This window comes from Cyrtonyx montezumae, unplaced genomic scaffold (genome assembly GCF_038088225.1).
Source record: "Cyrtonyx montezumae isolate F1298 unplaced genomic scaffold, pur_monq_1.0 scaffold_12, whole genome shotgun sequence".
Lineage (NCBI taxonomy): Eukaryota > Metazoa > Chordata > Aves > Galliformes > Odontophoridae > Cyrtonyx > Cyrtonyx montezumae.
In genome coordinates this window covers 17,172,534-17,316,712 of record NW_027071848.1, presented here as the reverse complement: position 1 = coordinate 17,316,712, position 144,179 = coordinate 17,172,534, and the positions used below count along the sequence as shown (strand labels likewise).

Sequence of the window (144,179 nt, the reverse complement as noted above, 5' to 3'; positions counted from 1 at the left end):
ACCCTATTGTTCCAAACCCAGTTTGTAACATGATAATTTTATCAGATAAACTGAACAAGCAGAAACCAAGGGTGAACTCCAAGGCTGAGATACCTAACCAGGCAAAAACCTGACTCTTCTGATGCAGCCTGTGGTTATTTATGAGGCTGTTAAAGCTCTTCAGTGAGAACTCAAATCCTCCCTGGGGTATGTAGCACTCACCATCAGCCTTTGGAGCTTTGGGAAGACAATAGACACATGTCTAAGCTAGGGACAGGCTCCAGGGCACATTTTGTGTCCATCCTGATGTCTTTCCAGTGTGGTCTATGAAGACTAGGTAATAACTGTAAGATGAAAGTCTGCTTGCTCCTTTCTGTATGTGCCTAGTTGGGAACAAGCCCAATGGAAAATGTCAACAGAGAAAACGGGAATTGAAGCAGAATGGGGAAGAGTCTAAATGAAAGCATTTTTCCTTTTCATGATCATTGCTGCTGCTTCTTTTAGTTTCGTTCTTGTTCTTGTTCGCTTCAGGGCCTCCTGGAGTATGTATGTATGATACAGTGTATATAGAGCACATAGTGCATGCATAGAGCAGCCAGCAGACCAGCATGTCACTCCCAGTCTAGCTTCCGCTGCATTAAGCAACAGGCACAGCCATTTGCTGTCATCATCAGTGTCAGTATCCTAGGAGATCAGGCCCTGCATAATTACATCCTGATAAATGAGTACTTTCGTGTTCATAGCAAAAGCACTTTCAAAATTAATATAACTGAGAGATAGTTCGTGTTGATGTATGTGTTTCAAACCATTAGGAATGTCATAGAAAAACATTTTATTTCAGGTCTTTAGTTAACACCCATCTACATTTTCAAGTAATAACATTCATAGACATAATAATGCTGTCATTACAGAACCAAATTTCACAGCTTGTGTCAAGGCTTAAGGGTGAAAAGTGGAGCCTGGCTTTCTAGGTTGGTCCTTTGGTGAGAATGATTCCAGGTAAACACAAGTAGAAGAAGCACCCAGCTGTACCCGATGGAATGCTGTTTCAGAGCAGAATCAATCCATTTACAGTAAATGCTATTCCTGGACCATGGGGTCAGCTCTAACACTGTGTAAATACTTTTACTGCCAAGAAACCAAATTGTGAACGTCCAATCCTCCTTCCCTTGTCAGCATAATCCACTTTTGCTGCAGTGCCCAATCCTCAAAGCCTCAGTAGCATCCAAAGAGTTTCCTTTCTGCTTGATAGGGATATTAGGGTATTAGGAAAAAATGCTTCTCAGAAGGAGTGGCAATCCTTTGGCTACCCATGGAGGTGGTGTAGTCACTGTCCCTGGAGGTGCTCAAGAGCCATGGAGATGTGGCACTGAGGGACGTGGTTAGTGGGCATGGTAATGATGGGTTGGGGTTGGACTAGGTGGCCTTAGAGGTCTTTTCCAACCATGAATGGTTCTGTGATTCTATGAAATAATTCAACTTTGAGATAAAAACGTGGTGGAAAACTGTATGCTGGAAGATGGTCAGACTCTTTTTGTGGATTTGCAAATGCTGTTCCTGTTGCAGTCACAAAGGACCAGGCATTTCAGATGCTAAAATGCTTAAGTAACTTTCAAAAACATCGCATCAAAATGGCTGGAGATAGAAAGTTGAAAATTGGTGTGTTCTGACATTTGCTCTAACAGAGGTGCCCACGCTCTTCCCACAGCAAAATGACTTTAATTTGCCCAACACCAGGGTCCTTGAAAATGACACTCCGAGCATTTGCTGTAATGATTTCTCACTAAATTAGAAAAATGCCCAACTAAGGAGGGATTATCTCTGCATGTGGATGTGGCATAATGACTGTCAAGTGCACTGAGAGCCCCCGTGGGCTTTGCAGGGGACATGGGGTCTGCAGCAGAGGCCGGCTTGTATCAGAGAATATTAATATTGCCTTGTTGAGGACATCCATCACGACCCTCCACTGCTGTTCAGACAAAATTACACTGTTTGGGGGAATTCTTGTTGCTGCTTTACATATACAAGGTGTCTTTTAGGCTGTGAAAGATACAGACACGTGTTTGCACACTCCCCATGCTGTGTGTGCCCACGGAGACAGTGCTGCATCCTGTACCCACCGTGCCTGCAGTGCTTGGGGAGAAGCAAAGAGCTGGTGGGGGATGTGCTGCCAGATAGGGATGCTGAGTTTCCACACCACAGCCACAATAGCAGTTTAATAGCAGCACTGAATGCCCAGTGCTGGTGTTCCTCCCATTCCCCTGGCAGCCAGCTGGCTACAAACCATGCCAGGGGGGCACAAGGAGCATGCACAAGCCTCCATGCATGGATGTTTGTTGACTTCAATGCCAGTCCTCTGGTAAGTTTGCATTGGGCTGCTTCTGTCTTATTTTGCAATGACTCTTCCAAACAAGGCTGGTTAATGTGGGCAGGGAGTAGGGTGAGAGCTGGAAAGGCTTCAGGGCTCTGCTGAGCCAATTGGCTGGGGGAGTTTCACAGGCTGGAGCTGGGCCATTGTGGAGGGCAAACAAGGGACACCATGGGGCCAGGACAGCACGAGGCTGACTGCCTCTTCCAGTGAGGTCAGGTCCTCACCCCATGGGGATTTTTCATCCCTCGCCCACCAAGGGATCTACCAGCAGCCACGGGGAAAGGAGCCAGAGTGATGCTATGTATTCTCAGCACAGCAGCAAGCAAGCACTGCCCAGGAAGGCTCCCACATTGCCCCACGTCCATGGTGACTGCAGTGGGACATGGGGTGAAGTACCCCTTTTATGACTGGGATGTGAGGCTCTCTTGGCAGCAGCACTGCACTCAGCTCGTGTGTGGGGCTTGTGGGCTATTTCTGCGTGGATTTTTAGGGATCTCCAAACAGGGATGACACCGGGCCTGGTTGAGAGCAGAGGTACCCAGACACCGGAGCCGCTTCCAGGCGGCCCCGGGCTGCGGGACACGGAGCCGGCGGTCTGAGAGTGCGTCCCCATGAGCCCAAGTGGAGCGCAGTCCCGCACGCAGCGGAATGGAGCTGCTCCCGGCAAGGAAAACGGACGGCACCGAGCCCCGGAGATGCGCCCGGTCCCCCGTCACGTCCAGGGGCGGGGGAGCATCGCCACCACCGTCCTGCCGTCGTCACTCGTTTGTCACCGGGCACTTCCCAGCTGCTTTTTTTTTACGACGGTCCTCTCCTCCGGGCTGAGGCTTTGCGAGGAGACTCCCAGGTTTCCTCTAAACCCACGCAGGGTCGGGCAAGGAGATCCCCGCACCCTGTACCTTCGGCTCCCGGAGAGCAATCCCCGTGGACGGTGGAGGGTGGCACTAAGGTGCCCGTCCCGGTACCGGGCTCTATCCGTCGGAGACAGGGAGAGACGGTGACCCGGGGGTACCCGAACACGAAGCGAGGCAAAGGACATCTCTGCGTGAGGAAATAAACCACCGGCGGAGCCTTTATTGCCACCATCGTCATTATCATCATCATCGCCATCATCATTTCTCAGCACATAAATAAATAAATAAATATCTCCCGGGGAGGGGATGGTGATGGGGATAGGGACGGGGCGGTACAGCCACAGCAGCGCGCCCGCCAGCGAGTGTCAAACCAAACCAAATAAACAAACAAACAAAAAAGAGAACAGTCTGATAGGAAAAAAAAAAAAAAGCCAGTATTATGACAATAACCCAAACAGCCCCGATCCTCCCCGGCCACCCTCTCTCGCCCCGCTCTGGGCTCCCTGCCCTCGGGCCCGGCTCTGTCCGCGGGGGATGCAGGGACCCCCAGCCACGGGTGGGACAGCGCGACGTGGGACGTCGGGGGTCCCGGGGAGTGCCTTCTCGACAGCAGGGCTCCCGCACGGCTGCCGCTATGGGCCGGGGTCTGGATAGGCGAGAAAGTCTTTCGTAAATGACACGGATTATACAAAACGGTACAAAATCATCCGGCTGCACGGACCCCCCTCTGCTCCCGGCACAGTTCCTGCGGAGCCCGGGGTCAGGGGGTGGCGGCGAGGCCTCTGTCGTCCTTCCCGGAGGAGGACGGAGACATGCGCAAGTCCTCGTCGTCCTCTGAGCACTTGGTGGTGGAAAGGGCCGAACATTTGCAGCTGTGCCCGGGGCCTCCTCCCCGGTGGGAGCCGCTTTTGCCTTCTTTCTTGTGCTTGACCCGGCGGTTCTGGAACCATATCTTCACCTGCTTCTCGGAGAGGTTCAGGTAGGTGGCGATCTCGATTCGCCGCAGCCGGGAGAGGTACATGTTGGAGGCGAACTCCCTCTCCAGCTCCAGGAGCTGCGTGCTGGTGAAGGCGGTGCGCATCCTCTTGCTGCTCGGCAGCTGGCTCGACGTGCTGTCTGCGGAGCGGAGCGGAGCTCAGCACCCACCTCACCCTCCGCACCCTCCTCACTCCCCGGGGACGTCCACGGGGGATGCCCCCCACCCGCATCCCCCCGCCCGCATCCCCACGCAGCCGGCGGGACGCGGCGCCCGTCCGCCCCGTCGAACCTCCATCCTCCCGCCTCCCCCCCGCCTCCTGCAGCGTGCGGTGCCCACGCGTGCCCCTTACCCACGGAGATGCAGTGGAACTGCCGGGGGTCGGGCAGCGGGTAGGCGCCTTGGTAGAGCGCCGGGCCGTGCCCCACGCCGACGGCGGACACGGAGTGCTGCTGGCGGCCGAGGGGCGGGTGGCAGTACTGAGAGCCGAACGGGGGGAAGGATGCCTTGAGCAGAGGGATGGCGGGCGGCGGCGGGTGCAGCTGCGAGGCGGTGACGCACAGCGGGCACACGCACAGCAGCCCGGCTTTGCGCGCGTGGCAGGCGCCGGCCGGCAGCCCGGGCAGCGGGTGCGAGGGGTGCACGGCGTAGGGGAAGAGCGGCGGCGGGGGGCTGCCCTCGCCCTTCTTCTCGCCCGCTTCCCGCAGCACCAGCGAGTCCACCAGGAAGGAGCGCGGCATGGCCCCGCGCAGCGCCCGCGCAGCCCCCGCGCAGCGCCGCTGGCCAGCACGAGTGGTGCTGAACGGAGCCCGCCCGCCTTAAATAGCGGCCGCGCCATGTGATGGCGGCGCCGGGCGCTCAATGGGCTTTCTGTGCCGCTTCTCTTGGCATTCACGCCGCACGCTCCCTCATTATTTCCCTTGTTAACTAAATGAACTGCATAATGTACTCTATTCTTGTCGACCCCACCCACGCCGTAGCAGGCGGCCTCTCCCCTCCTCTCCCTTTGGCGGGGTTATTTTCTCATTCTCTCGCGATTTAATATTCTTTTCTTTCTCTTTATCGCTCTTCTTCTCTTTCAGCCCGGCTCTCAGCCCGCTCCCCCTCGGTTATTTGCCGGCCGAGCCGCTCCCCCGCCGCTCCCCGGCTCCTCTCCCACCTGTGGCACCGCCGTGCGCCCGCACGGCCCCGCACTGCCCCTGCCCTCTCCCGGAGGCAGCACCGTGCGCCGAGCTCCGGGCACCGCCGGTGAGACGGCTTTTTGCTGCCGACGGCTTAGGGGATGAAGGAGCGTCACTAAACAAGATAAAAGGACCCATCGGGGTGTGTTTTGCACCCCATCTTCCTGTTTAATGTCGTGGGGAAAACAAAACAAAACAAAACCAACAGAAGAAAGAAAGAAAAAGAAAGAGACGGAGCGCTGAGCGTGGGGGATTTGCGGAGCACGGGAGCAGCAGCTCCTTCGGACCGAGGGAGGGACCGCCCGGGATGCTCCCGCTGCCGGGCTCGCTGCTCTGACATCCGCGCGGTTCTGCCGAGGTGCGATCGGTGCTCGAGCCTGGAAATGCGGGGAAGGGCACAAATCGGTGCCGGAAAAGGATTGAACGAAACCAAAACGAATGCGTGTGAAAACTCGGTTTTAATTCAGATTAAGAAAGAATTTCCAAGCGCCCTTCCCTTCAAAACGTTAACGGGGTTGGTGAATTCTGTTTTCGTCGGTAAAGAACTCGGAATGTAAAGGCTTTCCCCGGGCCGGGGTGCATCGCCCCGCTGAGCCGCGGCCCCGGGGGGGTGGGGGGGGCAGGAGCTCCGCTGCCCCGGGCGGACCGCAGCGCTCGGAGTCGCGGGGAGGCAAAGGGTTAACGGCCCCTGAATGCACACCGAGCCCAAAGCCACTGGGAAAGAATATCCCAAAAAATAACCAGTTTTTTTTTTCCAGCCGCTGGACCTTATTGAATGTCATTGAAGAAAGTTTTGAATGCCAGATAAAGAGAGGCGAATTAAAGTGTGTGACAGCAGAGGATAAGCAAACACAAAGAGAACTCTGTCACACTTTGGGCAAAATCCGTGGGCTTTTTACCAAGCCTCTTCGCTATGATTGAATTAAGTAATAGGAAAACATTTTCTTTCAGTTTAGAGCCATTAGACAAAAACTTCAAAGCGAATAACACTTTTTAATGTGCAGCCCGACAATGGAATCTGTTTTGTGCTGAAATGTTTAAACGGTTTGTTGTGCAACTGGGGGCTGAAACAACCCAGACTGCGGCAAAATAGCATCCTTCGGGCCGCTTTCTGAGCGCCTGAAACGAGCTCAGACCTTTAATCCCGGCGCTTCAAACCGCCTTCCCCTGTTTTCGCTGCCCCGCTTCGGGTTGGTTTTATTATTTATCGATTGATTGATTGATTATCAATTTTTTTCTTTTTAGGGGCGATCCACCTCCCACGTTTACCAACTCGGAGCGAACTCCGCTCAACGAAACCGGATCCGGGAGAGGGGAAAGGCGGAAAGGATCCGGTGGAGCGGTGCGGGAGGCGGCTCCGGGATGCGGGGTGCGGACAGAGCCCAGCCCCCCATACCCCCCCCCCCCACACACACCCTCCGGGCTGCGGAGGGAGAGGGGTCCGCTGGGAGGTGGGGCTCATCCCCGGCCCTCCGTCGCCCCGACATGGAGGTGGGGAGGCGTTGGGTGGGCATTATCGGAAAAGAGGGATGCCGAAATGATGTGAGGGCTGGGTAACATCGCGGGAAGCGAAGTGGAGAGAGGGGAACTGCCTTACTTTGGCCGGAGTCAATCCTGCCCAGGGATGCTCTCCCTGCAGGGAGCGTTATTTCCAAGGAGACCGCAGCCTCGACAGCTGAGGATTCGCGATCTGTGGGCGACTGCAGCCCTCCCTAGCCTGGTACAGAACTAGTTTTAACGGCAAATACCTAAAGGTAAAGGACGTAAAATCCTACACAGCTGATGGACCACCGGGACAGAGTGATGAGGGCTGGCACCAGCAAGAGGTGTTCCTGTGGACTGTTTGTGTCATTATGTAAATCTTACTGTCTGAAAACTGCAGCGTTTATTTTGTGCATTGGCTTCGGTCAAAGCTGGAAGTGTACGGCAACCCCAGAGTCAGAGCCCATGGGAGGGAACCATTCAGAAACCACTCAGACAGCAAGGACAACTCATCTACAGCATGATGGGCATGGAGTGATCCTTTCCTGGCTTACTCCTGGCCTCCAGTGATCTCTAGTGCATGGGCTTCCAGAAACAGGAGCAGTTTCTTTGTGTTTATTTCCATTTCCTCCATACTAAAGACAATGCAGCTGTTTGCATCATGAAGTTGTCTTGTCTTCCGGCAGTTCTTGTCTCACCTTTCAAAATCTTCATTTTATAAACGTGGTAACCTAACAACAACAGCCCAGGCAGCTCTTCTTCATTTCCATTATAGCTTCTCTAGTTTCATCTAGCTTTCATTGCAACCTATCAGGGCAATAATTAACTTGTGCCAGTAAAACCTGTGCCACAGGAGGATCAAATCAAAGCTGCTTGTTTCCAGGACCTGCTTCTTTTTCTCTTGTTCACTTTCAACAAGCAGATACCTAGAGTAGAGGTTTGCCATTCAGCTTTTCACCAGGCCTAGTGCTTCCTGACAACGGGGGTCCATAAAAAAACCCTGCAACCATCTTCCAGTTTGCAGTGCTACTTCCTCTCTTTGATTTGGCCTTTCATGTAGGAGGAGACATCAAGGAAGCAGTTGAACAAAAAGGGTGAAAACAAGGAAAAGTGGGGACATGTAAACTACTTACACTACTTAAAGTAACCCTATTTCAAATCAGTGTTGTCCTTGGAATAGAGAAGGATTGAAAGGATGGAGAAGTCTGTGAGAGGACTGCAGACAAAGAACTCCAAAAAAGCTCAATGTGAAATGCGCCTAAATTACTGAATTATTTGAGATACGGCTCTTCCAACTGAGAATCCATCCTGTGTCCTGCCACATTTCTCACCTTTGACTGTGCCAAGTACTTTACAGATTGAAAGTTCTTGTGTTTCTCAGACTGCTCTTGATGAATATCTAAGGGAAAAAACTATTTCCCCACCCTTTGCCTTTTCATTTGGGTTTTGCGTCAGCAATTATGAAATCTCATATGCAAGTGAATGTATACAGTGGTATACTTTTATTTTTACAGAGTGCTGAGGCACTGGCACAGGTTGCCCAGAGAAGTGATGGACGCTCTGTCCCTGGAGACTTTCAAGGTCAGGATGGATGGGGCTCTGAGCAACCTGAGCTAGCTGTAGGTGTCCCTGCTCACTGCAGGGAGTTGGACTAGATGACCTTCAAGGGGCCCTTCCAACTCCTTCCGTCTACAACCTCCTGGGCAATTGTGCCAGTGCAGTGCTGCTGTATAACCACCTGCAAAACTGGTGCAGCACTGGCAGAGGAGGAATGCAGCAAACAGAGCGGGGTGTTTGGGTTTGCTCAATAGTTGCTATATATAATCTCTACATACGGAAAGTAGAGATTGTGAGAAAAGAGAGGCACACTGCTCAGTGGCAGGGTTGCTAGTAAGACAGAGCCTGGATGTTGTAGAATATGTCTGTGCAGCTTATTCCTCTCTTTAATGTTAGCAGAAACACATTACTGAAGTGATTATTGCACATGAATGTGAAGTGACTATCTTCATTTAGCTCATGTAAGGCAGACCTCGCCAAGATGTGTACTTTATAACACAGTGTTGTGATGGAAATTACTCTAGTTTTTCATCGTTCAACAGATTCTTATCCCTGTACAAGATGTATGTGCACCAGAGGGCAGTGCACAAACTTAGCCTTGGTCTGCTTGAAGTTATCATTCTGCTGATGTGAGGTTCATGTTGTCTTCTCTGATTCTACCGGGGAAATCAGTAGGCAGAGAAAAACCTGTTAGTTAAGGCTGGGATTTTGCCACGGCAAGAGGTCCCAGTGCTGCAGCTCAGGAGCTGTAACAACACCCCACAAACCTGGCATCTCTATTTCACCATTGCAACAATGTACAGTCTGGATTCCTAGTTGATACGGTCTGTCCTGGGCCAGCAGCAGATCTCTGAGTTCTCCTATTCAAAGTGTGAATCTCACAATTATGACTTGTGCCTCTCTTTTGCTGTTAGATCTTTGACTTCCACATTTGGAGAATGGTGTGAAGGAATCTCCCATAATGTGGAAGCAGGCACCTCGTGTAATACAGCTGGGATGGAAAGAGGTTGTGCTGAGTTCCTATTGGAGATGTACACAAACAAGGAGACTTGAAGTTTCTCTTGAAGGACCTCACTTGAACAGGAATTTAGACTGATTATTAGGAAAAAATTCTTCTCAGAAAGAGTGTTGTCACAGTGGCACAGGCTGCCCAGGGAGGTGGTGGAGTTACTGTCCCTGGAGGTGTTTAGGAAACATGGAGATGTGACACTGAGGGTCTTGGTTAGGGGCCTGGTGGAGATGGGCTGATGGTTGGACTTGGTGATTTTAGAGGTCTTCTCCAATCTTAATGATTCTGTGATTTTATGATTCTGGCTTTGGTTTGATGCTCTTGTCTCTGACATTACAGGCTACACGTGGCATGCTCCACCGTGCTTCAGAGATGCCATCCATCACATGATCCCAAGCCTTATAATTTGGGAAGCAGTCCCAAAACCATGTATTCTGGTAGCCCCTTCAAGGACATTATCCCAGGTTACAGACTATACCCTACAGCCAGTAAAGTTAAATGAGAAGAGTTCATATCCCAAAACATGAGTTAGGTAGCAGAGATTTTTTGTAATTTCACAGATCTTGCCAAAGCCTTGGACTTGCAGTTGTGTGAAATACCTTCTTATCAGATGAAAGACCTGAAATGTGAATTCCTTGACAGTCTTTTTAACATCTGAGTTACACAGTAAACACTCTGACATTGTACAGAGTGAGATACTCTAAGCTCCTTTTTAATGATCACCTTCACATGCTATCTTTGCCTCCTGGGGGAGGCAGAGCCCAGCTCTGCCTGCTTCCAGGCTTCTCTCCAATACAGTGCTCATTTTGGGGGATGTAGCCTGCAAGTCTTGGCCTTACCACCATCCCCCTCATGAGGATACAGCTGTTTTCCATGTGATTGTCTCCCACTCTTCCATCTGCCAAGGTCTTTTCCTGGCACCTGAAACCTGACTTTCTTCAGGGCACCATATTTTCCATAGGATGCTCCATCCATGCCTTGCCCTACATGCTACTTTTGGCCTGGGGAAACTCAGCTTCTCTCAGAAGGGATCATTGCTGAATCATTCACAATATTGAGTGCTTCCACAGGGGTGAAACAATCCTACCTGAATTTAGACTGTTTGGGTCAGGATCTTTACAGAGTTTGATTTCGCTTGTGTGTACCTTTTGGCTTTTCTATGGTACTTCAAAGGAAAAGTTACCTTAATACACAGAATGAGCAGTACTTCCATGAGAAAGTTCAGCATCCCTGTATGTGTAGTTCACCAGAGTTATCATTTTATATAAAAGCACATATACATAGAGACCAGGAGCACAAATGTCTCTCTTCCAGGGCCCATATCTCCCAGCCCTTGTGTGTCAGAGAACAAAAATAAATAGATATATAAATAAATGAGTCAGGAAGAACCTTCTTCTATCTGTGTATTTTGGAAGGGCTCCTTTGTGTCCTTAGGTAGTAACATGATCTAAATCAACAAGAAAATCTTGCTCTGAAGGGAGGAATGCTCAGCAGCTAATTACTTTACTAATTGCACAGGACAGGGAAAAGCATGTGAGACTACCTGTGTGTTTGTGTACCTGTGTGTTCCGGACTGCCTCACAATGACCTTTAAATGAGATCCCCCCATGAAGGAGATGTTTGCCATCTCAATCAGATGCTAGAAATGCTTTATCAAAGAAATTACTTCTGCCAGTTAAATGCTTTTGAAAATTGCAAAATAAAACAAAAGTCATAGGAAGCAATGTACCACTTGAGGCTCCAAATCACAGCTTGTACATAGAGAAACATAAAAAATACAAACAAAGGAAATGGGTGTCCATGGGAAGGGCTCAGGACCGCTGAATGTGCGAGCACATCGTGTGCGTGCGTGTGTGTGTGTGTGTGTGTGTGTGTGTGTGTGTGTATGCAGGTCTTTTGTGCTGGGACAGAGTCAATTTCTACCTTGCCTGGAGGTCAAGAGTTACAAGAAGCTGGTGACAGGCCCAAGAAAGAGAAGCATGTCTTGTGCTAGAATTAAAAACTGATAAAGGACACAAAACTCCAGCATAAGTCACATAAGAAATGTAGCTCACTTCATCGATATTCTTTAAAAATGGAGAATCTTCAAAAATAAAAATGTTCATAAAATGTTTCTGTTCACAATGCATGTCCTATATTTTTCCTTTTATTTTCTCAGACAAATGTATTATACCCACTTTGTTGTTGCTCCACTCTGTTGCTCACCCCCTGGCAGAAAGATATGGTGGAAGACTCCTGGCATTAGTCAACCTCTCAGCCTCCAACCAGCTCCAGAACTCACGGACTGTGGTCCTTGCAAGGGGAAAAAAGCACCACATCTATGCTTCCTTCAGGTTCCTGATCAAATGGGCTTTCAGGTCAGAGGAATAACAGCCTTTGTTTCCTATGGGCTTTCAAGTAACTATCACCTTGCAAAGCTTTTCAGTGTCCTGCCTTTGTTCACCCTTCATCAAATTTGGTTTGTGCTATTCTCCATGCCAACATGAAGAACAAAGGTCAGAAACCTCGGAACCTCTTTTTCCTTCATTGTTTAACTTCACAAAGTTGTATTTCCCATTCTGAACTTCCTGGGAATCCCTGGAATACAGTCCAGTCATTCTCCCCCATCCCCAGCATCCTCCTGGACAGGCTGTCCAGCTGCGAGATAAACAGGTTTGTGTTATGCTGAGAGATGAACTGGCTGCAAAGGGTTGCATTGAATGGGGCTGTATCTGCCTGGAAGCTGTCACTGGTGATATTCCCCAGGCTCAGTTCTAGGGCCAGTTCTGCTCAACATCTTCATCAGTGATCTGTAGTAAAGCATAATGGGAAGATCTTCACAAGAAGCACATCAAGAGGTCTCCAAACTATTTGACTCACTGATGATTTCACTTTTCTCCAAAAGGATTCCTCCAGCCATTTGGGATGGACAAAGGGGCCTGATCCAATTACTATCCCCTTCAGCATCATCAAACCACACACACACTGAGAATGTTTCACCCAGAGGAGAACCTCAAAGCTCATTCGAAAATAAGCTCATCTGAAAATAAAATAGAAGGATCTGCAATACTGGCTGCTTCAGGCTACACACCTGCCCCTACTGCACTGATTTAATGCTGGTGTAGGCACAGCCCTGGAAGGTGAAGAGCACTTTTCTGTACAGTCAAACATGTCTTATCCAGGCTATTCAAGGTCCCCATGCTGAGACTCTGCCATCATTTCCAAGTTATCAAGCAGATGAAAACCTGCGCTACAATGGGAAAATAGTCCATCTAAAACCTAAATGCTGTTTATTCTACTCCCGTCGGTGTGAATTCGTTGCACATCACTCAGCATTTCCTCAGCTATGGGAAGCTAAATCCCAGAGAGAGAATGATAAGGTGCATGAGTCCCATCCACTGATGGAATCTTCCTTTCTGATGACACTAGGAGTAGGGGAAAGCTCTAGACTTACAGCTTTTATATTGGCTAACATTTTCAATCATTGTATTGGTTTTGTTTAATAGTTGAATCACTTGGGTAGAATGGACAGGTCTGTGAGAGACAAAGACGTAAGTGCAGTACAATTAATTAATGCAATTAATAAAAAGGACACTTGTCTTTCTGTAGTACAAGACGAGAACCAGACACAAATGTATTCCTGAACTTCTTTTTGTCCTGCATATGAAATAGTTTCAATGGTTTCTTTGTCCATTTTCTAGATTGCTCATAGAAATGCTTTTCTCAAACACTGATTATTCATAGTTTCTTAGTGGACATGGAGGTCACTATTAGAATAAAAAAATTAAAACCTTTAAATTTTTCTTTTGCCATTAGCTGCAAATATGAAACAAAAAAGGTCTTTATTTAAATCAATAATAGAAAAGGGTCAAGGGCTACAAACTAAAATCCCCTCCATTAGGCACAGTCAATTGAATTTTGAAGTTTGGTTTTCTACTCCAGACTCTTGGTTGGGAACTAAATAGAAGAAGTCACATTTCCCGGGAAAAAAAATAGCAGCCTGAGGACAAAGGGACATGCTGAGGAGTGTTCACATGGCTCTGGGTTAGGGCAGCAGCATGGACCACGTTCTGGCTGTGCTCTGAGGAGGCAGTGATGGATGATGTCCCAGTGTGAAGGCTGAGCAGTGATAAATGAGGCAGCCATGCTGAGCACACGCATGGTAGTTTTACAGCACATCATAAAACACCACTGGCTGCTGCTTTGATGGACAAAACTCTTGGAGACAGGAGGGGAAATAGACAGGCTGTCTGCGATAAGGCACTGGGAATTGAACGCAAACCAGCACCTTTTCAGGGGCTCTGTCAGGAGTGTGAGCACAGCCATTTGGTAAGCAATCACTGCTTGTGCCTCTGCTCTGTGGTCATGGAGAGGCTGAGGGTGAAGAACAATGAGCCACAGCAGAGTGAAGGCCTCTGAGATGGTTTGGACTTTGGTTTCAGGCACATAGGAATTGTGGAGCGCTTGGAATGCTTTTGGACTTTGGAAAGACATAGATGCCAAAGCTGGAGATGCAAAAGTTAGAGAGCCCAGGTCCATGTTTTCTTCAGTGTTTTGAGTAGGCATTTCATGTTGAATATGTGGGCCCTCATGCCACAAATACTGTCATAGTTACTCCCAAGGCTCCAAACTCTCCTGCACGTGCCTGTCTTTCCAGAATGTGAGCGATCCTTTTGAAACAAATGAATATAGGAATATGCATCACAGGTGTTGCATTATCAGTGACTTACAATATGGTTCATAAATCATCAATATAGGGTCTATATAAAAACTGTGCAAATTCATGCAATAATGAGGTCATTTGCTGAGCACTTAGAAAATCTTGAACTGGTTCATTCTCATGCTGACATCGTTTCTTTTGTTATTGTTGATACTTGCAACAATTCACATACCTTGCAGAGTCCAACAGAGACATCATATTCAATCTTTAGATTTTATTATGTGTGTGGATCAGTGAAAGCAACAAAATGAGCCAATTTTAGACAAGGAGAGAAACATGCTTACTTTTTTTTAACAATTCTTGGTTTGTTCTTGCTGATCTTGAATTCAGTGCCAGACTTAGAATATCTTTAAAAATGATTCAAACTTTATTCAGTTGAATGGTTCAATATTTATTATTTGATTAAATTCATTCTGTGTAGTGGACTACAAAGATGACCTAGAGTATCCCTAGATACTGGCTTCTGTATTAATTGTTAGCTTTATAGATTCTTTAATTGTATGTATCACTGAAGTTCAGGTCCAGCCCCAAAACAGTCAGATTTTCACCAGAAGGAACAATAAACTGATGAAGAGCATACCAGAAAGGGAGCAATAGAGATGTATTTCAAAGTATAATGTTTCTGTTTTGTGATTTAGGCTGAAGTTAAATTGTGATTGATCCCATTGTATTAAATGTGAGTGTAGAATTTAGGAAGGAGAAGAATTGCCCTCTAGGCTTCATGAACTGTACTGAAGCATAGAACTATAGAATCGTAGAACAGTTTTGGTTGCAAGTGATACCAAAGGCCGTCCAGTTCCAGCACCCCTGCCATGGGCTGGCTGCTCCCCACGAGATCAGGCCATCCAGGGCTCCATCCAACCTGGCACTGAATGCCTCCAGGGATGGGGCATCCACAGCTTTTCTGAAGCCTTAGCCAGTACCTCACTGCCCTCTGAGTGAAGAGTTTCCTCCTAATAATTAATCTAAATCTCCTGTCTTTTAATTTAAAACCATTCCCCCTTGTCCTGTCATGTAAAAATCTACTTCCCTCCTGCTTGTGAGCTCCCTTCTTCACAGGGAGAGGTGCTCCAGCTCTCTGAGCATCTTTGTGGCCTCCTCTGGTCCCACTCCAACAGCTTTGCATCCTTGCGCTTGGCACTCCCGGCCTGGACACAATACTCCAGATGGAGCCACATGAGGGCAGAGTAGAGAGGGACAATCAGCTCCCTCTCCTTGCCAGCCACCCCACTTTTAACACCACCCAATCCACTGTTGGCCTACTGAAGTGGCAAGCACACACTGCTGGCTCGTGTCTAGCTTTTTGTCCAGCACCTAATCCCACTGTCTATCTCATTTATCAAGCATGATCAGCCCTTGGTGAAGCCTTGCTGGTTGTCTCAGGTCTCCTGCTCATCCTTCATGTACCATAGCGTAGCTTCCAGGAGAATCTATTCCAAGATCTTCCCACACACGGCCGTGAGACTCAGTGGCCTGTAGTTTCCCAGATCTTCTTTTCTCCCTTGCTTAGAAATTGGAGAGATGTTTTCCTTTTTTCAGACACTGGGATTTCACCAGATAGCCACAACTTCAAATACAATGTAGAGTTGCTCAGCAACCACATCAGCCAGTTCAAGACTCTAGCATGTATGTCATTGAGACACATAGTCTTGTATGCATACAGCCTCATCAGGTGGTCTTGAACATGCTCTTTGCTTACACTAGGAGGGATTTTGTTACCTCTGGTCCCACCTAGAGGTTCAGGGACAGGTGAAACATGAGCAGTCTGACTGCCAGCAGTGTGCGTTGGTGGCCAAGAAGGCCAATGGGATCCTGGGGTGCATTTAAAAGAGCATGGCCAGCAGGTCAAGGGAGGTGATCCTCACCCTCTACTCTGCCTTGGAGAGGCCTCACCTGGAGTACTGTGTCCAGTTCTGGGGTCCCTGGTACAAAAAAGACAAGGATCTCCTGGAAAGAGTTCAGTGGAGGGCCACGGAGATGATTAAGGTCCTGGAGCGCCTCACTCATGAGGAAAGGCTGAGAGACCTGTGTCTGTTCAGCTTTGAAAAAAGAGGACTCAGGGGATCTGATCCATGTTCATAAATGCCTGAGGAGCAGGAGGAAAATGGATGAGGCCAGACTCTTCTCAATGGTGTGTGGTGATAGAATAAGGAGAAATGGCCACAAACTGAAGCATAGGAAGTTCCACACAAATGTGCATGTGAATTCTTCCCAGTGCAGTGATGGAGCAGTGGCACAGCTGCACAGAGAGGTGGTGGAGTCTCCTTCTCTGGAGACGTTCCAGACCCGCCTGGACGCCTACCTGTGCAACCTGGGCTAGGGAGCTGCTTTGGCAGAGGGTTGGACTCCATGATCTCTAGAGGTCCTTTCCAGCCCCTACAATTTTGTGATTCTGTGCCTCAGCTTTCTCTGTGTCTGTTGTCTCTTTGTTATTGACTATACGGAGGACAACTGCACTCACAAGAGCTGGGGGACATGGAGCTCAGGAGTAATGCCTGCCCTGAAGAACCTGACCTTCGTACTCTGTCCCTCCACTGTCCCCAGCAGCAGAATGGTTCTATTAAATGTTTGGAAAGATTTAAAGGTCTTATCTCAAATGTGAAATATCACATCAATGATATGGTAAAACTAACATATTAAGAGATATGTGCTGCCCTGTTATTGATGGCTAGATCCCTATAGCTTAGCACTTCTCTTTTGAAGAACCCATCTTCCCACTCCTGGTCAGGAGTGACTCTGTAGCACTGAGGTTTGGACTAAGTGTACAAGGTGTTCATTCCAAAACACATGATCAGAAAATAGCAAGGTAGACATTCCTGAGAAAAAAAAACCTTTTTCCGACCATGTCTTTTCTACTCATTGTAAAGATCTGACATGTAATTTGGAGTAAGGACTGGGAATTTGCCCCAGATGAAGAAAAGGGTGTTATTTTGCTCTTTTATTAGTTGTCATCTTCTTCTGCCCAATAATCATAAGGAACATATTTTAGATACACTCAATAGAATTTGCAGGCTTGAACAATTCACTTGCCTGAGGATCTTACTCATTAAACTTGGTTAATTTCAGGGACAGACAGGCCCAATATTAGGCGTGAGTTCAGTTGTTCAGTATGGGGGCTCTATGACTTCCAAGGAGGCCCCATGGAGACCAGAAGTGGTGAGGGCTGGGTAGGTGGGGAGGCTGGGAGGGGAGCTCAGAGATAGGGGTGCTGCTTGGACACCATGTGTGGTGGAGAAGTGAGGAGCTCAAAGAATATTTGGGCAATGCTCTCTGATATAGGCTTTGGATTTTGAGTGGTGCTATGTGAAACCAGGAGTTGGATTCAATGATCCTTGTAGGTCCCTTCCAATTGGGTGTTTTCTGTGATTCTGTAACTGTGAGCTGGTACGTGGTGTAACCTGAGCAGTTACAGAGCCTGGATCAGAGAGTTCAGAACTGAGACAGCAAGGCTGCAGAGAAGCTTGTGTTAGAAACATTGCCATCAAACTGTGGGTAGAGGATTGGAAAGAGACAAACTGGGGAAAAATGGCAGAAATACAAATCAGGGTGGTAAGGTAAAATGGGGAGAGGATCTGTGTAGTTTTCTTCTATTTTTCCTTTGCATTTTGAGAAGCACAAGGGTCATCTGTTGCATGCTTCCTTTTGATCAGTGCACAGAAGTGCACACCTGCAGGCTCCCTGTTTTGTGTTCTGGGGAGTTACCTCAGTTTTCTTGATAAGAAGCTGTCTTTTCTGGTGCTGGATGCAATTCAGGTTCAGCACAAGTCCAGGCAGCACTGCCACCTCTCATCTCCAGGATAAGTAACACAGACAGCTCCAGACACTAGTGGATAATAAGCTCAGCTTTCAGAAGTGACGTCTGTAATAACAAAAGTGAAGATTTTTTTTTCTTTCTGATGTATTTTAGCTGATAGTGTCCATCAACTCACTGTCATAAAGACAACTTAATCAAAATCAAAATTTGCCAAGGACGATACCAAGTCTTCTGTTACAAGTTGCAGGGATTTTCCGAAGTTTATTATTCCATACTACTAATGCTGTAAAACACACGCCTCTGATAAATTCCAGAGATTTTTATTTGATATTTATATTCCAATAGTGTCATCACTGTGGCACATATCATGGAATCATAGAATCATTAAGGATGGAAAAGACCTCTAAGACCATTCAGTCCAATTCCAACCCATCCCCACCATGCCCACTAATGACATCCCTCAGTGCCATATCTCCATGGTTCTTGAACATCTCCAGGGACAGTGACTGTACAGCCTCTCTGGGCAGCCTGTGCCACTGTCTCACTGCTCTTCCTGAGTAGAAGTTTTTTCTCATATCCAAGCTGAATATGTATTTTATCATTACCTAGTTATTTATTGTAATGCTTTCACTTTATTAAATTTAAATCAATTTTGAAATGAAAACATTCTGAATTATTAAAGCAAAATCTTTCAAGGATTCTAAATAGTTTTTTCATCCCAAATCTGTATTTGGCAGAACAACATAAAGTTTAAAAAAACAAAACAAAATGCCATTGAGTGTTGTGTTTCTGCTTTACCCTGGAGTGCAGCAGTCATCTCTGTCATGACTCCTCACACCATTAGCAGTTATCGTGGATGATAATTTAAAATCACACTTTGTAACATGATAGACAGGCTTTAAAGTTGTCATGACGGATAATAAAACACATCAAGCACAAACTGTATTATAGCTACTGATAAGAAAGGCACCAGTTTGTTTCTTCAGGTGATCATAACTACTAAAAATGTTATCAGTTCAAATGAAAATCCAGTAAGTACATATCAGTGCAGATAGACAGGAAGGTAGTTCTCTGCCTCTTATTTGACTGGATTTTTTTTTACCTCTGAGAAGAAGCATTTCATGAAACTTGCTCAATAAAACACCAAAACCAGGGTGCACCCAGAAGGCAGTGTACTGAAGACATTTGGACTATAGCTTGAGCTTTTGCAAGGACAAAACTTCAGAGCAGTTTTCATCTGCCCTGCTAACACCAACCCGAAATGATGGCTGCCCAGGAACCCATCAATCTGGCCTTGAATGACCCCAGGGATGGGGCATCCACAGCTTCTCTGGGCAGACTGTTCCAGTATCTTTATGTCCTCTGAGTGAATAATTTCTTACTAACATTTATTACATGACATCAGCTGCCCTTCTTTGGTCCATCAATGCTATCACTCAATCACAGAAGGTCACTAGATTGGTGAAACAAAATCTGCCCTTAGTACATGAAGGGGGGCTCCAGGAAAGCCTTCTTTATCAGGGCAGGTAGTTATAGGATGAGGAGAAAAGGTTTTAAATTGGAAGATTCAGAGTAGATATTAGGAAGAAATTCTTTACTCTTAGAGTGGTGAGACACCAGAACAGGTTGCCCAGTGCAGCTGTGAATGCTCCCACCCTGGAGACATTCAGGGCCAGGCTGGATGGGGCTTTAAGCAACTTGATCTAGAGAGAGGTGTCCCTGCCTGTGGCAGGGGGTTGGAACTGGACAAAGTTAAAGGTTTCTTCCAACCCAAACCATTCTATGATTCTGTGATTATGTGCTGGCTTTACTTTTAAGACCACACAGATGTAAATAAAGTTGATTAGACACTCACAGTCCTGTAACTTCTTGTGACCTTGAACACTGAGTCAATCTCTTCCTAACTTCCCTACATTTGTTTATCTATATCTGCCTTTGAGCAGCAGAAATGAAGAGATGTTTACCATCAGAAATGTACATCTCCTTCCCAATGGAATTTTAAAATATGTTGTGAGACAATTGGCAGTGGTCCAGTGAACCTCTCCTTACCCCAGATGCCATGAGCAGAAGTTACCGAAAAAGAGGCTTTAACTTTGCAGATGCTTCACTGTGGGGGTTGGACCTTGTGAGACTCTTGGTGCTGTCCAGGAGACCCGTAAGAGAGAAGTTAGTCTTTACTATGGACAACTGCAGATCCAAGTGGTAGAGAAAGCACGAGCACTTGTATTTTCCTTTTCAAAAACTGTAGCAACTGCTATTCTTTTCTATACATCCTGGAAGGAGTTTGCCTATCCTAGTTCTCACCAGGCCCTCAAACTTGATGACAGAGAAAATATACCAGTCATGTCCACCTCAGAACTCTAGCACTGGTGTCTTCACTATGCCACCACTGTCATCTGCCAAGAAGGATTACAGCACTCAAGATAAAGGCAAAAGGACCACAATTATTATTTAGCTCATATTCACTGGGCTTCTTTCTCCACAGTATTTCCCTTGCCTTGAAGTCGAGTTGTGACAAGATGTTAGTGGGCAGTTGTAAGGTTTATTTCTCTCCATTGCCCAACTGTGACTCTCAAAGTGCTATAAACTGTGGAAGATGTTGCCATCTTGAATACTATCTCACTCTCCCTGCTGTTGGATGTGAGGATAAGCATAATACCCTGTTGTCTGTGGTCCTACGTGATACAGACACTCTCTTACTACTGTACTTTGGCTGAATTGTCTCCTGCCATGTGTGAGTTTAATATTCACACTATCATCGTCAGAATGAAGCATATTTATACTCTTAGCGTTTTAAACCTCTGAGTTATTAAAATCTTTGGGTCTTATGGTGTTTGTTTTTTTTTTTTCTTTTTGGAACTTAAACTTGTGAATTTTTGGAGAAAGCTCAGATTGTTAAGGAATCAGCAGGACACATCACCAAGCTACAATAGGTTCACTTTCATGTGGATGCTGTAGCAGGCAAGCCTTCATGGAAAAACTCTGAATGTGAATTTAGCTAGTTTTGGATAAAGACGCCTTTCAGCGTCAATAAACACCATGAATGCAGCCACGGTAGAGTTACAACTTAATGAGATGAGGGGAAGTGCACAGGGTCAGGCCTCATCTCCCGGCCTCTGTCATGCTAATCAGCTGGGCAGCCTGCAGCTGAAAAACTGCTGGAATTTTTATTTGCATTTCATTTAGTTGGAAGGAAATTGACCCAGATGGTCCACAAAGGCAATAGAAGGCTGGCAAGCAGTCTAGTGCTGCACACTTTTCGGAGGGGCTGCACTTGTCCGCCCGTCCCTCTCAGAGCCCAAAACATAAAAGATTAAAACAGCGTAAGGGAATTGATTTCATGATTTTTAGATAATTTCCCTAAGATTTCAGAAAAGGCCTAAAAAAACTAATTTAATCAGCCAGGAGCTCAATAGTAATTAAAGGGAAGAAAGGCTGAGATAATGAAAGAGGTGGTAGAGATTTTTGCTGTTGCTGGTGGGAACCTTTCTTAATTAGAAAAAGTCTAAAATCTAAATGATGTTAATGACGACAAGCATGAACATTTATTGCAAAGTCGCTCCATCCTTGGTCAACATGGATGATTGATAGTCAAATCTGATAAACCTCCTTAGAAAAAGCTAAAATGATTTGCTATGCATTTGTCCAAGCCAAATATTTCGGTGCATTTTCTCAAATGAACAATATTGGTGTCACTATTATTCAGTTGGCCAAAGCTCAGATATTTGTGCAAGTGATGTGCTGTTGCACACCATCTGCTCATGGCTCCATCTAGTTTGCTTGGAAAGCCTAGTTAAGGCTCTAATATAGATTAGAGCACTTTGGATTATACCTACTATCACACTGTAATCTTAGAACTGATACTGTTTGAGGACCACTGCAGCAATCTCATAGACAAGCAGCTGATGGCATGTCTACTTATTAGGAAGAGATAAAACCTAACAAAAGACAAAATGTTATTTCAGCAAGAACACACTTTTCATGCTGTCTTTCTAGATGGTTATGTTGCCTCAAGCAGCAGTGTGTGAATGCTTTGGGTCGGGTCTGTTGCTGAGCTTGTCTGAACTAGTATTTCAGGAGCAAGTCCTGGGAATCAAATGCTGCAATATCAGTAGACTCGATTCTGATTTATGCTCATACAGCAGTGTACATAAATCTGTATTAGCCCCCTGGATTACTGAGCACAGTAGTCCATATTAGAGCACCATACATGGCTTTAGTTTTCATGATAAGAATTCTGTCTCTGAGGAGATGTGATAAAAAGAGCCTGAGATAGCAAAAAAAAAAAAAAAAAGGTCATGCAGGAACTGAACAGTCTGGAATATTTCCCCTCTTGGTTCTTTGAGGATTTCTGTTGGCCCAGCTTGTCTCAGTTCAACTGCCAAGCAGTATGGGCTGCATGAGCACACCACTGAGGTGGCCCAAACACTTCACCTGCTGCCTGTTGCAAAGTCTTGATCTTTGTCCAAGGCTTCTGTGACTCAGCCACAAGTTATCACAAGGATTAGTTGCTCTCATGGTTATGACAGTCACACTTGAGCTTCGCTTTTATAAAGTTTACACAAAGCACTCATCCACGGTCCTCCATGCAAAGCAGCTTAAAATAATTTATATTTTCAGCACAATCAGAAGTCTCACACTGCTCCTAATGTTCCTGTTGGCAGTTCAGTAGCTAAGAAAGAATGGAAGAATGAATGAAGGTAATTAGCTCTATTTCCTGATTTGGCACTTTAATAACCTAGGGCAATTTATAGGACAAATATTTATAAGCTATTCAAGACCTATGCCATTCTGAATTCCAATGCTTGAGATTCCATTCCAATGCTTGAGATGTAACACCATAAAATCATACCTAAGAACTACAAAACAGCATAAGTAGCCACTATCCTTTCCTGAGGTAGCTGAAAGAGGTCATTTCATGGCACTGCAAGTCCTTGAGTTATCTTTTCTGGAAGATGGGAAGAGTTCGGAACTTTCTATGTTCCTTCCACTACCCCACGAGGTACGAGGGAAGGATGCTTATTATGGGCAATGCTTGTCTCTTTTAGATTGAATACACCATGTAGAAATGCTTCTTTCAAATGAACAAGTAGAATGAGTAAGAAACATTTTCATTTATTTCCAGCCTCTTTAACACTTGAAAGATTGGAAGCAAAAGGAGGTGAGAGAACAAGACAAGAAAAACTCTGGAGATGAACTTGCAGTTATTAAGTGTTACCTGTACTGCACTGAACCAGTGCTGTCCCACTCACAGTATGGATGAGATGCTCCTCACCAAGCTGCCTGTTTCATATTTCAACGTTGCATGAAATTGTCTTGTTGTTGCCACTCTCTGGGGGTAGCTGTGGTCTGTAGAAGGACTGAATTAAGCTTGTAAGTCCTGCAAGATGCCCACAGCTCGGTCAGGACAGAAGGTGGACTGAACTTATTCTTAGACTCACCACAGTCATGAAGGTCATGCTGGGAGTTTGATAGAAAGGAGCAGACAATGAAGATAAAATAATAATAAAAAACTAAGATACTCATGAAAATCAACAATTTCTTTAGAAATTATTTGATACAATTATAAGATATGTTATCTTCTTAGCACACTTTTCAGCAGCTATTACTAACGGGGGTTACCAGAGCACGGGCAGTATCTGCTGATGGAGGCAAATGGAAGATCTGGGTCAAAGTGCAGTCTGTAGCCCTCAGAAGAATGGTTAGGATTAAAACAAAATGTTGTCATATGAACTAAGTACGATTTTGGGACTGGTGAGTCAAGCTGACTGTCACTGCAGGACTTATAACTAGGCTGTTTTTCCACTAGCTTATTTCAAAGCATTTACCACATTTTCCTTGAAGACTGCAAAAGACAAAATGTGCTGTCTGTGCTGAAACCCTGAGAAGGTCTCAAGCAAAACAGGAAATGTTTATCCAAACATCTGGTGAGGAGTGCTAAAGGCTGTGCTGGGCTCCAGCTGACTCTACACTGGTGGGTGCTCCACAGTGTTCAGTGCCCAGCCTGGGTCCCACATGGCCAGGACAGAGGGGGGCAAGGAGTGTGAGAGCACATCCAGAAAACATGCTGCACGATGCAGAAATCAGGGCTGCTCTATTGTGTGCTGGAGATTTCCTGATCACATTTTTCAAATATGTCAAGAACTGCTGCAAAGATGGGAAAAAAATACTTTTCATGACCATATATAACAAGAAATAATACACCAGCAGTGAGAAGGCTCCAGTGAGAGACCAGAAACATTTCCTAATGATATAGACAGTGAGGCAGTGGATTTGTGCTAGAAACGTGTGCACTCTCCGTCAAGGGAAATACTCAAGGACAGCATGGAGAAGACTCCATTCAAAAGGTGAGAGAGGTCATGCCTTGTGGTGGTGGTCTGGACCAAAAGACAGCCTCAAACCCTTTCAGTCTTATTCTTGTGCTTTGCTTTTTTGCCATCTTTCACAGCAAGTTTACTTTGATGACTTCAACTCCCCAGAAACTTTTGTCTTAGCTGAGTAATCACTTTACACCATGCATAAGGATGTCTGCCCTGGTTCATCTCCAAGTGAAAAAAAAGAATGAAATAACCCAACAACAAAATACAGTCAAATATTGAATACATGGATGCGACTCAGTTGGGTATAATAATTCTGCAAAGTCTTGCAAAGTATTTGATCTCTGTGAACACTGTAGAAAAAGGTGTCATTGAGCTGGTAGACTAAAGGCAAATTATTCCAAAAAAACCCCTGAAGTATTTTAACAGAAGAAAAATCACTCTGCACATTAGTTTAAAATTCGACAGAAAGTGAATTCATTAGCAAAGTCACTCAAGCTTGACTAATGAGAGTTTGAGCCAGAAAATCTAGCAATTTAAAGTAAACCTTTAGCTGTGAGCATAACTCGATACTTATGATGCCAGCTGCAGAAATTGCCATTTCAAACCTCACTCCGGTTGTTGGCACAAAGGGAACAAATAGCTCTCAGCTGCAGGTGAAGCCTACCAGACCTTTCTCCTCAATCTTTGTATAGTGTCAGTTCTTCTTAAAAAACAGCCATTAAATTATCGCCATTGTCTTGGGGGAATGGTGATTGATGCCTCTTCTTTTATGCTAACTCAGCTTGTCTCTCTGCTCTAAATGGCCTTGTCTTTGGCGTGGATGTTGGTAGTACATCATTAGGTTGTGGTTGCAGCTTGGCAAACACGGCTGTTGGGCAACGTGGCCATTAAGTGGATTAATGCAACTCTCCTGAACTCCCTAACAATAAGCCATGGGCTCCCACCTGTTGGGACCCTAACAGGGTGCTTTGTACAGGGTGTGAATGAGAAGGTGACAAGGTAAAACAACCCTCTTGGCATTGCTGCACCATCCTTGGGGCTCCATCCCAGCTGCCATGGGCGGATGGGAGCAGCGCTATGGGAGATCCCAAGAATGGCAGCAGAGCCCAATGAGCCATTTCAGGTTCTTATGTTCAGAACAGGCACTACTGCTTTGTTGTCCCAATGCAAATGTACCTCTCTTATGTTTCTGCACACCACCACGGATGGCCTTTTGCAATCACAGCTGGTTACAATCATGTATAACTATATACATAACACTCCTCTGGATCTGCTCCAACAGCTCCACATCCTTCTTCTACTGTGTCTAGACCTGGGCCCCCCAACACAAGAAGGATGCAGAGCTGTTGGACTGGGACCAGAGGAGGGCCATGAAGATGCTCAGAAAACTGGAGCACCTCTCCTGATGAAGAAGGGTTGAGAGAGCAGAGCTTGTTTAGCTTGGAGAAGAGAAGGCTCTGGGGAGACCTCATTGCAGCCTTTCAGTACTAGAAGGGAGTTCACAATCAGGAGGGGGACTGACTATTTACATGATCTGATAGTGATAGGACAAAGGGGAATGGATTTAAACTTAAAGAGGAAAATTTAGGTTAATGATAGAAAAAAATTTTACATGAGCTGTGAGGCACTGGCACAGGCTGCCCAGAGAAGCTGTGGATGCTTCATCCCTGGAGGTGTTCAAGGTCAGGTTGGATGGGACCCTGCCTGAGCTGGTGAATGGCAACCAGCCCACGGCACTGGAGTTGGAACTGGATGGTCTTTAAGGTCCTCTCCAACCTGAGCCATTCAGTGAGTCTATGATTCTATGACTTTGTGGTGCAGCTTGTGACCACGATTGGGTGTTCACCACATGACTTCTGAGAGCAAAGGAACATTCCTAAAAACTGCTTGACACTTGACAAAAAGACTGGGATGGGGCTTAGAGGGAAAAGGTAGGAGTTTTTGCAGATGTTTCTCTTGTGTGAAAAATCTTCTCCGATCTATGAACTTCAAATCAAAAAGACACATTTTACATCACCCTGGTCCCTTTTATAGCATCACCCTTCACTCTGCTCCTTTTTCCCTTTTCTATTATGGTTGCAGGCTTCCTGACATGTTTGAGCTGGTGTAATATATCTCTAATGCTGACTGTAGTTTGTTAATGTAAAATGAGTCTTAAACTGCTTTATCTTTTCCTTTCTTCTCCTTAAACACAGAATTAGATGTGGCACTGAGAAACATAGTTATTGGGCAATATTGGTGCTTGGACTTAATCTCAGAGATCTTTTCCAATCTTAATGATCCCATGATTCTAATTGGCTACAATCTTCACAGCTGATAGACTTCAGACTTAAAAGAGCAGAGACTAAATTGTGAAATAAATACACATTAATACTTCAGGCTTTTAAAGAGTGAAGAGAAACCTAAAGCCTTATTTCTCCCTTACACTGAGTACCGGGAGCAGATGGAGTCTATGCATCTCAAGAAGGATTAGCTAAGTCAGAGGACACAGAAAAAGACAATTAAAATAACTGTGAGGAACTGAAGTGTCCATCTTGAACAGAGACTAAACAGTCTCTTCCATTTAGAGGAGGATATGCACAAATCTCAAAAAACATGGGGGTGATGGGTAAGGCACAGTGGAACAGCTATTTGCAGATCCCTCATTGCAAGCACCAGAGAACACATGGGGAATCAGATTAAACATGGTTGGATAGTACACGGCCGATGGTGAATGTTTGAAAATGCCATCCTTGGGAAGCCACAAAGGCATATAGTATCAGCAGCTTCATAAGGGATAAGACACATTTGAGGAGAGCAGGTCCACGGAATGGCACTCAGAAACCCCTACAGGTACCTAATGTTGAACATCTCACCAGCTGTGGGGCTGGGAAATCCCAGCAATGCAAAGAAAGAGGTGAAAAACCTGTGCTCTACATTACAGCAGCTCCTACTGCCACTGATAGAGACAGAGTAGAGGGGTAGGATATCACTGTTCTGACCTTGTAGGGTGTTCCTCAATCTCATTTTCTGTGATGCCTCCCCAGTGCCCCAGAAAAAGCTCTCACTGTAAGGAGACCACCATGGGCTGGCAGGAAGGGGGAGCATGCCATGGACTCGATGGTTCCCACACCACTGGTTGTGATCCTGGAGTTACTTCTATTCTGCTTTGGTGGCCGGGAACAATACCCCTTTATTGGAGACACTCTGTTTTAGAGCAACTCTGTTTACAGACAACTCCAAACAGATTTTTGCAAATGTTTTTCCAAATACAAAATAATCACTCTGCTTTGGTGGCATTCAACTCCTTCATCTCATTCCTTTCCAGAGATGTGAGAGAACATGGTTTACAGTAATGCCCATAGACACAGAGCCCCTGGCAAACACGATCCTCCATGAAGAGTCACAGTAGGAAGGGATCATCTGCTAAATCTTCAAAGCTCCAGGAATTGTCCAATGTGACTTCAAAAAAAAAAAAAAAAAAAGTCTCTAAGTTACCAATTATGGCCCAGTCACAAAACAAAAAAAAAAAGAATCTAAGGAATGCACAAAACAGTAGACAAGGAGACTGCAGACAATCCAAAGACTGTCTAACTGCTGTGCAAATAACTACAGGTGAATAAGAAATAAGACAAATAAGATCATTTTACAGATAGTTTTGCAAATAAGAAAATGTCACATAAGTTATCCTTGGCCAATAGTACTGTTTTACCTTTTAGAATCTAGATTTTTGTCCATGGAATAATAGGTCTGGTTTAGACCTTGGTAGTTTTCTCTGGTTTAAGTTTTCTTCTGAATAAACACTACGACCTCAGAAGACGTCAGACTGAACTTCCTCTTGTTTTAAGGACATTTCTTCCAAAGGCTAAAGAAGCCTTTATACCTACATTTTTCTGGTCAGACTTTCTACAAGATGACAATCTGTCAATACTCAACATTGCAGGCTTGCCCTGTGTTGCTTCTGCTGCTTCCTCTCCTCTTCATCTTTTAGGTGGTGATGTTCAAAAAAATCATATTTATATTAAACTAGAAATTATTTAATACTCTTATAGGCCTATTGCTAGACGACAATGACTTCATCTGTTTCTGGACTTTCTTTTGAACTTTAATCTTTTTGGAAATTATGTTTATTGAGTTAATTTGTCTTGTGAACTAAAGAACTTGTTTTGCCCTGGTTCTGCATCAGTTTGGAGCTGTATATGGTAAGCCAAAAGCACCTGAGAAAATGTTTTGCCCATTTCAGAACTCCTGAAAACATTGATTCTCCAATGGGAGCTCCAGAAGCAGATAGCTGTGTTCCAGGAGAAAGAGGAGATAGCATGGGATGGCCAAACTCATTGAGCAGGAGTCAAGATAGCATTCACTCCCATCTTGCTCCTCTGTCAGCTTTTAAAATCATGGAATCATAGAATTATTACGATTGGAAAAGATTTCCAAGATCATCTAGTCCGACTGTCTAGCTACCACCAATGTGGACCACTAAATCATGTTCCTTTGTACCACATCTACACATTTCTTTGAATACCTCCAGAGACAGTGACATCATTACCTCCCTGGGCAGCCCATTCCAGGGCTTGACCACTGTTTCGAAGAAATTTTTCCTAATATCTAACCTGAACCACTCTTGGCACAAGTCAAGGCCATTCTCTGTCATCCTATCGCTGCTACATGGAAGTAAGGGCTGACCCCCTACCTCATCACAATGTAGAGAGCATTGTAGAGAGCAATAAAGTTTCCTCTGAGCCTCCTCTTCTCCATACTGAACAATCCCAGTTCTCTCAGCCACTCCCCAAAAGACTTGTACTCCAAAAGCCTCATAGTTTTGTTGCCCTTCTCTGGACATGTTTCAGGGTCTTGATGTCTTGCAGTGATGAGTCCAAAACTGAACAAAGTAATTATGGTGCAGCCTCACCAGTGCTGAGTACATTGTCACAATTACTTCCTTGCTTCTGTTGGCAACTCTGTTTCTGTTACAAGCCAGGATGCCATTGGCCTTCTTGGCCACCTGGGAACATTGCTGTTTGTCTGAGCATTAACCAACACACTCAGGTCCGTTTTTCCACACAATCTTCCAGCCACTCTGCCCCAAGCCTGTCGTGTTGCCTGGGGTCAGAGTGGCCCTGGGGAACACCTCTCGTGTCTGGTAGCCAGCTGGATTTAACTCCATTCACCACCACTCTCTGGGCCCAGCCCTCCAGACAGCTCCTTACCCAGCAAAGAGTGTACCTGTTCTAGCTGCAGGCTGCCAGCTTCTGTAGGAGAATACCATGTGAAAGAATTTGCTGAAGTCCAGGTGGACTACATCAACAGCCTTTCCTTCATCCACCAAGTGGTAACTCGATCATAGAAGGAGATTAGGTTGGTCAAACAGGACCTGCCTTTCATGATTCCATGCTGGTTAGGCCTGATTGACAGTTATCCCTCACATGCCATGTGATGTCATTAAAGATGATTCTGCCTCTGATCTATTTCTGCTACTTCCCTGCCACCACATCTCTAAACAGCATACCTCAGCTTCTTCTAGCTTCACAGCTGCTCACTCCCACAGAGAGATCTCAAGATTGAAGTGAGTGAGATGTGATAAACGAAGGGTCATGTTAAAATATAAAAGTCCTGCTGATCCAGCAGAGGTACACTCTGAGAGCTATTCTTTCTGAGCACAAGTTGAGAATGGAGACCCTGCTTGGAGCTGGTAAGTGCAAAGAGAAACAGTAGGAAGGGAGGAGTAGGACAGATCTCATGAGGAATATATCATGATGGCATTCTTGCTCTTCAGTATGAAAAATGAGAAAGGGAAGGACATTGAAGTCACATAGTAAACTTTTTCTGTGTATCCTTCCTTGGAATTATTTCCTATTGGCATTCCCTTCTTCTCTATTTCTCCCATTGATTACAAGAGTGTATATTACCTGAATAAAAAATAAAAATATAAATAATAATCTGTCTCAAAAAATATAATCAGATTTTCTTCAACTGTTTGCAGAACAACCTTTAATTTGTTTCTGTGCCCAAGAAACAAATCTGTGTTTTGTTTCTCAGCAGCTACTGTGCAACTTTCTGAAATGCTCCACAAAGGATTTATTCAGCAGAAAGGATCCCCCACATTTCTTAAATGCACTCATCCCTTGTCGTTTCAGAGCCTGTGTGCAGGCTGATGTGTGTGCTGGTGAGACCCCAAGGATGACTTATCCACAGGTCACTTGAAAGGGGAAGTGCAAATTTTGCACTTTTTTTTTTGCTGGAGCTGAGCCTTGCACCTCTAGGCAGCTGAATCCCATTCCTTATGTTAGTCATGAAAATAACAGCTTCTAAAAAGCTGTATCAGGTATCTCAATCCTTCTTATTTAAATTATAAGCTTGTAGACCATCTCAAAGGAAGTTTGTCTTTGAAGATCTACGCAACCTGATATATGGCTGATGTTTACTTTGATATTTATAATTTATTTTCCTTTCATCCCAATGTTCCTGAGTGCTGAACCTCAGCCGTATGTGAGGCAGGATAAGGTCACCAGTATGCCCCAGCTTTGGGCCCTTGGTGCCCCCACTTTTCCACATCCCTGCAAGACAGACCTCTCTGGTCAGCCTGGTCTGTCCCTGTTATCTGATCACCAGTCCTTCTTAGGAGAAAAGCTTTACTTCGTGTGAAGTGCATCCTTACCTTTAGGAAGGCTTATTCTTATTCTTATTCTTCTCATACTTACAACTTGGGATGAGTCAGCCATGTTCCAAAACACATTTTGCACCAAGCGATGAACCCCGTAGTGACAAATGAAACCCCCAGGTTTTGAGCTTTTTGATGTTAAGTCCTGGTTTATTATATAAGGCATAAACCTCTGTTTCGCAGCTAAGGGCCTTGGGTTTTACTTGTACTCCCAAACACTAGTTCTGAAACTTGGTCTCCATATTCAGAAGAGGGCTTCTTTCTTCACACAGAAAACTCTTTTCCCCCAGTAATCAGCTGACCATGAGCACATCAAGAGTCTGATGTAAAGTGAGAACTGTCCTCTCTGCCTCTCCATATGCTGGAGATATAAACGTGCGATGTCCTGTTAAAAAGATGCCTTTGAGCAAGAAAAAATGGTAAGTGGAACCATCTGCAAACCTCAACTTTTTGTCCTTAATTTAAGAGAGAGAAAGCTCTGATGAATCTCTTTAATGGTCTTGAAAAAAACTGGACAAAACTGCCACTCCAGCTATAGCCCACACTTCAAATGGCCGTGAGATGGCCTTTTCTGAATGTTACATAGTTCAAGGAGGCAGTGAAGTGCTCAGTGGAAGATTTTGTATGGGAACTTTAACTTCCCATTCCATTTGACTTTTGGTCTTTAAAATACAGGTCAAATCAATGAATTTAATGAAGGCCGTGGAACACAAAGGCTTTGCCTTGCATTTTGACCTAGATAAAGGAGAGTCAGTCCAGGTCAAAAGGCTTTAGCAGCACTTTAAGTGGTTAGTACACAAATGTGACAGAATGTTTAGACGCTGGGAGACTTGCAAGACCCAGTGACAAGCCGTTAAAAGTATTTGAAATGGCTGCTTGAATGAACTTCGATAAGGTATCGCTATTGTCTTCTATTGTTTCTTTCTTTTCATACCAAAACACCCCCAAAAGAACAAGAGTCAATGAATGTATAATGCAGACCAACTTTTACTGGATTTGAGGCTTCTTTCGGTCCTTTGGACTTTTTTTGTGAACTTTTTATGCCATTTTCATTCATTTTCCCACATTAAACCTTTCTCAGACACTGGTGATTAATGTGACTTGTCAGTGAGAGCTTTTAAAGTGCAATGATACTTACAGAAGCTATAATGTGTCAGTCGAACCCAAGATTAAGATCAAATTAAGATTAAATTTTCTCTTTCTTGCAAGTTAGAGCTAGCGTTCATGAAGGTGGTGGTGGCGCCTCCAAACTTCCATGCCCTACATCAGGCATGAAGCAGAACCAGCACTGAACAGCAGATCTATATGTTAAATTCTGGATTCACACCTTTCCCCTCCATGGGATAGAACAGCCTTCTGAGTCTGTCAGACATTTAGCACACACCCATGTACTTTGCACGGGCATCTAAATCAGATGGTGGAAATCAGCTGGCTGGTAAATGTAACTTTCTATTATCAACAATAATCATACTTCAACAGTGGAAAGCATAAAGTCAGAAAACCCACGATTGTAACATCTGCCAGAAAACAAATCTCCATTAAAATACATAATTATTCTCCATTACTGAAAAGCATTTATCTAAGGAAAACTGGTAAAACGTGTAGCAGTGCATAATGCGGGGCTAAATTTTTGTGGAAAGACCCAATTTGTGCAGGGAAGAAAGGTTTAGTTTTGTTTTGCTTTTCAATTTTGCTGTAAAAAGTCTGCTTCTTGAAAGCTTTCCAGGCCAGAGATCAGGTTCCCCCTTTATAATGGGAGCTATTAATGCCTGAAATGGGCCGCTCTAAAGAACCACATGGCAGTTTCACATGGTTTGATAGTTCCAAGATTTTGCTCACTGTGCTTTTGGAACTTTTCTCAGTATTCTCTATAGCGAGATTTTTATTGTATTTTACTCTTTTGTCTGGTTTTTGTGTTTGAAAATTTTCCCTTATTCATTGACTACTAACTTTCTGTCACCCATCTTTGACTTTTCTTCTTACATCTGCATTAAAGCTGTCATTTACTTCTGCTTTTTCCCCTCTCTCCATATTTGACAGCAAAAGCCTTCATCAGCTTTTATCCCTTTTTGTTCACATTATGACATAACCTGCGCAAAGTGGCACAGCTCCCCAATTCTTGTATATAAAATTTGCAACATTTTTTGAGACGGGTCAATGCCCATTTTTGGGATCCTTTTCTTTATCTGAGTACCGTGTTAAAACTTTTTGCAGATGTGAGCTATTCAGGAGCAGCCTGCGGCTGCATGCAGAGATGGGGAAAAGAAGAAAAGGCCTTCCTATTTTGTGATTGCCATAGTAACTCAAACATTGCCAGTGTGTTTGTCGGTTTGGTAGGGCACAGCCAGTGAATTTTATTTCCTGTGCAATCAAGCCCTCTACTGGAGATCATGGCTTGTATGACACAGGGTTACAGAGAGGACAGTGTGCTTGTTAGGCCTGGTATTAAGCATTTCACTTTAAAATAATACCCATTTGTATCCATTTTGTTCAACATAACAACAGCTGCTGTCCTGGGGATGACAGGCTTGCCTTTTTAGCCAAAGCCTCATATGACACTTATGAATGAGGCAGGCTCCATTCATTTCCACTCTGAATTCTCAGTGGTTATTTTGGGTTGTTTGAGTCCTTTTTTTTTGCCTCCTAGGCGTGTGGAGATATTCAGCATTGTCTCGAGTAATTACATTCACAGTTTATGACAAGGGAAAATTCACCTTTTTTCAATGTCAAGTTATCATTTCCACTAGCTTTCATGCTAAAAAAGAAAGAAGGAAGAAGCAAAAAAGCACCCTAGGTCAGTGGAATGGAAGCTTTTCATTTGGTCAAGAAATAGGGATGAAGAACCCATACAAACCTCCAGGCCTGTCACAGGAGCTGTGGCTTCAAGTTCAGCAGTTTCCTGCTTCCTTTTGGGGTTGGAAGGAGGACTTGTTGCTCCAAGCACCTGCACGTTTTTCCCTGGTTGGCACCTCTGCTTCCAGTTCTTTGCTTGCAGCCCCAACCACCGCATGTATGGCTGCTGCCACTCCAAAGCAGCGCAGCTGTCATCTGGCTTAAGGGAGTGGCAAAATCTCTACAGACCTCAATGCCCAGCCACCTTCTGCAGTGAGTCCTATCAGAGGACTGGAGATGGATGCACTGGTGAAGAATCATAGAATCACTAAGGTTGGAAAAGGCCTGGAAGATCATCCGGTCCAACCATCAACCACCAACAATTGTCACTGAACCACTAAAGAATCATAGAGTTGTTTGAGTTGAAAGGGACCCTTCAAGGTCATCTGGTCCAATTCCCTGCAATGTACAGGGACATCTACAGCTAGATTTTGAGAGTAGCTGAAAAAAAACAGGGAGGGAAGTAACAGCTTAAGGGGAAGCTCCATCAATCTTGGTTACAAATGGAGTTAAGTTTTCTGCTGCTTGTTGGCCATGCTAAGCAACTCTATTAGTTACACACCCATCACAGCAATAGGGATAAGGTTGAGAGAGATCTTGCCTTTTTTCTTCCATCATTCAAAGAATGACTTGTTGTATCACTTTGAATCTTGTCTTGAAGCAAGTAAAAAAGTGAGAACCACACTGATCCTGGAAATGAGTTATCTACCCAGAGGAAGCAGGAGAGCTCTGCAGCTGTATCTCTTGTGGCCTTCAGACATGCTGAGCATTCACACAGCTGTTGGGTAAGTGCAGTACACAACTGTTTCATTTAAACAGCAACTGCAGTCTTACCTCATCCAGTGCACAGAATCAAGGACAGAGTGAATCATGTTGGTGGTTGCACTTTCCAGCCAGGTCTCCTCACTCCCACTCTCAATGCAGTAAGTCCTGAAGCTGAGGCTGCCCTGAAATCCAGAGGAACTCAGTCCCACGTGTCCCACCAGCTCCCCTCTCAGCCTGCGTCCTGCAGCAGGGCTGCCGGACTCTCCTAGACCCTTTTTGTTGCATCATTCCAACTTCAGACTCTGCATTCCCTGAAGACTTCTAGCTCCATTTAAATGCAAGAAAGTAGTTGAAATTATTGAAATCTGGCATACTGTGAAGGTGTAAGAGAAGGCTCCCTTCTATAAATCCTGAGGTGAAGCTTGGTTTTGCCATTCTCTGAGATATTTCCTAGGGAAGACAGTTGCTCTGATACTTCACTTGTCACTGAAGTTCTAATTTACAGGCTTTCCTGAGCTGGAACAGAGGAATGGAGCAGAACCTCCTTGATGACCCAAGTGATTTTCTGCAGCTGCCTAGATAAGAAGCAAAGAGGGGTGAGGGGAAGGAAAATGCTCTGTCAGGTAATTGGAAACCTACCCCTCTGCCTGTGCTATCTGAGCTTTTAATTCCTACACCGTAAAAGGCTTTGTACAGAGATCTTGACAAATTGGAGGGCTGAGCAATCAGCAACTGCATGAACAAGAGCAGTGCCAGATTCTGCACCTGGAGGGGCAGCCCTGGATACATACACAAACTGGGAGATGAGAGGCTGAAGAGCATCCCCACAGAAAAGGTTCTGGGGGTTCTGGATGATGGCAAGTGGAACATGAGCCAGCAGTGTGCCCTGAGGCCCAAAGGGCCAACCGTGTCCTGGGGTGTCCCAGACACATCACTGCCACTGGGAGAGGAGATGGGATGCCCCCTCTGCCCCGCACTGTGCAGCCTCACCTCCAGCACTGGGTGCAGTTTGGGTGCTGCGATGTAAAAGGGGCATAAAGCTATTGGAGTGCATCCAAAGGAGGGCTACAAAGATGGGGAAGGGTCTGAGGGATGGGGGAATGGGCTGAGGCCCCCAGTTTGCTCAGCCTAGAGTGAAGGAGGCTGAGAGGAGGTCTCATGGTGGCCTACAGCTCCTCATTTTTGGTCCAAAGAGGGATTTTCTCCAGTACTGTACATGTTATAAAGAGATGTGAAACCTGATTAGTTTTATTTTGTTGTTCCAGAGTGGATTTACAGCTGTGAGATTTGTAGGAATGTCCCACACTGTCATGTAACTGGGCAGGAGTGCAACCACATCCACTATCTAGATGAGCTTTTGGAAATATCTGGACTGAGCAGAAGTTATACAATAGCTGACAGTCTCTATGGTTATTTGCCCAAATAAGCCCCAGAAAATACAGCACCATGTGTCACAGGATGCTCTGCAGCTTACCCTGCAGGCCTGAGAAAAGCTAATGTAGGATGAAGAGGAAAAAAAGTACATTAGGACAATGGAGTGGATGATATTCTTAAGTCTTTCTTTCCATGAAGCTTCTGCTTTTGGATTGAAAAGATTAGGATTAATACTCATAGATACCACAGAGGGCAGCTTTGAAATGATGCCTCCTATTTTATGATGTTGGCCCACAATATCAGAGGTGGCTGTTGGTGGTACAATAGAGGCTGAACCTTCCCACCAATATTCCATCACATGTTGTTGCTGTGTGACAAATGGCAGCAAAGGGTCAGTCTGACAGAAAAGTGTGACATGGAAGTGCATATGGAGCAAAGGTGTGTCACTGAATTCCACCATGCAGAAAAGATGGCACTCTTTCACATTCATTAATGCTTGTTGAATGCTTATGGAGACCAAACAGTGGAGTGAGCACAGTGAGGTGATGGATGATGCATTTCAGCAGTGGTGACAGCAACATGAAGAACAAACTATGTTCCTGATGGGCATGCATAGCTGTCACGCTACAAAATGAAATGTCTCGATCAGCTCATCCATGTGAAACAGAAGATTATGATCAGGGAGCTGTGTAAAGAGCTGAACATTGGGTTCAGTTTGGAAATGGTGGTGGCAACGTTGGAATATTGCCAAGTTTGCACCAGATAGGTCCCACAAATGCTTACTTAGGAACAGGAAGGACACAGTATGCAAGTTTTTCAGCACCTATTGAACCAATAGGAGACTGAAGGTGACAGTTTTCTGGACTGCACCATGATTGGTGACCAGAAGTGATGTCACCACTACTAGCTAGAGTCAAAATGCCAGTCCATGGAGAGGTGATACGTGAATTCCTCATCAAAGAAAAAGTTCAAGGTGCAGCTCTCAGCAAGTGAAGTGATGCCCTCTCTTTTGGGATAGGAAAGGGCCAATCCTTCTGGATTTCCTGGAACCCAGACTAACTATCAACTCTGAGTGCCACGTTGCAATGCTAACTAAACTGGAGGCTCGCACTTCCAGAGTCAGGCCAGAGAAGTCAGACTTTATCTTGCAACATGATAACGCCAGGCCCCATACTAGTTTGGAGACCATGGAGCTCATTGCCAGTCTTGGCTGAAATGTCCTACCACACACACTGCACAGTCCAAATTTGGTGCCTTCTGATTTCCATTTGTTTGGGCCAATGAAAGATAGACTGCATGGATAATAGTTTCCTAGCAGCTATACTCTCATAGCAGCTGTGAAACAGTGCATCATCTTTGCTAGTGAAGATTTCTATGACTGCACCATGCAGGCGCTTGTTCATCACTGGCAAAAATGCATTGCTAATGGTGGTGATTTTGAAAAATAGAGTTTGCACAATCACATATTGTAGTTGTGCTCTTTGTATCTGTTGTAGTTTCCATGGAAATAAGTAGGAGGCATTACTTTCAGAGCAACCTACATATCTCCACACAGTGAAATCAGACCCATTGCTATCAGTACAGGTTTTACCAATAAGAAATCATCACAATATAATAATGTAGCACTAGGATGCTTAGAGGCATTCATATCTCCTGGGACATCCTTGAAAGCTTTAACTCCATTCTAAAGTCTGTGGGTTTGCACAGGTGTAGGATGGGAACCCCGATCCAGTCACATGGTTCTGAAATAAGGATGTTTTTTAAAGGTCAGTCGGATACAGCAGTGCATGAAAAAATCCTCTTGTAGAAAGTTTCACTTGCATCTCATGTCATGCCAGAAATAACTTGTTATTTACAAAAGAACTCCGTTTTCTTTTTTTCATGTGCAACTTAATTTTTAAGTTTTACTGGCCCATGGAAATCCAGAACATTTTGTCAGCATAGCTGCTTTCCCCCCAGCCAGACCTACAAGCATTGCTCAGGTTTGTTGGGACCCTCCTCCCTGCTATGAGTCACAGCTCTGGGCAGCAGTGGGTGCGGGGTCTGTGCCTTGCCCTTCTTCCAGCACACGGACTGGGATGGCGTGCATTTGTCCCCGCAAATAGCTTAGAAACAACATCTAGAGGGTGAGGATCGTTGACAGAGTGATGTAATATGTCTTGTGCACGAATTCCCAGATCTGCTCTGGAGGAACAGCTCTGTGCAGCTTCATTGCCCCTGCTTGGAAAGGGTGCTCAGGAGCACAGGAAAGAGGAGGAAGCAGCCTGTGCACTACCCATGGCATTTCTGCAGCCGGATCCAGGCCGGGAAGGGTTAAGGGCTTTGTGGTGAGGTGGGACAAACTTCACTTTCCCTCAATTCTGTGGTGAGCAGTGATTGTTTTGACACCTGCACGATTTGAGGGATGGCATGGGCTCCTTTGTGGCACATAATGGCACATCTTCATTATTGTTCTAATACTCTTAAGAAAGATCCCTAATCTTTCTGTGGTGCCAATGACTGTAACAATGCTGGGACGTTTTATTTTCTGCTTGCTCTCTCTTTCCCTTAACCCTCTATTGTTGCCATAGCCACGATGGTGCAGTACTGCTGGTTTGGGGAAGTTTCTGTACTGTACCGCTCTGAGCTTATTGTTTAAATCTTTATTATTCAACTGTTCTGAAGATTTACATTTTTAATGGCTCATTTATGTAATCCCATAAATAAAGTAGCAGAAAAGCATCCCACACAAATGAGTGAATTGGAGTTTGAAAAAAGCTGCTGAAACAGGTCACCCAGGGTCTCAGCTGCGGGGCCTTGATTGGTATCAGCGATATAGCCACTGTGGCAATGGACTTAAGACCACCCAGTCAGCTCCAAAATGGTGCATTACCAAGGAATAGTGGAATGGTGCTATAGTTCAATCTCCCCTATTTATCAGGGAGCAGAGTTCTGCTGCAAAAACCATTTCAGCCCCAGACTCATTTACCTTATTGCTTTGACAGCTGCACCTCTCCCGCAGCAAAGTTTGGATGATTAGCTTTGCCCTGCTAGCAGCTGATGTAGATAGTTTTGTTTTGTTTTTTTTTTAACTTAACCAGTATATTCCTGGGGCTGATAAATTCCCTCTAAAGAGGCTGTGAATTCAAGCACCTGCCTGAAGAATTTGTTTTATAAACCGAGCACCAGGATGGAGATATGTCCATACAATTTGCTTCTGCATCTCCCTCCCTGTGCACAAATCCTTCTCAAACTGTGAATCCTCCAAAAGGGCCAATACAGTTCTAGCCGGAACTGTGCTGATGGAACACAGGGAGAAAACATTGCTTGCATCAGTTCTCAACCAAAAATTAGGTTTCTAGTTGCTAACTCATAGAGTGGCCTCATAGCCCCTGCGCACCTTTGCCATAGGGCACTGCTTCCTCTTCCTTGGGAGGACAGGGAGGAGCACGGGGCTGATGCCCCACATCCTGCACCCTGATATGGGGTCGTCAAGGCCTCCAGCAGCAGAGACCCACCTGGTTGATGCCAGCACTAATGAGATCAGAATAACTATAATGAAGTACAAGAGGTGTGCTTTTATTTATGTTTTCGGGTAGAATTTAGGGCAAACTGGATGACACCATCTTGGGTGAAGAAGTGAGGAGACGCTTCCAGACTTGAACCCACTCTGCACCGCATCCACACTAAGCAGACAGATAGACAGACAGACAGACCGGCTGCTTCCTACCAGTCCCCGTGTCACTCATCTTAAGCAGGGACACAACCCGGCTGCCCCACCTCGGGGCCATGTCACCACCACCATGCCCACACGCAAGGAAGGAACATTTTTAGTGCACAGACCCCGTTCTGCCCGGCTGCGTGGCGCGGAGTCAAAGGAAGCTGCTCAGAGCAGGAGAGGGAGAGGAGACAAAGGCGGGAAGCAGCAGCCGGCCCCGAGGAACAGTGGGGATGCCAGTAATTGGGCTGCCTGCGCTCGGCTTTCGCCAGGCCCGCAGGTTTGTTGTTCCCAGGCTGCAGCTCGGGCTGAAAGAGAGGTGAAATTGTTAAAGATCTCAACCTAGAGGAGTGTAAAAAGGGAGGGGGAAGAAAAAGGAGTTGGTGGCGGCTGGAGGTGAGGGAGTCGTGGGGGATGTGTGCTCTGTCCCGAGGACAGGGCTGGGAAATGATTTTCATCAGGCAAAGACAAATGGAGTTTGGGTAAAATTCATCCCTGTGGATTTTCATTGTTGGTTTAACTTGTGTAAAAGCTAGAGGGGATCCTACCAGGCAGAAAACACTATGTCCTGCTATGGAAAGGTGGAGCTGTGCTTCTCCAGCCCCCTTCTTGTTGCACAACACTGGATGCAGTGATCGCAGTCCAACAGAGTGGCTGAGGAGGCAGAGCTGGGTGCCTTTGGGCACAGGGCTACGTGTCAGGCCTTGCCCCAGGTGGACACAGGCAGAAGCCTCACATCCCAGCAGCTACAACACAGGGCTACAGGGATGCATCACCCTGCATCAGCTTAACATTGTGCTGCTGCTATTACACAGCTTCTGGGAAGGCCAGCAGAGACTGATAGTGCCAACCACTTTGCTTGCCTTCCTTTTGGCTTTTGCTATGTAAACCAGTGTCTGTTAACATGGTAGGAAGAGAACATTAAATACAAATATAATATGCCGTATTAAGATGAAGCAATAGCATACACAGAGCTTTGTTTTTCTTCATACACTGTGCTCCTTCCCTATATTCCTCCTACTGTGAGCTGTGTGTTGCTGCTTTGCCTTATGAATCAGCTGCTCACTGGCATTTTCTCTCTCTGAGACATTTTAACATCTCATGCCTTGTGGGATGTTATGGAAGACACAGGCAGCTCCCCTCCAGAAGAAGCTGGAGAATCCAGATGACATAGGGTATCAAGCAGAACGCCAATTCACATTTCCCAAAAGCAGACTTCCCTTGTTTTTACCCAATTAATTTTAAGCACTTCCTGCAGCGTTCCCTATTTCTGTCCATGAGGACAGGAAAGCACAGGAAGCCAGACGCACCAAGGACACATATGGCAGGAGGTGAATGTCAGAGTTAGCTACTGAGTGCCCATGTTTCTGCTCTTGCCTTAAAGCTGAGAAATGTGAAGGATCACCTTTGTGTGGATCTGCTGCACAGGAGAACATGAACCAGGTGGGATGTGGCACCCGGGGTTCTTCCCACCCGAAGCAGAATGAGCAGGTGGATGTGTGAGAGCAGCAGCAGCAGCGTTACCTTTCTGCTCACTGGGAGTCCCTGGGGACTCTCTTGTACTATCAGTGTCAAGTCCAATTACACCCTGTTACATTGGTTTTCTGTCATGGACCAGAAGCCTTTTCTCATTCAGACCATTAAAGGTGGCATTGCCGTCACTTTCTGGCAAAGTTTTGACTGGGATTTTTGCCTTTTATGCTGTAGTGTCATATCTTTGCATCACTATTCTTGTGACCATGTCCCACCCACAGTGACACTGAAACAGCAAGAGCAGGAGTCTGTCCTGTCATACTCCAGGCTACAGTAGTGTTCCACAAGAGATACAGAACACCTGAGATTACCAACATGGTCATACCATTTTCTCATAGCATTCCTCAGTATCTACGCCTGTGCGTTCTTACACTCCAAATCCCCATTTACAGCAAAGAAAGTCAGCCCAGGATCCATCCTGATCACTGCCTTAGCTGTGGTGGCCCTGGTTTACCCACATCCACAATCAACTCATGGGTCTGGAGGATTCCAGATGTGGGGCCCTATTGCATACCAACATGAGAACATCAGCAAGTAGACTGCCACCTGCAGAGCAGCTGAGAGGACCAAAGATGGGTGGGAAATGCAGTGTAGAGTGTTTGCGACCCTGCAAAATCTTTTATGTAAGTTACAGATCTATCCAGACACAAGAAATCTGCAGACTAGAGACTCTACAAGGGACTGAACCCCTCTCCATGGCTGCCCACACTTTCATCTGTCACTGGCCCGGTGCACTGCTGCCAGAGCTACCTCAGTGTACAACAAATTCCTTAATTTCCTTATGAAAGTCTATTTTTATTGCACCTAGGTGGAAGTTCAATGCTTTCTGCTTGGATACAGACACAGTGTTCCAGAAGCATGAAGTACAGGGTAAGGGCCAGACAGTTACTAAAACTGTATTTGATAGATATGTAGACTAAGCAATACAAAATGATCTATACATTAAAAAGATGACATATCTACAGTGTTGATATGAGACATTGAGAGGCTGATAGATGTTTGACATAAAAGTATTTGTGTTTTTCCCCTAAGACCACCCTATCCAGAAAACTAAACATGACTGCGCATATAGATTTGATAATCAACTTTTCAATATTTTTTTAAATTAATTGGAACTATGCCCTCTTTAACATTTACCGTTGACACTTTCCTAGTGACAGTTAATAAAATAAAGACTGCATATTAATGCAGAGAAGAGTTTCATTCATGGAGCATGAGCTACAACGGGATTATCTGCAAGAGCAAAGATCACTCACATGAATAAAGATTTGGTGGATCAGTCACTCTACTGATAAAATTAATGAAATCCTTCTCCTAACACAATCCAAACATGTTTTCTTGCCACTTATTTAAGCAAGTTTACTTCAGCGTTGTCCCAGCTTAATTGCCTGAAAACACGTTACTATTAATGAGAACTCTGATAGGTCAGAAGTGGAAACATGTTTCTCAGTGATGAACTTGCAGCCCAAACACAAGAAGCAGTTCTGTTTGTGCAGGAAAAGCAACCCCCTCCTGCTGCATTATTCCATTGATCTAAAAACATTTACATCTCCTTTGTTAACTAGTTGTCAGCAGAAACTTCATCATCACTGAGGAACGCCATTACAAGTGCACCTCAAGACATCTTCTATGAAAATTCTATTTCTGCCCCTAAGTTTTGTGCATCATATATCTTGGGCTTTTATTGCACATTCTTGGCTTTCATGATTCATCACAAATAATCCAAACTGGATTTACAAAAGAGAAGAGGCTGTATGATGAGCATAGGAACTGCCCATTATACTGCCCATTGTACTGCCCATTTAGTCACGACTAATAGAAGTACTTCATAAAATCCGATCATAACATGCTTTCTTTTACTTTTTTATATTGCTTTCTGATTGATATTCTGTATTGGCATAGTGAAAATGGACATTTTGGAAGACTTCTGTCCAATATAATAATGAAGTTTGATGAAACAGTTCTTGTGACTTCGGCAAGAGCAATACCCTCACCTGAATAAACTCTGTTATCTGTACAGCACACGCTGAAACTAAACAAATACAACATGAAGAGCTGACAGATAAACCAGAAACTCCTTTGAAGTACTATTGCAGCAACATTAACTTAAGGCACTGGGCTGCAATGCACTACTACGGGAAGCCGGCTGTAAGAGAGCGAGAATACACTTCATTTTTGGAAGGACTAGACAGTTTTAGAAGAAACAAGTGTTCAGAGTTAGAGAAGACTGTGACAAGTTTCAAAAAGCCATGTTAGCTTCAATCTTCAGGTTTTAAATCCTATCTTCAGCATACTTCATAAAAGTGATGGTACTGTCACATATTACAACGTAATACAAACCTGGCCTCATATGCCAATTTTGATTTTCAAACAGTGATGAATAGATGAAGTTTTTCCTTAAGAGCAGTTAACAAACAGCACAGATTTTGTTCTCACTACGTACTCTTGGGAAAGGAAGCACTGAAATATGGGGTAAACCTGTGAAAGATTAACGCTTCATAGATGTTCTCCAAGTGAGATAAAATGGCACTGCACTAGAACCTACCTCCAATAATGAAGACAGACCTTTCTCAGCTACCTAATTTGGGTCATGTCCCATGGAAGCACCACCTATCAACAATCCAAGTTAATTTTGGATGCATGATTTCCCTACCTTGAAAGTCCAGTTTTAATTGATGTAGAATTAGCAGCAGCACCTACACTAAAGGGGTATACAAAGGCTTGCATGTAGAAGGCTCTTGGGAAACCACATTACCACCATAAGCTTGACTGGCAAAAATTCATGGGAATTTGTCCTGCAGGACATCTTTAGACCCTAATGCTGAACAATAGGGAGAGGAACTCGCTGCTGTAGGGCCAAACATACCCAGCACTGGCCTTGCAGAAGAGTCTGGTTGGAATTGAGGCTGCTGCCCTTCAGAGAAAATTATTAATGAGACAAGAAGCCATGTCCAGAAAATAAGGATTACAAACAACACCTGTTAATTTAAACTGAAGATAATCCTTGTTTCTTCAAAGACATCACTTTATCTTTGGTCCCACTTAAGTCATTAGAAATTTTCTGAGGGGGTGGGATTTCTACTGTAGTGCTACAGATCCTGGAGGGAAATATAGGAAAACAGCTATATTGCTCAGTGGAAATTCAAAAGTATCCCACCTCCTTGGATGCACTGACCCTGGCAGCAGCAGCTGGCCTCAGAAACAGTTTAACTACTTTCCCATTATTCAGAAGAGTAATTCTCAGCTGGTACCTCAAAATTCAGACACTGTACATCTCCAGGTTGGTTTCCTCATCCCCTAGTCAAACATGACCCTTCCAAGAGGGACAGGAATGCAGCAAGACAAGGTATAGATGTGCGCCTATAGGTGGCACTCTTGCCCTGACACAACACTGAAGGACCACCAAGCGCTACTGCTCCTTCCTGTTAGATGACAGAGGCCCAATTCAGTTAAGAAAATCACTAAAAGCACAAACACCACAAAGCACTTTTAATGAACAATTTAAGTTTTATTGTGAACACACTCAAAAACTGAAATCTGTGTTCAAAACGAACATACTTCTGAACATCAAAACATAAAATACTTCACACCGAAGTTTGTTAACACAAACAGAAAAAAAAAGACACAGAATATGCTGATGTTTACTGTACATGCTCAAAGTCACAATTTTAAGACTTGTACTACAAAATAATTTCCACATAGGTTTGGAAAGTGAGCATTTGATGGTTTTTAAATATCTCCTCTGCCATTTTTAGTTTTACACATTTACTTGGAAACTTCATAGCAGTGGACAGAGACACAATAATTTTGTCTGCAAGGTTTGTTTTGAAAGCACCATGACAACAGACTGTTCAAACTAATTCCTTACAGAGGGAAGTCTAAACAGAGGCAATTATTGCAGTTATGGCTTTTTAGGGGTAACGTTTATTATTATCTATGATTGGTTTGTGAATATATAACATACAACATCAGTATTTCCTGGTAGTCCTCCCTGGAAAGCAAAAACCAGTGTTGCCCACTTAAAATCTGTTCTTTTATACTGTCTAGAGAAGCCAAACTCATATTCTATACAAAACATACATGCCTGGCCAGGCACTGACCAGTTTTTCTTTCCTCTTCTAAATTAACCCAAAGCAAAACTTCTTTAACTGGTTAAGCAGCAAAGAAGTTCTGCTAACTTTCTACAATAAATAGACTTATGCTTAATTTAAATTTATTTCTGAAAGGGTAACACGACTAAACAAATTGTATTAGACAGTGACACACATATTACACTCCATTACCAAGACCCTAAGCTTAGTCTGAAAGAGAGTGAGGAAAGGAGCAAAGGGAAGGGAATGTCTGTTCTCAGAGAACGGATTTATGCAGCACTTCACCTTCCTCTTAAAGGTCCTGAAGAAAAGTTTTATAAAGCTACCTCTAGTTAATTTCTCACACAAGTAACAGTTCAAAAATCAGTTCTGAACAGCATCTCCTTCAGAAAAGACCAAAACATCCCTGCAGTCCGATGTCTAATGACATCCTTGGCTTGCAACAACACATTCACCTCTCCTCATCGTTTGCTAGATCGCTTTTCATACTTATCCTTTGTGTGCTGGCTCCTACTCCGGTGCCTAGGGGGAGAGTAGCTGACTCTCCTCCTAGACTGAAAGCTGGGCGTGTATGGGTGAATTCTGTGTTTCTTTGGTTTTTCTTCTTTCCTGCTTTTGTTTGGCTCTGGCTCCTTGCTGACTTCCTTTTGCTCACGTTCTTGGTCTTGTTCTTTTTGAGACGGTAATGTGTTTTTGATGGTATTAATAAGAAATCTTTTGTTTGCACCAGCAAGAGGACATTTCAACCTGTAAGCAATCAGAAGACAAGATAAAAACATCCTGAGACAAAACTGAGAGTTTACCTTCAACAGTTTTAAGATACATTCATGTTCTGGCTTTCCTTGCATGCCACCTAGTGTAAACTCTCAGTACAGAAAGATGCACTCAAGGTTGCCTCCATACTTCCTTTACCTTATTTTGTAGAATAAATATTTTATTATATATATATATATAATATAACCAAGATTTTACAGCTTGGTTACATTTTACTTCAACACAATGAAAATCCACATGATTTTCACATGGCAGCAGCAAGCAGATGGGACAAGACTCATGTTTAGCATACTTTTTGTAAGGTGACAATATATTTTTTTTGTCAGTGCTTAAGTTAGCCATTCAGGAATCAAATATTTAATAACATTTTAAGTCAAATGAGAATGTGCTGACTGTAGTAGATTAAATAAACTGAAACACTGAAAAAGTAGAAGAAACATTTGCATGAAGAATCTAAACAACTGTAATCTAAACAAACAGATAAAGGAGGCATACAAATTTTAACTTACATTTAGCAAACACCATGTAAAATGCTTTATTTCTTTTTCTTGAATAAAAAAGGACACTCTGTCAATTCTTTTCCATTGTTTCCAACTTTCTTTTCTTCTTGCACATAACTTACCAGCTCGTTTTAGTACACATATACTCTATGCTGCATTTACCCTCTTGGTATCAGTTCTACACTACTTATTCCCATTTTTCATCTCTTAGAGAATAGAATGAAAACAGTACAACTTTGAACATATGCCTTTGAACTAGACATTGTATTTACTTCAGATCTGCCTATTAAGCACTACTTGTTCTCATCATAAATCCTCAAAGAACTTAGAGCCATTTTAGAGTTGTGCATTAAACAACCACATTGTTTTATTTCTGCTGTATGTTTCTTGACATTTCAACATCACAGTTTAGAGTCTTGTAGATTTTATCCATATAAATCTACATTATTTTCATAGTGTCAAAAATGCCTTGGCTTGGAAGGGATGTGAAAGATCATCTAGTTCCAACCCTCAGCTGTGGGCAGGGATGTCACCCACCAGCTCAGGCTGCCCAAGGCCCCATTCAATCTGTCTTTGAACACCTCCAGGGATGGGGCACCCACCTCTTCTCAGGCAGCCTATGCCTCATCACCCTCTGAGTAAAGAATTTCCCTTCAACGTTCAATCTAAATCTTCCCTCATTTAGTGTAAAAGCTGTTCCCCGTTGTGCTATCACTTTCTGTCCATGTCAAAAGTTGGTCTTCCTCCTGATTAGATGTTCCTTTTAAGTACTGCAAGTCCACAGTGAAGTCAAATCTAGCTTAAAAAAAAATTAAAAATTAAGATGCTTTGTATAGACGTTTTTTAAACTAGAGACACAGACATTATGTATTAGATGTATTACTGAGTGAGTATACAGTTAACATCTATCAGGAAAAGCGTGTTTCCATTTCAAGCTACATCACCTAAGAACATGGTGAACAAAGTTCCATGGCACAGCCTACACAAATACCAGCCAAAATTCAAGATCTCTGTATGCCTAGTGCCAGCACTGAGCTGCTGTATCTCAGTGCTTCCAACAAAAACGCATTCAGGTACAAACTATTTTACATTTGTTTCTTTCCTCTTCCTTTTCTTAAAAGCTAATGTATTGATCAAGCACTAACATATATAGCACCAGAATGAGCTAATCTGCCCGAAATAAATACACATTGCTGAAGTATTTATTTCTTTTTGGCACTAGGAGTGCTGCCTGAGCTATACTAAGAATTAAAACTGATGAGAAATGCAGGAATTCAGGGTCATTTAAGAGATATCATTAATTCACAATCACAGAGATAAAAAATGAGCCTCCGGGTTTCCATGGAGCAGCAGTAAGTCATGGCACTGAAGAGAATCATCAGTTTCACTGAGCTTAGACTTTAACAAAGTGAATTCTGCCATTAAGGTTGAAAAGAAATGAGATGTATGGTATATAAGAAACACTGCACATGCACGCAGAAGTCCATAAAGTTTACGTACATACACATGGCATATATGCAATGGTGAAGAATCAAGAACTGTATTATTAACTTACTCTCACAGCATTTCCAGTGGTAACAAACTTCTAACACTTTTCAAGCCTTTGGCTTGCTGCAGCTCTGATCCTGCAGAGCTCAGTGTGAGAGCTTTGCCCTCCATGTAAATTCTGAAGTACTGGAAAGAAAGCTCAGCCTATGCAAGGCAGATCACAATCTGCTGGCTAGTAAACCACCCCGCAGAACAAATCATAAAAGCTCTAAGTAAAAAAAGATGCTAAAAGAGAATAAGGTTTCATACTCAAACATGCCTGAAGCAGAACTGCAGGCATGACCATGAATGCATACAATTCTAAAGCCATCTAGTTTACAAAACAGGCTCAGTTTTGTAGCAGAGTATTCACTCAGTGTAACAGTTCACTTGCTATAGTTACATAAAGAGTCCCATCTCCCTCCAAAGACAAGGCTTATACCTCCCCACATTTCTCTGCTATGCAACAAAACGACAACTTCCCAGTTCAAGCAAGAAGAGACACAAACCATTCTTGCACACATACATCAAGTCTTAATGCCTCTTTTGATGTTTTAAGCCAACTTCTATGCAATAATCACCTTTTCAGCCACTGCCTGCCATCACGTTTAGCACTGTAGTTCAGTACAGAAGTGGACTTTATGGTTTCTTGTCAGTAAAACTCATGGAGTACACTGCCAGTCTCCCCTCTGCTGTGTAACTGAACATGCCGAACAGGCTCGACACAGTCAGCCTCAGTATAGAGAGTACATCAGATCTTTCAAGGAAACAGTTTTTTATGTACAAATTCAGAAAAAAACATTTCTACCACTTTCTAATTACCATGGAAAATACAGTATTTCACACAATAACATCTGAGGGCACAAAAAGCAGCTAGAGGCTGTTTTGCCAGAGCAGTTTGCCAGAGCAAGTAACCTAGGCTGCTTTCCTTTCACAGGGGATCTCACAAAAGAGGCTGCCTGGAATTACGCTGCACGCTCTTACATATGGTGTTGGCAGCCAGACACAGCTGGCAGGATTTTGCATGGGAACCTGTGCTCTGATCCTAACATTTTAACATACTTACATCACAGCGTCCATCCAAACCTTACTCCTCCACCTCTTTATATCCAAACGAAAAAGATGCTGTGGAATCACATCACAGCATTTCTGCATAATGACACAACACCCATTCAAAGACAAGATGCAACATAGAATATCTCTGTTCCCATGCTCTCCGATTTTTCTTATCCTCATTATTTCACATCCTGCAATGTTTCTGACCAACCAATTTGGTATCAGGCAGAAAATCGTATGAAAGCATGAAACCAATTTCAGGAGTGCTTTACAAGAAAGAGGACTAAAAATAATTTAATGCTTCCAACATTTATCTGTTTCTTACAGTTTCATCTGCTCTGACAATGTAGAGCTGAACAAGCTATCCCAAAATATCCTGTTTTCCATATCTTATTTTAGGAAGTCAGTTCAGCCTTAGCTCACTTGCTGCCAAGATCCTTGAAGAACAGATCTATATACCAGAGGAATAAAAAATATATTATGACAGTCTCTAGAATGTGTCCCCGAAGTAACTTTTGTGGCATTTTAACCGACATTCTCGAAGTGGGAAAAAACATTAAAATGAAACCTAATTCTACTGCTGTAAGAAAGCTTGTGAATTACGTACGTAGGATTGGCAAAACCTCAAAGCAAAGCTGAGCTTATAGCTTGATTCTACCTAAAGACACACAATGCAAATCCCAAAATACAGCTTTACTCTGTCTGTGTCAGTCATCCTCTGATGAATCAAGAATATCTGCATGCATCAGCACAGGCTGGGGGCTGATCTGCTGGAGAGGAGCTTGGCAGAGGACCTGGGTGTTCTGGTGGACAGCAGGTTTGCTGTGAGCCAGCAGCGTGCCCCTGGGGCCAAGAAGGCCAACGGGAACCTGGGGTGCATTACAAAGAGTGTGGGCAGCAGGTGCAGGGAGGTAATTCTCCTCCTCTGCTCTGATGAGGCCACATCTGGAGTACTGTGTCCAGTTCTGGGCTCCCCAGTTTAAGACACAGAACTTCTACAGAGAACCTAGCAGAGGGTCACAAAGATGAATGGGGCCTGGAGCATCTCAAGAGGAAAGGCTGTGAGACCTGGGACTTGTTCAGCCAGGAGAAGATAAGACTGAGAAAGGATCTCAATCAATGCTTAAAAATATTAAGGGACTGGGAGTCAATGGACGGGGCCAGGCTCTTTTCAGTGGTGTACAGTGACACAAGAGGAAATAGGCACAAAATGGAACACAAGAAGCTCCATATGAACAAGAGAAAGAACTTTCCTTTGAATGTGACAGGGCAGTGGAATGACCTACAGAGATAGACTGTGGAGTCTCCTACTATGGAGATACTCAAAATCCACCTGGATGCTTTTCTGTGCAATCTACTCTAGTGAACCTGCTTGCTATTGCAGGGGGTTGGACTAAATCTCCAGAGACTCTTTCCAACCTCTACGACTCCGTGACATATTTACCTGTTTCAAGTGTTGTATTTTACCCTAACTTCCCATCTTGGATCCTGTTGGCCCTTCAAGTGTTAACTTCCAGATAGCTGATCTGATGTCTTCTCATCTCAGAAATCACATAATCCTAACAGCATAATGGAAAGTTACATACTCTTCTCTTTCTTCCTCAATGTTTCTATGATGAAGACATCTTCAGAAGATGATCCTCCCTTCACCTACATACTTTCTTTCCTGTGATTAGGTCCACTCACATTTGAATTGGACACGTCAGCAGCAGGTTTGACAGCATCACAAGAATCAACAAGAATCACTGTGGCCAGAAAGCACATATGAAGGGATGACTGGAGGAACTAGAAATATTGTAGTTCCAAGAGCAAAAATCTTAAGAACATGCAAGAATCAAGTCAATGCTCAAGAGTCAGTAGCACAAAAACTATTAATAACTATGTCTAGTATTTCTTGATCTAATCTATCATGGACCTACACGCCACCAATCTAAAGTAAAGCACGGAGGCCAGTCAGCTAGATCTCTTAACTGAGAGTTCATGCAGCCCACAGTAACAGCTGCTCCATATTGTGGTGAGTTAAGGCCAGGGTTAAGGCCTTGCACCAGCACACTGCTCTCTCACTTCCTCTCTTCAACAGGACAGGAGGAGAAAACATGATGAAAAAGCTCATGGGTTGTGATAAGGACATTCAGCAATTACAGTCACGGGTAAAACAGACTCAGTGTAAGGGAAATTAATTTACAGGCAATCAATAACAAACAAGAGCAGTGAGAACTAAAAGGAAAATACAAACAGCTTCCTCCCATCTACCCTCTCCTACATCACTGCTCCAACATGGCTCTAAACCACAGGGCCTACCCTTTTAGGTACACACTGCTTCAGCACTGAGCCCAGGTGGCAGATCCCTCAGAACTTCTCTGACATTGAGCAGCTGCTGGGCTCTGCTCACAGAGGTAAGGAGGCCTGGGGATCTTCTTTAAGCACTGTATTTGAGCTGTGGAGAATTAATCACTCTGAACAGTAATGGAGCAGTCGTGTGGATCTGGAAGCAGTCCCAAAGCAGTGTTCAGAGGCTTGCTGGCTAAGGTTTTGCTGCCAGCAACACCCACCAGGAGACTCCATTCCTCTGTAATGGTATACACAAGTTTCCTGTGAACAGCACCTTGACATACACTTCTCTTTATCAACTAATTCCTGTTAAATACCACTGTCTTGTATTTCCCCATATCCAACAGCTGCTGGAGAGCAACATAAACTGAAACCTGTGAAGTATGAACAGTAGCTGCCTTTGCCTCTCCTTATCCAAAGAAGGATCCTTTCATAGGTCAAGTTACTTCCACTATCCAGTGCCTATGCAGGACTGATGGCCTTACAGTAGACGTTTCCAGGCATTCTACATTGCTTCTCCAAGACTCCTGTGACAAAGGGCTGAGGTAATCCCACAAGTCTTCATGAAGCACACCAGTAAGCATTTTGAGTTTGGCAAGAAAGGAAGGATGTGAGTTCTACCCATTAAGACTGTGCTTTAGTCAAGTTGGTGACAATCTTATCTATTCACTTCTACCAGTTTATGCCTTCCTGGACTCAATCTTTCAATATATATTTTCATGAACTAATCTGTTTGTTCATTTCATTCGATATCCACAAAGCTCAGAAAAGCAGCTACATTCTTTTCAGCAGTTTACAGTTGCATCATTACACATCAGTCCTGGATGTAATCTCCGATGCCTTTTGGGATTTACTGTTTACTGTAATGTTGGTCACATCTGATGATATTTTGCTGCACTGCAATACTCAGCTTTGCAGTCTCTTAAAGGAGAAAAATCTCCTGAGAACTGTCATATGTAAAAATAACACCTGTCAGTGCAGAATATCCTGAGCTGCAGGCTGTTAGAAGCTGGGACTATGACTTAAGGATGTACAGCTATTTTCTCATACCCTTCTTACCCTACTTCCTAGACCCTAACTATTGGTCACTGATGGAGACAGGGCTCTGCAGAGATGGAACCCTCCTTCAAGTCAGTACAGCTATTCTTACATTTCTACACAGTTAAAAAGATCCTTACTTCAACAATTTCAGTTCAAGTTATCACTGTGCCAATCCTTCTGGCATTAGCTTTCCTCTTCCTGAAGCCTTCTAAGCAATCCTCTTCTACTACATCTTGAGCAAAACTCTGGCCTAACTAGCTGTTGTTCCAAAGAACAGGTCACTCCCTGCTATGCCTCTGAGCACTGGTATTTGTGAAGCCCTTGTTAACCCCCCTGTGCCAGAACCACAGACATTCGAGCTCTCTGCTTTCATGCAGACAAGGAATAAGAAGTGGCCATGAGCAGAGGTCCAGGCACACTTCTGGAAGATATTCCAGACTGCATGAGTGGTAGCAAAGTCAGAGAGAGATGCCAGAATATCTTCCAGAAGAAATCTTCCACACCTGAAATTAACTTGTAAATGTTTGGACGCATACAGCTCTTCACTTTGCTAAGTATCTGCATACCCTTACCTGGTCAAATGGCAAGACTCACAGAGGACAAGCATGCTGCATTAGTAGTAAAGCTGTAACCACTCTGGGAGATTAAATCAATTTAATTATTTTCATATAAAGGGTATAAATTGCATCCCTAGCACAAATATTGGGTAAAATACACACACATGCAAAAAATGCACAAAAAATTTGTCTAGAAAACATAAAGAATTATCTTTTATGAGCAAGACAATTTTCACCTCTTCAGAGCTGCTAAAACAAACAGCTAAGAAATCTGCCAAGAACTTCATAAACCGCACAGGCTTATCTTGTAATGCTGTCGATAGAGGAAGCCAGACCTTATCTACAAATGAGTTTACCACAGTCAATCGGTGCACTGCTCGTGTGAACATCCCTACATCCAATAGCCTCTTATCAAAGTCGTATACATTATTTTAAGATGAATGACTCTTTTCATCATGTTATTCTTTCTTTAATTGCAATTGCAGTCATTACAACCCATTATAATCTACCTGTAAAACCTCGAAGACTGCACTGAATATCTGCCATCATATTTCACATTGGAGTTAAATACTGATACTTTTTTTCCCCCCCACTTGCTATACAATTTAGCCTCTGCATTATAGATTTTTTCAGTATTAAAAAGAGGTCTCCTTCCAAAAGTCAGGTAATGGATACAGTTCATTTTTTAGCTGTAATTTATACATGGATTCTCTACTAAAGGATAACTTATTTTTATTGTTTTGGAGGCTAAGGCTTCTTTCTTGGGCTATTAATGTCTTTAATGTAAGCAGGATCTAACCAAGTACATATGGCTAGTATGAAAGTACATATATATATCTTATAAAAACTCATAGGAATCTGATCTGAACTTCACAACATAATTCCGTCTATGGCATTAAGGAAATATCACTTCAAATGTGACACCTATTTCTCCAATTACTTTGCCTTCAACATATTCAGCCAAGCAACTTTATGCAGGCAGAATTTTCTTCAACTTCTTTATTATCAGGGTTCTAATTTTGCCCAGACAGATTAATACCTGTTTAAATATTTCTTTCTTCAGACGTCATGCAAATTAAAACATAAAGACTTCTGTCACCCATTAAATACAAAATTTATTTTGGCATCACCATTTCCTTTTGGCACTACTTACCAACCCATTGCTCCCATTGTTTCAGCTCTGGTTCTCCCTCGTTTTGCCTCCTTCAGTAACTCTTCCACAGCTTTCCTAAACATGAGGAGAGGAAAACAGTTACCACTTGAGGAAAATAAGAACTTGCTGCTTTATGCACTTATGTAAATAAAATGGGAAGCTTTTTGTTTAATTCACTACAGGGAAGAAAGAGGAAATGTTGCAAATACAACAACTGCGATCCTGATTTCAATTAAAGGGTACTGCTATACTATACTAAAAACCACAAGTGTCTTGGGAACACTCTCCCCTGCTGTCACTTCAGTTCTTCCTCAAATCCTCCAAACATAGCAGATCCATTTCAAACACAATTAGACAACACCAGGAAAGAACCAAGCAGCCAGCTGACAGTATTTCTATCACTACATCCACTAGTTGTTAAACTGTACTTGTTTTGGTTCAACGGTGGAAGAAAGGAGCTCATATGTGTGCTTCTGAACAATTCTGTGCTTCAAAAAGGATTTCACGTTACCAGGATTTTCTAGAACAAATCAGCCAGACTAAAGCAATTAAATGACTACACTTACTTAAAAAGTCATTGGAGAATGTAACTTCTGCAAATTGTAGCTAATTCCTACAGCATCAGTCTTTTCAGTTCTCTTTACATACTAATTTTAATCTCAAATAAAATTTCAATAACTGCTCAACAGCATGTGGTTGAAGTTAATGGGAAAGCCAATAAGGAGATAATGTGAGTCATTTATTTCATAAACTGGATGCATAAGCTAACAATTAGGTTAGTTAACTGAAAGCAACTATAGAGGTCACCCAATAAGAACTCTGAGACAGAAAAGGAGAGCTATGCACCTGGCTATAAACCAGAACATGAAGCTAAGCATACAGCACTGACATGGGTAGGACTGAAGGCTCAAGGAACTGAAAGCAGGAGGTAATTGAGAGGGTATGTACTGCTCAACTCTCCAAGCTGTGGTGCCACTGGCATCAAGCTGCGTGACCAAGAGCATCATCATCCATGTAGCGCAAGAAAAGGAAGGTTTGAGTTCTTGAGCTTTCAACCCAAGGTGCAAAGAATCCATGTCTCATCACAATGCTGTGGTACTAGCAGCATCCTAGGGTTCTGCTGCTTTGCAAATTACAGGAAAGAAAAAACCCTGAGCATAATTCCTGATGTCAAGCCAAAATTGAGACTAGATAAGTCAAGACTCATCATCTAACAGAAGCAGCAGATCCAAGATGAAAAGCAGTTTCTGTGGCAGGTCCATGTGAGGATGTACTGCTGGGCTCTAAACATAGTTGTTTGTTACCATTTAGGTTACTGAAGTCTGCATAGAAAACACAAGAGGTCTTTAATTGCATACACTGCACATGCACAAAATAAAATGCATGGAAATTAAAACTAAACAGAACCACATCTCCTTTAGTATCTAACAGGAAAACTTGATGCAGTCACACAGCAAGCAGTCAGTCAAGGCCTACCCCTTTTCAGTTTGTTATGGACTTAATACAAGCTCCATTCATTAGGACTGGTTGGTGACATTTTATAAGCACACACGTTTTCTTCTGTATTGCTTTTGGGCATGTTTTGCTTTTTCCTGGTAAGAGAAAACTAACTGGTGCTAAATGGGTACAAGTGTAACACGCACCAAGGTACAGTCACTCTTCATATAGCTGCTTGCAGTTCTGCATGAGCAGAGTTGTCAAATTTTCTACTTACAGTCATCTGCCACTAAAGTACTTTCTGATTTCAGAGCAATTTATAGCAAGTACCATTTTAGCTGAAGATTCCTAAACAAGCCTCTGGAATCAGCCACTGATCCTCAAAGAGCATGAAAATAATCTTTGATCAACCTACCTGTCTGAATAGAGTCCTTACTATTACTACAGTTGTTAACTATCCTTTCAAGGGGAAATGATTCCATCCAGAAAAGAGAGATATCTATACCAGACAGACACACAGACACTCACAGACTACAGCTTGCATTTGAAGGGTTTGCAAAATAAAGCACCCACACAAACAACAGCAGGGAAACACACCAAAAACTGTTGTTTGTCCATTTGCTTATCTGTTAATGGCACATTGGCTTAAGGTTTCTCACAGAAATGCCTCCAAGGTTATCAGTATGATCTCAATAGCAGCTGTTCTTGGGGTACTTCAAGTCCCTTTTTAAGCACATACCTCACTGCAGTGACATCTGGCACATCTGCTCATTCATGGAAATGGAGTATCAGCTCAGGTAAGCTGCTGTGTTGGAGTTAGGTGCACCTAGATGCAGCACTGCCCTCTCAACCTAGCCAGGAACAGCTGCATTCCCACACGAGAGCAGAGGGCCGTGTGGCACAGCTACTCCCTAATACTGCAAGAAGTGTAAGAAACACAGGCTCAGCCACCAGAATGTGGCAGATGTTACACACTTTGTGAGGTCATGGCAAAATATACTGTTCCCTCCAGACTTAGAATTTGCTATCTGAACAGCCTGAACTAGTTCATAATGAGCACAGCAGGAGCACGCAGCCTCCAAAAACCTGTCCTGAGCCTTCAAACAGAAGCACCAGACAAAGGAAAGGAAGAACCCTTCCCCTTTACTACTATAGCTCCCAGATTTTCTGACTGTAAGAGATTCATACAGCAGCCAGATTAAAAGCTGCTATATCTGTCACTATTTTATTAAAAAAAAAGATCATAAACCAAAGTATTTCAGCTATAAAACCCAAATAAAACACACATAAATATTTTAATAGCTGCAGTTCAGCTTTAGTGAAAGCATCAGGATAAATTAATATGGTGACATCAATTCTATTTACTTGGGTAGGAATTATAAGCCATAAACTATGAGATACTATTTTGCAATGTTTGTATCACAGATCAGACTGCCTTGGCATCTGCCTCAGCAGCCTTAAGTCAACATCTTCAGTTCTTAACAGAAATTATAGCACAGTACTGTCTCTTTCTATGATTATTATGGCTAATCACTGCACGTTTACAAAGACCTCCTGACTTGCACAGACCAAAGGAAAAAAATGCTCAGATCATCTTCAAAATGATGTGTTTCCACTCACTGAACCCACACTCTGCATAAGTAAGTTGAAAGCTATGCAAACGAGGTTTTTACTCTGCTTTTAAAGTCCTCTTGGGACTCAGCATTCCTTGCTGTCTTCATTTTTACAGCTTGGTTACAACTCAAGCATTCCTGTAGCCAGCAGATTCAGCTCCAAGAAGAGCAACATAAAGAGAATACAGCACACAGCCTTCACATGAGAAGAACCCAATGAGAGGGAAATTGGGAGTGGAAAATGAAGGGCAGGGGAATATTTAAGAGCACAGTAATCATTCTGGCACCTTTCCTAGCAAAGACAGCAAGTACTACTACAAACTTGTGGCAGATCTTTTGGAGCAATCATGTTTCACTAAACAATACAGCAACGTTGAGTGTGCAGATGTTTTTTACCTTCATGAGTACTGTCCAAGACCTATTGACATTTCTGAGGGATGAGACTTTTGTCATCTATACTCCAAGGCCACAGGCAAAACTTCCACCTCATAAACTCTAACAACTTGCATCATAAAATGCACATGCCCCAGGAATGGGAGAATGTTAAGGCTCCGAAGTCAGGCAAAATCACATCTGTTTTCTATTGTTCATTCAGGGACTGGGCTTCATCATTCTTTTAAAAGAACAAATTTATAGATTGAAATATGAACCATGGATAGCAAACAAGTACATGTGATGTAGCTACAGGCAATGAAAACACCAAGTAACTAGAGACCATCAAATGCTTTCAATTATAGACAAAACTGTTAGGGAAAAATATATCATGCCAGGTCCAACAGCCTGGGAGAGCCTCACAGCTCTGTGCCCCAAGTCCAACTTGCAGCAAAGCTGAAAATCTGTTCCCAGCAGGCACACACACAGTGCAGGCATGTGGGTCCCTCTCTCGCTGAAGTAACTGCCACCCAGTGTCACTCACTCCAGCCTCCCCAGGTGCTGGCAGCAACCCACCAGCTCCCTGTCCCAATCCAGCTGCTGACATTGCAGACACGAGGTCCCTCCAGCCCTGCTCTGACTCCAGGTACTGCACTCACAGCCCCACAGAACAGAGCCCTCACCAAGAGCTGCAAGACCCAAAGAAAACAGCAGAGCTCTTCTTAAAATCAATATTCTCATTTTATGCTGACAGCATAACTTATTTCTGACCATGTGTAGGGCTGGAAATAGAAACAGATGTTGGGTGTTCTGATTACATAATTAACATCCAGACCTTCAGTCAACCAAAGGTCTGAAGATACTGCTTTTTACAATGAAGGAACAGTAATGAAGGCCAGTGTTATTCATAACGAACTCCTATGAGCTAGTGTGACCTACACACTTATTGATGAAAAGGGATATCAGAAATAAACAAAGCTAAAGCCAGGACATTCAGAGCAAGGATAAATATAGGTACAAATACAACCCAAAATTCTTCATGTTCTTCTTTGAACACACAAGGGGCATGCTGATATTCTCATCTTTCGTAGATCAAGACTTCAGCTCATTTAAATGTTCTATTTGTTGGCCTCATCAGTGCTATTTTCAGGACATTTCCATGCTGCTATTCTCAACAGCTCAAGTAATGAGGATAGCACTCAATTTGAAACAATGATATTAGCTTGCAGACCACTTTCTGCCATGGGAGATATGGCAAAATTGGGAAATAATGACCTAATTATGACACTTAAATTTTAACTGTTAAAAACAATAGTAAGAAACATCAATTAATTTCTCCAAGGTGCAAAGTCTACTTGTTAAGAAGTGCAACTGGGACAGGTGTGGAGCAAAATAGTAGGCTACCAATTCTCAACTCAACAAGAGGCCTCCTGTTACAAAACCAGGTAATGGTCTTTCTTGGAATTCAAAACAGTATCACCTTTAGGAAACACTTATTTCCAAGATGGAAATAAACCCAAGGTGGGGATATTTAGTAGAAATTAAGTAGCAAAAGTAAGCATACATGCTTGCAGCAGAAATAAACAGTTCCTGGTAGCTAATTTGTGAGGGTTTTCTTTACAGTACTCTCTATTGGGTTGTACACCTTAACATCACTCTTACACACTAACAGAATTTACCCTAGGATTTCCTTGGGATCACAAGACACATCTAGCTTATACTCTGGATCTGCACTGACATACCAGAAGGTTCAGAGAGAAAAAACACCAGCACAGGCTTCCAACAAAGGTTTTTGGGTGAGGCAGAGGAAATAACTCAACAAAATGCACTGAACAGTAATATTTTACACATTTTAAGACTTCTTAAATTTTTATATGCATGTAACTGTCACACAATAACCTGCAGGTCAGCATTCCCCTTCTGCAGTGACTCCCACTTCTACTGAAGTGAAGAAATCATCACACACGAGATGAAGTATGAGTCAGACATGAGAACACCAGGCAGTAGGACAGAACAGGACAAGCTGGATGAAGACCCTCCCTAAATGATTACAAACAAGTAACACAGTCTGCTTCTCTTAGCAGATCCCAGTCTGGAATGCTAGGAAACAAAATTCACCTCAGACCTGAAAAAAAAAAAAGAATACAAAACCAGATACAGTTCCACAGCACAGCCCCATGACCCCACCATTCCATCTTTGTTTTCTACCACACTGCTATGGAAAGAACAGTGGTTCCCAAAGCAGTCTGAAGTAGGATGAAATTCCAAAAAGGATTCCTACAATAGAGGGCAGGCTGTTTTAACCACTATGTGGGGACATAAGTCCCTACCACAGTGGCAGCAGAAGGCAGGCAGCAGAGTGACTCAATAATCACAGAATGGCTTGGGTTGGAAGGGACCTCTAATCCCACCCAGTTAAACATCTCTGCCAAGGGTCAGCTGCCACCCACCAGCTCAGGATGCCCAGGGTTTCATCCAGCCTTGCCTTCAGCACTTCCAAGGATGGGGCATCCACAGTTCCTCTGAACAGCCTGTGCCAGTGCCTCACTGCCCTCTGAGTAAGGAATTTCTTCCTAACATCAAACATAAATCTTCTCTCTTTTAGTTAAAACTGCTCCTCGTTGTCCTGCTGGTACAAAGTATTGTCTGCAACTGAAAAGCACTCCAGTTTGGAGTGGCACTAACAAAAACAGCATTCAAGCCTATATAGAAAGAACTTTCAATAATTAAACTGATGATGTGAGTAAAGTGGCTTACTAAGAATTAAAGGGTTCTTGGAAAGCATTAAGCTCTCCATCCTTCCCACCACCCCAGTGGCATCACATGTATCCCATTCTAAGGATATGCCAGATCTAAGTAGAAAGAAGCGACTCAACATAGAATCATTTGCATTGGAAGGGACCCTTAAGAGGTCACTTGCTCCAGCCCCTCCATAATAAACATAAAGAGGGACACCTAAAGCTAAATCTGGAGCTCTGAGTCCCGTCCAGCTTGACTCAATGTCTCCAGGGATGTGGAATCCACCACCTCTCTCTCAAGGCAACCTGTGCCAGTGCTTCGCCACTGTGATTGTACAAGAATATCTTCCTACATCTCAACTCTTTTACTTTGAAACCATATCCCCTTGTCCTATTGCAACAGCCTCTGCTAAAGAGACTGTCTCTTTCTTTGAAACCATTTCTCCCTGCCCTGTCACAATACATCCTGATAGATTCCGTCCCATCTTTCTTACAGCCCCCCTTTAGATACTGGAAGGCCACCCTCAGGTCTCCCTGAAGCCTTCTCTTCTCCGGGCTGAACAGCCCCAGCTCTCTCAGCCTGTCCTCACGTGGAGGTGTTCTATTCCTTGGATCATGTCTGTGGCTCTCTCCTGGACATGCTCCAACAGCTCCATGTCTCTCCTGCACTGAGGACTTCACACCTGGACATAGTACTCCAGGTGAGGCCTCACCAGCTCAGTGCAGAGAGGCAGGATCGCTCCCTCACCGTGCTGGCCATGCTGCAGCCCAGGATACAGCTCTGGATACAGCTGGCTCTCTGGGCTGCGAAGGCAGCCATGTTCAGTTCACATCCAGCTCATGTCCAGTTTGCCATCCAGTAGCTCCAGGTGCCTTTTGGCAGGGCTTCGCATCAGCGCTGTCAGATACATTTCTTAAAAGTTATGAGACAGAACCTCAGCCACCATTTCGCGGTAACAGCTCCATACAGCTGCGCGTAAAAAGCTCAACCTCTTTTCACTAACTTTAACTACCCATTTCTAACACTTCACACTCCTGTCTCTAAACGGCACAGCAAGAACGTTTAACACGACACGTCTCGCATTACCCAAAGCTGAAGGCTATCAGCTGTAAGGCTGAGAGCCGCACACAGGCCGCACACGCCAGGCCTTGCAGGCCAGGAGCCGACACCGGGCCGGGCCCGCGGCCCCGCGGCCCCACAACGCAGCCCAGCACGGAAAAGTGGCCCCGGCTCTCAGCACAGCGCAGCCGCCCCTCACCTCTCCAGCTCCAGGTCCTCCTCCATAGCAGAATGCGGGCCGGCTCGTCACGCCGATACCGACGCCATTCCCGCTCGCAACCCAACTCCTCAAGGCGGAGCGAGCAGGCGCAGAGAGCAGGGAGGACCCAGAGGACAAGGGGGCGGGGCGGGCAAGGGGGCGGGGCGGGGCGAGCCCCCGGGCGGCCGCGCTCCCCCACCCCGCCCCGCCCCGCCGCGGGTTGCGCTCCGGAGGGCGGCGGGCCCTCCCGGCCCGGGGCTGAGCTGCGTCCCGCCCCGGCTGCGCTGCCATAGGCTGAGCGCGCCCCGCGCCCGGCCCCGCGCCCCGGGGCTGCCGCCGGAGTGGCGGAGCGCGGCGTCACTTGCGCTGCCCCCGGGGAGGCGGGGAGCGGGGCCGGGCGGCGTGGAGGCGACGCGCCGAGTGCCGCCTGGAGTTCGGCTGCCGCCGGGAGGAGCCGGGTGCCGCCGCCGCCGCGGTAAGTCCGTGCCCCGCGCCGCTCTCGGTCCCCTCGGGGCGGCTCCTTGGGGCGGGGGTCGAGACCTCCCCTGGGGCAGGGCCTGCGGCGGGGCCTGCGGGGCCGCAACAAGTGCGGGAGGGAGCGAGCGAGCGGCGCTGGGCCGCTCCGGGGGGGTTCTGCCGAAGCGGTGCCGCCGGAGTCGCGTTACCGCTGCAGGGAGGGCGGGGGGGGGGAAGGCTCTGGGCTGTGTGTGTGCCCTGCCGCTGCCGGAGTGCTGACCTCGCCGTGCTGGCCGAGGCTGCTCTTTTCCTCTCGCTCGTTTTGGCTGAAGGTGCGGTTGAAAAACTTGGAATACAGCGCCTTGTGAACTTTCCCGAGGCGTGGCGGTGCTCCGCGCTCTGTGTTTAACGCTCAGCCGAGCGGGGACCGACTGCTGCGGCAGTGACAGGCGTGAACGGCTCCGTGTGACTTTTGTGCGTGGGGTCGGTTGTCGGCTGCTGTAGGAATCCACCGTTAAGTACGTCTGAGCTTCGTTTAATTCCCTTTTAAATTATGTGATCCTGTGGGCTTGCGTTGCTTTATGTGCGCAAAGTGAAAATGTGGATCTGCTTTGGGGCGTGTTTGATGGTCTCTGGAAACGTGTTCCTGCTCATAAACGCAGCAGAGCTTTCGCTCAGCACAGAGCCAGCTCTGAGCTGGGCCCCTGTTAAACAAACAGAGTAAGTTATTGATTTCTGTGCATCTACAAGCCATTGTCTTCCTTTTGGCTCCACGAAGCTTTGCTCTAAGCTGCAATCCCGCCGCAGATCGGGGAGCTTAGGGGGAACATCAGATGGCTCTGGTTAGCGGCTGTCCACTTGGGAGCAAACACGGTGGTGCCATATGCTCTGTGACTTCATTAAACTCCCTCCAAAGGGAAGCAAGGAGCACGAGCACACCTTTGGGAACCACAGAACTGACAGAGATCTCGTTTTGACTGCTGGAGTGAGGAATCCCCCCTGAAAACAATTCTATTTGGTAACTCCGAATTTGGGAGATTGTAAGGAATGCTGCTGTGCTTAACTAGGGCATTGTTGTTGTATTTTATTGTTCTTTATTTTCAAGAAAAATATTGTGATTTTAGGTACTTGTATTATAAAAATTCTAAAATCTTGGAATAAACGCAAATAAAAGGTACCGTTTTTTAACAAGAGTTTTCTATAATGAACTTCTAACCATCCTGACTTCTAGCTCTGGTCTGTGACTTCAGCAAGAGATAGCCCAGGGCCTTGGACTCATGTCCACAACGGGCAAATCAACATTATTGCCTAAGGTAGGCTTAAATCTTTCATTAATCAAAGCATCATTTAAAATTAAGCTGCGGCTTAAGGATGGACTTTGCAAGAGAAATGCCAGCAGCTGCCTGGGTGGAAAGTTCTGCTCCCTTGAGACAGTTCATTTAAAAATTAATCCTATGAAAACCTCTCACACATAATTGCATAAATGCTGGCTTTTGTGTACGTTGGGCATCTGCTCTTATGGGAGCCTTGGTGACTTCAATGAAACTTGGCATTGTTGTGAGCCTTTACCTGCACTGCGTGGCCTGTGAGTCTCAAACTGGGTGTCTCACTGAAAGCAGCAGGGGTTTCTTGGCTTCCAGCTACAACTGTCTGCTGTAAAACTCTGGGAAACGTCCCCTCTTTTCTATTCTAATCTCACATTTTCCTGTGACAAATGGCTTGGTGTAGCTGAAAGTAACTGTTAAGGAGATGTAGTACCAATGGTATCACTTTAAGCACATGATGTGTATTAGATATTGGTTTAATATAAATTGGTGTCATAAATCATCCTGATGCTGTTTGCTTTAAGAGCTGTGAGATATTATGGTCTGTAATGGGTAAGAAAGCAGCACTTGCTCTGTGCTAAAGTGCTCCCTGGTGTAAGAGGCGCCTGGTGACAGATGCAGCAGCGACCTGTCTCTGGAACTGGAAGATTCTCAGTTAGTTAGGTCTGCAGAAGCAGTTTAACACAGCACCGTCAAGTCATGTGATTCTTAATTGCTTTATTAGGTCATTGGTGTTTGTGAGGAACTGTGGGGCATGTTGAAGACAAAAATTCTTTCAGATATCATGAGTTATGTACCTGCTACACTGTGGCATCCACAGAGCAATAAAAACCCCTGAACCTGTGATGTGTGCTTTTTCTGTCCCCATTTCTACAGATCCGTGTACTTACATATGTTTAATTCTAAACATCCAAGTATTTCTTTTGGAATTAGTGGGCCTGTTCTTAGGCTTAGCGATAAGCCTGCATGTAAACGTTTTCAGGGTCAGGATTTATATTTGCGAAGTTCATAGGCTAAACCTGTCATGTGTTTTCATGCTGACCGTGCTCTCTTTTGCATGAGACAGTACAAGTGGTTTGTGCTGGCATCCAGCTTAGCACCAAGGGATGCTGCCTGCTCTGTGTGTGCTGGTGGAGCTGTACCAAGATGCTCTGCAGTGCTGCAGGCAGCCGCTGCATCTATCAGGTGGTTATGGTGGCACAGAGTCACCTGGATGTCCACCTCTTTTGTTCACTCACCTCTTACTTTAGTTAGCCTATCCCTGGTGGTGCGCAGGGCCAGGTTGGATGGGGCCCTGGGCAGCCTGATCTGGTGGGAGGCAACCCTGCCTATGGCGGCGGGTTGGTACTCAATGAGCTTTGAGGTCCTTTCTGACCTAAGCCATTCTATGATTACTGACAGTTTTTGTAATTCTGTTTTAGAATTTGGGCTGAAAACAGGAGAGTTTCACATTGAGTCTCTGTTAGTTGTGCATGAAATGCTGAAAACATAAGATTGTCTAAGTGTGCAGTACGGGAACTGTCAGGTTACAGCTTAAACCAGTGGTTGAGTACCTGGAGGAGAGGTGTGGCCAGCCCTGGGATCATGGGTGTGAGCAATTCATGGTGGGTACAACCCTCCCTAACCTCATTTAAGGGCTGACTAGCAGAAGCAGAGCTATCTCTATTTGGTGATTTCTATGAGTTTTCCAGTGAGAAATCTTCAGAATGGGGTAAGCTATTCCTTTCTTATTATCAGCTTGTGGGTAGTGCCTAAAGGGTTATCCTAAAACTGGTCAGAGGCAACCATATTTCTATTTCAATACAAGTCTAAAATAAACTAGCTTAGAATCTTGCCTTTTTTTAGATTATATTTTCTTATTCCGCGATTTTTCCCAGTTGGCAGTAAGTTATTTACTTATTTATTTATTTTTCATGAATCCTTGTGGTAACTCAGCTTAGTATTTGCAATTTCCTTTTTGTTTCGAAGGAAGCAAGCAGTGATGTTCTGGATTCCCAATTAAGAATCTCTAGATGATGTCATTACAATAGAGCAGTCAGTGAAGCAACTTTGAGGTTATAAATGTGTTGGATCAAGGAAATACTTTTCACAATCAGGGTGGTGAGGCACTGGCACAGGTTGCCCAGAGAGCTGGTGGATGCCCTGTCCCCAGAGGCATTCAAGGTCAGGCTGGATGGGGCTCTGAGCACCTGATCAAGCTGCAGGTTTTCCTGCTCACTGTGGGAGGGTTGGACTAGATAGTTTTCAGAGGTCCCTTCCAACTCAAATAATTCTTCAGTCCTTTGAATATTGTGTTCTAAGTTAATGTTTGCCTGCTAGCCTGTGGAAAGGTGGAGTTGCTTTGCTTTGGACTGGGTGGTGCGTGTTGCATTTGCCTGGCAGTTTTCCCTACATTCCACAGTAAAAAGTGTTTTTATATTTCCTTGCAGGTTTGCTAATGCTTAACTACTGTTCAGTGGAGTGCACAGAACAGTTAGGAAGAACTGTTGCTTTTTCAGCAAAAATCAGTGTGACTGAGGAATATATACAATGCATGCACAGATGCTCTTTTAAAATGTTGTAAATGAGTTGCTTTAGATCATGAAGATTATAGAAGTAACCGTATTTGTCCTTGCTGCAGTGTTGCTTAGAACAGTGCACAGTTGGAGGTGATGTATGTTTCAGGAGCACACAATTGCATCTGAGAGGGAACTGTGGCTGAAGAATGGGTTTTTGGGCGGCACTGATTGGAGTGAGGTAGTGCTGTCACACTGCTCAGTACACTGTGAAAAATGGGTGGCTGGCTCCTGCTTCTGCACTGGGACACTTTTTAAGGGGGAATGATTTTACCAGTGTGCTTCCCCCATTGCAGGCCCTGGAGACTACATTGCAATCGTGTGTTTTCATGATTATCTCCTGAGGGCTTGCACAAGCTAGTGGAGCCCACCGAGATGCTGTTGTCAGGCACCCGTGGGCTGGTGCTCTGAGGTGAGCACAGGTACCTACAGTAGTTGTGTAGTGTCCAGATAAGCTGGCATGTCCTGCCACAGGAGTTTTGCTTGTTCAGTAAGGACCAGCACATGGTGAGCTGTTCCGATACACAAGCAACACTTCAAAACCCAAATGTGTCATGAGTTTTTCTGGTAGATTCTTTACAACATTCTAGGGGGAAGGTGCGGGGAGATTGGCTGGTATCAAATAGCCTTCTTAGTCAGTGCATTTAGTTTGTCATAATGTGAATGTGCTTCTGTCTGGCTACCTTGTTTTAGTACCACAGGAAATGAGCTGCATCAGCAGATGTTCTCTGTGTCTATGTAATAGACCTTCACGCAGTTTTCTGCTGGCATAGCGATGTCATCTGGATCATTCCCATGACACTGCCACCTGCTGCATCTGCAAACACAAAGCTAAACTAAGAATCCCCCACAGCTCTTAGGCTGACCACATCCCAATTCCAACACAAGTAGCTTCTCGTATGGTTCATGGATTTGATTTAAACTGCTTCTATGCGTTTGCAGATTCCAAGTTATAGGAAAAAAAAAACCACCTATCAGCTATACTACTTCATTCACGGGATGCCTTGTAGCTACTTCACTTGTCAATAGTCCATCCTGTAATGCATTTTTGTTGTTCTTCTCCTGCCCCACATCATGATTTTCTCTGATTGTAGTTTTTTTGTTGAGTTTAAAATGTCCATAACCAGACTGAAGTAACCGAGTGAAGGCTGATGCATCACCAGACCATGTAGATCCTATTTTTTTCCATGGGCTTTCTGGTCTTTTTAAGACTTCGTCTTTTTAAGACTTCTGAATTCGTAGGAATTCAGAGACGACCAAACAAAGGTTTCCTTTCTAGATCACTTATAAGAATTGCCTTTAGTATGGCAGTGACCACTATGCAGTACCTGTTATCTGCTGGATGGTTCAGTACATCTGCTCAGTGCTGATGCATCGTATGCTGCATTTTGTATTAGATGTCTGTCCAGCTGGAGGTGAGAGGGGCTGAATTGGGCATCATTTAGAGCAGCAAGCTCTCGTGGTGTGTTCTCTCAGTGTGAGCATGCTTCAGTATAAATAATACCTGCATTTGTAGCTGTGGGGAGTTTTTTCTCCCCTGAAATCCATTTTTGCTGATACCTGCTGACTTACCTATTGACTGTGACTCTTCTGCTTTCTGCAGGGCAAATTAACTTTCAAGTTGCTGTGGTTTAACCTGGCAAGTGGCTCAGCACCTCAGAGTTGTTCACTCACTCCCTTCACTTTCCAGTGGGATGAGGGTGAGAAATTGAAAGAATATGGTAAAACTCATGAGTTGAGATAAGGCTATTTACTGAGATAGTCACAACTATTAGCCTTTTCTGTGTGTATGTATATATGTACAGAACAGGTGATACACAATCAATTGCTCACCCCTCAAGCAGCAGAAGAGAGCCAGATGAACTCCTTCCACATGATGTTGTATGGTATGGAATATCCTTTCGGCCAGTGTAAGTCAGCTTTCCTTGTTCTGTTCCCTCGCAGCTCCTTGGGCCCTTCACTGTGAATGGCCTTGGCTCTGTACGACACTGCTTGGCAGCAACTATGAGCATCACTCTGTTACTGACATTGGTTTTGCTCCTAGAACCAGAACATGACATCACAGCAGATGCTCTGAAGAAAACAATTCTGTCCCAGCTGAAGAACTAAAATGCCAGTAAACCAAAAGTGGAGATAAATGAGTAGCAGTAAAAAGGAGAATCAGCAGCCCAAAGTGTCTGTGCTCTTGACCTGAACTGTCTTGCCATGTAAGCAGAAAAAGAGAATCTATGGGAAAATTAACACAAAAGTGAATGGTAATGCAGAATTCCCGATTACTGGAGTGTGAAATGAAACTGTTACAGTTATTTCTTCAGTAAGAGATGTGTGCCGTGCTAGTACAGAAATGCCACAGAAGTGTAATACTTTCCTAAATAATATTTTGATAAGTTTGGAAAGCTGTGAAGCCAGGAAATGTTCATCGCTAGGTGTCATGACATTATGAAGTGGAGAATGTTTGATGAAGAGCTTTTGGATACGGTTTGACATGTTATTTCCTATAAAATATTACAACAATTCAGATTTCACAACAGCTCCTATTTGTCTTTAAAGAACAATCTCAAGTTTAGTGGTGGCAACTTACTTCACAGAGCTGCAGTGCAGTTAGAGTGCAGTAATGACAACATCATGCTGCCCTTTCAAAAAGGGAAGTTCTGTTTGAGCTGTGATACTGACTCAGAGTAGAAGAGGTGTTTTGTTCTAGTAGTTGAGGCAGTACATACCATAAAACCTGCTACATTTTCAGGTTAAATGAAATGGAAGGAGGGAGATTTCCCATATAATGCACTAGAAGGTGCTAGGAATGGCTGATATCCCGTATCGTATATGTAGCTTTTTTAGATGATGCATCACATGCTGAATGCTACTCAGTCATCCCTAGAATTTGACTGTACAATTTAATCCACATTTGGGACTTCATGGGTTCTTTCTGTCTGGTTCTGCTTGCAGGAAAGTCGCTGAATTCAGCCTCTATGTGTGATTAGAGCGAGGCACCCATTATGGGATCCCTTTGCTAGGTCTGAATTACTGCTGGTACAAATCTCATTAGCATTCCACTTTGATTAGAACTTCATATATAGTAAGTTTCTACATATTAACAAATTTATACATGTAAATAAAACAAAGATACTCAATGAAACTGAAATATAGTAGGTAAAGGGACTCAATAGAAATCTGATCAGAGTATTTTTTACCAGCTTAACTGCTACTCCCTCTGTACCTTGCTTTTACTTATAGTTGTGGAGTAACTTTATTCCTCTGGTGCTGTCAGCAGTTGCAGTGGTGAGGAGCTTCCATGATGTGTTCTTTAAATAGAAGATCCATATAAGTATTGTCAACATTGATTGTAGAAAATGTCATTAACACATTTTATTGGGGGAGAGGGGTTTTGCATAGATCTCTACAAGAAGATTGGAAAACAGTGAATCAGGGATGGGAAGAGGAATAAACTTTTTATAAAGTAACATATGAATTATTCTCTTCTTTTTCCATCTGATACATAAGTGCATATAAAAAGACATTGGATTGGTTTTGTTAGGAAAATATAACATATGATGCTGTAGTCCAGAACTGTCTTTTTTTTTTTTTAAAAAAAAAGAAAGATAAGCTTAGTATTCTGATTTTAAAATAAACCCACTTTTCAAATCTGAAATAAAATTGAAACAGCAGCAACAAGAAAGGTGATTGGCGAATAGTTTCACCAGGAGGAGTGGGTGCTTGTCACAGTGGCTCAATGACCAGATGGAGATCAGTGACAAGAGGTGTCTCTCAGGGGTCAGTACTTGTCCAGGTGCTCTGTAACATCTTCATCGGTGACATTCACAGTGGGATCAGGTACACCCTCAGTGAGATTCTGGATGGCACCAAGCTGTGTGCTGTGGTCAGCACACCCAAGGGATGGGATGCCATATGGAGATACTTAGGCAGACTAAGAGGTTGAGTATTGGGCCTGGGAGAACCTCATGAGGTTCAACCAGTCCTAGTGCAGCTTGACCTCACCTTGCTGGTGAGGCCTCACCTGGAGTACTGTGTCCAGGTGTGGAGTCCTCAGTACAGGAGAGACATGGAGCTGTTGGAGCACATCCAGAGGAGGGCCACAAAAATGATCCAGGGAATGGAGCACCTCTCCATGTGAGGACAGGCTGACAGGTGGGGCTGTTCAGCCTGGGGCAGACAGGGGTCCATAGAGTGGCCTTCCAGTGTCTAAAGGGGAGCTGTAAGAAAGAAGGGGACAGACTTTGGCAGAGTCTGTTGTGATAGAATAAGGGGTATGGTTTCAAAGTAGTTAGGGGAGATACGGATTAGGTATACAGAAGTTCATCTACAAATGGTGGTGAGGCACTGGCACAGGTTGCCCTGAGAGAAAGATGGTAGATGCTCTATCTCTGGAATCAATGCCAGGCTGGCTGGGGCTCTGAGGAATCTGTTTGAACTGCACAGTGTCCCTGTTCATTGCAGGGGTTTGACTATGTGACATTTAAAGATCCCTTCCAATTCAAGACAGTTCTGTGATTCTATGACAGTCAAATATTAAAACTTAAATATATTTAAGTATTTATGAAGTTGTATTTAAGTACACTGGTAAAACTCTTCAGTGGAAAAATGTTCTTCTTTAACATGAATTGGGGGGGATTAGGATTTAGTAAAGTGAAATATTGTTTCTGTTTGAGGGGAAAACTAATTTTCCCCGAGGTTTTGTTTTATAAAACTACCATCTTTCTTCCCAGATGTTCTAGAATACATCATTCATTGTTTTAAAACAACTCTAATCTTTAATACGATTATCTGTGAACTTCCTTTGTTTACTGAGGGATTTTTCAGATTATCAAATCATGCCATATACAAATCCTACTCTTCTTGTACTTTTAAGTCTCTGTTATGTTCTCTAGGCAGTGCCCCAAATGAAGTTGACTAAAGTAAATTATTGATGATTACTGCATTCACACTGGGAGGTGAAATTGAGTCTCCTGTCTTGATTCACGGTTCACTTCCAATACAGAGTAATGAGAGCAGGTACACTAGAGCACCAGAGCATCCAAATTGATTTGCAGTATAAATATAGACAAGTCATTTATAAGTGTAAGGAATTCCAGAGAGAAAACAGTTGGCGCTGAAGTTGTCATTTGCTTTTTAAGAATATGTGTTTTTCATAATAATCATGCACTAAAATGAGAGTAACTATAGTAGCACTTTGTGCAGTGTGGTGCTTCATTATCCTGGGTCTTGTCATGGTGCTTAGTAAGAGAGGAGAGCTTCTTGCATCCCAGTCGTTCATATACATTTTTCAAATCCTTGTGTGGAATTTTTTGGGAGGGTGCGAGCTGTGCAGGCACGTGGGTTTTCTCTTGCTTGAAACTGTCAGAATCTGCTATGGAGAAGGATGTCAGATGTTCAGATGGCCTCTTCCCCAGAAACATCTGCCCTCTGAATCCTTCCCCCTTGTATGCAGGAGTCTGCGTGTGAGGTGTAGCAGCAGAAGTAAGCACAATAGGATGTGCATTTGAAGGACAAATCAGTATGGTGATAGCTGCCTTTGCTGGCAGAACCCTGAGTAAGCAGGTGGGCTTGGCGCTGTGCCTGAAGGTGAATGTGTTCCAAGCCCTTGGTTCTGCCCACAGTCTCGAGAAACATCCCTGTGAGGGCTTTAGCTGCCCTCGGTTGCTTCACCTTGGATGCTGAGAGAAAGAGATGCCCTTTGGTAGCTAGGAACAAGGGTATGCAAAGCTTAAAAGAAAAAATCAATTTAGGTAATATCGGTTGCATTTAGAAATGTCTCGGTTTCTTTTGTGTGTGCTGAGTGGCAAGAGGGATGGCATTTTATGTCTGTGTTTGGCACTCAGGGCAGTGGGAAGGCCGGGGCAGAAGATGTCACTTGTCCTCCATGCAGCTTAGTTTCTGTTTCTTGGCCTCCCTCCACACTAATTCCCTGACTCCACTTTGTGACATCCCCTTATGGTCCCCCCCAAGCACTGAAGCCAGAGCAAGGAATAAAAAGCAGTTGTACACCCAGCTGTTACTGGAGAGGAGATAGAGAAGGAGCAGATGGAAGGACAGGCTGCTCTCCCCAGTGCCAGCAGCTGTTCCCTGTGCCTTCCAATGTAGGTGGCTGGCTCTAGAAGGGCTTCACAAAATGGCTGAGGTGGAAGAGACCCCTTGAAAGCACTTGTCCCAACCCTACTCAAGCAGGGACGCTCAGAGCCAGGGTATCCAGTTAGCTTTGGAAGATCTCCAAGGGGGAGACTTCACGCACCCAGTCCCAGTGCTTCATCACCTCCATGACAGAGAAGTGCTTCCTGATGTTCAGAGGAATGTTCCTTGCCCACAGTACTGGGCACCACTGAGCACAGCCTGGCTCCTCCTGGCATCCTCTCTTCAGGTATTCAGACACTAATGAGATCTCTCTGAGCTGCCTCTTCTCCATTCTGAACTGTCTCAACTGATGTGGTTGCTAAGTCATTTTCCATTATATTGAGCAAGTCATGGCTTAAAAAAAGCCCCTGCTGTCTGGAAAAAGGGAAACATTGCTCCCTTATTTTATGAAAAGAAGAAAGGGAGAATTGGGAATCTAAAGGGTATTGAACCTCATGTCTGTGCCTGGGAAGGTCAAGGAATAGATCCTCCTGGAAATCGTTTTAAAGGTGCATGCAAGACAAGGATGTGATTTGAGACAGTCATCATGGTTTCATCAAGGGCGGAGAGCGCCTGACAAATACTGTGGCCTTCTGTGATGAAATGATGGCACCAGTGTAGATTAAGGAAGTACAACTGATGTAATCTACCTGAACTTATGCAAAACCTTTGATATTGTCCCACACCACATCCTTATATCTTGGAGAGACATCAAGGGTGGACTGTTTAGAGGGTAAGGAACTGGATGGATGGTTGCAGCTGAAGGGTTGTGGGCAGTGGCTCTGTGTCCAGGTAGAGGCCAGCAATGAGTGGAGCTCTCCAATGGTCCTGGGACCAGTGCTCTTCAACATCTTTACCACTGACCTGGATAGCAGAATCGAGTGCACCCTCAGCAAGTTTGCTGATAATGCCAGCACGACCAGGTGTCTCTTGTACTGGAAGGCCTAGGACTGGACTCAGCACTCCAGGTCTGGCCTCGAGAGTTCTGACAAGAGGGAAAGAATCACCTCTGGGCCAGGCTTACACAAGTCTGCTTAGAAAGAGACAGAAAAGGTGGAAAGACACATGAGAGCAGTGCTTGCTGGCTGAGGTGAATTGCCTGATGGCAGAACTCACCACTTCTGGCTTTGGTTATTGCTGCAAGTGTACCATGTGTGCCCAATGAGCTCACCCTGTACCTGAGCTGCTGTTCTGTGCTGCTGATGTTTATGGTGCCCCTGAGGCTACTCCTGGATGTCAGGAAGAAAATCAGAGAAATACTACCAACGTACTTTTTATTGCTAACGCAGGAGAAGTTTAGCTGAGTACAGACAGTGGTATTCTTAATTTTCCAGGCTGTTGCTATCTTATTCTCTAGCTGTCTCTAGACATCCTCACCATTTTATGTTTCCCCTCTAATGGCATGAGCCAGGATGTCATAATATCAAAAATCAAATGTACCAGAAAATATAATAAATTAGAGTTGAGCTAGCAGAGTAATTGAAGAATAAACTGAATTTTAAACAACACAAGATTGCGTTATGAACTGATTGCTATGCACAAAATGCTCTGGAGGAGTGTGACTTCATGTAGATTTACTATTGATGGCAGCATTTCCTAGATTGCTGCAGGTAATAAAGAAATGAAAATGGTTTGAACTTTTGAGTTAGTACTGCAAAATAATGTTGCAGCAAAGAAGGAGTACCATTCTAGTTACACTACAAAGCAATTCCAGAAGAAAAAATTTCTTAGTGTTTTATTAAGAGGTTTCCATGAGTTTAACAGTCCTGATGTTTATAAGTGAAGGAAGGTTTTGTGTGGAAAGAACTGAATTTGTCCACAACTCCTAACATAGTTTTTTTTTTTTAACAAGAAATTGCATATAAAATGTATCTGGCGCAGTGCATTCCTCTTGATCGAGAAAACAGAATTTAGGTAAACAGAATCAAAAAGTTGGAAAAGTCTTCCAAGAATATCCAGTCCTACTGTCCATCTACCACCAATATTCCCCACTAAACCCTCTCCCTTAGTACAGTATCTAAATGTTTCTCTAACACCTCCAGGGATGGTGACTCCACCACCTCCCTGAGCAACACATTCTAGTGCCTCATCACTCTTTCAGAGAATATTTTTTTCTTAATATCCAACCTCCCCTGCCACAACTTGAGGCCTTTCACTCTTTTCCCCCTCATTCTTTCACTAGTTACATAGGAGAAGCTGGCCCCCACCTCACCACAACCTCATTTCAGGTAGTTGTAGAGAGCTATAAAGTCTCCCCTGAGCCTCCTCTTCTCATGTGGTGTTCTTCAGTTTGCTTGCCATGTCAGTATTATGGCAGGTAATATGTATCTTGTTCGAGTAATTTCCTTTTAATTCTTGTTTCATTAAAACACACACTAAAACACCCCAGAAACAAACAAGCAAACAAAAAAACCACAACAAAAATCAGTGGATAATGCATACATAGGGCTTGTTAAAAATGTTCCCCTTGCTGTGGTGCTCATAGAGATGCTGGGAGACTGTCACATTTATCTCAGACGGCATGAGAAGTTGTGGTTTTGTGAGCTAGCAGGCATCCCATCTGAGATGTCATGGCTGAGCATGCATTCTTTTCCCGGTCTCTTGAAATCAGAAATAAGTTGGTGAAAGCAACCCTGAGGCTGTTCTTACAGCTCCAAGTTACAGGAAAGCCTGGAAAATGTAAATAGCTGCTACTGACTATTTGCTAAAAGATAACAAATAGTTCAATTGAACAATCTCAGTGGGCTGTCCAGCACTCAATTCTATACAGAAAAATTGGTGTCAAGTTAGTCAGGCTGTTTATGTGCAGAGAAAACCTGAAAAACAATTTGAACCGTGCTTTATTTTCTATTCATCCTTGTTTTGAGAATATAAAAGAAACTTCGTAGAGATTAGATTTTTGGCAGCAGTCGTTCTGCCCTCAAGTCAAGACTGTCACTTAATAAATTATGTTCTGCAGCAAAATGCCAGCTATTGTGGCATTTCAGTGGTAAAAATCAAATGTAAGCTGCCTTTTGGTGGCAGAGGAGGCAAGAAGGCAAAAAAATATTATTAATGCATGGAAGTGGTAAATGGTCACTGGTAGTGGTAAGTGCTGTGATTTGTGTTTAAGTTAAAAGTTTAGTGTTTAAAGGTTTAAGCTGTATTTAAGCATGAAATTCTTAGAACGATAGAATGGTTTGGGTTCAAAGAGACCTCAAGGGTCATCAAATTCCAGCCCCCCTAACACAGGCAGGGTTACCAGCTGCTAGATCAAGTACTAGATCAGGTTGCCCAGGGCCCCATCCAGCCTCACCTAAAATCCAGGGATGGGGTCATCCATAACCTTTCTGGGTGACCTGTTCCAGCATCTCACCACTCTGTCAGTAGACAACTTCCCCTGACATCTAAATCTCTCTTCCTTTAGTTTAAAACCATTCCCCCTTGTCCTATCACTGTCTACCTGCATAAAAAGTTTATTTCCCTCACGTTTATAGACTACCTTTAAATGTTGGAAGGCCTCAATGAGGTCTCCCTACAGCCTTCTCTTTTCCAGGCTGAACAAGTCCAGCTCCTTCAGGAAATTTTATTATTTATGCTCATTACTCTTGTACAATTTAAGTAAAGCTTTCTACTGTGAATGACAATGAAATACATTTTACTTGTAAGCTATTTTTTTTTTAATAGCAAAGAAATAGCTCTTCTGAGTTAAACAGGTAAATATATATGGTGGGCTTTGTTGATGAGATGCTCATGTAAGGAGCTGTAAATCCCTTGATTTAAGTTACTTCTCTGTGCCACAACCTAATGGAAGCAGAAATTAATCTCGGAGAAACAAGGATTTCCGCCATGTAAGACTTATTTTGCCTGTGTGAGACGAAAAATGAACTTCTTGATGTATTTCGATAACTTAAAAACTTACCTTCTTGCATCCATCCTTCATTTCCATAGAAATGTGTTCTGAGATCACCAGGAGTCAAGAGCAAGGACTATAGTGGTTGACTTCCCCTCTGTGCTGCCTGTTGAGGTAGTAAGTGGCAGTTCCACAAATAAGCCTCCAAATGTCACAGCTCCAGCACTTAAAATCTGCGTGGCAGAAAGCTTGGGAGAAATCAATCTGTCCATCAGCTGGGAGAAATAGGTATTTTTTAACTAGTCTAAAAATTAAAAATAGCTTGATCAGTACAGGAATTTCTACAGGCAGGTCATGTTCAGGATCTGTAGTTACATTTCCACTTCGTTCAATTTTGAGTTTTGATAATCTGCAAGATTCAGAGCTCTCTGTGCTGTTAAGGACTATCTTTTCTTTTTGCCCTATCCCACATCTCTGTTGTCTTTTGATGGCTTACACTAACACCGTGCATCTTTGAGACTCTTTTCCAGTGGAATATGACACTTAGAAGTAATATTTTAATATTTTATTTGTTATCTAGTTTACTTGGCATGGTGAAATCTGTATACCATGGCAGCTTAATCCAGGTGAGACCACTTAAGAAACTTGGAGTGTAGTTATTGGTGGGGAACGTAATTGATGTATAACAGTTAAGGTTGGAAAAGATCATGTCGTTGACCCGTCACCACCATGCCCACTAAACAAAGTTCTGTTAAGGAGCATTGAAGGATCATTTTTGTCCAAAATCCCTTAGCAGCGTGGAAGAAAGCAGGCAATTCCAATAAAGTTTATTGCGGCAGTACATGGTGGAAACAAGTCAGCAATATTGAGCAGTCCAGATCATTTTGGAAGCTGCAGGCTGTTGAATCACATATTACAGTTTAAGCTATATATTCTCTCCAGCGTTTAGAAGCAGAAAATCTAAACCATTTTTACAGGCTGAATAAATACATCCTGAAAACATGCAGGAGTCATCAGAATTAACCACTGGAAAACAGCTCCATGTTCAAGTCTGTGGTAAGGAGTCTGCCAGTCCTTAGAAGAAGGAGAAAAGAGGGAGCGCTGAATGTGGGCATTAAGGGGCTGGGGCATGAGTACCCCTGTGACCTGCAGGTTTGGTGGGAGCCCTCTTAGAGTTAACACTTGAAAACTGGAAAAACTTAGGACCTGAGTCAGAAAAATGAACAGAAGGCTTCCTCACAGTGTTTAAGAACCTCCTTTCCTCAACTAATTAGTAAATAAACCATGGTGTGTAGAAGTAATGGATGGTTTCACACTTCAAAGGGCTGTTTAGTAGCACTTGATACAGGCAGCGAATGTGGCTGGGTGGGCCTGGCAATGGTCTGCCACAGCTCGTGCAAATATCAGAATAGAACGAGAAACTCTCAGGAACAATAAATACAAATAGCTAATACCAAATAGTAAAGATCTCTGCTAGATGCAGAATTGTAGAAATCTGTACTTAATGTGTGCAAGCAAACTCATTGCTTCAGTTTGATACGCCACACAGCCATACTGCTGGGATCAGTACTTAATGGTATAATTTGTATTATGAGACGCTCTTCCTATGACAGATGGACAGAGAGCCAATGCCACATGTGTCATCCCAGGGACAGGTGGGACTGGTGATTTGGGTCTGCTTTACAAGGCAGCTGCTCACATGCCTCCTTGCATACCAGGGCTGCGATGGATTCAGGCCCCTGCAGCTTGCTCTGTGGTGTGCTGCAAGTGAAGGCTTTTAGTCTGGGGATCCACTGAATCTCTACAGTGGATTTTTTGTTGTTGTTGTTGTTAAAATTATATATACTGCAAAACAGGTATGAATGTATGCTTTTCCTGCATCCGTTGGATAGGGAGATGGACAGCTTATAAATTCAGTTGTTACTGTTTCATATTCAGTCAGGTAGACTTTGACGGTTATAAAGAAACAACACAAAGTCATCTTGAGTTTTGTGAGTGCTAGCAGGAATACAAATTCAGTTATCCCTAAAAAATAATAATAAAAAAAAGAGAGACAGAAAAGAGAAAGGCTTTCATGTATTCTGTTACATTATTTTCCTGGCTTGATAAAAGCTGTTCCTCTTCACCTTTAATAAAGGATGTAGCAGCCAAAGGGAAGCTTTCCCACGTGAAGAAAAAGACTGAGGATTGCAAAATGATTTTACAAGATCTTCAACAGAAGTACTTCTTGGGGTTTATAGAAGATCCCATTGTATGAAAGTGAGAGAACCACAGCTATAAACTAAATCCCTGCATTAGGCAATATTTTGTTTGAAGTGGCATACCAGTATTTTTTTTCCTCTCTTCTGCGCTCTTGAGAGCAAGTGCTGTTGGTTTCAGACCAGGAACGACTCTATTTTGGTATTTCCTACTCAGTCAATGTGAGACATGTGTCACAAACAAATATCTTTGGATGAGTTCATTATTTCCATTCATAAACTGAGGAAAAACAGCCCATCAAGAGAGTTCCTGAAGGGTAAGACCTTCATAGTTGCTAGTGACTTTGAGCTCCGTAGGTAAAGGCATTAAATACGTGGAGTATATTGTGGCTCTGTCTTGTGTGTTGTGTTGTTCCCTTATGCTTACGAAGTTCGAATGTAACAAGTTCAAAACATTTCTCCTCATAATTATGCACAATGTAGAGCAGCACAATTGCTCAGCTAAATAAACAGGAACTTTTTCAATTATAAGGTGCCATTACCTTTGTGTGTTCTTGTCATTTATGAAATCAGCGGGTGGTTAATTAAATTGCTCCTCTGGACTCTTCTAAAGGCTGTGCATTAATTATATTTTGGTGATGGTGTGCACATTTCTCAACTTTTTAATGAGGATAAAAGTTGTTTACCTTATTGTTAGGAAATAAGATTGAGATTAGTACAAGATTTCTTTATTTTTTAATAAAATACTAGATGCTCGTTGGGACATTAAATGCTGTGATCATATGACATGCTTGCTTGAAATCAAATCTGAATTTCCCTGATTGCAACACATTGCTAAATGTACAGAATCTGTGTGATGAGCTCCACGTTGATGGAGAAAGTAAGTTCATGTTCAGAGAGAGGACATGCTGCCCCAAACAGGACCACCCCAAATCCAACCCCAATGTCTGAGAGCGCTGTCCAAACGCTCCCTGAGCTCCAGCACTCAGGGCCGGGCCCTCCACCCTGGGGTGCAGACCCTGTCCCTAACCCCCAGCTGCCCCTCTCCTGACACAGCTCCATGCCGTTCCCTCGGGCCCTGTGGCTGTCACGCAGAGCAGAGCTCAGCCATGAGGATTCCCCTCCGTTTCATGTGAGGAGCTTCAGCTGCCATCAGGCCTCCCCTTAGCCTGCTCTACTCTGGGCTGAGCACACCAGAGGCCTCATCAGCTCGTCATGTCTTTTCCCCATTTCTCCATCCTGCTATTGATTTCTTGGAGTTTGTTTTGTTTTTTGATATTTTTCTTCAGTTAATGACACTTGCCATGTAGGTGCAGTGGAGGTGTGCTAACAAATGAATTTTTTTTCTCAGATTAATTTATATTGGTTCCCCTGATGAAACAGTTTTCAAATGCTCAAAACCAGACAAAACCCCCTTAGCCAGGTGTAAGTAGCAGTGAGGCCATCCTTTAAGTGCCTTTGTCATTAACTGACATGAAAAGCATCTGTAGCACTCCCTGGCTCTTATACCGCTGCAGGTTTGTCCCACTGGGCTGCTGGCCCCACTGGGACTTCTGACTTGCTGACTTCTCTAGCAAAAGACATTATTCTTCTTTGTGCTCCTTATCCAACCTCATTTGTTTAGAACTGTATCAAGCCAAAAAGAGCCAAGAAAAACACTTCTGCCCCTTTTCCAAATGTGTGATTTGTTCGTCAGTTAGGTTTTCTCAAACAGAGGAAGGTGTAAAGACCAGCCCGAATCCATCTGAAGTATCCATTGAGATCTAAACTGGACCCTTCTCATTTGGAGCACACCTTTCTGCTGCGTATTTTTATTTTGTCTGTAGATTCAGAGCTTTTTCTCCACATGATATAACTATATACATTCAAGGAGAGGACAGTTTCTTGAGGGATGTGACATATTTTGGAGGCAGCAGGCTCTGCTGCGTGGCATTTGCATTATGTGCAGTGAAAGGGGATAGTAACATTTAGGTACTGTTTGGAAATGGGAATACTGAAGCCCAATATAGTGGGCTTTTTAAAACTAGTGGAACACAGTTGTTTATCGTTTGCACGTCTGCAAATTTTCCATACACCTAGTGTTCACAAAGGTAATGAATAACTTGAAGAGAGAAACAAATTTCTTTCTGAAAGAATGATTTAAAGATGTGAACCTTCCGCACCATGTACCCCTCACGTACCCCTCTAGTCCTAAAGGTACTGAATTTTAAGACTACACTAACTGAGAATTTTTCAGAAATTATGCACAATTTTGGGAACAGTTTCAATTTTTCATCTTTTGTTCTTAATAATTTTTTTTTAGGAGGGAGAGATAGGAAAATAGCATTGTATAATCTGATTTGTTGGCTTTTTTTTTTTGGAAAGGTTGTGACTGGAGTAGGATTTGCATAAGGTTTGCAGCTCGTGACAGCATGACAGAGAGCTGAGATGTCCTTTGCGTGCTGTAAAGCTGCTCTGCTGTACGCACAGTTATTATAACTATTTCTGTGTGACACCCGCTCGAGCTCCTGAGGCACGCTTAAAAAATGAAAGCACCAGGTCTGGTAGCCCTGCTTTGTTATGCATTCAGGAGAAACTGCTGACGACATTTGAGCCCGCAGTTAATTTTAATGTTAGGTTTTGTGTTTGAAAAGGGTGCAGCATTAGAGTGGCAGTGGATCCTTGGCTGCTCTCGGTGTTCCCGAGCCCCAGCTACCCACGTGAGATTGGGAACCAGATGAATTTACTGCTGTATGGAAAGCAAACCCTGTGGGATGTTGCAGCGGCTACAGGAGGGGCTGGCCCTGTTTTAATTGCCTGCTGGTGAATTAATTCAGTTGTGTACAGCAGCACGCCAACAACCTTTTTCCTTGAAGTTCTCCACTGTCATGTGATAGACACCTCCTCCTCCATGAGAACAGCAGCGTGTTCTCCCTGCCCTGCGTGCTGGGCTGCCTCCTCTCCTCCTCCCAGTCTAGGAACAGAAGGGTAAGAAGCAGCAGGGAGGCAAGGGGCTGCCGCGGGCACTGGGATGGGTGTTCGGTGCCAGCTGCCCAGGGGCTCACAGGGAATTGGAGCTGGGGGATGAGGGCTCTGCCTCTGAGAAATGCTCTTCTCTGGAGCTGCAGGCTGGACCCTCCGGCAGAACTGCAAACGAGAAAATGCAGGAAATCCCTCAATTCAGCCTGTTTTGAGTGGGTAGGTGATTCTAACCCAAAGCGTAAATTAGATGGGTTGTGCGTTGTTTATTTATTTATTTTAACGTTTCTCTTTCTGAGGGTATTTCCTAAATTATGTGGTTCTCTGATACATTGTATTTAACAGGTTGATGTTTTGTATGATTTGCAAGCATGTGTATGAATCATTTTCTGGAAATATTTAAGAATTCTAGCTCTGCTTAATTGTAAAATCCAAGTTTAAAAACACATTTCATGAATTACAAGAGATTTCCGACATCTTTTTAGCAAGAAAGATGTAGAAGTGACATAAAATGCAATGTTTCTGCGGAGGTTAGCAGAGGTCAGTGTGTGTTCTGGCTGAAATTAAAACAACTTCCTCCTCTCACAGCCGTTTGTATTGTTTATAAATGCATTAGATGGATACTGAGAGCGTGGCTGGGAAATAAGCTTTTAAATGTGAGAGCTCTTTGGTCTCCTAGGATACGTATGTAGTAAGAGTTGTACAGTTATCCATAAGGTTTTCCCTAAGACGTGATAGAGACCGTATTAAACTTGTACCTTTATGGCCACCTTGCAAAGAAAGTTCCTGATTTCATTGTGCTCTGTGTAGTGATGCATGCTTTGAGAAATGGGTTCTCAGGTAAAGACTTTTTTCAAAGCAAAAGGGGTGAGATGGTTTTAAAAACAAAATAAGAAATGAAAGATCACTCGTGCTTTTGTTTTCTTTTTGTTAATCCTATCTGCTTTTCAGAATGCTTTGATAGGAAAAACAAAAGTTAAGAGCTATCGTGTATGTAGGTATTTTGAAGTGACTGTGTAATGTTTTCTATGGAATTGCTCATGTCAGACAAATAATTCTTGTTCCATTGTTTTTCTGGGAGTTGCAGAGAGTAAGGAGAGAGGAATCAGACAGCAAATGAGGTGCCAGCTGTGGCTGCTGGGAGGTTTTCTGGCTTAAGATTTGAAGCTCTTAGAGATGTCCAGTGGTTTTGTCAAGGTCTTATATGTTCTTTGCATGCTTTGACCCTGCTGGCATCCCAGCAGGCATGCCCTTCTCCAAATCCAGTATTAAAAATAAATAAATCCATCTTCTGTAGCCTATAGGAAAGTTGCAGTGATTTATTTTCATTTGTCTGGTGAAAAATGCAAGACTCTCTGTGAACCCTTTTAAGCTCAGATTTATTTCCATTTGTTTCCAACAGTAAGCATTGGCTGAAGCCAAAGCAGCAGAATGTGATCCGAAAACAAAATACGTATCAATTCAGATTTTAAACTTAGTGAAAATCTCCTGTTCAACTAATCTGGTTTGTATGGAAAAGTGGTAGATCTCGGTTCACATATTTCTGGTTCTGAAGTTCATGAAAGGATACGTAGGCAAATTATTTCTCTTAGCCAAAGCATGCTCTGTTACTGCAGTAAGTTTCTAGGGTAACTTCTAGGTTCTGTGAAGGTTTTTGCCATTTCTGTCTTAAAGTTGTTCAGCTGGGATGGCCTCTGCTGTGCTCTTTTCCTCAGATGTTTTCTTTACAGTAACCTCCATTCAGTGCACGAAGGCAGACTAGTTGCCTGGGAACTTGTTTCTCTTTTTTTATTCCATATGATTAATAATAAGAGATAGCGTTGTTTGTAGCGGAGTCAACTACTTTTACATTAAGATGTCTTCTTTGAATGAAAATCTCCTTGTGTTCTTGGCTGTATTTCTGGTTTTCAAGTTGCACACAGAATGAAAGCTTCTAATTATCCTGTAGCCCACCTTTTAGTTAGATATCGATTTAAATGATTAACTTTTTAACTCTTAAAGCCAGTGAAAATCAAGGCTGTTTTTAATTTTAATGTGAAACAGCTGCTTACAGAAATGTGTTTGTTTTTTTCTGATCCATCAGTGTGTCTGTATGGAAACTATTAGCTGTAGAACAGACTGGTAGCTTGTTTGTTTTATGTGAGATTGTTTGTTTTGGTGGTTTTCTTGCATGAATTCCCTTGCACTTCTCTTACTATAAACATAATGCAGAAGAGATCTGTCTTAGGGTAGAGTGCTAACTGACTTTCTAGTTACTCTTTTTGGTGACTGCCAGGTGAAGGTGACGTGGGGTGTAGACTTTCTGACCTTCTGGGCTGTTCCTGTGGGACCTTAGGCTGTCCTGAATCTGATACCAGGTTGGAGTCATTTCTGACAAGATTTGGAATCTGAACTAGTGTTTTGAGGATCAACTTCTTAATGGACTGCTTTGTATGTTATTCTGCTCACAGGAGCACGCAAATTTGGAAGTGTGTTATTTCACAGGATCATGGAGTCACGGAGGTTGGAAAAGACCTTCAGAATCACCAAGTCCAACCATCCACCCTGCCGACAGAGTCCCGTTACTACACCATGTCCCTTAGTACCACAACTGCATACTTCATAAATACTTCCAGGAATGGTGACCGCACCACTGCCCTGGGCAACCTGTCCAATGCTTGGGAGTATTTCCAAGTTCACCATCAAGCCAACCTGGTGCTATTAACACATCTGTTACCATTGCTGCTGCTGTTCTGAGAGGCAGGCTGATGTCTGCATCAGGGCTGGATGGCATGTGGCATTTCTAGGTCTTGTCATCTGGATGCACAGGGCTGCTCCCTTTTCATGGCAAGAGTTTGATTTCTCCTGTGTGGATATTGGTCTTTATCTCACAGAGGCATCGTTCTCATTTGGGTTCGTACAACTCATAGTACAGAATGAGCTTTGTTAGGGCTTCTTGGTGGTGTAGCTATTCAAAAATGGATTTGTGAAATTTAGAAAATGTTTTAAGTATCTGGCATAAAACATGTGAAAACATTTAGCATGAGTTGGGAGTAACAAAGAATTATGGAAATACGTGAGAGTTTGAATTTTTATTTCTGTGAACCCAACCTAACTTGTTGAGAAGTGCTTGGGTTGGAAAATGAGTGCTGTGGTTATGGAATGCAAAGTGGGTAGGTACTCCTGAGGCTGGATCACTCGTCTCTTAAAGACCTTTTTCCAAACGCAATGGTAATGAAGTAATATCCCTCAAAGCAAGGCTGGTATGTTAAGAGCTGGTTCTTAAGGCTTGAATACGTAAAATAAACGAGGAAGTGAAAATTTTATCAACCTCCTCAGAATCTCAAATGCAGAGTTTCAGTGTGCTGAGATTGGGCAGTGGCAGGAGGAGGAGGCTGGCTCCTGCCCAAGGTGACATGCTTCTGCCAGCCTCTTGCTGGAGCCATTTTGGCCACGGTCAGAAAACCAGTGCCTGAAGTTAGGCTTCAGAGTGCCTTGCTCCTTCCCCACTGTCTTCTCAAAGTGTGGTGAACCAGAATTTCCTCCTGAAGTAAGTGCCTTCTCCATGTTCTGCAAATTAATGATTAAGTATCTGAGAACATAGGTGTATTTCTCTTTCATAAACACCAGGCCTTTTTTAATCGACTTAACCCTTGTTTGGTGGGCAAGCAATCGGAAGCCTTTCCTGCCGGGGCACCTTCCCCTCGTTGCTTTTAGGATGAATGCCCTGGTCTGAGAGCTTCTTTTACTGGGTATCTTTCTTCTAGTTTATTTCTTTCTGTATCTTAACTACCTAATTTCTATAAATGGCTTTCAGTTTGCGTAGGTGCCACCTATTGTTTGTCTCTAGTGTCATTTTTTCCTTTGATTTTATTGTAGTTTGCACTACTCAGAAGGCAATGATTTTGATTTGTCTGCGTTTGTTTAAGAATCTTTTTTTTTGTTGTTGCCCAGTGAGCCTAGATAGAAAGCGAGCAGTTCAGCACTTGCTCCTCCATGTCATTCTTTTTGTAAGGGGGAGGTAGAAGATTGTTGTCCAGTATGTAGCTCTTCACTCATAGCAGAGCAATTGAGTTGCTGTAGGATGCTAACACTGTGCATCTTTGCTATCGCTTTCCCTTGAGTCTTGAAGGACTGTTTTCCAACAGTTCTCCTACTGAAGCAGTTTCTTTCCAAGAACTCTGTAACAGGATTCAGGGAAGATGCTGCAGCAGGCAATCTGCACCTCAGGCACATGCATTAAAGCTCAGTTGTAAAAGCTTCTCTACCTGATCGGTGCTGAAATCTGATTTATACACATGTATGTATGTAACATACGTGTGTGTGTATTTGTATGTAGTTAGCGAAGCTAATAGGGAGAGGAACTGAAATAAACAGCTTACAAACAGTTAGGGAATAGAGAAATGCTTTAGGAAAAATGTGAATTTCTGTTGATTTTTTTTTTGTGTGTGTTCTCTTCTGTTTTGTTTTCTCATTCTATAAATACTCTCTCCTCTTTATCTTTGTGGCTGTGGGATTACAGGGGCTGAAGTTGAGATGCATGCTTTTAGTTTGACTAAAAAACAAGTGCAGTATTGTCTTTGCTTGCCTGTTCTTTGTCACATATGTTTGTGTAACCAGACTTGACTTCACAGGGTTAGCTCAGCATCCATTCCTCTCTCTGAAACCTGTCTGAAGGCTTCCAATCAAGTTCTAGCCTAAAGTGTATGCAGAGAGCTGTTTAAATACAAAATATTTAAATGTTGTTGTTTAAGATAATAATTGAGACTACAACTTCTATATGTAATACGTTGTTGTTATGTAAATTCTGCTTATGCACAGAGCCAGTTATTTGCAGTGTCTGGGTACAGAGTACACATATCTGAAGTATGATACATGCACGTCTAGAGAGCTGAAGCAGAAGGTCCCAGTGGAAGGCATTTATTTTTTGATGGATATCTTGTAAAACATTATGGGAATGTTTTGAATAAATATTGGAGAGCGTGAGAGTAAGTCCTGCCACAAAGCTGGGTCAGACAGCTGGGACTGAAGATACCCTCTTTGCTCAGCAGAGCTGAAGCCACAGGCAATAGTCACCTTAAGGATCTGAGTCCCAATGACCAACCTTATTGATGGACTTATTCAAGTGGTATCTGGTCCATGGTACCCTCAGCTCCACACCTGGGCACAGCTCTGCTCTCAGATAAGCTGGTGGCTCTCAGGGGCTAGTGGGGATGGTTTGTAAGTGAAGCAGGCTCTCTGTTGGCAGTACCTGTGCCAACAAGCTGCAGCGTCTCTTGGCTAATAGTGCCTGTCTGGGAAGCTCAAGTTGAACACTGCTTTGAATATTTTGACTGTGACTTCAGAAGGTTGTTTTTTTCCTTCTGTTTTGAAGAGCTGCCCCATGCTTATGCAGTGATGTTTTGTTGTGAGGGAGCATACATGGAGGCTGGAAGCTAGGCAGACCGGTCGGGGTGATGCTGTGTGGCTCAGGCAATTATGCTGGATGACCCTTTCTGTCCAGACCACCACCTGCATGGACCTGCTGTGATACCTCCCCCAGCGTGGTCTTTTTGCCCCTTCCCCTCTTTGCTTCTATGATGACTGCAGTGATCTAACCACTTGTACTTTTACTGAACAACTTTCTTCTAGTTTATTTTTTCGTGTATGTAAATACCTAATACCTGTTCAGTAGGGGCCCTGGTTGGCAAGGGGCACCAGATGTGGCATGTCACACATGATGAAGAATGGAAGAGATGGGACTGGTGTCTCTCTGAAAGTAGTTTGGCAGTGGAACCACCCCAACAGCTTTCATCCCTCTGTCCTCCCACCCACCCCCAGCTTGTCTTTGTCATCAAAGCCATTCTGAGAGCAACCCAAGAGTGTTGCTGTCTCCCTGACTTTTCCCCATTCACACCCATAGTGATTAGGGCTTATTATACAGATGAGCGACAGGAAAGCAGGGAATGGGAATATGGTTCACCTCTCCCTTCTTTGTTTTCTTTACACTGCATCAGCTCCTTAAAATTCCTGTTAATGAAATCAAATTGTATCTGTGCTCAGCCAGGAACCAGCTATGTTTAATCTAGTTAAGTGTTTTCTGTTCATCCGTGGAAGTCCTCGTTTCAGGGCAGAGAGCACAGGGGAGGGCTCTGCAGAAGGTTTAGCATCTTGATTGACAGCTTTCTGCTGCTTTCATCTCTCCAACAGAAAGGTTAGCACATATGTCGGGGGCTGTGGGACAGATTGCACTGCAGAAAAGAACCATACTTGGTGAAGCAAATGCTTTACTCTTTCTTGCCTTTCTCCTCTGCCCCAAAAGCTTTCTGACTGACTACTTGCAGTTAATGCTGACTGTTGGGGTACTTCTGTCACTCCCACTGGATGCAACAAACCACCTGTTACAGCAGTGGTAACCAAATACTGCTCTTGTTATGTTCTTTGCTCGGGAGGGAAATTTGTCTTGAGCTCTACTGCCAGGTAAGCGTGTGCCATTTCAACTTTTATTTCACTTTGCTGCTTTTTGTTTATTTTTCACTGGATCCCAAAAGGCATGTAGGACCTTGGGGAGATCTGGTGTAGAACCAGGCCTGCAGGTTGCAAACCTGTCATGCCCCATGGCTGGTGCAAGACCCAGGAGCTGAGAAGGGTAAATCCCAGTGCTATGGGCAGCAATGGGCCAGCCTATGGAGGAAGGAACAAACTTTATACCATTCTGCTTCCAAGGGCTTTCAGAGCCCTGTTTTCTGACCACCAGACAGCACAGGGCTTCCTCTCCTGTAGCTTGGTTTATGCCTTTCACTTCTTTCTTTTTTCAGTGCTCCTCTTGATCAGTATGAATATTCAAAGTTTAATCTGTGTTGGTTTTTTTTGTTGTTGTTTTGTTTTTGTATTTTTTTTTAACGTGTAGATGTATCTTCATTAAAGATTCATGTTCTTGTCTCTTTTTCATCTATTTTGAGGTGATTTATCTGATGTAGCCCTGTATTTGCTGTAAAGAATAGATTTTTCATATGGTTACAGTCCTCATCCTCCCTGTCTCGTTTGAGACTGATTTGACTAAACGGAAGCTATTTTAATCTCCCCGTCCCAAAATAGAAGCCATTCCATTTGTGCTGTAGAAAATGGCTGCGTGATGTTCTTTGCCTGCTTTGAGCAAAACCTTCTGGCTCCTCCTTTCATCTCTCAGAACCGCTTCCTCCCATTTTGTCCAGTAATCAGGGATCTCCACTTTTTGGAGCAGTGGTTTTTGGAGATGGGCATCGCCAATACACTATCCAGTGGTGAGGTGGTCCCACACTTCCCAGAGGGCATGGTTTCACCTCTCTACATCTTTATGTTCGTTGCTGAAATTGATGCCTGGATCCTCAAAATGTCTTTGGTCAGAGGATGTAGCACAGGTATCCCCGTGCTGGATGCCCTTCCTTGGCCCAAGCGTCAGGGCCCCGTGCAGCAGGTGCCCTGCCAGAAGCCATCTCTGTCAAAAGGAGCTGCTGTAATTAAAGCCCATCGTTCCCGTTGCTGTGGAAACACAGCACTCCACAAACACAGGTTCGTTTTCCCAAATGCTCCTTTTTTGCCAGCTTTAAGCAGTGTTCTGTCGGTGGAGATGTGTGCCAGCACCTGGGGTGGTGCAGACGCTTGGGCTGAGTGGGCATTGCCTCAGTTGAACAGAAAGACACACACAGGGGTGGCAAATCAGCCAGGAGATGAGTGTACTCTCAGCCCAGCATTGCCTGATGGTGGTTCAGTTTTCTTCAGCCACAGCTGGATTGAGTTTGAATATAAAAATTCTGATCATTCTGCAGAATGACTTCAAAAATGTAGAAAACATAATCAGGATTCAGTGAAAGTGTTTCTGGTACATTAAGAGAAATCCATTCAAGTCTGATTCCTGTACTCATCCCATCTCCCTCTGTTTCCCTGACTTTCAGCTACCAGATGTCATCTTTTGACATCACAACGCTCAGTTTTGTTTGTGTGTTCTAAAGAGTAAGAGTCGAGCAGCATTACTTTCTCACAGTTTTGCATTTGAGTGGAGTTGGCTTTTTGTATTGGACAGCAGCAGAGCCTTTAGACATCTGGATAATTAACATGGATGTTATGCAGTCAACACAAGTTGCTGGTTTTGCTCCGCTTGTTTGCTGTATGGCTTTAATCTTAAAACACAGATTGTATCTAATGAGCTAGGTCACGCTTTTTGGACGATGTGGCATAACACTTTTCCCCTCTAAGACTGCTTGCCAGCTATTTATTCTCACCATGTTTTCCCGAGTTTCTGCTATCTTATGTTAGTCCACTCAAACTGTGGTCTGCTTTGAGAACAGTTCTGAATCATCAGTATGATGCTGTAATTCCTATGAAGGATACTGGACTGGGAACAAAGGACTCATTTTTCATGTTATGATGTGGTTTAAAGCCATGAATGTGACCACTGTCTAGTTTCTCTCTCCTGTGGCTTGTGTTTATCCACTCCTGGCTTCTAAGGGATGCTCTTCACAGCTCTAGCATTTGAGCAAGGGGAATTTAGAAAACATGAGATGTAGTGCAAGACAGAGCAGGCTTCAGAAATCCTGTAGATTTGTAAATTAAGAAAACCTTTCCTAAAACCCAGAATGATGACCATGCTACCTTTCAGAGTTATTAGTAGGGATATTGGAACGATTATGTGGCATGTACAAATCTGTCTGACCAGAAAAGGATGAGCTCGGGGTCATAGGAAGCCTTTGTAGTAGTGATAATTTCTTTCCATCCCGTTCTTTTGTTCTGTTGGTTGTTTATCATCACCATCCAGACAGAAGGAATAAACATCATGAGCTGCAATGCACGTGTAAAGCCTGTCCTCTAATGCTTTTGGAAAAATGTGCCAAACTTCTCCAAAGAATGTTGGGTGAGCCAATAAATCAGACCTTCAGGAGGCTGCCTCTTTCAATCTAAAATTGCTGTCATGCATGTTCTGCATAAAAAATACATTAAAAATGCACAGTTGGATGTCCAGTCTTGCTCAGTTCCCAAATGAACTGTGATTTAAAACTGAAAGCAGGGCACTACCTGCACTGCTATGCTATAGTAATGAAGTCCCAGGTGAATTATTTTCTAGGGAATTGCTCAACTTGAAAACCAGTCCTGGCTGGCTCTTTTACCCTTTTCTTATTTTTATTTTTTTTTTAATTCAGAGTATTCTCTCCTGTTTGCAGCTCTCCTGAGCTGAAACAATCCTGTGGAGCTGGGGATCTGCAGTGATAGGAGAGACAGCAAACGATATAAGGAATGCATAAAGCAGAACGAAGTACTGTAATATAAATGGCAGGGCCCTGATGCTGTATATTTCAGGAATATAGTACTTCTACATCAGGGAAATTTAGACCGTGCCTGCTGTCCTAATTGTTGTTTGGACAATGAATACTGTGCCTGTGGGCTTGGTAAATCAGCTGTGAGATTTTGCACTGGGAACAGCCTGTGGAAAGCCTTGGAACTGATAATTAGGCAGCTGTGGTATATAATCAATACAAATCCAGTGAATAATTCGTGTTATTGAATATGCTTGCCCTAAATGCAAAGGCAGCACAGAGCATTGCTGGAGTGATGAGGTCTCTAGGTTTTCTTTTGTTTGGGATGGCGTGTGTGTTTGGTTTGGGGGTTTCTTTTGACACCGTGAGTTGTAATAGACCACCATCTGTTTCTTGCAGTGAGCTCTGCTGCAACGGTTGTGCTTTCAGGGGAAGAAAAATCAAGGTGCAAGCAGGAGCCCCTGGGGGAGGACCAGCAGGGCAGGTGTTTCCTTCCGAAAGGTTCTACCAGCAGAATGAAAGCCATCCTACACAACTGGGACATCTCTGAGCCACAGACAAATGTTCTTATTTCAGATGGCTGTGGGACTGTCTGTCATTCCCTTCTCGCTGCAGCCTGCCCCACCACAGAAGGGCTGTGGAAGGGCTGGCAGATCAGCTGCAGAAGTGCTCAGTTTAGCTCATATGATCTCTATTGATCCCTGGCAGCAGCAGCACTGGGTAGCAGCTAGAAGTCACGTCAGCAGCTAGAAGAAATAGGTCTGGTTCAGCATGTCTGCCTATGGCCCCAGCTGCCATCAGCCCTTGTGAGCCCACCCCTGACTGGCACTCTTCTGTCCCACCCCAGCTCATCCTGATGATGTAAAACATCACAATGGATGCTGATTGTCTCAGTAACTTTCATTATGTTAATTTTCATTCAAAATCCTTAGTAAACTGTTCAAAAATGATTTAATTACAACTTTTCAAAGGCCTGGTGCTGGAATCTTCCATCACAGCAGGTACTCCACAGGTACATTTGCTGTTTGGCACTGCACTGTGCTCTGTAGAAGGTTGTGATGTGAGTAAACCACTTCACAGGGCAGAAGTGCTAAAAGCATGTTCCTTTTAAAAAGGATCTACCCCAAAAGAGAATGCATTTCGATTAGGTAGGAGAAGGAACTTCTTTACTGTGAGAGTACAGGTTACACAGGGAAGCTGTGGATGTCGCATCCATGGAAGCATTCAAGGCCAGACTGGATGGGGCCCTGGGCAGCCTGGTCTGGTAGAAGATACCTTTGTCCACGGTAGGGGTGTGGGACTAGATGAAGTTTAAGGTCCCTTCCAACCCAAACTGTTTTGTGGTTCTGTGAATTTGAGGTACTCGCTGTGTTTACGCAACACATCATCAAGAGGCTTTCTGAGCCCCTTCTGCGTGCCCAGTCCCTCCGTACTGGTTGTGCTGTGTAATGATTTGGTAAAGCCACAAGTCAGTGCAGTGCTTTTGTAGAACATGGAGCTAGTTTCTTTCGAATCTCCTAAGGAAGAGCCATTAGGTGTGTCTCATTCCTATTGTGCTTATCATGAAGCAGGAGTGTGTGGTTAGAGAGCTGTGGTTTGTGCCTGAGGGCCCTGTGAGCTGGGCTCCTTATCTGCTTGCCCGTCTGCAATTTTACATAATACATTTAAGGCTGGTTTTGAGTAATCTCTTTTGGGGTCTCATTTTGCATTTGTGTTCTCCAGTAACTAAGAACGGCTGTGCTATTCCCTCCTGAAATCCTTTCCAGAAGGTGCACATTATCTGCTACAAGGCAGGGCAATGAAGAGCATCAATTTCCACAGCAGAATAGAATCCTGGATTACAAATTACTATTTAATCCTTTTTGCGTCAAAGGATATAATAATCCTTGCAAAATGTGCTCTAAGTCTTATGCTTGGCTGTGTGAGGTTAAGAGGCAAAAACTGAAACAGAAATTCTCTTAAAATGTAAGACACAGTGAAATGCATGTGTTCCATGTAAATTTTGGGATGCATTTATGACTACATTTCAACAGCTAAAAATAAAGATTATGGACTGGTGCCTAAGCTGGTGGTTTTCTTTTCACTGCATGCTTGCTACTTGTCCATTAGGATGCAGTCAGACTCTCTCTTGAGTGTTTCAAATTTGTAATAAAGAATCCAGGCACAAAATGAGCATCACTCTGATTTGATTTTTATTTTTTATTATTGAATGAGACTGTTTACCAAAACTAACTGATTAACGGGTTAACTGATTAACTAACTGATTAACGATTAAGAATATGAGAAAGTTCATTTTGTTTCCTAAGTCATCCTGTTGCAAGATTCAAAGAGTGCTATTTCATATGAGAAAGAGATAAATAATGTTGGGAGGGTAAAGGACTTGGTGTTGAAATTATAGACTGATGGCTGCAATTTCCTGCCCATGGAGCTATTTTAAGATGGGTAAAGTTTAATAACTTATAAAGTTTAGGAAATAAATCCCATAGTGACAGACTTAGAATCCTTTGACTGATGTGATTTTTGTCACATTGAGTATGCAAAACAGGTTAGTTGTTTGGAACCAATGGCTTCATATGATTATTTTATTGCCTGTTTTTATTGCTGGCTTCTGTACTAAATCAGATGTGTCATGTTGGATAGAATCAGCCCCTCTTACTGTGTAGAAATCCACAGACAGAACCTGAAGGTAAAGGGTGGCATATACTCAATATTACTAATGGAAATAACAGGGCAAGCAATCATTTCTGTTATTTTTAATAAGGTATTTAGACCTTTAATGTGTAATATTCTACATTAATATGCAAAAAACAAGAGAAAGTGGGGCCAGATTGCTGAATAAAATCATAATTGCATATTGAAGACCACATTTAATTACATGGGCATATAACCAATGCTCCACAATGGAGTGTCTTTGTGCTAGATGCTGGCTGCGTGCATCTGGTGTGACACTACATAATGTGATGTCCTTGCTCTCAGCAAACTGCTTCTCTTGCAGGTGAAAACTGTGCTGGAGCAGCTGTTACAAAGCCGTAAAATGTTTCTCTCACAAAACGAATGGTACTGGTGCATTTTCCATTGCTCTGTTCCGTGACAAATGTACAGAAGACAAAACTGTTCCCTTAACGTTACTGTTGTTCGTTAGTGGATTTTGGTAAACACAGAACAAGTCAATAGCTCCAACAAGAACTTCCATACTTTGTGTCACATAGTAATTTTTACTTCCTTATTTGTTGCAGAAAGTGACACTCAATTGAGGAACGGAAGCCACCTTTCCAGAGGCTGCTTCCCTCTGGGATTTGCAGGAGCAGACCTGTCCTATGAGGAGAGGGAGGATACCTCAGCATTCCTAGCTGCACGATGGGGACGACAGGTGATGACATGGCTTCAGTGGAGCAGAATGCCTCCTTGAACCCCTTGTGCTTCGAGTGTGGCCAGCAGCACTGGACGAGAGAGAACCACCTGTACAACTACCAGAATGAAGTGGATGATGACTTGGTCTGCCACATTTGCCTTCAGCCTTTGTTGCAGCCATTGGACACTCCCTGCGGACACACTTTCTGCTACAAGTGCCTAAGGAACTTTCTGCAGGAGAAGGATTTCTGCCCACTGGATCGAAAAAGACTCCATTTTAAACTCTGCAAAAAGTCCAGCATTCTCGTTCATAAACTGTTAGACAAGTTACTTGTTTTGTGCCCCTTCTCGTCAGCATGTCAGGAAGTCATGCAGCGATGTGACCTGGCAGCACATCTCAAAAACAGGTGAGCTGAGCAGATGATGGCATCGGTAGACTAATACTTAAACACTGATTCATATCTCAGGATAAAGTGGGTGGCAGAGGGAGGCGAGTTGGTGGTGGCTTTGAAATATAGCACTGTAGGAAGTAATACTGAGCCCAGCCAGAGGGCTGGGTCCAGTCCTGGACATTGCACAGTGAGAATAGCAGGGAACATGTGGAGAGTTGTGGGACGAACAAGGTGAGTCAGCAGGAGTCTTGGAAAGGTGAAGGGAAATGGTTATTTAAGGTAGAGGAAAATAAAGACTGAGTAGTGAGGAGCAAGACAAATGCAGACCATGTCTGCAAAGAGGAGGGAAGCAGGCCAGTAGGAGCGAAGGAAATTTAGTTCAGATTTTAGGAAAAAAAACTTTGTAATGATCCAGCACTGGTATAGATTTCTGGGGAGGATGGTTGTGCATTTTCAGAAATGTGCACAAATACATTAAACCAACTTTTGGCAGGAATGGTTACAGCAGCATGATTCTGCCTTGAGGCAGGCAAATGGACAGGGTACCTCTTGTGGCTCCTACAGGACCCATTTTTCTGTTAGTTTTTGTTGTTCCGTTTTAAACCTGTTCACAGGTTTAGGAGCTTATTCTGAACTGTTAATCATTTTATAATTCTTTTAATTTATGCTTTCCTACCCTAAACATTTAAACAGTGAAAGGAGGGAATGACAGAAAATGAGGAAATAAAGATTATGAAGTTCATGTTAAAGTAATATTTAATATTGTGTAGAGCAGTGCACATCATTCTTCCAACAAAGAAAAGCATCCTTACTGTTGGAGGTGCTTCCTTTGTGAACCTGTTTCATTCTTCTGTGTAAAGCGTGTCACTTATCACAATGGACCAATATTAAACTTATTCTGAGGGGTGCATTTAACTGCTTTGGTTTCCTCTGTAGTTTCAGAGGGTACTTTCAGTAAGCAAATATTTATTATTTTATTATATGAGCCATGAACAAAAGCTTGAACATAACATTCATGTTAAAGCTAAAACATGATGGAATCGATGAGTCAGAGCTAAAAGATTTTGTGCACATCTAGACAAAGTCACACATTTTTCAACTGATTGGAGATCTAAAAAATTACAAGAGCAGTAAGAAAAATCACAAGCAGTGTGTGGTGATAGGATGAGGGGAAATGGCCACAAACTGAAGCATAGGAAGTTCTGCACAAATGTGTGTGGGAACTCCTTCCCAGTGCAGTGACGGAGCAGTGGCACAGCTGCACAGAGAGGTGGTGGAGTCTCCTTCTCTGGAGACGTTCCAGACCCGCCTGGACGCCTACCTGTGCAACCTGGGCTAGGGAGCTGCTTTGGCAGGGGGTTGGACTGCATGATCTCTGGAGGTCCCTTCCAACCTCTACAGTTCTGTGATTCTCTGTGTGTATAAAGGGGAATTACATTGATAAGGAAATAATGCATTCAAAGGAAGTGCCTCTGCTTTCAAAGGATCCTGTTCAGATGAATTGCTTCAGATATCAGAAAACATTTCTTGTGTATAACCCAGTGTGATTGGCGTACTTTTGCTTTCAATTCAGCTCACAAACTGTGTTTAACGTGGAAAGGCTATGTTCATTTTGCAGCGAGAGGTTTCAGAAAATCATATAACTGTCTCTGCAAAAAGCATCAAAAGCAGAAGAGTAAGCATTGTGCACATCTGTTGCATGCAGACAAATTGTAAAAGAAACAAAACTCACTGTGTGAGCATTTGTCAGCATTGTTTGTAAAAACAACCACATTGCCTGGTGACTTGTAGCAAAAATGGGTGGTACATGGCATAACTCTTCTCCTCAGACACTGCGCTGAGATGAGAACTTTCTGTTTCCATCCCACATTAGTTTAATCACGGGTTTTGTTCTTACATGCTCTGTTTTATTTCAGTGTGATATTTTGGGTTTTTAAAACGAGCCCGAGCCTCAGAAGTTGTCCATTTCACGTAAGGAGCTGGGATAGACAATTTAACTGTTAGGCTTATAATCCTAATACTAACCCAATTTGATTTTGATAAGAGCCAAAATGTTAGTAAGACTCTCACTACATATTTGATTTATCTTCTGGTTTCTCACTGACATTTTCCTCAGCTTTTCAGTCCATTTTCCTTGTCTTTGAGTAATGTTAGGTCAGTTTACGACTTATTTGTATTTGGAACACTATGTATGCTCCCTTCAGATATATATGAAATCCTCATTTTCCTAATGCATAAGATTATCATGAAATCTGCATGAGCTGAGTCACTGGCTTTTCCTGTTTGTCAGCTGGAAAAAAGCTTTCTGTTCAGAAAGCTGCTCGTCTTGAATTCCTTCTGTTGTCTCAGGATGCTGATGTGCATTTTGAGTACATGGTGATTTTTGGTTTTCAATTAAGTTTATTTGCAAACATCTGAACACCTGTAAATTATCATTGCTGACATAAGAGATGTGTGTCATTTGAATTTGATTTTGTATGGATTAGTGAATCCAGTAAAATGTTATCACTGATTATTAAATGTAGGAAAGAAATGCATAATTCAGTATTATTACAATTTTCAGTATAGATTAATATAAATGAGTCTCAGTAAGCACTTAAATAACTAGCTTGTATTTTTAAGAAATGGAATCTGATCGGTTAGTTTTGGAGGTTAAAAAACATTCTCACTCTGGTTTTCCAGGGTTACTGCATTCTAGTCTTTTTGAGCATAAAAGCTTGAGGATGTGTCATAATATCTACCAGGCAACTCAAAATGGAAGGTTACTGCAAGCTGCTCTGGAAATAAGAGGCATGAGGCAAAAATTTGGTTGCTTCGTGATTACTAATTGCCCTCCATGGTACCTCGTTGCTTAAAGAAAATATTCTTGATTTGGTAATTTTTCAGTTTTGTCAGGTTCATTTGGGAAATGTGGCTTTTGAAGTTGAACACGGTGTGTTTTGCCTTAAAGGAAACAATGCCTGAGTAATGTCGGGCTGTACTGTTCTGCCCTGTCATTCGATTGGTAAGTGACAGGAAAGAAAAACTGGTGATGCTTAGCAAAGTAGGTGCCAGTTCCAGTTCTGAATATCACAGGCAAATTATCAGAACAAAATTCAAGGAAATTCATAGTGCTTTTTCTATTTGTGGTTTTCAGTTAATTCTTAGAGATAAATCAGTCCCAAACAAATTCCATTCCATTGTCCAAAACAATATTCCCAAATTTGTACAGCTTTTTAATAGAAATGTTAAGTATCCTGTTTATGCATTCATTTTGAGACAGGCTTCAGTTGTCTTCTGTGCTCTTCTATAGTGGTTTAAGATACCATTTTGGATAGAGATGTTTTACCATATGTTTTCACGTCGAGGCCAACATCCAGACCAGTTTTGTAGAAGGCTGTATTTGAACTTTAAAAAGGATTATATTTTCTGAAAATGATGAAATGTTCAAACTATTCAGTATGTGTTGATCAGCATGCTTAATATACAAATTTAGTCTAAGAAGATTACATGCAAATCATTTGTGTAAGTAGAAAAACGTAACATTCAAACATTCCAATCAAAAGTTTGGAAATATCTGTTATGTTAGTGTTTATTATAGTGCTTCTGAGCTATTTTTTCCACCCGTTCTCATGCTAGCTGCCAGCACTGTCCGTACACTTCTGGTTTTTGCACCAAGCAGACTGAAGAGCATATGTAAGATTTAACCTTCTTCTGGGCTGTCTCTCCTTACACCTAAGTTGTAGATCGGCAGTGTATTCAGAGCTTCTCTGTACGTACCCCATGGATTGTTTCCATTGCTGGAAAAGAGAAGGATCTGTCTGTGGTTGGTTTCTGCTTTGAGGCCACCTGGCTTCCTGTAGGCTCCTCAAGTCATTAGATGTGAGAAACAAACCTGCAACAGAAGCCCTCTTCTCTGTGTGTTTTCCTAAATCTTAGCCTTTTTTGGTTTGCAAGTCTAGTGCCTCCTTCTCTTCTTTTTCTCCCCTGGCAAAAGAAAAACAAAACCCAAACACTTAGCTCTCCAAAGAGGCAACATGTTTTACTTTGAATTGCAGCTGTAAATCCTGCCAAAATCACTGTTTAAGGTCATTTTGTTGGCAAAGTTTCGTGAGCAGTACCACAGGCATTTCAGCTGTTTCTTTGCAGTCTTTGGGGAGCGATTTAGTGCAACTGTTTTGAGGCCATTTGGTGTGTTTGCTTTATGGAACCACTACACTGGGCAGAAACTGATGGCCTAAGTTACAACGAAATCTTTCTTTCCAGTAATCAGTGAGCAAGTGTGCTTTTCAAGCCCCCACTGTTATTCTTTGGAATACACTGTAAGCTACACCCTGATTTTGTGTGAAAGCTCTTTTCTTTGCAGAGATTGCTGCTGGCATTCCAAGAAGTCAGCTTTTAGATGAGACATGAGCAGACTTGGCTGTTTAAAAAAATAAACTTTTCTTCTCTGTCTGATATGGATTAAAAGAGGTTCAAGGTAAAATTTACACTTTGTCAACATCCAGAACTGAGCAAAAGCCATTCCGGCTGCTGAGCGGAGGAGAGGAGGGAGTCAACAAGAAGCTCGTTTTACATCCCAAGAGCAACTGCCCTTCAAGTTTCCTCATAAATAGCATCACTGAGGTGCTTTAGCTGGTTGCTTCAGCGTTTCTCTTAGACATCTAGAGTCATAAAGTAATCACTCACATGATTTTAAAAAACAAGCATTGCTTTCTTCTCACTCATAGCCAAATTATTCTGACTTTGTAGGTAGTTATGAAGTAACGTTCCTGGAAGAAATATTTCAGTTGTAAGCTCTTATTTATGAAATTTACTGTAGGAGAATGAGTTCCTGTATCCATAAAAAGAATCTTTGATGCTAACTTTGGACCTGAGGCATCCATCTGTGTACACAAACTTGATACAGGATTTTGTCCAAACTGCTCTTTATCCCAAACATTTTGAAAAAAAAAAAAACCTGTTAGTAAAGCTGTGCACCTTTAGAGATTTGTTGGCACTTGTTAACTGTTACAGCTGCTGTATGATCTCAGTTTGTGAATAATGCATTCCTACTGCTAATAAGTATATTTTTGTGTTACAAGTGGAAATGAAAAAAACATCAAACTCATGTGCCTCGATACCAACACTTGTTTTTGTTGCTTGGTAGGTGGTGTATCGTGTTTAAAGACCTAGCAATTGGCGTGGTGTAACTTGATGTCTCCACTGCCACTTTTCAGGCCATACAGTTCCACAGTACTGGGCTGAAAGTCTTAGTCTGCTAAAATCACTGATTCGTTTGGAGAAGAAGAGGAGAAATCTAACAGTTAATTCTGTATTATTGTCTTTTTTTGTCTTGTTGCATAAAAGGGATTCTGTTGAGCTAAGTAGGTGCGCTCAGAGTGTTCTTTACATTTCTTACTGTTAGCCTTTGAAATGATAATGAAATATCATTGGCAAAAATAAACCTCAAATCTATTTATATTTCATATGACAGCTTTAATCAGCTGCCAGACAATGATGGGGGAGTGTGCTACCTGAACGAGGGTGGGAAGAACCTGTCTATGGTTTGGAAAGCTTTGACAGAAACAGGACACTTCCAAGGATGGGTTTGTTCTGTCCTGTCTTATTTATTTTTTTATATTTATTTTTAAACAACCTAAGAAGAACCCCATAGATTTCCAAGGTGAGCTTTGCTATCTACACCTACTCCTCCATGATCCATAGGCCTTATGAACACGAGAGCTGGCAGCATGCTACTATTTTGGTAGAAGATGTGGTAGAAGGAAGTATCAGGTTCACAGAAGTGGTGCAGTAAACTGGGCTCTGATCTTCTGTGGAATGAAGCATCATAGTATGACAGTGTCAGTTTTGAGCAGTTCACACCTTTGCCTAAAATTAGCACTCCTGTAGCAGAGCTGTTCAGGGACAGCACAAACATACAGCATAGGATGGCTTTATCCTAAACTTGTCAGAGCTGGCAGTGAATAAGATATTTCTGCAGGAGCCTTGCTTCTTCACGCATTGCTCAAAAAGTGAGTGATGTTGGAGCTTGTGCTTTCTTCATTCAGGTAATTTTCATCTTTTGTGCTTGCACTTTCTAAAGAGCAAGATGTCCAGCAGGTGTAAAACTGATCATATTGAGGAAAACCCCAATAAATGATTTCTTAAAAGTGTAATTTCATCATTGTTACCTTGTAGGCTCTGTATTTATGCACATTTCATGTTTTGATTATTTCATTCTTCCTAACATATATCAGAATGTATGTATACACACACATATATTCACCTGTGAATATCTATCACAGTTTGTGTATGTATTAATACTGGAGGGTGAGGTCACAAAATCTAAACAAGTGCTTATCAAAATTCTTCAGAACTGAGTAGCTTTGATAGCATTTCTTCAAAATCCCTCATGTCAAAACAGTCTAACCCTATGACTATTACATCCTTTTCATAGAATATCAACACATTTTGATTCTTACACCACCCCAGTTTAACAAGTTAGACTTCTGATGTCTTCTACCCTGTAAACACATAGCTTATCCTTTTGCAGACATTAACAGTTTCTTCTTTTATTATAACAGTCAAATTTGCAAACAAGGAGTTCTTTCAAGAGCACAGTTCCATTTTTTCTGACAGTGCTACAGTGTGAGCATCTTTGTGTGGTCAGCAGCTCCAGAAGCAGAAGCTTTATGAAGGACATCAAATACAGTAAGGCATGAAATAGCAGAAGCTGGCAAAACTCTGTAACACAGCAGATGAAAGCTTGACGTCCACATCAGTCATCTACAAATAGATGTAAGACTGCTCAGTAAAGGAAGGCTTTCCAACAATTTGCAACATTGCAGCCCTTCTTTACAATAAAGTGTTGTAGGGTTTTAAGCATAAGTGAAGAATCCTTGCCTTAAAAATAATGGGAACTCATGAAAATCAAGATATCATGGAAAGAGCAGAATGCTTGTGGGACATTGCTGCTTGGGGGAAGTGAAAAATGTTGGACTTCTATGCGAAATCGGGAAGAAAAATAATAAATGTGGAGAATTAAACTCTACTGACTCAAGAGGTCATAAATAGAGAACTGTTATTTACATTTTAATGTAAATAACATTTACATTTTTCATGGAAACTCACAGACAAGTGTACTGTTTTTCAGTGTTTTAATACTTAGATGACAGTCTGGGTAAACTTTTCGTCTCCTTCTTTCCTTCCCACGATGGCCCCAGGAAAACGTAATGCTTCATTCTTGGTTTGTTGGGGCCAAGGGTGATAGCTCCAGTGGGTGCCTAGATGTGCCCTGAAGCAGGGCTTCTGCTCTTTGAGGTTTTGTGCTGAGCCTGTTCAATCTTTTCAGAGAGGTTTATCTTCCAGAAACTGAAATATACGTAGCAAAAAAGTCCTCGTTCAGTGCAAGTCACAGCGTGCTTAGTTCGTGGCCAGGAAACTGCATGGTGATTTTGTGAAGAAAGCCGTGTCATCTTGGTCTCTGTCCACTGACATGCATTTTGGCCTTAAAAACATAGAATCATAGGTTGAAAGGGACCTTCAAGATCATCAAGCTCCCTGCCCATGGGAGATCAATCCAGGTTAACATTTATGACTCATTTCAAACCGTGGCTTTGAGGAGGACTGATGTTTCTTGATGGAGAACTGGCGCTATGGATCTTGCTGCAGCTTTGATGTCCGTGCTTTCTCCACAGGTGCCCTGGGGCCTCTCACCGAAGGGTTGCCCTGGAGAGGCGCAAGGCGAGCAAGCTGCAGGCCGAGGCTGAGGGTGAGAGTGGGCCTGGCGGGCCAGAGCAGCCCAGCAGCGTGTCCCCGGATGCAGAGCAGAGCATCGTGCCTGCCGAGCAGAGCTTCACTCCTGCGCTGCCTGCCTGGGCAGATGAGCCTGGCATCGACAATCCTCCTTTCGAAGAGAACACAGGAACAGACAGTACGTCTTCAGTTAGCTTCTCAGACTGCTTAGCAAATGTAGAAGTGGTTACGGTGTCAGGGCTTGTCTCTTTAGAAGACTGAATGTATGTTTGTTGGTTTTTTTCTTTTTCTTTGCTCTTTTGCAAGGGAATGCTGGTAGGTTTCAGTTATGGGCAAGCGTGCAGCTGAGCTAGAATGACTGCTAGGAAGGAAAGAAACGTGTGTGTGTGTACTGGGTATCACAGTGCAGTATGCTACACCAACATCCATGCATTAGAATCATATAATCATTAAGTGTGAAAAAGACCTCTCAGATCACCGAGTGCAGCCATCAGCCCATCCCCACCATGCCCACTAACCACATCCCTAAGTACCACATCTACATAGTTCTTGAACACTTCAAGGGACAGTGACCTCCACCACCTCCCTAGGCAGCCTGATCCAATACTTGACCACTCTTTCAGACAAGAAATTTTCCATAATATTCAACCTGAACCTCCCCTGACAAACAAAGCTTCATTCCTGCGCTCTGGGGAATTCTCCCTGTCCTGGATGCTGAAAATAGGAATAACATCTGAAAAACAGGTCTAGTCCAATCTGGGAGCAATACTCAAAATCACAGCCTATAGAGATGTGGCAGCTTTACTATGTGGTCAGCCACTAATGGAGGTACTGTGAGCAGACAGAGTAGAAATCTCATCATAATGAAACTCTCTTACTAAGATGGTTCACATCAATCTACAGGCAGTGAGGCTGAAGCCATGTGTTTTCTGTAAAATTGCAGTAGTTGTTATCTAAGATTAGATTTCTTCTCCCCTTTCCCCTGGGTCCCCACTGGATTGGCAGGCTTTCTGCACACTGAATGCTGCCCTGCTTAGCCCAGAAGGCAGCTGAATAACTCCTGCATCCACCTGCTCTGAGCTAGTAGTAATGCTTGTGGCATCTGGGATTTTAGAGAGGAAGCGCTCAGCCTTACCACAAAGGAAGGTGGTTGTTTCCCCTTCCTTCCTCTGCATATTAGATACCCCTTAGCATCCTCCTTTGTTGTCTCCATGCTTGCTTCAGGAATGGTCTCTTTCTTGGCACCTGTTAGCTCAGTTGCAGCACATAATTTGTATAATAGCAGAAGCACAATGAAGACGTTCTGTGGGCTGTACACCCAAATGAATTTCTGCTGTCATCATCATCAAATGTGAACACACAAGTGATCAAATTGGAAATATTTATTCTCAGAAAGGTCAGGAGTCAAGAGGTTCAGAATATCCTTTTCAAAAAAACAGTTAAGCCCCGTTTCATGAAGCGCAGATGCTGCTAATTTACTATTTATTATTTCCAATGATCTAGGTATCCCAACAAATAGCAAAACTAATCCAGTCACAGTTGTTTAGTTTGTGAAACCATTGTGTGCCGTGCTCTATACAGTCCTCTGGTAATTTGCTTTATTGAAAGTGGATGAGGTATAAAGGATATTAATCATCTTTCTTTCTTTTTTTAAATAATTGGCAGCAAATCAACAGCCACCTACCTTGCCTGAAGGAGAAATCACTACTATTGAAATTCATCGGTCCAATCCTTATATTGAATTAGGAATTAGCATAGTGGGCGGCAATGAAACGCCTTTGATCAACATTGTTATTCAGGAGGTTTATCGAGATGGAATCATTGCCAGAGATGGAAGACTTCTTGCTGGAGACCAAATACTTCAAGTATGGAATCGAATTACGTATTCTGTTTGCTTACTTACCATTCAGTCATTGCAGAACTGCCTGCTAAATGAGATGGGGGATTTTCCTTGTCTGACTATGTTGTGTAAATGTTAGCTTTGCAATTATCAGTTAGAAAGCCAATTAATATTCAAAGCAGAGCCTGTTTTTCTAGCACTTTTGGCTATGATGCTTTGTGTGGTTCACAGGATCAGCCCCATAGAATTTGTTTTTCTCCTCTTATCAATTCTTAAAACATGAGCTTATTTTTCTGATTTTAAATGTTGTGGGGCATGTTCTTTATGCATGCTTTCCAAAAAAAAAAAAACCAAAACCAAACAAACCCTAAAGGATACCTCTGGCTAACAAGTTGGCAAAGTTTATTCCCTGTAAAAAGCAATTCGTATTTTCCTAGACTGACTTTGTCTAAGTTGTTATTTTAGTCTGATTTCAGTGCTATCTTTGAACAGCCCCTGCAGCAGATCTGCATCTTCCAGCATTTGTAAAAGGATAAAATCAGTACTATTTACTGACATATTTGAAGCAAAGTGCTCTGAGTATTTTTTGGTAACATTTTCACAAATGGTTAAACTTCAGGTTGATTATGATAGAACGTGTATTTTTGTTCCAGTGTTAAGTAACTAGACAAAGATGGTGTAAAACGATCTAACTCTGTTGATTTAATCATAGGGAAAGGAGCTAAATACAGTAATCTGTAGACAGAGCAATTTTTAGAATGACAGTAATTGAATTCTACACAAACAACACAGTCCTCCTCCTTTTTTTCTATTTTTGAATCATTCCACCTGAAACAAATACATATCCATCATTTAAAACTGACTTCACAAAAAATGCTTGCTTTTGATGTGATAGCCTAAGATCAGTCCAAAAATAGCATCAGCCCTTTTCATTCCCTTTTTCTTTTTAAATCTGGAAGAGAAAAGTAGCTTAAGGAGGCAGTTATACTTGGAATAAGATTAGTTTGCACTTCAGAAAATAGAAGTCCCTTTTGAAAAACGTGTCTTTTTCTTCTTGTTGAATATTAGGAGAGTAGCTGTCCAAGAGTAATGCAAGGGGCTCCCAAAATGTTGCCTTTTTAAGAAGCAGTTGTAGGCACTGATTGAATGCTACCCAAGTTATTCCCATACGTAAGGGAATTTGTTGCAGAATAGGGGCCTTTGCACTGAAGCTTTAGAAATCTTGCCATTTGGGCAGGTGTCATTTATAGTTTCCAAAGCTGTAAGTGGCAGTAAGTTGACTATAAATAGTATTTATAAGCTGCAGTGTGTTCCTCCTATCGTCATGCTGACACTGAGGATGTCAGATGCTAGGAAGGCGTTCATCAGAGTGCTTTTGTCACGATGAGGAACAAGTGTGGGAGGTAAAAGCCAAAGTTTTTGGAAGACACAGTGTCTTTATAGCTTCACAGTTGCCTGGGCTGGTGCTGAGTTGTATTAAAATTACCAGGCTTGGTCTGTACAGACTATAATTAAGTACAGAGTTCAATGCAGCTCAGTGCATGCTTCAGCCAGTTGTTTCTGAAAATGTCTTCAAAGACTTTCATGAGAGGTGAAGTGCTGAAATAAAGCCAGAAAGGACTGCAGAGTGAAGCTTGGCATTTACTTGACCGGTCAAACAAGAAGTATTACCCTTTTAAGATCTAAGAAAGCAGCATTTAGTAACTGCTACATAAAAGTACACGTTGTGTACGGCATACAGGTAGGTGCCTGAAGTGCTCTACAAATGGTCCCTTTTTGTGCAGGACTGTGATAGTAATCCACATAAAATATGTTCTAGTGAGAATGTTTCTACAAGAGATACTAAGGCTGTTTTACTCTGAGATTGTGGACTGCTTTATAGAAAGAAGAATTAAATTTTGTTGCATACATTCTTCTGTGCCCTCTGCAAGCTTCCATATTTTATGCATTTACTTTAGCAAGCGACAGCTAAAAATAAAACTAAATTTAATTTGAAGGCTCTGACAGATGAACCCTGGTGGATTTTGCTGGTGGCAGCTTTAACTAACTGTTCTTTCTTCAAGCTGTGCCTCCTCTCCCTCTGCTCAAGGTGACAACCTGTCTGGGGTAGCACTGGCCTGAATGTGGCCAAATTGTTTGAGATTGGCCTCTTGACACCCACCCCTTAGCTCAGATGTGAGATGGAAATGTGATGGTTGTTGTACAGAGATTTCTGAGTCCTTTCTCTGCCTAGCTCTTGGTTAATGGTGTTTTTGTTTTTGTTTTTGTTCAGGTTGGATTTGGGGCAGGGGTTAGGGGCAGGTCAGTAAGTGGGTATTTATTTTTTATAGTTTGGTATAATCTTTTTCTATTTTGATAAATATTTGGCATTATTTTAGAAGTTGTTATGCCTTTTTTTAAAAGAAGTACTTATTGCTATTAAAATCATGAGGACGGGCTCTTCCATCAGGGCACAACAGTGTGTGCCAATGATGACATTTCAGTGTTAACTTTCAACCCCTTCTTACAGAATGATAACACATACTGCTTTTGTGCTCATTTTTGTAGTGGTCCCATTTTCAGCTAAATCTCATTGCACTATAAATTTATGTCTTGACTGTAGTAGAAGAAATATCTGAATGTAACTGATCTCTTTATCTGTGGGCCACATAACAACGGATTGTTGCACACAGGGAGGGAGGGCTTAGTCTGTTTTTCATTTACAACTGAATTTAGACAGGCTGTAAATCTGAAACTCTGACCTCATTGAAGTCAGTGAAAAAACTCCTAAGTTCATAGGTTCATAAGGTTGGAAAGGACCTACAAGATTATCTAGTCCAACCATCCTCCTATCACTATCCCTACCCAACTACTACTAAATCAAATCCCTAAATGCTGTGACTTCACTAAAGCCACCTTTTCTATTACCTTAGTGAACAAATATAAGTTTTCTGAATTGCAGTTCCTTTTAAATTGTTCACATCGTGGAAGTACTGCATATTGTTAGGTGTTAGCTTTCCTCAGAGATATGAGTGAACTGTTTTTAGAGCTACTGTTTCATAGATTTAAGTAATATCAGGCTTGATGGTGAAAGCACTCATGAAGTTCTTATTCTGGAGAATAAAACAGGAAAAGATCTGAGGAACACTGTAGACCAGGAGAATGAAAATCCTGAAGCATGAGGATAGGGGGTGTTCGCCTTTAAAGGGATGTCACCTTTGCGGGAAATAGGTTTGTAGACTGGGCAGACAAAATGGGATGCAGGAAAGGATGGAAGGCAGAGAGAGAAAGCACTGTACAGGCAGATAAGTAGCTTGCTCCAAGGTGGATTTTCTTGATCTTTATGGTGAATTTAGTTCAGAAGGAACTTTATGTTCCTAATTTCATTATGTTCACAGTGAGTAGTAATTAAACCCATGAGACCACTCTTCTGATTGTTTATCTTTTGGCAGGTGAATAGCTTTGACATCAGCAATGTGTCCCACAACCACGCGCGAGCAGTGCTGTCGCAGCCCTGCTCGGTGCTGCACCTCACCGTGCTGCGGGAGCGGCGGTTCGGGAGCCGTACGCACGGCCACGCTGACACCACCACCACCACCACCACCTCCTCACGGGATGACAGCTTCCAAGTCACGCTGCACAAACGTGACTCCAGTGAGCAACTCGGCATCAAGCTGGTCCGCAGGACGGATGAGCCGGGAGTGTTCATTCTCGACCTCTTAGAAGGAGGGTTGGCTGCCCAGGATGGCCGGCTCTGCAGCAACGACCGAGTGCTCGCCATCAACGGGCACGACTTGAAGCACGGGACACCCGAGCTTGCTGCTCAGGTTATACAGGTGACCTGCATTTCTCAAGTCTTAGCTTGGCTCTGTGTCTTGGGTGAGGAATGGGGAGAGACTATGCCAGGTAGAGTTAGTTAAAAAGTGAGTTAGTTTTCCCTAGCACGCAGCCTGAATGTTAGATGGCAGCTTATGAGGCCTATTGCTTAACAAAAAAAAACCAAAAAAAACAACAAAAAAAAAAGATTATTATTACATTTCTGTATATATAGTAGTTTTAATTTCTAGTCTCAGTAAGCTGTATAAAAGTGGACATCGATTTGCAGTGATTTACCTGTACATGGAGTTTGTGGGCCAAAATGGGACAGCGAATTGCCAGACTTCATAGAAACAACAGACAGCAGCTAGGGACAAAAAGTCAATCTTCCATTAACCCAGTGCAGTAAAACTCATTTCCTGAGCATTGAGGAAGGGCTGTTCCAAATGGCTGGCTCTGCTCTGGGCACTAATATCACCCAAAGCAAGATGCAGTCGGACACATGACCCCTACCTGTTCCTGCAGGAAAAACTCTCTGTGCACCTTCCTCCTAGTCTGAAAGGAAACAGCTGCAGCACGTGCTGCTTGCTTCCTTCTGATGGGATGTTGGGAAAAACGCTCTTGTGTTGGTCAAGTTGGGATAGACCAGTAGCAGGTTCCTGCAGTCTAGCACAGTTAATTGCCTTTGCTTAACCTCAAGTTCCAACACCAAATGAGAACCGCAGCTCAAATGAATAGAAAATATTTGCTTCAGATATCATTTTAAGAGCTTCCGTTGTGGCTAAAGGAAAATAACAATGATTTTGGGGTTTAACACACTGGTTTCTCAGTTTCTGGATACGGTGAAATGGCCAGAATTTTACAACAGGTGACTTTTATCTCTGCAGGTGTATTTGCAGTAATTGAAAGAGTTGATATTTCATTTAATATCTCATATCTGAGTCTCCTGATATTCCCAGATCTCTAGGATTTAATGGTCTGCTTATATGTGACATCTTTCTCTGAAGTCTTTGAGAAACACAGTGTTCAGAACTTTTGACAAAAACCTGCAAATCCTGAATCCATCGTGTGCACATTTCTTCTTTTGTTGATAAAGGATGCACAAATTCATAGAGGCTGCCAATGGAATTTGTTTGTTTGTTCATGTTTGAAGCTTCATAACACTGAATCAGTCCTTTTTGAAAAGGATTTCCAAGTGAAGCAGATGTAACATCAGAAGTAAAGGAGTGCTAGTATCCCCTCTGTTCTAGGGGGATTTGCAGCAAGAATCAAGTAAGGGACTCAGAAGTTGGTGGCACCTCCAGAAACTGAAAAACAAGTTCTGCTGACTTCTTATTTCATCCTATATATCCTATAGACTTGTTTATTTTGTCTTATGTATTTGACAGGCTAGCGGGGAGAGAGTGAATTTGATCATCTCTAGACCCATCAAGTCACAGACGGTCAGTATTATCCGAGACACAGGGACTCACAACAGCAGCCCACACCAACACCAATCCCAGCAGCTGGTTCACAGCAGACCCAGCTCACATAAGGTTGGTGTCATTCAAGAGTAATCTTGTTTCTGCCACTGTGCTGGCTGCAACCAGCAACACCAGGAGATGCAGTGTGTACCATCCGGCATATAAAGAGCTTGTTGGAGGATGTGCCCTCTCCTCCATCAGCCAGCAGGACTGACTGCAAGCCTACGGGATGGGAGATAAAGGCAGAATGAAGAGACGTTCACGAAGCTAGTATCAGATTATGTGCAGAAATAAAGCCTGTGCTTCAGTTCTAACTATTTCCTCTTGTTAAAGCATTATGACTTGTGACTGTTCAGATTTTGTGAAATAATTGTCATTCTGGCCATGTCAACCAAGCCACCTTGCTTCCTATCAGTCTTTAGGTGTCTCTGTCTAATGTCACCCTTCTGCTGGGAGGATTTACATGTGTTAGTAGTATTTTCTTCTAAATGTTTAGGTACTGTCTTTGCTTCTCTGTCATTAATTGGTTGGTATATAAGTCTTCTGGCCTAATACAAAGTTCATGTAATTGCATGGTGCCTGCCAGTTAATCCCAAAGCCTGAAGACTTAAGGAGGAGCTGTCTTTGGAAGCTATGAGTTGTATATTATGTTATTAACATGAACATGCAAGGAGCAGACTCAATCGGAGGAGGCATTTGGCATTGGAAGTAGAGGAAAGCAGTGTTTCCAATTTGTAAGAGAAAGCAGGGGAATAAAGAAGTGTTTGTATTTGGAAGAATCTTCCAGGTTATTTCTTCTGTTATTTTGGATTCTTTCCAAGATTTTTGTTGTGTTAAGATGTCGTTGCAGGTGTGTGTGCAGTGATTTCAATGTATCGCTAAATAAACCAAAGAGGAAAGATTTAAGCAAGTAAAATAAACTTTAATTCAGGTCTAAATCCTTAGGAAGGGAAAAACTAAATATGAGCTAAACTTTATAGTCACAGAATCACAGAGCTGTAGGGGTTGGAAGGGACCTCCAGAGATCACGGAGTCCAACCCCCTGCCAAAGCAGCTCCCTAGCCCAGGTTGCACAGGTAGGCGTCCAGGCGGGTCTGGAACGTCTCCAGAGAAGGAGACTCCACCACCTCTCTGTGCAGCTGTGCCAGTGCTCTATCACTGCACTGGGAAGAATTCACATGTTAGAAAATGAAATATTCTCTTTTGCTTCAGGTTTGGGTTATCATGGTTACTGGGAAGTCTGCGTGTAGCATTTACGTGCATTTATATATAGCATTTATTGGCTTTAGTTACTCTGTGCTCTGAAAGAGGCTACATACCAAAGGTTAAAACAAACATGACATGGGAGGTTCTAAATGGCCTTTCTGTGTGATGGTGAAAGCACATTTTCATTTCTTATGGAGCTTCTTTGTAGTTGTGGGCCGTGTTCTACTTACAAGTGAGGTAATGCTGATGTTCACCAAGACATCAAAAGATTTGCTTCTGTTTGGTTTCTCAAATTTTGGCCATATGGTTTCATAGCACAGTCTTAAAATGTAGCCTATTCCAGTGTAAGGGCTAAAAGAAACTGGAGAGAGATTTTCACGGTTGCCATTTGTCAGCTTTCTGTCTACACTTACGAATCTACATGAGTAGCTTTTTGATTTTTTTCTTTTCTGAGCTGGAGGAAATCCAGCTAAAGCCAATTTTCACTACAGACTTAGACCTTTAAACTATTCTGTTAAAGCACCACAGAATAGCTTTGAGGTGTACTTAGTTGTGTTCTGTTCTGTTTGGTTTTTTTGGTGTGTGTTGGGGTTTTCTTTTCTTCCAGAGCTTTAACTACATTGTTTATTCTTGTCAAACAGGATCTCTCCCAGTGTGTTACATGCCAAGAAAAGCACATTACTGTGAAAAAAGAGCCACATGAATCTCTTGGAATGACAGTGGCAGGAGGCAGAGGCAGCAAAAGTGGCGAACTGCCCATTTTCGTGACAAGCGTACAGCCCCACGGGTGTTTGGCAAGAGATGGCAGGATTAAACGAGGTAGGGCTTGGCTTTCCTGGTGGCATGGATGACCTCCAATTGTTTTTTGATGAGTACATTCACTGAAATCACGTGGTGTCATAAAGCCTTTTTACAGATATAACAAAGCAGTGATGGATGTTTGTGTTTCAGGAATGGAAATGCGGTATTTAGTATCACACTTCCACCTTTTCTAGGAAAGGGATGTTTAGAGAACGATAGGAGGGGAAGTGGATAAGATCAGGAAATGTCTGGTTACATTCTTTACAGCTGATTGTAATCCCCTGAGCTGAGGGTCTCATGTGATGCTTCGTACTGTAGTGCACTCATCCTGATTTTGTGTTCCATTTGGTGGGATAGGCTCCATCTCTGCTCAAGGAATCTTCACTACGATATATGAACAGCTCACATGTTCCTGATTGCAGGTAACCCATGTGGAGAATAACCCCAACGTTTCCTCTGCAGTGTCCATGGAACCTAAATGCTATCTTGTCTTCTGTTCAGCACAGCCTGGTTTTATTGTTCTTCAGGTGTGCTGCAGCACCCACCCCTGTTCCTCAGCTTTGCAGAAGGATATAGGGAATGAAAAGACAAAGGTTAGACTCAGCATAGGAGAGCACAGTCCTTGCTGATAAGTAGCTAAGCATTGGTGTTTAGAATGTATGGTGCCATATGTGACTGTGTATGGGACCTTAGCAATTCAGAGTTCACAAAATCTAAAGTTGTTTTAGGAACTAAATTTAGAAGGAAGTGGGGGGGTGGGAGGGCTTCAAAAGTCAAAATTGTAAAAGAACAGCATGGGAACCTCCTTATATGCTTCTGAGGTGGGGGGATCTATACCCACATGCCACAGTGTACTGATGTGAAAAATACAACTGATGGAAGAATCACAATTCTAGTTTCATTATGTAATAATAAAGGAGCCACAGCAGCCACAAACATGGCTGTAAGTTGTGCTGCACCTCAACTTCAGCTTTTCCTGGGAGGCAGAAGCTTTTAAGAAATGAGTCTCATTCCGAATGTGTCTCAGGTGTTTGCATGTTTGCTTTGGTTTTCCTGGCATTCATCAATAAGTGAGACATTGTGTGAAGGAGGAGACTCACGCTGCTTGAACAGTAAATTACATTTTTGTTTTTACCCTGAGGCATTTTGATATTATTCTGAAATAGAATAAAAATTGTGGCAATTTTTTTACTGTCTTGGACTCTTTCCAGATTATACCTTTGCACAGATGCTCATTTTTTTTCTTCTGATGGATTGGGTTTTGCACCAGCCTTTCCAGTTGTTTTTGTATTCGTGTTTGTTCTCCTAAACTGCAGACTCAGAAAAGCCAAAGGCCTAAAACACTCTGTGGAGCCTCGCTTTTCTATAAGATATAGATGTGGTGCTTGAATTGTTGCTAATTGAGCTCATGTTGCTATTCACATTCCCAGGTTGTTCGTTGAGGCTGTCTTGGCTCCAGAAAATTACAGTATTAGATGAAATCCTGGTCAGAGAGGTACTGTAGATCATGACAGGCTGCTGTGTTCTTACTCTTGCCTTTAAACAGGTGATGTGTTGCTAAATATCAACGGCATCGATCTGACTAACCTCAGTCACAGTGAGGCTGTGGCCATGCTGAAAGCCAGCGCTGCCTCCTCAGTAGTTGCCCTGAAAGCACTGGAGGTCCAGATTGTAGAAGAACAACCCCAGGCCAATGAAGAGCAATTGAGTACCATCAGTGAAAATGAATATGATGCCAGTTGGTCACCATCGTGGGTCATGTGGCTGGGACTTCCAAGGTACTGAATTAATGAATGCAGTAATTAGTCAACTGTTTTAAACTAAGCCAGAGAGAAATACAAAAGCAGAGACTAGTTGTAGTAGTCATGCTCTTATTTCTGCCTGCCTGACCATTTCAATTATACACTGCTTGCATTGTGCTCGTGATGAGGACCATGAACAGGAGCAGTGTTCTCTTAGGGGACTGGAAGGAGAAGAGACTGGGTTTATCCCTGCAAAAACAATACTAACTCCTCACATGGATTCTTCTCACTGAATAAAACTCATCTTTTCCATTGTTTAACCATATCATAGTTTCCAGAAGAGTATCTAAAACCAGAGAGATAATTAATAACAACTCAAAGTATTTACCCACATGTCTCTGTGCTAGTTTAGTACTTAAATGTACAAGGCCAAACATACAGTTTAGGAGTATTGGATCAAGCTTTCCATTCTCATACTTTTAACGCAAGTCTCTTCCACACAAACGTGGAGTTAGAAGTCCTCATGTATTTCTTTTCAAGAACCCACTACCATCTCTGCCAAACACAAAAACTCTTCAAGGTTTGCTGCTTCCTCCCTCCCCCCCTTTCCTAATCTGCAGTCTGCTTGACATCACCATGCTTCATTTTTACTGTTCTGTTTTTCAGTCTCTTGTGGCTTCATTCTGGCATTGCTCACCATCAGGAGCTCCCACTACACTGAATAGTGTTGGTAACTCAGGCAGTGTGCAGGCTAATTCCTCTCCCTCTGATGGACTTAACCAAGCTCAGGCCTGTAGTTGAAGTATAAAATAACAAAAATAAACAAGAAAACTGGTGGCAAAATATGTCTGAAGATAACAAATATGTCTGAATATAACAGAACTATGAGTGATCCAGTGTCAATAAACAGCTTTCAGCTTTGGTAAATGTACTTCCTTTCAATGCCTTAGCAGTGATCTATTCCTTATGTGCTGTGGAAGATTATGTGTTGCTCCTGTGTTACTCACTGTGCTGCTGCTCTTTAAAGAGCTTTGTATATCAGTAAAGAACATTGCATCGTTATTGCCCAGAAGTTAATTTCTAGGAGTTTCTTGTTTGCTTGATTCTTTGCTTGCTTTAATTACAGTCACTATTTCACTGGCAAGAATTAATTTTCATGAAGGAAATTATTACATATAGCAGTACAGTCAGTGGAGCATGATCTGCACTGTTTACCTGCCGTGTATCAAAATGATTATATTTTCATTACTGATGGCGAATCAGTTCAGAGGTAGAGAAGGCGATGAACTTATGGATCTTTACTTAAAGTGGAAGAAGTCTAAACTGACTGTAGGTGGAAGAAACGCACACTGCATTTTTGACTTGCAAAGTAAATAGGTTGGATATACATTTTCCACCCACGTTCTTGCCATCTGTGAAATCTCTATAATGCCATTTTATTATTGTCAGTTTCCAGAGTTAAGTAATTATCCTAGCTCTGTGTTATTTCTTTTTAAGCATATTTATGTCTGAAGAATGTGACTTTTTCTGTTGATCAGTTTGTATTTTGCAAAATTACTGTGTCTATGAGCAGCATACTTATCACCAGCTTTCCCCTTCTTCTCCCTGCTTACTGCAGCAGTAATGTGAGAGAGCAGGTGTTGTGCCTGGTATGGAAACACCCACATGTGGTACACACAGCTTTACTCCAGCTGTCCTGTGCTTCCATTCCACAGCTGCCTCCATAGCTGCCATGACGTAGTACTGCGGCGGAGCAATTTAGGGAGCTGGGGTTTCAGTATTGTCGGTGGCTACGAGGAGAACCACACAAACCAGCCTTTCTTCATTAAAACCATTGTCCTTGGAACTCCTGCGTACTTTGATGGAAGATTAAAGTAAGTTAAAACGGCAGTAATCACCATCATCAACACTTGTAAATGAGCACACCCTCGTGCAATTAATAGCTTAATGAATGCTGGGGTCACATCTGGAGCAGCCCAGAAGTGCTTTTCCTCTCCTGTGAGAGTGATGCAGAGCAGTATGGGCTGCTTCAGCAGAGGACAGTGTCACAGGCTTGTACATCTTCTGTCCTCCCCAGCTGCAGCTCTGATGTCACCTGTTGCCTCCATCTTTCTGTTTAACTCTTCTTTAGGCCAAGAGGCATTGCAGAAATGAGTGCCAGGCTGGTTACTTTTTCATGTATAATCTTTCTAGAGAACAGATAAAAAGTTAAATTACTTCTTTCTTTAAAATGGGAGAAACTGCTTTATCCTTTCATAAAGCCTTCTGAAACCACTGCTTAAAGCCCTCGTACTAAAGATGGATGCTGCTGCTATTTTAATAGAAAGGTGTGAAAGTAGATGAAAAAGTCTGAAGAGATCATGAGGGAACAGTGCCCTGAGTTTTTGGCTGGCAGAAAAGGCATGAATAAATGGGGTGAGTTCAGCAGAGGCCCCTAAGGTGGTGGTCTCTTCTGGCTTCGAAGATGAAATGATTCTGCTTACACTCTACATTTGGATGCAATCCAGGCCCAGGTCTGCTATTCATATATGCATTAGCTTTATGTAGGGTTATTTCAGAATTAGGACTTAAAATTACTATTAAATAGTCTCTTGTTCATAAACTGATTTTTTTTTTTTGTAAAGGTAGGAGTGAAAAATATGCCCTGGATTTGTGAACATTAGGTGGCTTGAAGTTTTATGGTGTGATTTTTACATGTAGATTTACTTACACAGAAACTTAAGAAAAACACGTGCTTATGCCTAGAGTCGTTGGCAGTCATTGCTTTTTTCAGCTCAATAACTAAATAAATAAATGAAAAAAATAGTTTGGCTGAACACAAAATTGCATTATTTTGGCCAACTGTGAAACGGTTTGGGTTAAATAAAAGATTTCAGTTCAACCCAAAGTAAATAATGTCAGATGGGGGAATTAATAACTAGAAGTCTTAACACAGATGGAAATTTAAGCATCATTCTTAAGAAGGGAAGAGTGCTTGTGGTCATGCTTACTCCTTGTAAGGAATAGAAAAGATTCTCTTCTGTGACACTGTGATGTAGTAAGTACCCTGTGCTCACATCTACTCTCTTCCTGAACTGTGGACTTAAAGATAGGCCTCTCCCATCAACAAGTGAAAGCTCCTTAGAACATTCATAATATATTATGATGGGACCACTCTTTTTGAGCTGTCCCATTTGGTTTAAATTATCTGACTGTTTTGTTAGGATAGAAAGAAAGTTAGAAAAAAAAATTACAGTCTAGTAGTTAAGATTGTTTTCTGCCCACAGAATCTATCTGGTATGACTTTATAGAAGATGAAATGGCTCCAGCAGTTGGGTCAGTGAAACCCAACTCAGTCAATTGTAGCACTGTGGTTTGTTTGCTTTCTTGGGTGATGAGATACCTGGGTCAGGCAGAGAAGGGTTTCTGAATGCACATTTGACCAGTGCTGGCCACACTGCCTCCTCTGCCTCAGTTCTGCCCTAGTGGAGGGTGCTGGGGAAGCCCAGGAGAGCACCTTTTTGCCATCCACCATAGTGCACATGATAGCTGGAGGGCTTAGTTACAGGGGAAGTCCTGTTCAGTCTCCAGCATCACATTCCACTGCTCTGGGGGATCCCAAATAGATTCAAATTGTAGAGAAGAGATCCCAGCAAGATGCAGCATAGCCAATGTAAGAACAACATAGGTGCTTTGTTGAAATTTTACTTGTGTTTGTAACAACTGAAGCGTAACCCTTCAAGGACAATATTTTTCGAGGGCAGCAAACAGCACCCACCCACATTTCTCTTCCCTGTTTCAAAGCACAGAACTGCTGCAGCTTCTCAGTTGAGCCATCTGCTATAGGACATCTTAAGTCACATGGTTACATTTGACAAAATCATAAGCCTTTGGAAACAAGGTTCTTGGTTGGAATGTGGTTGGTAACTACACACCTTTACTCATACCTTCTACAGTAAAGACGTTTGGTATAAATGTGTTACAGTTCACACAAACATAAATGCTGTGATGTTTGCTTGCTATCTTCTTATCTTGTCTTGAATCAAGTAGATCTTTCCAGCTCTCTCTTCTCGCATTTCCATTTAGGTTAGCTCTTGATGCAGAGCTATTTTGGCATTAGGGTTGAAATCCAGTGATCTGGGAATTTCCCAGATTAAATTCGTTAGTGAAACAGACTGATAATCAGACCCTGATGTTTTGGGTGTGTTTTTTTTTTTTTGTTTGTTTGTTTTTTGTTTTTGTAGCTGCAGTTCAAACCTGGGGGAAACATGCCTCTCCGAAGATGAAGTGCAGTTTGCTGATGTGTGACAGAGCAGAGCAGTACTCATCACTGGGTTTTCTTCTTGTGTTTTTTAGGTGTGGTGATATGATTGTTGCTGTAAATGGACTATCAACGGTTGGAATGAGTCATTCTGCACTTGTTCCCATGCTGAAGGAGCAGAGGAACAAAGTAACTTTAACCGTGATTTGCTGGCCTGGAAGCCTCATCTAGATTTATGAAATCATTTTGGTTCAAGCAGCTTCACTTCCTGAATAGTTGGCACAAGAAATCTCCTTTATCTCTTCCCCCCCCCATTGATACAGCTGGTTATAAGCTGGGCCAAAACTGCTGTATTCACTTTTTTCTTGGTTCGTTTTTCTTGGGCTTCTCAGGCTGAGTATCTTTCCATCCTGAGCTCACCATTTCTATTTGCTACATCTGTTGCTGACATGAATGCAAATACACACACGCTCACACAGAACTCCTACTGCGATACTGCTCTCACAGAGCCTTCCCAGTCAAGCAATAGTCTTACAGTCAGCAGAAGAAGCCAGTCAGTGGTTGGGTCTCTGAGCAGCCCTACGTTCCTGTGTAATATAAAAAAGTAACAGCCAAGTACCCATTGTCTGAGAACGTGTGTCAGTAATGCAGTGATGCATCCACCTGCTGCTGTGAATCAGCATCAGTTTCCAGAGGGGCACCTTTCCACTTGATAAGCCTTTCCATGTTTGAGTCAGTGTTTCAGGCTCCTTCGAGGAGTCCATCTTACTCCTAAGAAATTACCGAGTCCCCATACTTCTCCTTTCAGGGCATCAGTGTTCACAGAAAAGTAGGACGAAAGCCTGATATTACTGGAATTTTTATGAAGTGCAATAATTGGACTCTTTGTTAGGAAACTTTAATATATTACAGAGTTTGTATCCTCTAATGAACAGAAATATGGAAGCAATTACTGTTGCAGTGCTGGCAAGAAGACACGTGCCCAAGGTGGCCTTTGAGTGAATGGCCTGCAGTGTTAGACTTTCCTTTACAAATGAATGTTTTGCTATGTCAGGGAATTTTGATGAACGTTTGTACTAAGATCATTTTTACCGTTTATATTGTAGTTGCCAGCTCTCTTTTTCCACGTGTGGAAGCAGTGCTTTGACTTGTACTTTGTAGATGGGGGAATCACTTACAGAGAAAAGCCAGCTGTTAAGAAAACACACGTGTGTTTACAGGTGGGCAGGCGGGAAGGACACCTCTATTCACTCAACTCCAACTGGAGAGTAAGCTGCAGAGTTCACTGTCACCTCCTGACAAATGTGCAATGCCTTGATATGAATGCTGAAACGATTTGTCTTGCACTGCAGGATTTTTCTTTCCTTTAGAGAACACCTGCTATTAAGTTGTCAGTAAGATAAATGCTATTTATCTTGGATTGCATTTAGTATTTTTAAAAACAAACCTGTAACTTCCAGACTTCACCTTTCCATGATGTTTGCAGGCTGAGCAGCTCCCATTTATTTAGAACAAAGAAGAGTGGGGCACATAAAGCAGTGTGCTGACTTGGAGCAAAACCTGCGTGTTGTCAGTGTTCTGCATAGTTAAAAAACAGCTTCATTCATAAACCAGGTTCACACCTGAACTGATTTTCTGAATGACCTCTGTATTGTATTATTCATTACTGGAGAATGTATTGGGGAATCCCAGCATATATGAGTTGTGAAGCATGAGCTCTACTTTCACACTTAGCCATTGTAATACTGGGGCATATTATCGCATGTCATTAATTCCAGTAGCTTTGTTTTAAAAAGAAATAAAGTTTCTCTTTTGCAAAGGAAAAAAAAAAGAAGTAAAAATATCATATGAATGAAATGGTTTTATTTCTCTCTGTAATGTATGATAACAGTTTAATTTCGTAATAGTAAAATACAAAAGAATGTCCTGTACAGTATATTACTGTATTGAGAACTTTGTTTCTGATGCAAACACCAAACTTCTTTGATACGTTGTCTGATTTGAGAGAGTTTCCTCCCATTCCAAAATGGTGTTTAATTGTACACTCTGCTCCTAATGCAGGTTTGTTTTTTTTTTTGTAAAGTGTGTCTTAGCGTAGACTTTAGGGAAGACTTTGACCTATGTACTAGATTTAACTTTTTTATTGTTATTTGAAGAGTAACACTTTTCATTCAAAACCCTGCAAAAATCAGATTTTTAGTATTTTTTTCTTTTATATACATACATATATATATATATATATATATATATACATACATATGTACCACAAGCATGGGTTAGCTTCAGCAGTGTGGTTCTGTTTGTGTGCTGTAGCTTTTATCAGAACATTTAGCATTGAAAACCTCCCCTGACTGAATTCCTTTCCTGGATCTCTTCTCCCCTTCCTCCCGTAGCTGCATAGTTGGGTTTGTTTCTCCGTGCCTTCTGTTTTAAATTATTTCAAGGTTTTATTTTTTTTTTCAGATCTTGCTATCTAATTGTATGGTACTGATGAAGGATGAATGAAAATAAAGTTCATTCTACTTATTGTAATAACTCCGAGCATTGTCTCACTCTTTGCAGAAGAAACGGGTGCCTAAATGCAGGAGGAGTTGAAGGATTTGGGTTTGTCATGTGATTCATCACAAACCATGTGTTCAGCCACCCAGGGCTACGCACCAGCAGCTTAACTAGTGATTCCAGCATGGACAAGTGTTCTGAAGGGAAGGTAATATCTCTGCCCCGGGGTCCTTGACCACCAGCAGCATTCCCTCATTCCCCTTCCTGCCAGCTGGTACTGATCAGCTCCAGGATGTTCCTCAGCACAGATTGGATGCAAGGAGACAGTCTTGCTGGAGACACCACATTTTCAGGAGCCCGGGGCTGTAATTTGAGCCTCCTGGTAATCAGTTCCCATCTCCATCTCCTGCAGGGAACTGAGCTCTATCTTTAGCTGTCTGCTAAGCCAGAATGAGTCTTAAAGCAATTTCTGCATGATTTGCTGTAAGATTTTTACTACTCATATTGCCCAGAGCTTAGATTCCTGTCCTCTGCAATAGTTAGGGCTAAGAATAAATGAGTTCCTTTAAAACAAGAAAAATGTTTATGTACAAAAGCTCACAATGCTGCAGTGTTTGCCAGTGGCTTCCTGGCTCTTGTGCTTCTGTAGTGGAGGGGTCGCACTATGAGGGCTCTGGTTTACAGACAGATTAATGGTTTTGTTGTTGCAGCTGAACGTGCACAGAGCTGTTCTGTGAGGAGCTGGACTGAAGCATCTGTGTGCTTCATCTTCACAGGAGGGATGCCTTCCCCAAACAGCCATATGGATCTTCAGAATACAGAGCAGTTCATTCTATTTCACCGCATGCCAATGAAGCAATGAAAACACAGTAGTTTATTTGCCACTCTAAGCTTTCTTTTTAGACGCAGGAAAAACTGAGAGGGAAATTTAGTATTAGAATGTAGAGTCCTTTTGCAGATTCTCTAGTGTACAATGAAAATGTAAGCCTGTCTCTCAGATAATGTTGTGGCAGGTGATAGTGGGAGCAAAGCAAGTTTCATTCAGTCCAGAAACTAAACCAATAGATTGTGGAAATTTGTTAGGGATGTTAAGTATAATATCCTGATGAGATGAGCAGTGACTATTCTGGGCAGGTCAGCATTGAGGTAAGGCCAAAAGGCAAGTCCATGGCACCACCCAACAGCACACAGCCCAGCAAGGCGTCGCAGCACAAGTGTGGCTCAGTGAACATTCTCATCCCAATTTTCAGACAACTTGCATGCAAACTTTCACCACAGAAGAGGATCTCCTGCAACACATAGAAAAACAGAAGTTCATGGCTGAGAGGGGCAGAAAATGATTTGCAGAGACCTACAACACCAGCATGTTTTTGCTTGGAGGATGGGGAAAGCTTTAGACTTCACATTTGTGTGACAATTCTGGTAATGCTGTATGGATAAAAAAGCAAAAGGATGATGCTGTTCTCTTAGAGTCACAGAGTCACAACATGGTTTGGGTTGGAAGGGATGTTACAGACTACCATCTCAGGCTGCCCAGGGCCCTATCCAGCCTGGCCTTGAGCACCTCCAGGGGTGAGACTCCCACGGCTCTAAGCAGCCTGTGCCAGCACCTCACCACCTTCTGAGTAAAAATTTTCCTCCTCTTATTTGTTCTCAGTTCACGTACATGGATCATCTGAATATTAGCACTGCATTATGGATCCAATACCCATCTTAATGATGCATTGCGGTTCACAGACTCACAGAGCTGTAGGGGTTGGAAGGGACTCCCAGAGACCATGGAGTCCAACCCCCTGCCAAAGCAGCTCCCTAGCCCAGGTTGCACAGGTAGGCGTCCAGGCGGGTCTGGAACGTCTCCAGAGAAGGAGACTCCACCACCTCTCTGTGCAGCTGTGCCACTGCTCCGTCACTGCACTGGGAAGGAGTTCCCACACACATTATGCAGAATGTCCTATGCTTCAGTTTGTGGCCATCTCCCCTCATCCTATTGCCTCATCTTCTTTTTTCAGGGCTGAACAGCCCCAGGGCTCTCAGCCTTTCCTCATAAGGGAGGTGTTCCACGCCCTTTATTGTCTTTGTAGCCAGGAGATCCCCATCTCTTTTGTATGGGGGAGCCCAGAACTGGACACAATACTCCAGATGAGGCCTCACCAGGGCAGAGCAGAGGTGGAGGATCACCTCCCTTGACCTGCTGGCCATGCGCTTTTTAATGCACCCCAGGATCCCACTGGCCTTCTTGGCCACCAGGGCACACTGCTGTCTTGTGGCCAGCCTATTATCCACCAGGACACCCAGGTCCCTCTCCTCAGAGCTCCTTTCCAGCAGGTGTAGGGTGAATAACCCAAAAGAGTAGTACTCAGAGAAAATAGTGAGGAAGACGGTATATTTTGCTAGGCTTATCTGGATGGTAAACAGACAACCAATGAGTAAAGAGAGGCTCGCCTTTTCCAAATGGTTGATGTTTGCTGATGACTCCATAGGGGAGAGATCTCCAACAAGAGATCCTTCCCCAGTGGTGGTCAGCCCTTAAATGGGGTCTGGGAGAGGTGGAGCCAGACTCCACCCCTTCCAGTCTCACAGGTGCATTGCCTTCACCTGTGCCCCTGCGGCTGACTCAGTGCTCACCTCAGGTGATCAATCAGTGGTTCAGGCCTGATTCAACAGTTCCCATACAGTAGCTCATCCCCCAGCCTGTACCTGTGCATGCAGTTATTCCTCCCTAGGTGCAAGACACTACACTTGCTCTTGTTAAACCTCATCTGGTTCCTTTCTGCCCAGCTCTCCAGCCTGTCCAGGTCTCGCTGAATGGCAGCACAGCCTTCCAGTGTGTCAGCCATTCCTCCCAGCTTTGTATCATCAACAGACTTGCTGAGGGTGAACTCTATCCCCTCAGCAAAGTCATTGATGAAGATGTGGAACAGGACTGGACCCAGCACTGAGCCCTGAGGAACACCACTAATTACAGGCCTCAGTTGATAGAGCTGTGAATAACGTCGCTTGGTAGAGCAGCACAGGAAAATTCTGCTATCCAGAAATGGAAGAGGTCTGAGAGCTCTGGAATCTGCTGTGCACGGTGTAGAAGGAGAAAGAATGCTTTTGGATCTGAGGGCTGCTTTTCTTTTTAATCTGGGAGGAATCTGGGGGTGGCAAGCACAGCCCAGCAGAAGCAGCATGCTTCTCAGCGGGGAAAGCACATCTGGTTTTGCCAAAGGAGAAATGAGAGGCAACCACTCCTGTCACATCAGGGAGGAAGAACTGGGCACGGGATCACCAATAATAGGGGCAAACACTGCATCCCCAGGCTGTCCTGAGCTGCTGCTCTCCACTTGTCCTCCTGACCCTACTGTGCTGCTGCAGCCCTGACTCCCCATGGGTCGGGAGCAGAGATGCTGGAGGCTTGGCCACATTGCATCCCCTAGCAGCCTGTGCTTTCTGCTCTACTGAAGCTGGCAGTTGTGGTCTGGTTGGTAACCGTGTGTCCCGCAGAGAGGCAGCTTGCAGAGCTACCACCTCCTGGGCTGCAGCTGCAGGGCTTCATGTGAGCAGACCAGAAGCACAAGAGCCTGCTCTCACTGGAGCTCTGACCTGAGAGCTGCCTGGTTATACAGACCCATAGCGTGCAGAGACAGCTCTGCTGGGAGAAGGCTGTGGGGGTTCATCTGGTGCCTCTGCTTTGCCTCAAAGCACAGTGTGGTCGTATGCAGGAGATGGGTTCAGTAAAACCAAGCTCTCTCCTCATGCTTTTGCCTCTTGACGCACTAACCACATTCTCTTTAGCACATTTTCTGTCCTGTACCTTTGCGTTTATAACACACTGTGGCACATGAGCACTAAATGGCAATGGAAATTAGAGCTGGATGTGTGCTCTCACATTAGCTAGTGTTCCACTGGGCTGGACAGGTACTTCACGTTCAGAAGATGGTATCATAAGCAAAGAGAGAATTTAATTACAATGATGAATTTAATGCTGTGATGGGTTTTAGATGCGGCAGTGACATTTGCTGCTGGCAGTTACTCCATTGCTTAGCAACATCAGTGCAAGGCAGCAGCCCCAAAGTGCCTCTCCTCTTCCCTTATAGCACTGAAAGGTATCCAACCCTTTGGTTTGCCTATTCCACATCGAATGAAGAGGAATTGTCCTGGGCCACAGAAACGTAGGTTGAACAAAAAGTAATGCCTCCTATTTATTTCCCCAGAAACTACAACAGATGCAAAGAGCACAACAACACTATCTGAGAGAGCAAATTCTATGCTACACAACAAGAAAAAGAGAGCAACAAAACCATAACACTGCTGCGGTGTGTGACTTTGTTTTTGTGGACCTCATGCATCCGTTGGGTTCAGTGGCGGTGGCTGCAGTTCCTGGTGAGTTTCTCAAGGTGCTCATCAGAGATTTCTGATACAATTTTACTCTCCCCGTGCTTCATCCATGACAATAATTGCTCACAACTGTACGTACTGCCAAAAAGCAGTGACGTGAGTCAGATGTGTCTGTGTGGCGAGAGGTGTTCATCTCTGGTAAAAGAGGGCTCATAGAAGTCTGGTGAAGAGACACAATCTGGAGTTGAATATCTGATTCAAACTTACACATTCTGTTCGTAAATAGTAAGGTAATGTATTTTTATTGATTGAAAATGGAGTCACAAATATACCAAAAAATTGATTTTTTCAGCAATCTTGAAACCTGTTCTCAAATTCCTTTATCGAAAGGGAAAGCACGGCTGCATGTTTTTTGCAGATCACAGGACTGTGTTTGGCCAGGTGCTGTGGTTTAACCAGGTGCTGTGAGGCTCAGCACCTCACAGTTGTTGGCTCACTCCTTCCTTCCCTGGTGGGATGGGGAGAGAATCAGAAAGAACAAAGTAGAGCTTGTGGGTTGAGATAAAACTACTTACTAAAATAAAAGGAAAAGAGTCATGACTATATTTTTATATAGAACAAGTGATGCACAAGCAATTGCTCAACACCCCCTGACCAATGCCCAGCTCACCCCTCAGGGAGCAAAAGAGAGCCACATGAGCTCCCACCCTCTTCACAACTCCTTCCATATGATGTCATATAGTATGGAGTATCCCTTTGGCCAGTGTAAGTCAGCTGTCCTCACTCTGTTCCCTCCCAGCTCCTTGGGACCCTCACTGCAAATGGCCTTGGTTCTGTACAACTGCTTGGCAGCAACTATGAGCATCCCTGTGTTATCAACACTGGTTTTCATCATTGTGTTACTGACATTGGTTTTCTCCTAGAACCAGAACATGACATCACAGCAGATGCCCTGAAGAAAAGGATTCTGCCCCAGCTAAAGTGAAGGTAGGAGCACACACACTGCTGGTGGCTTGGCTGCCAGGGTTTGCTGTAAAGCGATTGCAGCAAGCTACTGAAGAGAGGCATTTTAATCAGATTAGGATAGATAAAGAGTATAACCCCTCGGTTATACAATTGAGCTTTATAATCATATTAAACTTTAATACCGACATCAGTGCCATATTGGAACAACAATCACAAAGAGCTACAAGCATAAAATATTACAGATCTTTAAACATATTATAGAATGTCATCCACTAATGTTGAAAATGTTATCATGGTTGGGGAGATGTGCCAGCTTGGAAAGAGCCCCGGAGCCCAAAGCCCTCCACATGCACAGATTAAAGGCTGCACAGCAGAGGCATGATGCGGCCTTTTCCTTTCTTATTTTTTTCCCCAGTTAATTCACTTCCCAAGCACTACTACCCACCTCAGTCCTCATCCACTGAGGTGTCGAGTATACCTGGCTCTTGGTGAACTCCATTAAAGGCTTCTCCAGCACTAGGACTGTGCCCCTGTTTGGGGACATGGTCAGAGGGTCCCCTGCATGAGTGCAAAGCAGCCCCAAGGGCAACACCAAAGCACCACTGTGCCTGGGCCCACACATTGTCCCCACGTGCTGCCTGGTCAATAGGGGACCACAGCCAAGAGAGGAGGCTGCTGGATGTGCCAAACACCCAGCTTAAGTGGGTTGGTTTTCTGCCATCCATGCTTTTCCACTGGTCTGAGTGTCCTTCGTAGATGTGAGTCAGCTTTAGGGGTTCACTGCAAATGACCCCACTTTTCAGCTGTGGCTCTGATCCCCTTGATCTTCCTCTTCTTGAGCTGAGCAGTCCCAGCTCTCAGCTTCTCCTCAGCAGAGGTGCTCCAGGCCCTTCGGCATCTCAGTGTTCCTCCACTGAGCTCTCTCCTGTATGCCCATGTCTCTCTGGTGCTGGGTGAGGGGGGCTAGAAATGGATGTAGCACTGCAGCTACAGCCTCACTGATACTGAGTAGAGGGGAAGGATCACCTCTTTTCACCTGCTAGCCTTACTTTGACTAATGCAGCCAAGAATACCATCAGTCAGGGCGTACTGTGGCTCATGTTCAGTTCCATGACTGCCAGTACCTCCAGGTCCTTTTCTGGAGAGCCACTTTCCAGCTGAGTTCCCACATGTCCTGGTGCTGGGAGCTGCTCCTCCCCAGGGGAAGTGCTCTGCGCTTCTCCTTGTTGAACACCATGAGATTCCTGTCAGGCCCTCTCCATCCTGCTGAGGTCCCTCTTTGATGACTGCACAGTCCTCAGTTGGGTCAGCTTTTCCCTCAGTTTCATGTCATCCATGAATTAACTGAGGGTGCACTCCATCCTGTTCTCCAGATCATCAGTGATTTGCAGATTGCTCCTTATTTTCCAATGAAAATGAAATGCTGTGCGTTTTCCAATTTTGCTCCAGGTGCACACGTAAACCAACACGAGGAAGGCAGCCACCAAGCTATGGCATTGGGCTGGGGGCTGGATGCAGATGAGTGGGGTGGGAAGGGAGCAGTGCCCCTTGCATGAGCATCCCAGTACCCACTGGTCCCTGCCCAACTGGAGCTGGGTGGGGACCGTCTGCTGGCAGCCCCAAAGTTAGGCTCTTTGTGTTTCTTTTTGGTTGACGCCACACTAATTGGGCACCTTGTGAAGACATGTGCTGTAATCATACCCTTCTAAAAACACCTTGGATTAAAAGCTTTTCCCAGGTCTTTAGGTGACGGGCCCGCAATTACAGAAAATGAACTGCATTTTAGCTTTCCACTGAAATTAATAACAGTGTTTCTCCAGTTGACTCCTTGAGTAGTTAATGGAACAAACTGGATGCTTCACTGTGAGATGGGTTTTAAAGCTATTTGAGAGAGGTTCTGTGTTTCAAATGGGAAAATAATTCACACGATGCAAAACCATTTTGCTGGTGTCCTTGTGGTGTGATGTGTGATGGCTGTGTGTCACCCCGAGATGTGATCACTTATTGGGGTGATATCAAACCCTGACTGCGCTGGGGAATAGTCTGCCTGTACTGCCCTGAGGGAGCCTTAGAAAGAAGAAAAATAAGTCAGGGAATTCACATTGCAGAAAAAAATGTATGACTTGTCCCAAGCTGCCCAATGGCTTTCACCATAAAGCTTGAAAAATGTACTTGGGCAAGTTCATGCAGGGGCGAATTAGCAGATAATCCCAGATTTGTTGAGTCCCAGTCACACAGTCCCCCACAGAGCTCAGCTGGACTGTGACCATCAGCAAACTTCGGGTGCTGCTGGCAGGCTCATCTCAGAGGTGCATGGTGCTGAGGAAGAAGCTGCCATCGGCTCAGTCATGGTTATTCTCAGTGTGTACATCTCAACTGGAGCAGCCTGAGCTACAATCTACATAAACAAAATGATTTTTGCAAGGACCCTCTTGAATAAGAAAAAACCATGCTCCTTTTTTTCTGTCTAAAGACATATGCCAGAAATGCAGTGATGTGTCAAGCATGGATGATCAGTTTTCATCTCCTGAACCCATGTGCTCAAAGCACGGTGGTGATGGGTTGACTGGAGGATCTTAGAGGTCTTCTCCAGCCTCAGTGAGCCTATGATTCTATAAAGGAGAGCTCTTCCCAGCCAATAGCCACACATATGATGCTGCATGTCAGCAGTATTTCCAGCAGCATGCTCTGAAGCCCCAGCCCAGCACCAGGGCCCCTTGCAGCACTGGGACTGTGGCTGGGAGCATCCTGCTTCCAGCAGGATCTGGTGGGAAGAGGGTGCCTGGTCAAACAAAACCACGAGACAGGGAACGGGGAGATGGGATGTTTTATAGTAATACTTTTATGATCTATATATTATGCATTACACATATATTAAAATCACTCATATAATTAACTATAATTACCTCATTATTCTAGGTAACAAATTATAGATAATTGCCTGAATGGTTGCAGCCTGTTGGGTGACCTAGCATGGGCAAGATCGAAACCGATGCACTGGCTCTCCCATTAGACAGGAGCTCCTCATGGCACAGCTCTGCCTCCTCAGAGCCATGAATGGCTCAGTGGGCAGGAAAACACACCCGCATTTTTTGGCGCTTCCTTCTCTTGCTGTGCTCCTTCCCCTCCCCTGTTAGCGAGGAAACCCCCTCGGTTACTTCTGTTAATTGGTTAATAAATTCCAGCAGCCTGTTGGGTTTATCACAAGGAAGGTAAGCTCAGCACAAGCACCCAGTGTAGACATTGCCCTTATTTGATGGCATTTTTCCATGACACACAGAGAAAAGGTAACCAGGAGTTTTGGATTTAGGATGAGAACAGTGTTGATAACATCAGCGTTTTCGTTGTTGCTGAGCAGTGCTTCACAGTGCCAAGGACATCTCACTCCTCATGCTGCCCAGCCAGTGAGGAGCTGGGGTGCACAGGGAGCGAGGAGGGGACAGAAACAGGACAAGTGACCCCAACTGGCCAACGGGATGCTCCATAGCTTGTGGCATCCTGCTGAGCACTAGGGGAAAGGAGGAGGAAAGGGGGGGACATTCAAAATGATGGCATTTATGTTCCTAAAGAACCATTATGCATGATGGGCCCTGCTTTGCTGGGAGTGGCTGCATGTCCACCTGCCCATGAACTCAGGTTGGGGGTTAGGGACAGGGTCTGCTTCAGAGAGTGGTGGGCATAGAACAGGCTGCACAGGACAGTGGGCACAGCCCCAAGTGCTGGAGCTCAGGGAGTGTTTGGACAGCACTCTCAGACATAGGGATTGGATTTGGGGTGGTCCTGTGTAGAGCCAGGGGTTAGACTCAATGATCCTTGTGGATCCCTTCCAACTCCTATATTCTACGACTCTCTGGTTCCGCAAATTCCTTGATTTCTTTTGCCTGTGAGTGTGGCTTTTGCTTTATCCTGTGAGCTGTCCTTATCTCCTCCCATGAGAATCACCTTTAATCCCACACTCTCCACAACCTTGAGCTGTCCAGGAGCTCCAGGACAAAGGAGAATTTCCCTCATAGAAGCTTGTCTACATGAGCAGTGTGGGCATCCCTCCCTAGTTCTAGCACTGACACTTCGCCCCAGTGCAGCCATTCATCATGTTGATGCCTCATGTTTACACCAGAGAGCTCAGGTTCTCTCTGGTTAATGGAGAGAAATTGGCACTTTTAGGTGCTGTTCATTTCCTCCTAATGCAGTTGTCAGGAATAAGTCAGATGAGTCGAGGTGCAGACATAGCTATGTCTTCAGCTATCTTGAGAAGGAGCAAGATGATAAGCTGAGGTAGGGCTTGGGCACTGTGCTCCTCTGCCACGTGTGCCCATGAGGAGTTGCTCCTGTTAAGTGCCAACGGCCAGCAGTGTATTCAGCACTTTGTACTCAATCTTCTGAATCTGGGGAAAACATCTGGGGAAAAAAAAGTCTGGTTTTTTTCTGTTTTGTTTTGTTTTGTTTTTTTTCCGGAAGTGCTGATTTTTTACTTTCCACCAGGAAGGAACATTGGCAAATCTGCTTTCAAGGGCTAAAAGCAATTCACATTTCACGAGGGTGGGTGGCTTGATGCTGCATGAACAGTAGAATCATAGAATCACAGAGTCATTAGAGTTGGAAGGGACCCTTAAAGGTCATCTGCTTCAACTCCCCCTGCAATGAACAGGGACACTTACAGTTTGATCAGGTGCTCAGGGCCCTGTCCAACCTGACCTTGAGTGTCTCCAGGGACAGGGGATCCACCACCTCTCTGGACAACCTGTGCCAATGCCTCAACATCCATATCATAAATCTCTTTTTCCTTGTATCCATTCTAAATCTTTCCTCTTCTAGTTTGAAACCATTTCCCCCTGTCCTATCACAACACATCCTGTTAGAGAGCCTGTCCCCTTCTCACAGACCCCCTTTAGATACAGAACAGCCACTCTCAGGATTCCATGGAGCCTTCTCTTCCTCAGGCTGAGCTGCCCCAGCTCTCATCCTGTCCCCATACGGGGGCATCCCATTCCTCAGGTCGTTTTTGTTGACCTCCTCTGGATGTGCTCCAACAGCTCCATGTCTCTCAAGCAAAGAACTGGTGCAGTAGCACAGTTCCAGACAGCACCGGCCAACACCAACCAGCAGGACTCCTGCAGCTCCATGCCAAAGAGCCACTGGTCCCACCACAGCCCTAGGTGGCCTTCCCTGTGTAAAGGATGGAAGGACATGGCTGAAGGAGCCCTGAGTGGAGGAGCACTCAAAGGGATCCAACCAGCCCCCCCCAGGTGGTCCTAAGAAGATGATGCAGATGTCGGTGAGATGCAAAAATAAAGAAAGAAAAGGAGAAGAACTCAAAGTAATTTCCATCTGGTGGGAAGCTCTGTTTGCTCAGATCACTGCCATATCAGCAAACCCATACCAAGGCAGCGTTAAAGTTCATACTTTCCCAAGACTAATTAGGCTTAAATTGGGTAGAAAATATTGTGCGACTAAATAGCCCCGCACACAGCCCACTGTGAAGTTTAAGCAGAAGTGGCAGAAAAAGGGGAAAATAATTTTTATGAATGCATTTACACCTTCTTAGAATCTCCCTGAATTGTGTTTTACCTTTGCTATAAAAACGAAAACATTTAAATTTCTTTAAAATTACATTTGACTTAATTACGGCCAATCCCTAATACCAGCAAACAACCCATTTTGCCTACTTTCCAGCACAAATAGCCACCAGCCTCATCATTTCATAAAGAGTTGTTTTTCTACATGATGTTCTCTATGTGCAGAATGTTAATAGCTACCATAGCTGAATATGAATAGGCTTTGTAGCTCCACTTGAAATATAGAAAAAATGGCCCAGACATTAAAAAAGATAAAAGGGAAAAGGGCAGTAATGAATTTAGAGGAAAATGAACATTAATGGTACTAGCATTACCTCATGTTCCACATAACAAATTATTGGAAATCTGTCAAGCACACCAAATTATCTACTCATCTGCTGTTGTGGGGCCCTTCGGAGCCATCCAAAACCAGCAAAAGCAAGACAATTTAAGCTAATTTTACTATTTATAACAATAGAACAGACCATTAAGATAAATTAATGTCATTATCAAGTTTCTATGAAAATGACAAATACCGCTATTTCAAGCAGCTTTAGAAGCTGTTGACTATAATGAAATCTGCTGTACAGGTACTAAAAAGAAACACTCCAAGTAATTATTTTCTAGTAGCTTGTTTGTTTCCTTCACATTCATTTACTTTCACCACAATTAGTTCTGTACACAATATATGGTAACTAAACAGTCAACACTACGCAGCATTAGGACTAATTGGGCAATTAGGATGCAGTTTTCAGCCTTTTAGGTCCTAAAGAGAGCCAGGAGTAAACATTTTAGAGGCAACAATAGCGGCGCTGCCTCGAGTTTTGTTGTTGGAGTTTAAAGGAATACGAAGCCGGGCACAAATAAAGGCAAGGAGATGGTTCTACCTGCAGCCCTGGGAGGGAGGGAGGGCACGTTCAGTGATCCCACGGAGGTAACAGAGCAGGTGGGGGCTGTGGAGGGGTCCTGCGGAGCAGCAGGGAAACGACATCTGGGAAACATCTGCCCCGTGGACAGTGGTGTCCTGCCCAGGCTTCGTGGCTCAGGGCCAGCGAAGGCACACTGCGGTGCTGAGCGGACGCGACGTCGGGAGCTGCCCCTTGGCCATTTCCCAAGGAGGGCAGGAGGAGGAACGAGAGCTTGCTACCATCCCCAGGTCCCCATTCGTCTTCCCCCGATGGCACTGAGTGCAACCCCAGCTGCCAAGCTTCCATCTGCTGCTCTGGCACGCCGTGCCAGCCACGTAATGACATAATTTGCATGCTCGTACATCATTTCCACACCTCTTCAGAGCCCCACGCTGGGGCATCAGCCAGGAAAGGCTGTGCATGGGGGCCTGGTGGGGATCAATGCCATGGCCTGGCAACAGGGACAAGCCCCACCTGCCTGCTCTGGTCATAGCATATCCCTTCGGGCTCCCACCTCCCAGGGACAGGCAGTAACAAGCATCAAACATGATCATCACTCACCCCATATCCTGCATCCCTCATCCCACATCCTGCCTCCTCCCCTGGCCAGCCCCATCCCAGCCACCACGGCACAGTGGTATCGCAGGTGTCTGCTGATCGGCTCTGTGCTAATGATGATGACAGGCAATTAGTCTCCAAAAGCGTTATCACAACATTTATTGCATTTATGACGTTTTATTAGCACTATCAGCCAGAGATTTTATGAAGCAGAGGTTTGCTTTTTCCTTAATTAGACATTCATGACAGAATATCAAATCCAACAATCCATTTAGTAATTTATTACAGACTAAAGAGACTCCGGATGAAATCCAGCTTTTGCTTACACACCTTGATTCTGCACTGAACGTAACAGGAGCCACATCTGTTTGCAGCAGTGTCCTTGGCTCAAGGGCCTGAGCACATTCATCGGCCCAGGAATACTTAAAGGGACAAAGACCTTTAAGATCATTCAGTCCAACTGTTAGCCCATCCCCACCATGCCCTCTAACCACATCCCTCAGTGCCACATCTCCACATTCCTTAAACACCTCCAGGGGTGGTGACTCCACCTCCTCTCTGGGCAGCCCCTTCCAAATGGGTGGAATGTGATAGCTGGGGATAGCTGGGCAGTCTGGAGGTTACGGGGATCTGCAACTGGTTTTCTTTCCCTCTGCTCTGGGCTGTGTGGGCATCACTCCTGTGCCTCCTTCCCACATGACCTGTCTGTCCCCTCCATTCCCAAGCTGTGCTCAGTGAGCTAGGCCTCAGATCCCCATCCCAGTGTGTACCACCTGCTCCTGGCCTGAGTGATCGAGGCAGGGTGCTTACAACCACTGCAATTTACAGCCTGCTCCCAACAGACCACATTAAAATGGGGAATTATTTGATCCAGGAATCTCTGTGGCAAGATGACAGAGGATGGTCTCCTCACCAAGGCTCGGAGGCAGGCATGGGGCACCAGCTTAGCATGATGATGTGCAATGTGCATGCCTTGGCTCATGGGGAGGGCAGGAGCATCACCTTTGTTTGGTCCTGAGTGAGGAGAGGAAAAGTACATATGCACAGATACGCACAGACTGTTGGCACAGAGAGCTGCTAAGCAACGCTGGCTCTGTCCTGTGCATCACAGAAATGGCTCTTAGCTGAAGAGCCGAGGGAAAGGTGTTAATGCAAATGCATTAGGATGCCTCTGTGATGTCTGAGCCTGAGCACTCACTGCTCACAGCCACCACCTGCATGTGGGGCATTACCCAGTGAGTGCAGGGCAGGGTGCGCTCTTTTACTTTTTTATAATAAGAGTGGTGAGGCACTGGCACAGGTTGCTCAGAGAATGGTGCATGCCCCGTCCCTAGAGGCACTCAAGGTGATGGACAGGGCTCTGAGCACCTGATTGAGCTGTCTGTGTCCCTGATCATTGCAGGGGGGTTGGACTAGGTGGCCTTTAAGGGTCCCTTCCAATCAAATGCTCCTATGGCCTCACTGTTTGGAGGAGGAATCTGGGACAGGGACAGCACAGAGCCTGGTTCTCATGCTTTACACATTCCAGCTATATTTATATCACGTGCATTTCTCCATTGCCAGTAACCAACCTGTCAATCTGCATTTCCTCCCAACCCCACCTCCAGTGTTTGCTTCTTCCCCTTTCTGCCAGCCCTCATTTGTGCAACATATGGCGACCAGGACTGCTGCACTCAGAGGAAAGTTCACCCACCTCTGTGCAAAGTCATTTTTCAGCCATAGCAGCTCCCTGGTTCCTCACAGCACAAAGCTATGCTGCCAGCACAGCACAAGTGGCAGCATGGTGAGTGGGAAGGGAAGGGCAGGGCAAGGAGAGGGAGCCATAGCTGATGGAGATCTGCCTCCAAACGCAGCTGGGTGCCAAGCAGAACACATCCCCTCAGTCCTGCTGCATGCTCCTTCACCTGCCCAGTGCTGTGACACGTCCTGGCTCCAGAGCAGCCACACTGCAATTGGCTTATGGCACTTGGTCTAAAACACCTGCCAAGTATTTATTTTTAGACCAGATCAGATTTTCAGTAGCAATTAGCAGCACAGATACGGTTCCTATATATTTCAATGAGCACCATGACATAGTGTGTGCTGGAAGGCTCCTAAGGATGCATGGGTTGGGGACCCACTGATCCAGGTGTCTGTGTGAACCTGGGAGCTGCACAACAAAACCACAACACTGTCCTACCCCCACTTCTAAGCTTAATTAGTGCCATTCCTGCTGAGCTCCTAAAGATGTGAGATGACATCTTCAAGGAGCTGGGTTTCTTTTGGTACCAGTGTGCAGTAAGCAATGTGTGTACTTTCCTCTGTGATGAAGGCCAAAGAGATAACAGTGGCATTCAAAGCCACGGCAGCTGTTTGCCTTCAAGTAAACTAAGCTCTATAAATAAATAAATAAATAAAGTAATAATAATAATAATAATAATAATAAACAATACAAAAGCTACAGATGAGATTCTAAAAGAGATCACTTTGGCTATTTGAGGAACTTGAAGAACACAGCTCTATTTCCATCTCCCGGGACCAGAACTCGACCAGGCAGCAGGATGGGGTGAGCACAGCCTGGCTCAGGGCCTTGCACCAAAGGAGCGCGGAGAATCAGAGAGCTCTGTCCTGTCTGCTCACATTGCTGTGCCCTTCCAGATGAGAAATCAATCACCTCCTCCCACCAGGTGCACCAGGGTGAGCTGCAGCCCCCCCGAGCCCCGCTCCTCCCGGGAGGAAGCTGACTTCTCCAGGCAGAGCAGCTCCAGGCTCACCTTTCCCACTGGCCTGAAGGACACAGGCTAGTCATGACTAAATCATGAAATGGCAGCTCGAATTAGATGGCGATTCACCTTTTTTACAGCCCACTAATAGCGAACCTTCCCTAATTGCAATAATTTGTGGTCATAAATGACCATTAATACCAGGCTTGTCTGGGACAAAGATAATTTTCTATCCAAAATGAGGGACATGAAATGATTTTGTACTCAGGTGCTGCTTAAAGTCATGGTTTTGGATTGCACACAGGGACCATCACAAAAGGTTACACCAACTGGAGTGGTGCTTGGTCAAGACATTTACAGCAGAACACAAAAAATGAAGCATCAGGGGCTGCAGCAGCTGTGGGTGGAGGTCTGGGACATTGCACTGATTTCTGGAAAGTATGATTTACAATTTAAAAGATTCTACTGTATTGGGATGAGAACTGCCTGGAATAGATACAAAAGATGTACTATAAACAAACAGAGACACTCGAGCTGTTTGCCATCCAGCCAATTGTTCCCACTGAACATAGGCACAACTTTCTCTCTTTTGTTTGCTGAAAACCAAAACCAGACCCCATTCATAAATCAAAAGTTATGTTTAGACTCTGGAAAGCCTCTATCATCTTCTACTAATGCTTACATCTCTCATATATGCTTACAAACATAGGAGTCTATAAATATCTAAGGTGCAGGAGGCAAAGGGATGAAGCTGAATTCTTCTCAGCAGTGCGTGGTGATGGGATGAGGGGAAATGGCCACAAACTGAAGCATAGGACATTCTGCACAAATGTGCATGGGAACTTCTTCCCAGTGCAGTGACGGAGCAGTGGCACAGCTGCACAGAGAGGTGGTGGAGTCTCCTTCTCTGGAGACGTTCCAGACCCGCCTGGACGCCTACCTGTGCAACCTGGGCTAGGGAGCTGCTTTGGCAGGGGGTTGGACTCCATGATCTCTGGAGGTCCCTTCCAACCCCTACAACTCTGTGATTCTGTGAGTGTAGAAAAACTGGTATCATAAGGGACCTCTGAAGCGTAAGTCCATCCAATCCAAAGATCTGCTCAAACCAGGAGCAATTGGATTGGATTTCTCCAGCCACGGGCTGAAGCTCTTCAAGGACTGGGGTTCTCCAGCCCCTGACTGCCTGGACAACACCCCTGCTCTGTGGGTGCTTATAATCCAAAGGGCTGCCTCATGCTCTTCATCTCGTCTTTGCTTGTGTCTCATCTGCAGGTTTTGGTATACTTACAATGAGGTGAATAGGACCTCGAAAGCACATTTTTCCTCCATGCACAAGGAGGTTTGAGCCATTACTTCTTTGGTTTTGCAAAAATCCCTTGCTCAGGGAAAAGGGAAGAAATGGAGCAGTCATAAAATATCCTCCTTTGAGGATTAATAACTAACCCAAAGTGGTTAAAAGATATGAAAGGAAGGATGGGAAAGACAGGGCATTTTTTCACAGCGAAAGAGATAACCACCGGGGAGCTGCACTGGCCAACATTTTCTTAAGTGATTTGGACAGGGGGTGAATGGTGAGGGGAAAAAAGTTTGCTGAAGTTGCAAAATTGTCAGGGAGTAACAATGACAACTGGCTCTGAAGGGCTGCAGAAGGATTTTAGGCTGCAGAGCGTCTTAAACAATGAAATGGAAGATGAAATTCAGCACTGGCAAATGCTAAGTAATGTGCATGGAGGAAGCAATCCTAGCTGTGCCTACTCAGCGATGGGCTCTAAATTAGCTATTATCACTAGGGAAGAGATCTTTGAATAGCTCTCTGAAATACCAGCTCATTACTCCGTGGTGGTCAAGAAGGTAAATAGAATGTCAGGAGTTATTAGGAAAAAAAAGAGAGTGAAACAGAAAACACCATTATGCCATAGTGTAGATGTACTCAAATCCTGAATCCTCTACACACTTCTGGTCTCCAGTCTTAAGAGCATGTGCTAGAACTCACAAACAATGAGAGGAGGACAGTAATGACTGGGAAAGGACAGAAATGGAATGACTTGTTGGGTGAAGTGACTGCCAAAATGAGGACACTGAAGTTTGCAGAAAGAATGTCTGAGGGGGAATACAACAGCAATCTGTTCAATTACAAATAGCCTTTATAAAACAACAGAAAAAGAATGTTTGTCTGCTATTTCTCAAGGAATAATTCAGTGGGCATGAGTTTTAAAAGAAATAAAAAAGAACCTCTTTACTTAAACTGTGGAAACCATTATCAGAAGACATGAGATGTGAAGGTACAGAGAGTTCTAACAGGATTAGATACCAATCTCATAAAAAGTCAAGATAAAAATAAAAATGCCAATGCAACCTCCAGCTGCAGGTTGCACTGGAAATACAGAAATGTTTCCAATGGAAACAATGGTGATTTCCATATATGAACAAGTATACAAACAGGATGTATGTATAATTACAAACATGCACACAAACACAATTCCTACAGCATGAGGACCAAGAGTGGCCCTAGCTGCTTTGTTCATAGCAGATGCTTCTCTAAGCATCCATCACCAGTCATTGCCAGGTGCCAGCCTCTCCCAGGACTGCCCCAAGCCCCACTCGCCATTATCTGTCACAGCTGTAAAATCCTGGTCTCTGCCTTCAGGTCCTGGCTGGAGCTGATGGTTCCTACAACACCAGTACCTGGTGTTGATAGCTGGCTTGAGCTTTCATGACAGGAAGCGTGTGTACGTGTCCATGCCTCTGCTCAAAGAGCAGCACCTGCATGTAAAGGAGAAAGGTAAGGTAAAAAAGGTAATCTACACTTCACATCACTGTCAGAAGGGAACTGAACTGCAAAATCATGAAGTCTTCTGGGGTCTCGCAGGAAACAGCACCTTTTTATCCCATTCCAATCTTTTAAGACTGGAAATCAATCATGGAAAAACTGTTATTCAATACCCTGTTAATGGAGGAGCCTGGGCCCTGCTGATATTTTCTAGTTCTTACGTATCCTAGCTGAATGCTTTGAGTTTAACCATCACGTTATGACATCTAACCAAGAGAATAACAGTTCATCTTTCTCTTTTCCAGGACATCGAGACTTTGACCACCTCTGGAGTCAGTGCCACAGCATGACACAGCGCAGCCCTCCTCCAGCTGAGCTGTACTGTTTGGATCCTACATGCAAGGTAGAACTGGTGCTTGCAACCCAATGCTGTAATGCATCAGGGGAGGATCAGGGGAGATATCATAGAATAATAGAATGGTTTAAGTTGAAAGAGACCTTAAAGCCCACCACGTTCTAACCCCAGGCCGTGGGCAGAGACATCACTGACCAAATCAGACTGCCCAGGGCCACATCCAGCCTTGAGCAGCTCCAGGAATGCGGCATCCACAACCTCTCTGGGAAGTCAGTGCCTGTGCTGAGTAAAAAATTTCTTCTTAACATCTAACTTAATTTTCTCCTTTTAGTTTAAAGCCATTCCCCATTGTCCTATTACAGACTGTGCCAAATATCAGTATCCCTCCTGCTCTTAAAGTCTCTTCAACTACTGGAAGCCCACAGTGTGGTCTCCCCAGAGCTTTCTCTTCTTCAGGCTAAAAAAGTCCAGTTCCCTCAGCCTTTCTTCATAGGAGAGGTTCTCCAGCCCTCTGATAATCTTTGTGGCCTTTCTCTGGATCGCCCAGGCTCCCCCAGACGAGGTCTTGTAAGGACAGAGTAGAGGAGGACAGTCCCCTCCCTCTCCCTGCTGATCAGCTCTTTTTTGATGCAGCCCAGGATAAAGTTGGCCTTCTGAGCTGCAAGAGCATGCTGCTGGCTCATGTACAACTTTCAATCCATCAGGACCCCCAAGTCCTTCTCCACAGAGCTACTCTCAATGCGTTCTTCTTCCAGACACATATTGCTTCAACCCAAGTGCAGCACCTTGCCCTTGGACTTGATAAACTTCATTAATGTTCTCATGTGCCCACTTTCTGAGTGCATCAAGTTCGCTCTGATTGGCATCTCCTCCTTTTGTTTTCTCAACTGTGCCACTCAGCTTAGTGTCATCAGAAAACTTGCTGAGGGTATACTCAGTCACATTGTCTATATCATTGATGAAGATGCTGAAAAGCACCAGTCCCAAGACAGACTGCTGAGGGACACCACTCGTGACTGGCTTCCACCTGGACCCAGAGTCATCCACAACAACCCTCTGGCTATGTCCATCCAACCAATTCTTTATCCACCAGATAGTTCAGCCTTCAATACCTTATTTCTCCAGTTCCGAGATAAGGATGTGGTGGGGAACCATGTCAAAGGCCTTGCACTAGTCCAGGTAGATGACATCAGTTGCTTTTCCTTTGTCCTCTGATGCCATGACTTCATCACAGAAGGCCACCAGACTGGTCAAAGACAATATTCCCTTGGTGAAGCCATCCATGCTGTCTGTCTTGTATCATCTCCTCATCCCACATATGCCTCAACATCTCTTCCAAGAGGATCTGTTCCATGATCTTCCCAGGCATAGACACGAAGCTCACCAGCCTGTAGTTCCCCGGTTCCTTCTTTCTCCCTTTCCTGAATATGGGAGTGATGTTTCTCCAGTCACCAGGGACTTCACTTGACAGCCACGATTTTTCAAATATGATGGAGAGTGGCTCAGCTACCTCATCAGGCACCTCCCTTGAGACCCTGGGATTCATGTTATCTGACCCCACAGACTTGAACACATTCAGCCTCTTGAGGTGGTCTCAGACTTGCTCCACTCTTCCTACTTGCTCACTCCTTCTACTGGGAGGGATTTTGCTCCCCTGATCCCTGCTTAGAAGTTCAGGGACCTGACTGGGCATGAAAACTGAAGCAAAGAACTCATTAATTACTTTGGCCTTCTCCATGTCTGAGGAGGCCAGCCCTCCTTTTTCACTTATCAGAGAGTTTACGCTCACCTTTTCCTGTCTGTTCTGCCCAATGTATCTAAAGAATCCCTTGTTTTTCACATCCCTCACCAAGTTCAGTTCCAGCTGCATCTTGTCTTTTCTGATCCCATCTCTGCACATCTAGACCCTATATCCCTCCCAGGTCACACATCCCATTTCCATTGCTTATACTTTTCCTTCTTTCCCCTCAGTCTGGCCAGCAGGTCCTTGCTCAACCATGCTCATTTCCTGCCTCGTCTGCCTGATTTTTTATTCTGCGGGACGGAGAGCTCCAGCACTCTCAGAAAGGCATCGTTAAAGTGCTACCAACTCTGTTCTGTTTCTTTGTCACTCTCATCCAACAATTCCTTAAACTGCCAGCAGTTCACTCTCCTGAAGTTCAGGGTCCTGACCCCACTGTTCGCCAGGCCCACATTCATCAAAATCACAAACTCAACCAGGGCATGGTCTCTGCAGCCCAAGCTGTCTCCAGTCTTAATGTCTTTAACAGTCTCCTCTGCACTGGTGAGCACCAGGTCCAGAAGCACTTCACCTCTGTTCAGTCTGTCCAATAATTGAATCAGAAGTTATTATTAGTGGGCTCCAGGAGATTCCTGGGTCACTTGTGGTTTGAAATCCCCCACCAGGATGAAAGCCTGCAAGCACAATACCTCTTGCAGCTGAAGTAAGAAGGCCTTGTCAACAAGCTCCCCTTGATCAGATGGCTGTAGCAGACCCAGACCTGTCCTTCATTAGTCCAATTTCTGGTCTTACCCCACAGGCTGTCAGTCTGTTCCTGACTGCTTCTCAGAGAGAACTCAGCGCAGTCTATCCACTTTTTAACATAGAAGGCAACACTCACACCCCTCCTTCCTTGCCTATCCCTTCTAAAAAGCCTATAGCCCTCAGTTATGGATATCAGGAAAAGATTTTTCCCCAGAGGGTGGTGTACATGGAACAGTCTGCTCAGGGCAGTGGGCACAGCCCTGTGCTGCCAGAGTTCAGGGAGTGTCTGGACAATGCTCTCAGACACGGGGTTTGAGTTTTGCGTGATGCTGTGTGGAGCCAGGGGTTGAACTTGGTGACCCTTGTGGACCCCTTCCAGTGTAAGATATTCTATGATTCTATGCTCCTTAGCCTGTGTCACCAACAAAGTGAGAGTCCTGTTGCTGTCATTCCCTGTTGCAACACACAACAAACCTGGTGGCCTGGAACACTTCACAGGACAAGAATGGCTGAAGCTGCTCTAATGACACCCCATGTTCGTTCCCGCCTTGTGACTCAATGGACAGAACCAGGAGCAGCAACAGAAAAGGACACCACATTGTCAAGTTGGTGAGAAATGAATAATGCATTGGGAAGAAAACATAAGCATTATTTCTCTTCTAATCAGTATCATGAGGCATTTTACAAATTAACCACTTTCCCCAGACACTTACTGTATTAAGTAGCTCTAGACTGAGCCCCTCTCAGGGTGGACTGTGCCATCTGCATTTAGAAAATTGCCTATACATTTATTAAAGTGAAATTCAACCATTAATTAATCCTGTCAGCGTTTTCCCTGGAAATTCTCATTAGTACACTGAGCTAATTACTACAGCTAGCAACACTAGTGGCGTGTGTATGTGTGGGCTAGGGAGGAAGGAAGGTTATTTTAACATAATAAAAGATATTCCATACTTTCATTTGCACTGAAATCAAATTGAAACAGTCAGAATAACTTCGGACCAAGATACACTCGTTACATTATTTTCCTTCCATATTGGATCTTTGATTGCTGTAGGAAAAATATATTCAAAAGAGGACAGATATCTTCTGAAGCTAATGAAAGTTAGAAACACAGAATCACAGAATATCCCGAGTTTGGAGGTCCCCACGAGGATCATCGAGTCCAACCCGTGGCTCCACACAGGGCCAGACAAACTCTAACCCAGTGTCTGAGAGTGCTGTCCAAACGCTCGCTGAGCTCTACTTGGGGCCGTGCCCACTGCCCTGGGCAGACTGTTCCATGCCCACCCCAATTAGACTTGATTTGCTCTTACTAATTTAACTGTAGTACAAGCCTTGTAACTATAATTATCCAAAGCTCCAAGCAATACTACACCCAGATACTCAACAATGAGCACATCTGCAGTCCCAGTTCTTCAGCACTCTGCTGCATGCATAACTCTTCCCCAGCCTTTCATCCCTTCAAAGTCAGCAGGAGGACAGTCCCCATGCGTAGAGCAGCTCTACACACACACCTTCAGAATCAGACCTTAAGTAATGCTGTGTAACCCCAAAGGCATTCTCTATGTAAAGAAGAATAGTAAAAAGCGTTCCTTACTCAAAAAGACAAAAATACTTTAAATAAAATTAGGACCCTGACCTCAAATAGGGAATGGGATTTTTTCAGCTTGCTAAGGTTTTTGGTTGGCTTTTTGATCATGTCCTTCCTTGCCCTTTAATCCCAATAGAGTTCAGCTGTATTCCTCTAGTAACAAATGGATTCCACTGTGGCTAAAATGACTGTATAAATAGGGATGCTGATGTACTCCCTTTAGCTGATTAGTACCAACTATTAGAGACATTGAGTTCAGCTTGTATTTATATCATAATTTCTATTAACTTCTGTCTCCAACCCCTACATAAAGGTACTCAGGCAGAGACGTAACATGAAATACTCTGAGGATGTAAAGTAGTTCTGGTGTTAAAAAGGAAAAGAAGGAATATTTAAAGAAAAGGTTAATTCGTGCCATTTGCAGCAGATGGCTGCTTATTTAAATAATCAAGTTAAGTAAGATGCATTTAGGAGTATCGTGTTTAATTTAGTTATTTAAATGAATAAACTGCCTTTAAGGCAGTGGTTTCTACAAATATAATCAGGTCACATTCAGCTCTGATTCATGTTTGCTGATTTTGATATGGTTAGATCCAGAATGAATTAGCTCATCATTTCTCTGTGTGGCTAACTGTTTTGCTTACACGATGGATGTTTTAGATCAGATGAGAATTACCCTGATGCATCGACTGATATTATGTTAATGTGTAGCAGATTAATGCTCCCGCAAATTTGCATATAATGAACATGGCCCATAACCCTTTGTCCAAGTGCACATCCCTACGTGCCTGCCCCAGATAACAGGACCTTTCCATATCAACAGGAGCCAAGAGGGGAGGAAAAGCAGTTCCTGTAATTCCTCTTTTATGCACTGAACAGAACTACCTCTGCCTGCGGAGTTATCAAGTAGTTACTGGGATGGCAGTGATTATGCAAATGACATGTAATTTTAGCGAATGAACTAACACTACTGAGGACTTGCTCAGTGGAAAGGAAGCATCTCCAGCCCATATAGGTTGCAACAAAGGTAAGGGCTTATATGGTAAATAAACAGTGTTCTGCCCTTTTTCTTGGCAAACTTGGCAAGTGCTCCCTACTTGAAAATTGTCTACTTTTTCCCCACTTAAACTGTTTTTGCGGAAAAACTCCATTTAAAACTGAACAGTTTTTCATTATTAATGAAAGGATGTCTCCTGTCTGTGGGATGCTCTGCCCATATTGCCTCGGTGAGCTGCATACAAACAAAGCCTGTTTCAAGCAGGACGTGCCAGTCTGAACACTCACTGGGATCCTCTGCTGGGCTCAGCTCACCTGCTGAGGCACAGCTTATCAAAATCAGTTATTTGTGTGCTTTGTGAAATGCAGCATGACCAGAAAACCCGGCCTGAAGAGGACAATGAAGGCCCAAAGCACCTCGGGGCACCTCCATATAAATGCATATAGGTCTGTAATTTGACAAACTCATTTTAAAAGACAAGGAAAACTTCAGTAGCTTTGTTCAGTGTGCAAGAATATCTCAACTGCCAATGGAAATCTGGAACTGAATTTCATTGAAAATATCCAAATTTGGAAAATTTGCATGTTTTTCTGTCTGTCCTGTAGTAAGTTGGTGTGGGAGGATTGCATGGGAATGTGGAGAATCAGGTTCCAGAGTGATATGATGTGGATACAGTGAAAACCTGGACCTGCCATTCCCTCCTTTTGAGCTAGGATCCCACCACAAAGCCTTTGGTTTCAATGTAATGCAACAGTTTTCTGAAAACTCAATTTTCATAAAATCATAGAACAGTTTGGGTTGGGAGGGATATGTGAGATCATCTAATTCCATCTCCCTGCTATAGGCAGGGACACCTCTCTGCAGACCAGGTTGCTCAAAGCCCCATCCAGCCTGGCCTTGAATGCCTCCAGGGAGGGGGCATCTACAGCCTTACAGGGCAACCTGTTCCAGTGTCTCACCACCCTCACAGTAAAGAATTTCTTAATACTATTTAAGCTAAATCTACCCTCTTCCAGTTTAAGACCATTTTTCCTCATCCTGTTGTTACATGCCCCTATAAAAAGTCCCTCCCCAGCTTTTCTGTAGGCCCCCTTCAGGAGCTGACAGGCCACTATGAGGTTCACCTTCTCTTCTCCATGCTGAAGATCCCCAGCTCTCTCAGCGTGTTCCCACAGAAGAGGTGCTCCAGCCCTCTGGTGATCTTTGTGGCCCTCCTCTGGACCCATATGAACAGCTCCATGTCCTTCTTGTGCTGGGTGCCCCAGAACTGGATGCAGTACTCCAGGTGGAGTCTTGTGAGAGCAGAGCTGAGGGGCAGAATCACCTCCCTCAACCTGCTGGTCACTCTTTTCTTGATGCAACCCAGGATACAGTTGTCCTGGGCTTCACATGAATGTTGCTGGCTCTTTCATCAGCTGACACCCCCAAATCCTTCTCCTCAGAGCTGCTCTCAAGCCATTCTCCAGCCACCCTGTATCCGTGCTTGGGATTGGCCCGACCCAGATGCAACACCTTGCACTTGGCCTTGTTGAATTTCATGAGATTGGCATGGGCCCACCTCCCAAGCCTGTCCAAGTCCCTCTGGATGGCATCCCATCCCTCTAGCGTGTCAAGTGCACCACTCAGCTTGGTATCATCATTAAAATGAAAATGTTCCAAAGAGTCTACAGTTAATACATATAAAAATAATGGAA

General features: G+C 43.8%; 3 protein-coding genes across 5 annotated transcripts; 1 reads left to right on the top strand and 2 right to left on the bottom strand.

The window, feature by feature from the left end:
- Positions 1-3,962: 3,962 nt before the first annotated feature.
- On the bottom strand, positions 3,963-4,920 carry GSX1 (GS homeobox 1). The gene is made up of 2 exons (XM_065730358.1): positions 4,533-4,920; positions 3,963-4,320 (listed from the first exon to the last, which is right to left on the bottom strand). The coding sequence occupies exons 1-2, from the start codon at positions 4,918-4,920 to the stop codon at positions 3,965-3,967; spliced, it is 744 nt and encodes a 247-aa protein (XP_065586430.1). The 3' UTR covers positions 3,963-3,964.
- A 39,647-nt stretch (positions 4,921-44,567) lies between these two features.
- Positions 44,568-61,669, bottom strand: POLR1D (RNA polymerase I and III subunit D). The gene is made up of 3 exons (XM_065730144.1): positions 61,533-61,669; positions 54,114-54,188; positions 44,568-45,921 (listed from the first exon to the last, which is right to left on the bottom strand). Exons 1-3 carry the CDS (start codon positions 61,556-61,558, stop codon positions 45,636-45,638), a joined length of 387 nt encoding a protein of 128 aa, XP_065586216.1. The 5' UTR covers positions 61,559-61,669; the 3' UTR covers positions 44,568-45,635.
- A 166-nt stretch (positions 61,670-61,835) lies between these two features.
- On the top strand, positions 61,836-119,311 carry LNX2 (ligand of numb-protein X 2). 3 transcript variants are annotated; one of them, XM_065730141.1, is made up of 10 exons: positions 61,836-62,007; positions 93,467-93,988; positions 101,632-101,867; positions 103,355-103,554; positions 106,961-107,344; positions 108,713-108,859; positions 110,635-110,812; positions 112,341-112,572; positions 114,252-114,410; positions 116,872-119,311. In XM_065730141.1, exons 2-10 carry the CDS (start codon positions 93,588-93,590, stop codon positions 117,005-117,007), a joined length of 2,073 nt encoding a protein of 690 aa, XP_065586213.1. In that variant the 5' UTR covers positions 61,836-62,007; positions 93,467-93,587; the 3' UTR covers positions 117,008-119,311. The 3 variants fall into 3 exon arrangements, with proteins under 3 accessions (XP_065586213.1, XP_065586214.1, XP_065586212.1); XM_065730142.1 differs by lacking the exon at positions 61,836-62,007 and adding an exon at positions 81,085-81,201; XM_065730140.1 differs by lacking the exon at positions 61,836-62,007 and adding an exon at positions 84,464-84,511.
- Positions 119,312-144,179: the final 24,868 nt, after the last annotated feature.

What these genes read in the sequence shown, in the direction of transcription:
- LNX2 (XM_065730141.1), top strand. Translation starts at nt 93,588, where the DNA reads ATGGGGACGACAGGTGATGACATGGCTTCAGTGGAGCAGAATGCCTCC. An exon ending in GCAGACCCAGCTCACATAAG is followed by an intron (nt 108,860 to 110,634) that starts GTTGGTGTCATT and finishes CTTGTCAAACAG; the next exon opens with GATCTCTCCCAGTGTGTTAC. An exon ending in AGATGGCAGGATTAAACGAG is followed by an intron (nt 110,813 to 112,340) that starts GTAGGGCTTGGC and finishes GCCTTTAAACAG; the next exon opens with GTGATGTGTTGCTAAATATC.
- GSX1 (XM_065730358.1), bottom strand. Translation starts at nt 4,920, where the DNA reads ATGCCGCGCTCCTTCCTGGTGGACTCGCTGGTGCTGCGGGAAGCGGGC. An exon ending in GTTCCACTGCATCTCCGTGG is followed by an intron (nt 4,321 to 4,532) that starts GTAAGGGGCACG and finishes TCCGCTCCGCAG; the next exon opens with ACAGCACGTCGAGCCAGCTG.
- POLR1D (XM_065730144.1), bottom strand. Translation starts at nt 61,558, where the DNA reads ATGGAGGAGGACCTGGAGCTGGAGAG. An exon ending in GAGGACCTGGAGCTGGAGAG is followed by an intron (nt 54,189 to 61,532) that starts GTGAGGGGCGGC and finishes CCTCATGTTTAG; the next exon opens with GAAAGCTGTGGAAGAGTTAC. An exon ending in ACAATGGGAGCAATGGGTTG is followed by an intron (nt 45,922 to 54,113) that starts GTAAGTAGTGCC and finishes GATTGCTTACAG; the next exon opens with GTTGAAATGTCCTCTTGCTG.